At 42.3% G+C, this 144,179-nt stretch overlaps 1 long non-coding RNA gene across 2 annotated transcripts; it reads right to left on the bottom strand.

The window, feature by feature from the left end:
• Nucleotides 1–51,842: 51,842 nt before the first annotated feature.
• On the bottom strand, nt 51,843–140,904 carry LOC142436259 (uncharacterized). 2 transcript variants are annotated; one of them, XR_012781824.1, is made up of 4 exons: nt 140,812–140,904; nt 134,108–134,241; nt 133,949–134,004; nt 51,843–52,556 (listed from the first exon to the last, which is right to left on the bottom strand). It is a non-coding gene; the product is annotated as an uncharacterized LOC142436259 (long non-coding RNA). The 2 variants fall into 2 exon arrangements; XR_012781825.1 differs by lacking the exon at nt 51,843–52,556 and adding an exon at nt 97,682–99,225.
• Nucleotides 140,905–144,179: the final 3,275 nt, after the last annotated feature.

Raw genomic sequence — 144,179 nt, 5'->3', positions numbered from 1 at the left:
TCACGGGGTATCCACCGGTCACCTTGCTTGTAGACCATGGGCTCTCGCCACTATTCAACAAGTTGGGCTCCTGATGCCTCGTGGTGAACTTTACTCGAGTCACCCTCGTGTTCTCCTTTTCAGGTAAACCATATCCACAGGTATCCGTGCCCATTCGCAAGCAGTCCTTTTATTGCTGCATTTCTCCGACCTCCACACCACATGTAGATCCACGTGGACACTCAGGAAGCAATTCAGCCTTCTCACAGGCTCTCTTTAACCCACAGTCCCAGGGAGATGTTTTCTCCATACTCCCAGATTTTTTTTTTAACTTCAGGCAAAGACATATGGTTCCAGAGTACAGGAAAGCACTGGTGGGCATCAATTTCACTGCATAGCTGTCTTCCCAGAGGTGGTCTAAACCCAGCTAAAGATCACCCCATTTTGGTGGCTCAAAGCAAGTGGGCTTACAAACTTTCATTTTCACCACTTCCCATAGTTTCCCCAGAAAACAACCGAGTAAAGGGTAGCTTTGTCTGACCTCTCGATAGACAAGAAAGAAGAATTATAATGAGGGCAAGGTCAAACAAATAGCTACTCTCCATCTTAAGATGAGTTTTTCCATTGCCCCACTGCTAGGTATCCTATTTGTGACTCTGGCTCTCGTAGAGAAACAGGGGCACAGAAACTCATGTCTAAGTGACACTCATATATAAAGGTTAAGTGTTCATCAAGCAGACATCTGAAAGCAGTGTGGTCCAAACCCACAATTCCGACATTAACCCATTAACCCACATGTCCAAGACCAATTGCAATGTCCTCCTCCATCTCTCAAGACAGACGACATATTGCAGGCTAAAGGAGGGGGCCGAGACAGTGAATGTGTAAGCAGAGCCGCGTGGTCTGTGGATATATCAGCATATCTCTGCACGGCTACTCCAACAACCCGGGCTTCCTTTGGGTAAGTACATGTGTCTTCGGCTCAGGGACGTCTTGCCGGAAAGGAGCCTTGACAGCTAAAGCAGGGAACAAGCTGAGGCAGCTGCACCCTGCTCCCACGTTCAGAAATGAAGAGACCCAACTAGAATGGGAATGCTCATGGAGCCATTGTCACTCCGCCCTTCATTTAACCGCACGTATGTATCGCCCAGGTTGGCACAATCCACGAACTAAATCCACATTTGCGAACCTGGCACCCGTTCAAAATTCTTTAACCCCAACATGGAATTAAGTAACATCAGGACCTTAATTCTAAAACTTATGGAATGTTCCCCCAAACGGAAAGTTTGTAAGCCAACTACTCTGTGCCTATATACGCCAAATTTTAGCTATTCACTTTATGTCTGGCCCACTAATATAAAACCAGTGCTCAGAGGAAACAATCATTGCTCGCTATGAAGAAATCTTCCTTCCAATTGGAACCTTTCAAAGTCTGTGTCCACCGGTAAAATCAAAGACGGACAGGCCGTGGATAAAGTAAGCACTCTTAGGCACCAGTTCACAGTCCCCTATATCGCCCTCTGGTGGGCTTCTGGTCGACCCGTGCCGGCTACCTCGCTCAGCCTTCACGGGGTGTCCACTGGTCACCTTCCTTGTTGACCATGGGCTCTCGCCAGTATTCAACAAGTTAGGCTCCTAATGCGACGTGGTGAACTTTACTCGAGTCACCCTCGTGTTCTCCTTTTCAGGTAAACAAATCCACAGGTATCCGTGCCCATACGCAAGCAGTCCTTTTATTGCTGCATTTCTACGACCTCCACACCATGTGTAGATCCACGTGGACACTCAGGAAGCAATTCAGCCTTCTCACAGGCTCTCTTTAACACACAGTCCCTGGGAGATGTTTTCTCCATACTCCCAGATATTTTTTTTTAACTTCAGGCAAAGACATATGGTTCCAGAGTACAGGAAAGCACTGGTGGGCATCAATTTCACTGCATAGCTGTCTTCCCAGAGGTGGTCTAAACCCAGCTAAAGATCACCCCATTTTGGTGGCTCAAAGCAAGTGGGCTTACAAACTTTCATTTTCACCACTTCCCATAGTTTCCCCAGAAAACAACCGAGTAAAGGGTAGCTTTGTCTGACCTCTCGATAGACAAGAAAGAAGAATTATCATGAGGGCAAGGTCAAACAAATAGCTACTCTCCATCTTAAGATGAGTTTTTCCATTGCCCCACTGCTAGGTATCCTATTTGTGACTCTGGCTCTCGTAGAGAAACAGGGGCACAGAAACTCATGTCTAAGTGACACTCATATATAAAGGTTAAGTGTTCATCAAGCAGACATTCGAAAGCAGTGTGGTCCAACCCCACAAGTCCGACATTTACCCATTAACCCGCATGTCTAACACCAATTGCAATGTCCTCCTCCATCTTTCAAAACAGACGACATGTTGCCGGCTGAAGGAGGAGAGTAGAGGCAATGAATGTGTAAGCAGAGCCGCGTGGGCAGTGAATATGTCAGCATATCTCTGCACGGCTACTCCAACAGCACGGGCTTCCTCTGGGTAGGTCCATGTGTCTTCGGTTCAGGACGTCTTGCCGGAAAGGAGCCTTGACAACTACAGCAGGTAAGAAGCTGAGGCAGCTGCACCCTGCTCCCACGTTCAGAAATGAAAAGCCCCAACTAGAATGGCAATGCTCAAGGAGCCATTGATCCCTCCGCCCTTGATTTAACCGCACGTGTGTATCGCCCAGGTTGGCACAATCCATGAACTAAATCCAAATTTGCAAACCTGGCACCCGATCAAAATTCTTTAACCCCAACATGGAATTAAGTAACATCAGGACCTTAATTCTAAAACTTATGGAATGTTCCCCGACTCAGAATGTTTGTAAGCCAACTACTCTGTGCCTTTATACGCCAAAATTTAGCTATTCACTTTAACTATGGCCCAAAATATAAAACCAGTTCTCAGAGGAAACAATCATTGCTCGCTATGAAGAAATCTTCATTCCAATAGGAACCATTCAAAGTCTGTCTCCCATCGGCAAAATCAAAGCTGGACAGGCCGTGCATAAACTCAGCACTCTTAGGCACCAGTTCACAGTCTCCAATATCGTCCTCTGGTGGGCTTCGGGTCGACCCGTGCCAGTTACCTCGCTCAGCCTTCACGGGGTATCCACCGGTCACCTTGCTTGTAGACCATGGGCTCTCGCCACTATTCAACAAGTTGGGCTCCTGATGCGACGTGGTGAACTTTACTCGAGTCACCCTCGTGTTCTCCTTTTCAGGTAAACCAAATCCACAGGTATCCGTGCCCATATGCAAGCAGTCCTTTTATTGCTGCATTTCTCCGACCTCCACACCACATGTAGATCCACGTGGACACTCAGGAAGCAATTCAGCCTGCTCACAGGCTCTCTTTAACACACAGTCCCAGGGAGATGTTTTCTCCATAATCCCAGATTTTTTTAAACTTCTGGCAAAGACATATGTTTCCAGAGTACAAGAAAGCACTGGCGGGCATCTATTTCACTGCATAGCTGTCTTCCCAGAGGTGGTCATACCCGGCTAAAGATCACCCCATTTTTGTGGCTCAAGGCAAGTGGGCTTACAAACTTTCATTTTTCCCACTTCCCATATTTTCCCTAGAAAACAACAGCGTAAAGGGTGGCTTTGTCTGACTTCTGGATAGACAAGGAAGAAGAATTACCACAATGGCAAGGTCAAACAAATAGCTACTCTCCATCTTAAGATGAGTTTTTCCATTGCCCCACTGCTAGGTATCCTATTTGTGACTCTGGCTCTCGTAGAGAAACAGGGGCACAGAAACTCATGTCTAAGTGAGACTCATATATAAAGGTTAAGTGTTCATCAAGCAGACATCTGAAAGCAGTGTGGTCCAAACCCACAAGTCCGACATTAACCCATTAACCCACATGTCCAAGACCAATTGCAATGTCCTCCTCCATCTTTCAAAACAGACGACATGTTGCAGGCTGAAGGAGGGGGGCCGAGACAGTGAATGTGTAAGCAGAGCCGCGTGGTCTGTGGATATATCAGCATATCTCTGCACGGCTACTCCAACAACCCGGGCTTCCTTTGGGTAAGTACATGTGTCTTCGGCTCAGGGACGTCTTGCCGGAAAGCAGCCTTGACAGCTAAAGCAGGGAACAAGCTGAGGCAGCTGCACCCTGCTCCCACGTTCAGAAATGAAGAGACCCAACTAGAATGGCAATGCTCAAGGAGCCATTGTCACTCCGCCCTTCATTTAACCGCACGTGTGTATCGCCCAGGTTGGCACAATCCACGAACTAAATCCACATTTGCGAACCTGGCACCCGTTCAAAATTCTTTAACCCCAACATGGAATTAAGTAACATCAGGAACTTAATTCTAAAACTTATGGAATGTTCCCCGACTCAGAATGTTTGTAAGCCAACTACTCTGTGCCGATATACGCCAAATTTTAGCTATTCACTTTATGTATTGCCCACTAATATAAAACCAGTGCTCAGAGGAAACAATCATTGCTCGCTATGAAGAAATCTTCATTCTAATTGGAACCTTTCAAAGTCTGTGTCCATCGGCAAAATCAAAGACGGACAGGCCGTGGATAAAGTAAGCACTCTTAGGCACAAGTTCACAGTCCCCTATATCGCCCTCTGGTGGGCTTCTGGTCGACCCGTGCCGGCTACCTCGCTCAGCCTTCACGGGGTGTCCACTGGTCACCTTGCTTGTAGACCATGGGCTCTCGCCACTATTCAACAAGTTAGGCTCCTTATGCGACGTGGTGAACTTTACTCTAGTCACTCTTGTGTTCTCCTTTTCAGGTAAACCAAATCCACAGGTATTCGTAACCATACGCAAGCAATCCTTTTATTGCTGCATTTCTCCGACCTCCACACCATATGTAGATCCATGTGGACATCCAGCAAGCAATTCAGGCTGCTCACAGGCTCTCTTTAACACACAGTCCCAGGGAGATGTTTTCTCCATAATCCCAGATTTTTTTTTTTTCAACTTCTGGCCAAGTCTTATGGTTCCTGAGTACACGAAAGCACTGGTGGGCATCTATTTCACTGCATAGCTGTCTTCCCAGAGGTGGTGTAAACCCAGCTAAAGATCACCCCATTTTGGTGGCTCAAAGCAAGTCGGCTTACAAACTTTCATTTTTCCCACTTCCCATATTATCCCTAGAAAACAACCGAGTAAAGGGTGGCTTTGTCTGACCTCTGGATAGACAAGGAAGAAGAATTACCACGAAGGCAAGGTCAAACAAATAGCTACTCTCCATCTTAAGATGAGTTTTTCCATTGCCCCACTGCTAGGTATCCTATTAGTGACTCTGGCTCTCGTAGAGAAAAAGGGGCACAGAATATCATGTCTAAGTGAGACTCATATATAAACGTTAAGTGTTCATCAAGAAGACATCCGAAAGCAGTGTGGTCCAAACCCACAAGTCCGACATTAACCTATTAACACACATGTTTAACACCAATTGCAGTGTCCTCCTCCATCTTTCAATACAGATGACATGTTGCTGTCTGAAGGAGGAGAGACGAGGCAGTGAATGTGTAAGCTGAGCAGCGTTGGCAGTGGATATGTCAGCATATCTCTACACGGCTACTCCAACAGCACGGGCTTCCTCTGGGTAGGTCCATGTGTCTTCGGCTCAGGGACGTCTTGCCGGGAAGGAGGCTTGACAGCTAAAGCAGGGAACAAGGTGAGGCAGCTGCACCCTGCTCCCACGTTCAGAAATGAAGAGACCCAACTAGAATGGCAATGCTCACGGAGCCATTGATCACTCCGCCCTTCATTTAACCGCACGTGTGTATCGCCCAGGTTGGCACAATCCATGATCTAAATCCAAATTTGCAAACCTGGCACCCGATCAAAATTCTTTAACCCCAACATGGAATTAAGTAACATCAGGACCTTAATTCTAAAACTTATGGAATGTTCCCCCACTCAGAAAGTTTGTAAGCCAACTACTCTGTGCCACTATACGCTAAAATTTAGCTATTCACTTTATCTATGGCCCAAAATATAAAACAAGTTCTCAGAGGAAACAATCATTGCTCGCTATGAAGAAATCTTCATTCCAATAGGAACCATTCAAAGTCTGTCTCCCATCGGCAAAATCAAAGCTGGACAGGCCGTGCATAAACTCAGCACTCTTAGGCACCAGTTCATAGTCTCCAATATCGTCCTCTGATGGGCTTCGGGTCGAACCGTGCCAGTTACCTCGCTCAGCCTTCACGGGGTATCCACCGGTCACCTTGCTTGTAGACCATGGGCTCTCGCCACTATTCAACAAGTTGGGCTCCTGATGCGACGTGGTGAACTTTACTCGAGTCACCCTCGTGTTCTCCTTTTCAGGTAAACCAAATCCACAGGTATCCGTGCCCATATGCAAGCAGTCCTTTTATTGCTGCATTTCTCCGACCTCCACACCACATGTAGATCCACGTGGACACTCAGGAAGCAATTCAGCCTTCTCACAGGCTCTCTTTAACCCACAGTCCCAGGGAGATGTTTTCTCCATACTCCCAGATTTTTTTTTTAACTTCAGGCAAAGACATATGGTTCCAGAGTACAGGAAAGCACTGGTGGGCATCAATTTCACTGCATAGCTGTCTTCCCAGAGGTGGTCTAAACCCAGCTAAAGATCACCCCATTTTGGTGGCTCAAAGCAAGTGGGCTTACAAACTTTCATTTTCACCACTTCCCATAGTTTCCCCAGAAAACAACCGAGTAAAGGGTAGCTTTGTCTGACCTCTCGATAGACAAAAAAGAAGAATTATAATGAGGGCAAGGTCAAACAAATAGCTACTCTCCATCTTAAGATGAGTTTTTCCATTGCCCCACTGCTAGGTATCCTATTTGTGACTCTGGCTCTCGTAGAGAAACAGGGGCACAGAAACTCATGTCTAAGTGACACTCATATATAAAGGTTAAGTGTTCATCAAGCAGACATCTGAAAGCAGTGTGGTCCAAACCCACAATTCCGACATTAACCCATTAACCCACATGTCCAAGAACAATTGCAATGTCCTCCTCCATCTCTCAAGACAGACGACATATTGCAGGCTAAAGGAGGGGGCCGAGACAGTGAATGTGTAAGCAGAGCCGCGTGGTCTGTGGATATATCAGCATATCTCTGCACGGCTACTCCAACAACCCGGGCTTCCTTTGGGTAAGTACATGTGTCTTCGGCTCAGGGACGTCTTGCCGGAAAGGAGCCTTGACAGCTAAAGCAGGGAACAAGCTGAGGCAGCTGCACCCTGCTCCCACGTTCAGAAATGAAGAGACCCAACTAGAATGGGAATGCTCATGGAGCCATTGTCACTCCGCCCTTCATTTAACCGCACGTATGTATCGCCCAGGTTGGCACAATCCACGAACTAAATCCACATTTGCGAACCTGGCACCCGTTCAAAATTCTTTAACCCCAACATGGAATTAAGTAACATCAGGACCTTAATTCTAAAACTTATGGAATGTTCCCCCAAACGGAAAGTTTGTAAGCCAACTACTCTGTGCCTATATACGCCAAATTTTAGCTATTTACTTTATGTCTGGCCCACTAATATAAAACCAGTGCTCAGAGGAAACAATCATTGCTCGCTATGAAGAAATCTTCCTTCCAATTGGAACCTTTCAAAGTCTGTGTCCACCGGTAAAATCAAAGACGGACAGGCCGTGGATAAAGTAAGCACTCTTAGGCACCAGTTCACAGTCCCCTATATCGCCCTCTGGTGGGCTTCTGGTCGACCCGTGCCGGCTACCTCGCTCAGCCTTCACGGGGTGTCCACTGGTCACCTTCCTTGTTGACCATGGGCTCTCGCCAGTATTCAACAAGTTAGGCTCCTAATGCGACGTGGTGAACTTTACTCGAGTCACCCTCGTGTTCTCCTTTTCAGGTAAACAAATCCACAGGTATCCGTGCCCATACGCAAGCAGTCCTTTTATTGCTGCATTTCTACGACCTCCACACCATGTGAAGATCCACGTGGACACTCAGGAAGCAATTCAGCCTTCTCACAGGCTCTCTTTAACACACAGTCCCTGGGAGATGTTTTCTCCATACTCCCAGATATTTTTTTTTAACTTCAGGCAAAGACATATGGTTCCAGAGTACAGGAAAGCACTGGTGGGCATCAATTTCACTGCATAGCTGTCTTCCCAGAGGTGGTCTAAACCCAGCTAAAGATCACCCCATTTTGGTGGCTCAAAGCAAGTGGGCTTACAAACTTTCATTTTCACCACTTCCCATAGTTTCCCCAGAAAACAACCGAGTAAAGGGTAGCTTTGTCTGACCTCTCGATAGACAAGAAAGAAGAATTATAATGAGGGCAAGGTCAAACAAATAGCTACTCTCCATCTTAAGATGAGTTTTTCCATTGCCCCACTGCTAGGTATCCTATTTGTGACTCTGGCTCTCGTAGAGAAACAGGGGCACAGAAACTCATGTCTAAGTGACACTCATATATAAAGGTTAAGTGTTCATCAAGCAGACATTCGAAAGCAGTGTGGTCCAACCCCACAAGTCCGACATTTACCCATTAACCCGCATGTCTAACACCAATTGCAATGTCCTCCTCCATCTTTCAAAACAGACGACATGTTGCCGGCTGAAGGAGGAGAGTAGAGGCAATGAATGTGTAAGCAGAGCCGCGTGGGCAGTGAATATGTCAGCATATCTCTGCACGGCTACTCCAACAGCACGGGCTTCCTCTGGGTAGGTCCATGTGTCTTCGGTTCAGGACGTCTTGCCGGAAAGGAGCCTTGACAACTACAGCAGGTAAGAAGCTGAGGCAGCTGCACCCTGCTCCCACGTTCAGAAATGAAAAGCCCCAACTAGAATGGCAATGCTCAAGGAGCCATTGATCCCTCCGCCCTTGATTTAACCGCACGTGTGTATCGCCCAGGTTGGCACAATCCATGAACTAAATCCAAATTTGCAAACCTGGCACCCGATCAAAATTCTTTAACCCCAACATGGAATTAAGTAACATCAGGACCTTAATTCTAAAACTTATGGAATGTTCCCCGACTCAGAATGTTTGTAAGCCAACTACTCTGTGCCTTTATACGCCAAAATTTAGCTATTCACTTTAACTATGGCCCAAAATATAAAACCAGTTCTCAGAGGAAACAATCATTGCTCGCTATGAAGAAATCTTCATTCCAATAGGAACCATTCAAAGTCTGTCTCCCATCGGCAAAATCAAAGCTGGACAGGCCGTGCATAAACTCAGCACTCTTAGGCACCAGTTCACAGTCTCCAATATCGTCCTCTGGTGGGCTTCGGGTCGACCCGTGCCAGTTACCTCGCTCAGCCTTCACGGGGTATCCACCGGTCACCTTGCTTGTAGACCATGGGCTCTCGCCACTATTCAACAAGTTGGGCTCCTGATGCGACGTGGTGAACTTTACTCGAGTCACCCTTGTGTTCTCCTTTTCAGGTAAACCAAATCCACAGGTATCCGTGCCCATACGCAAGCAGTCCTTTTATTGCTGCATTTCTCCGACCTCCACACCATATGTAGAGCCACGTGGACACCCAGCAAGCAATTCAGGCTTCTCACAGGCTCTCTTTAACACACAGTCCCAGGGAGATGTTTTCTCCATAATCCCAGATTTTTTTTTTAACTTCTGGCCAAGTGTTATGGTTCCTGAATACACGAAAGCACTGGTGGGCATCTATTTCACTGCATAGCTGTCTTCCCAGAGGTGGTGTAAACCCAGCTAAAGATCACCCCATTTTGGTGGCTCAAAGCAAGTCGGCTTACAAACTTTCATTTTTCCCATTTCCCATATTATCCCTAGAAAACAACCGAGTAAAGGTTGGCTTTGTCTGACCTCTGGATCGACAAGGAAGAAGAATTACCACGAGGGCAAGGTCAAACAAATAGCTACTCTCCATCTTAAGATGAGTTTTTCCATTGCCCCACTGCTAGGTATCCTATTTGTGACTCTGGCTCTCGTAGAGAAAAAGGGGCACAGAAAATCATGTCTAAGTGAGACTCATATATAAAGGTTAAGTGTTCATCAAGCAGACATCCGAAAGCAGTGTGGTCCAAATCGACAAGTCCGACATTAACCCATTAACACACATGTCTAACACCAATTGCAGTGTCCTCCTCCATCTTTCAATACAGATGACATGTTGCTGTCTGAAGGAGGAGAGACGAGGCAGTGAATGTGAAAGGAGAGCAGCGTGGGCAGTGGATATGTCAGCATATCTCTACACGGCTACTCCAACAGCCTGGGCTTCCTCAGGGTAGGTCCATGTGTCTTCGACTCAGGGACGTCTTGCCGGGAAGGATCCTTGACAGCTAAAGCAGGGAACAAGCTGAGGCAGCTGCACCCTGCTCCCACGTTCAGAAATGAAGAGACCCAACTAGAATGGCAATGTTCAAGGAGCCATTGATCACTCCGCCCTTCATTTAACCGCATGTGTGTATGGCCCAGGTTGGCACAATCCATGATCTAAATCCAAATTTGCAAAAATGGCACCCGATCAAAATTCTTTAACCCCAACATGGAATTAAGTAACATCAGGACCTTAATTCTAAAACTTATGGAATGTTCCCCCACTCAGAAAGTTTGTAAGCCAACTACTCTCTGCCATTATACGCCAAAATTTAGCTATTCACTTTATCTATGGCCCGAAATATAAAACAAGTGCTCAGAGGAAACAATCATTGCTCGCTATGAAGAAATCTTCATTCCAATAGGAACCATTCAAAGTCTGTCTCCATCGGCAAAATCAAAGCCGGACAGGCCGTGCATAAACTCAGCACTCTTAGGCACCAGTTCACAGTCTCCAATATCGTCCTCTGGTGGGCTTCGGGTCGACCCGTGCCAGTTACCTCGCTCAGCCTTCACGGGGTATCCACCGGTCACCTTGCTTGTAGACCATGGGCTCTCGCCACTATTCAACAAGTTGGGCTCCTGATGCGACGTGGTGAACTTTACTCGAGTCACCCTCGTGTTCTCCTTTTCAGGTAAACCAAATCCACAGGTATCCGTGCCCATATGCAAGCAGTCCTTTTATTGCTGCATTTCTCCGACCTCCACACCACATGTAGATCCACGTGGACACTCAGGAAGCAATTCAGCCTGCTCACAGGCTCTCTTTAACACACAGTCCCTGGGAGATGTTTTGTCCCTACTCCCAGATTTTTTTAAACTTCTGGCAAAGACATATGTTTACAGAGTACAAGAAAGCACTGGCGGGCATCTATTTCACTGCATAGCTGTCTTCCCAGAGGTGGTCATACCCTGCTAAAGATCACCCCATTTTGGTGGCTCAAGGCAAGTGGGCTTACAAACTTTCATTTTTCCCACTTCCTATATTTTCCCTAGAAAACAACCGAGTAAAGGGTGGCTTTGTCTGACTTCTGGATAGACAAGGAAGAAGAATTACCACAATGGCAAGGTCAAACAAATAGCTACTCTCCATCTTAAGATGAGTTTTTCCATTGCCCCACTGCTAGGTATCCTATTTGTGACTCTGGCTCTCGTAGAGAAACAGGGGCACAGAAACTCATGTCTAAGTGAGACTCATATATAAAGGTTAAGTGTTCATCACGCAGACATCTGAAAGCAGTGTGGTCCAAACCCACAAGTCCGACATTTACCCATTAACCCGCATGACTAACACCAATTGCAATGTCCTCCTGCATCTTTCAAAACAGACGACATGTTGCAGGCTGAAGGAGGAGATCCGAGGCAGTGAATGTGTAAGCAGAGCCGCTAGGGCAGTGAATATGTCAGCATATCTCTGCACGGCTACTCCAACAGCCCGAACTTCCTCTGGGTAGGTCCATGTGTCTTCGGTTCAGGACGTCTTGCCGGAAAGGAGCCTTGACAACTAAAGCAGGTAAGAAGCTGAGGCAGCAGCACCCTGCTCCCACGTTCAGAAATGAAAAGACCCAACTAGAATGGCAATGCTCAAGGAGCCATTGATCCCTCCGCCCTTGATTTAACCGCACGTGTGTATCGCCCAGGTTGGCACAATCCATGAACTAAATCCAAATTTGCAAACCTGGCACCCGATCAAAATTCTTTAACCCCAACATGGAATTAAGTAACATCAGGACCTTAATTCTAAAACTTATGGAATGTTCCCCGACTCAGAATGTTTGTAAGCCAACTACTCTGTGCCTTTATACGCCAAATTTTAGCTATTCACTTTATTTTTGGCCCACTAATATAAAACCAGTGCTCAGAGGAAACAATCATTGCTCGCCATGAAGAAATCTTCATTGTAATAGGAACCTTTGAAAGTCTGTGTTAATCGGCAAAATCAAAGCGGACTGGCTGTGCATAAAGTCAGCACTCTTAGGCACCAGTTCACAGTCCCCAATATCGCCCTCTGGTGGGCTTCTGGTCGACCCGTGCCGGCACCTCACTCAGCCTTCATGGGGTGTCCACTGGTCACCTTGCTTTTAGACCATGGGCTCTCGCCACTATTCAACAAGTTGGGCTCCTATGCGACGTGGTGAACTTTACTCGAGTCACCCTCGTGTTCTGCTTTTCAGGTAAACAAATCCACAGGTATCCGTGCCCATACGCAAGCAGTCCTTTTATTGCTGAATTTCCCCGACCTGACACCATATGTAGATACACGTGGACACCCAGCAAGCAATTCAGCCTGCTCACAGGCTCTCTTTAACACACACTCCCAGGGAGATGTTTTCTCCCTAATCCCAGATATTTTTTTTAATTTCTGGCAAAGACTTATGGTTCCTGAGTACAACAAAGCACTGGTGGGCATCTATTTCACTGCATAGCTGTCTTCCCAGAGGTGGTCATACCCGGCTAAAGATCACCCCATTTTGGTGGCTCAAGGCAAGTGGGCTTACAAACTTTCATTTTTCCCACTTCCCATACATTCCCTAGAAAACAACCGCGTAAAGGGTGGCTTTGTCTGACCTCTGGATAGACAAGGAAGAAGAATTACCACGAGGGCAAGGTCAAACAAATAGCTACTCTCCATCTTAAGATGAGTTTTTCCATTGCCCCACTGCTAGGTATCCTATTTGTGACTCTGGCTCTCGTAGAGAAACAGGGGCACAGAAAATCATGTCTAAGTGAGACTCATATATAAAGGTTAAGTGTTCATCAAGCAGACATCTGAAAGCAGTGTGGTCCAAACCCACAAGTCCGACATTAACCCATTAACCCACATGTCCAAGACCAATTGCAATGTCCTCCTCCATCTTTCAAAACAGACGACATGTTGCAGGCTGAAGGAGGGGGGCCTAGACAGTGAATGTGTAAGCAGAGCCGCGTGGTCTGTGGATATATCAGCATATCTCTGCACGGCTACTCCAACAACCCGGGCTTCCTTTGGGTAAGTTCATGTGTCTTCGTCTCAGGGACGTCTTGCCGGAAAGCAGCCTTGACAGCTAAAGCAGGGAACAAGCTGAGGCAGCTGCACCCTGCTCCCACGTTCAGAAATGAAGAGACCCAACTAGAATGGCAATGCTCAAGGAGCCATTGTCACTCCGCCCTTCATTTAACCGTACGTGTGTATCGTTCAGGTTGGCACAATCCACGAACTAAATCCACATTTGCGAACCTGGCACCCGTTCAAAATTCTTTAACCCCAACATGGAATTAAGTAACATCAGGACCTTAATTCTAAAACCTATGGAATGTTCCCCACTCAGCATGTTTGTAAGCCAACTACTCTGTGCCTATATACGCCAAATTTTAGCTATTCACTTTATGTATTGCCCACTAATATACAACCAGTGCTCAGAGGAAACAATCATTGCTCGCTATGAAGAAATCTTCATTCTAATTGGAACCTTTCAAAGTCTGTGTCCATCGGCAAAATCAAAGACGGGCAGGCCGTGGATAAAGTAAGCACTCTGAGGCACAAGTTCACAGTCCCCTATATCGCCCTCTGGTGGGCTTCTGGTCGACCCGTGCCGGCTACCTCGCTCAGCCTTCACGGGGTGTCCACTGGTCACCTTGCTTGTAGACCATGGGCTCTCGCCACTATTCAACAAGTTAGGCTCCTTATCGACGTGGTGAACTTTACTCGAGTCACTCTTGTGTTCTCCTTTTCAAGTAAACCAAATCCACAGGTATCCGTAACCCTACGCAAGCAGTCCTTTTATTGCTGCATTTCTCCGACCTCCACACCATATGTAGATCCATGTGGACATCCAGCAAGCAATTCAGGCTGCTCACAGGCTCTCTTTAACACACAGTCCCAGGGAGATGTTTTCTCCATAATCCCAGATTTTTTTTTTTAACTTCTGGCCAAGTCTTATGGTTCCTGAGTACACGAAAGCACTGGTGGGCATCTATTTCACTGCATAGCTGTCTTCCCAGAGGTGGTGTAAACCCAGCTAAAGATCACCCCATTTTGGTGGCTCAAAGCAAGTCGGCTTACAAACTTTCATTTTTCCCACTTCCCATATTATCCCTAGAAAACAACCGAGTAAAGGGTGGCTTTGTCTGACCTCTGGATAGACAAGGAAGAAGAATTACCACGAGGGCAAGGTCAAACAAATAGCTACTCTCCATCTTAAGATGAGTTTTTCCATTGCCCCACTGCTAGGTATCCTATTAGTGACTCTGGCTCTCGTAGAGAAAAAGGGGCACAGAAAATCATGTCTAAGTGAGACTCATATATAAATGTTAAGTGTTCATCAAGCAGACATCCGAAAGCAGTGTGGTCCAAACCCACAAGTCCGACATTAACCTATTAACACACATGTCTAACACCAATTGCAGTGTCCTCCTCCATCTTTCAATACAGATGACATGTTGCTGTCTGAAGGAGGAGAGACGAGGCAGTGAATGTGTAAGCAGAGCAGCGTGGGCAGTGGATATGTCAGCATATCTCTACACGGCTACTCCAACAGCCTGGGCTTCCTCTGGGTAGGTCCATTTGTCTCCGGCTCAGGGACGTCTTGCCGGGAAGGAGGCTTGACAGCTAAAGCAGGGAACAAGGTGAGGCAGCTGCACCCTGCTCCCACGTTCAGAAATGAAAAGACCCAACTAGAATGGCAATGCTCACGGAGCCATTGATCACTCCGCCCTTCATTTAACCGCACGTGTGTATCGCCCAGGTTTGCACAATCCAGGATCTAAATCCAAATTTGCAAACCTGGCACCCGATCAAAATTGTTTAACCCCAACATGGAATTAAGTAACATCAGGACCTTAATTCTAAAACTTATGGAATGTTCCCCCACTCAGAAAGTTTGTAAGCCAAATACTCTGTGCCACTATAAGCCAAAATTTAGCTATTCACTTTATCTATGGCCCAAAATATAAAACAAGTTCTCAGAGGAAACAATCATTGCTCGCTATGAAGAAATCTTCATTCCAATAGGAACCATTCAAAGTCTGTCTCCCATCGGCAAAATCAAAGCTGGACAGGCCGTGCATAAACTCAGCACTCTTAGGCACCAGTTCACAGTCTCCAATATCGTCCTCTGGTGGGCTTCGGGTCGACCCGTGCCAGTTACCTCGCTCAGCCTTCACGGGGTATCCACCGGTCACCTTGCTTGTAGACCATGGGCTCTCGCCACTATTCAACAAGTTGGGCTCCTGGTGCCTCATGGTGAACTTTACTCGAGTCACCCTCGTGTTCTCCTTTTCAGTTAAACCAAATCCACAGGTATCCGTGCCCATATGCAAGCAGTCCTTTTATTGCTGCATTTCTCCGAACTCCACACCACATGTAGATCCACGTGGACACTCAGGAAGCAATTCAGCCTGCTCACAGTCTCTCTTTAACACACAGTCCCAGGGAGATGTTTTCTCCATACTCCCAGATTTTTTTTAACTTCAGGCAAAGACATATGGTTCCAGAGTACAGGAAAGCACTGGTGGGCATCAATTTCACTGCATAGCTGTCTTCCCAGAGGTGGTGTAAACCCAGCTAAAGATCACCCCATTTTGGTGGCTCAAAGCAAGTGGGCTTACAAACTTTCATTTTCACCACTTCCCATTGTTTCCCCAGAAAACAACCGAGTAAAGGGTAGCTTTGTCTGACCTCTCGATAGACAAGAAAGAAGAATTATCATGAGGGCAAGGTCAAACAAATAGCTACTCTCCATCTTAAGATGAGTTTTTCCATTGCCCCACTGCTAGGTATCCTATTTGTGACTCTGGCTCTCGTAGAGAAACAGGGGCACAGAAACTCATGTCTAAGTGACACTCATATATAAAGGTTAAGTGTTCATCAAGCAGACATCCGAAAGCAGTGTGGTCCAACCCCACAAGTCCGACATTTACCCATTAACCCGCATGTCTAACACCAATTGCAATGTCCTCCTCCATCTTTCAAAACAGACGACATGTTGCCGGCTGAAGGAGGAGAGCAGATGCAATGAATGTGTAAGCAGAGACGCGTGGGCAGTGAATATGTCAGCATATCTCTGCACGGATACTCCAAAAGCACGGGCTTCCTCTGGGTAGGTCCATGTGTCTTCGGTTCAGGACGTCTTGCCGGAAAGGAGCCTTGACAACTAAAGCAGGTAAGAAGCTGAGGCAGCTGCACCCTGCTCCCACGTTCAGAAATGAAAAGACCCAACTAGAATGGCAATGCTCAAGGAGCCATTGATCCCTCCGCCCTTGATTTAACCGCACGTGTGTATCGCCCAGGTTGGCACAATCCATGAACTAAATCCAAATTTGCAAACCTGGCACCCGATCAAAATTCTTTAACCCCAACATGGAATTAAGTAACATCAGGACCTTAATTCTAAAACTTATGGAATGTTCCCCGACTCAGAATGTTTGTAAGCCAACTACTCTGTGCCTATATACGCCAAATTTTAGCTATTCACTTTATGTATGGCCCACTAATATAAAACCAGTGCTCAGAGGAAACAATCATTGCTCGCTATGAAGAAATCTTCATTCCAATTGGAACCTTTCAAAGTCTGTGTCCATCGGCAAATTCAAAGACGGACAGGCCGTGGATAAAGTAAGCACTCTTAGGCACCAGTTCACAGTCCCCTATATCGCCCTATGGTGGGCTTTTGGTCGACCCGTGCCGGCTACCTCGCTCAGCCTTCACGGGGTGTCCACTGGTCACCTTGCTTGTAGACCATGGGCTCTCGCCACTATTCAACAAGTTAGGCTCCTTATGCGACGTGGTGAACTTTACTCGAGTCACCCTTGTGTTCTCCTTTTTAGGTAAACCAAATCCGCAGGTATCCGTGCCCATACACAAGCAGTCCTTTTATTGCTGCATTTCTCCGACCTCCACACCATATGTAGAGCCACGTGGACACCCAGCAAGCAATTCAGGCTTCTCACAGGCTCTCTTTAACACACAGTCCCAGGGAGATGTTTTCTCCATAATCCCAGATTTTTTTTTTAACTTCTGGCCAAGTGTTATGGTTCCTGAGTACACGAAAGCACTGGTGGGCATCTATTTCACTGCATAGCTGTCTTCCCAGAGGTGGTGTAAACCCAGCTAAAGATCACCCCATTTTGGTGGCTCAAAGCAAATGGGCTTACAAACTTTCATTTTTCCCACTTCCCATATTATCCCTAGAAAACAACCGAGTAAAGGGTGGCTTTGTCTGACCTCTGGATAGACAAGGAAGAAGAATTACCACGAGGGCAAGGTCAAACAAATAGCTACTCTCCATCTTAAGATGAGTTTTTCCATTGCCCCACTGCTAGGTATCCTATTTGTGACTCTGGCTCTCGTAGAGAAAAATGGGCACAGAAAATCATGTCTAAGTGAGACTCATATATAAAGGTTAAGTGTTCATCAAGCAGACATCCGAAAGCAGTGTGGTCCAAACCCACAAGTCCGACATTAACCTATTAACACACATGTCTAACACCAATTGCAGTGTCCTCCTCCATCTTTCAATACAGATGACATGTTGCTGTCTGAAGGAGGAGAGACGAGATAGTGAATGTGAAAGGAGAGCAGCGTGGGCAGTGGATATGTCAGTATATCTCTACACGGCTACTCCAACAGCCTGGGCTTCCTCAGGGTAGGTCCATGTGTCTTCGGTTCAGGGACGTCTTGCCGGGAAGGATCCTTGACAGCTAAAGCAGGGAACAAGCTGAGGCAGCTGCACCCTGCTCCCACGTTCAGAAATGAAGAGACCCAACTAGAATGGCAATGCTCAAGGAGCCATTGATCACTCCGCCCTTCATTTAACCGCATGTGTGTATCGCCCAGGTTGGCACAATCCACGAACTAAATCCAAATTTGCAAAAATGGCACCCGATCAAAATTCTTTAACCCCAACATGGAATTAAGTAACATCAGGACCTTAATTCTACAACTTATGGAATGTTCCCCCACTCAGATAATTTGTAAGCCAACTACTCTGTGCCATTATACGCCAAAATTTAGCTATTCACTTTATCTATGGCCCGAAATATAAAACAAGTGCTCAGAGGAAACAATCATTGCTCGCTATGAAGAAATCTTCATTCCAATAGGAACCATTCAAAGTCTGTCTCCATCGGCAAAATCAAAGCCGGACAGGCCGTGCATAAACTCAGCACTCTTAGGCACCAGTTCACAATCTCCAATATCGTCCTCTGGTGGGCTTCGGGTCGACCCGTGCCAGTTACCTCGCTCAGCCTTCACGGGGTATCCACCGGTCAACTTGCTTGTAGACCATGGGCTCTCGCCACTATTCAACAAGTTGGGCTCCTGATGCGACGTGGTGAACTTTACTCGAGTCACCCTCGTGTTCTCCTTTTCAGGTAAACCAAATCCACAGGTATCCGTGCCCATATGCAAGCAGTCCTTTTATTGCTGCATTTCTCCGACCTCCACACCACATGTAGATCCACGTGGACACTCAGGAAGCAATTCAGCCTGCTCACAGTCTCTCTTTAACACACAGTCCCTGGGAGATGTTTTGTCCCTACTCCCAGATTTTTTTAAACTTCTGGCAAAGACATATGGTTCCAGAGTACAGGAAAGCACTGGTGGGCATCAATTTCACTGCATAGCTGTCTTCCCAGAGGTGGTCAAAACCCAGCTAAAGATCACCCCATTTTGGTGGCTCAAAGCAAGTGGGCTTACAAACTTTCATTTTCACCACTTCCCATAGTTTCCCCAGAAAACAACCGAGTAAAGGGTGGCTTTGTCTGACCTCTCGAAAGACAAGAAAGAATTACCATGAGGGCAAGGTCAAACAAATAGCTACTCTCCATCTTAAGATGAGTTTTTCCATTGCCCCACTGCTAGGTATCCTATTTGTGACTCTGGCTCTCGTAGAGAAACAGGGGCACAGAAACTCATGTCTAAGTGAGACTCATATATAAAGGTTAAGTGTTCATCAAGCAGACATCTGAAAGCAGTGTGGTCCAAACCCACAAGTCCGACATTTACCCATTAACCCGCATGTCTAACACCAATTGCAATGTCCTCCTGCATCTTTCAAAACAGACGACATGTTGCCGGCTGAAGGAGGAGATCCGAGGCAGTGAATGTGTAAGCAGAGCCGCTAGGGCAGTGAATATGTCAGCATATCTCTGCACGGCTACTCCAACAGCCCGAACTTCCTCTGGGTAGGTCCATGTGTCTTCGGTTCAGGACGTCTTGCCGGAAAGGAGCCTTGACAACTAAAGCAGGTAAGAAACTGAGGCAGCAGCACCCTGCTCCCACGTTCAGAAATGAAAAGACCCAACTAGAATGGCAATGCTCAAGGAGCCATTGATCCCTCCGCCCTTGATTTAACCGCACGTGTGTATCGCCCAGGTTGGCACAATCCATGAACTAAATCCAAATTTGCAAACCTGGCACCCGATCAAAATTCTTTAACCCCAACATGGAATTAAGTAACATCAGGACCTTAATACTAAAACTTATGGAATGTTCCCCGACTCAGAATGTTTGTAAGCCAACTACTCTGTGCCTTTATATGCCAAATTTTAGCTATTCACTTTATTTTTGGCCCACTAATATAAAACCAGTGCTCAGAGGAAACAATCATTGCTCGCCATGAAGAAATCTTCATTCTAATAGGAACCTTTGAAAGTCTGTGTTAATCGGCAAAATCAAAGCGGACTGGCTGTGCATAAAGTCAGCACTCTTAGGCACCAGTTCACAGTCCCCAATATCGCCCTCTGGTGGGCTTCTGGTCGACCCGTGGCGGTACCTCACTCAGCCTTCATGGGGTGTCCACTGGTCACCTTGCTTTTAGACCATGGGCTCTCGCCACTATTCAACAAGTTGGGCTCCTGATGCGACGTGGTGAACTTTACTCGAGTCACCCTCGTGTTCTGCTTTTCAGGTAAACAAATCCACAGGTATCCGTGCCCATACGCAAGCAGTCCTTTTATTGCTGCATTTCCCCACCTCCACACCATATGTAGATACACGTGGACACCCAGCAAGCAATTCAGCCTGCTCACAGGCTCTCTTTAACACACACTCCCAGGGAGATGTTTTCTCCCTAATCCCAGATATTTTTTTTAATTTCTGGCAAAGGCTTATGGTTCCTGAGTACAACAAAGCACTGGTGGGCATCTATTTCACTGCATAGCTGTCTTCCCAGAGGTGGTCATACCCGGCTAAAGATCACCCCATTTTGGTGGCTCAAGGCAAGTGGGCTTACAAACTTTCATTTTTCCCACTTCCCATATATTCCCTAGAAAACAACCGCGTAAAGGGTGGCTTTGTCTGACTTCTGGATAGACAAGGAAGAAGAATTACCACAATGCAAGGTCAAACAAATAGCTACTCTCCATCTTAAGATGAGTTTTTCCATTGCCCCACTGCTAGGTATCCTATTTGTGACTCTGGCTCTCGTAGAGAAACAGGGGCACAGAAACTCATGTCTAAGTGAGACTCATATATAAAGGTTAAGTGTTCATTAAGCAGACATCTGAAAGCAGTGTGGTCCAAACCCACAAGTCCGACATTAACCCATTAACCCACATGTCCAAGACCAATTGCAATGTCCTCCTCCATCTTTCAAAACAGACGACATGTTGCAGGCTGAAGGAGGGGGGCCGAGACAGTGAATGTGTAAGCAGAGCCGCGTGGTCTGTGGATATATCAGCATATCTCTGCACGGCTACTCCAACAACCCGGGCTTCCTTTGGGTAAGTACATGTGTCTTCAGCTCAGGGACGTCTTGCCGGAAAGCAGCCTTGACAGCTAAAGCAGGGAACAAGCTGAGGCAGCTGCACCCTGCTCCCACGTTCAGAAATGAAGAGACCCAACTAGAATGGCAATGCTCAAGGAGCCATTGTCACTCCGCCCTTCATTTAACCGCACGTGTGTATCGTTCAGGTTGGCACAATCCATGAACTAAATCCACATTTGCGAACCTGGCACCCGTTCAAAATTCTTTAACCCCAACATGGAATTAAGTAACATCAGGACCTTAATTCTAAAACTTATGGAATGTTCCCCACTCAGAATGTTTGTAAGCCAACTACTCTGTGCCTATATACGCCAAATTTTAGCTATTCACTTTATGTATTGCCCACTAATATACAACCAGTGCTCAGAGGAAACAATCATTGCTCGCTATGAAGAAATCTTCATTCTAATTGGAACCTTTCAAAGTCTGTGTCCATCAGCAAAATCAAAGACGGACAGGCCGTGGATAAAGTAAGCACTCTTAGGCACAAGTTCACAGTCCCCTATATCGCCCTCTGGTGGGCTTCTGGTCGACCCGTGCCGGCTACCTCGCTCAGCCTTCACGGGGTGTCCACTGGTCACCTTGCTTGTAGACCATGGGCTCTCGCCACTATTCAACAAGTTAGGCTCCTTATCGACGTGGTGAACTTTACTCGAGTCACCCTTGTGTTCTCCTTTTCAGGTAAACCAAATCCACAGGTATCCGTAACCATACGCAAGCAATCCTTTTATTGCTGCATTTCTCCGACCTCCACACCATATGTAGATCCATGTGGACATCCAGCAAGCAATTCAGGCTGCTCACAGGCTCTCTTTAACACACAGTCCCAGGGAGATGTTTTCTCCATAATCCCAGATTTTTTTTTTTAACTTCTGGCCAAGTCTTATGGTTCCTGAGTACACGAAAGCACTGGTGGGCATCTATTTCACTGCATAGCTGTCTTCCCAGAGGTGGTGTAAACCCAGCTAAAGATCACCCCATTTTGGTGGCTCAAAGCAAGTCGGCTTACAAACTTTCATTTTTCCCACTTCCCATATTATCCCTAGAAAACAACCGAGTAAAGGGTGGCTTTGTCTGACCTCTGGATAGACAAGGAAGAAGAATTACCACGAGGGCAAGGTCAAACAAATAGCTACTCTCCATCTTAAGATGAGTTTTTCCATTGCCCCACTGCTAGGTATCCTATTTGTGACTCTGGCTCTCATAGAGAAAAGGAGCACAGAAAATCATGTCTAAGTGAGACTCATATATAAAGGTTAAGTGTTCATCAAGCAGACATCCGAAAGCAGTGTGGTCCAAACCCACAAGTCCGACATTAACCCATTAACACACATGTCTAACACCAATTGCAGTGTCCTCCTCCATCTTTCAATACAGATGACATGTTGCTGTCTGAAGGAGGAGAGACGAGGCAGTGAATGTGAAAGGAGAGCAGCGTGGGCAGTGGATATGTCAGCATATCTCTACACGGCTACTCCAACAGCCTGGGCTTCCTCAGGGTAGGTCCATGTGTCTTCGGCTCAGGGACGTCTTGCCGGGAAGGATCCTTGACAGCTAAAGCAGGGAACAAGCTGAGGCAGCTGCACCCTGCTCCCACGTTAAGAAATGAAGAGACCCAACTAGAATGGCAATGCTCAAGGAGTCATTGATCACTCCGCCCTTCATTTAACCGCATGTGTGTATCGCCCAGGTTGGCACAATCCACGAACTAAATCCAAATTTGCAAACCTGGCACCCGATCAAAATTCTTTAACCCCAACATGGAATTAAGTAACATCAGGACCTTAATTCTAAAACTTATGGAATGTTCCCCCACTGAGAAAGTTTGTAAGCCAACTACTCTCTGCCATTATACGCCAAAATTTAGCTATTCACTTTATCTATGGCCCGAAATATAAAACAAGTGCTCAGAGGAAACAATCATTGCTCGCTATGAAGAAATCTTCATTCCAATAGGAACCATTCAAAGTCTGTCTCCATCGGCAAAATCAAAGCCGGACAGGCCGTGCATAACCTCAGCACTCTTAGGCACCAGTTCACAATCTCCAATATCGTCCTCTGGTGGGCTTCGGGTCGACCCGTGCCAGTTACCTCGCTCAGCCTTCACGGGGTATCCACCGGTCACCTTGCTTGTAGACCATGGGCTCTCGCCACTATTCAACAAGTTGGGCTCCTGATGCGACGTGGTGAACTTTACTCGAGTCACCCTCGTGTTCTCCTTTTCAGGTAAACCAAATCCACAGGTATCCGTGCCCTTATGCAAGCAGTCCTTTTATTGCTGCATTTCTCCGACCTCCACACCACATGTAGATCCACGTGGACACTCAGGAAGCAATTCAGCCTGCTCACAGGCTCTCTTTAACACACAGTCCCTGGGAGATGTTTTGTCCCTACTCCCAGATTTTTTTAAACTTCTGGCAAAGACATATGGTTCCAGAGTACAGGAAAGCACTGGTGGGCATCAATTTCACTGCATAGCTGTCTTCCCAGAGGTGGTCTAAACCCAGCTAAAGATCACCCCATTTTGGTGGCTCAAAGCAAGTGGGCTTACAAACTTTCATTTTCACCACTTCCCATAGTTTCCCCAGAAAACAACCGAGTAAAGGGTGGCTTTGTCTGACCTCTCGAAAGACAAGAAAGAATTACCATGAGGGCAAGGTCAAACAAATAGCTACTCTCCATCTTAAGATGAGTTTTTCCATTGCCCCACTGCTAGGTATCCTATTTGTGACTCTGGCTCTCGTAGAGAAACAGGGGCACAGAAACTCATGTCTAAGTGAGACTCATATATAAAGGTTAAGTGTTCATCAAGCAGACATCTGAAAGCAGTGTGGTCCAAACCCACAAGTCCGACATTTACCCATTAACCCGCATGTCTAACACCAATTGCAATGTCCTCCTGCATCTTTCAAAACAGACGACATGTTGCCGGCTGAAGGAGGAGAGCCGAGGCAGTGAATGTGTAAGCAGAGCCGCTAGGGCAGTGAATATGTCAGCATATCTCTGCACGGCTACTCCAACAGCCCGAACTTCCTCTGGGTAGGTCCATGTGTCTTCGGTTCAGGACGTCTTGCCGGAAAGGAGCCTTGACAACTAAAGCAGGTAAGAAGCTGAGGCAGCAGCACCCTGCTCCCACGTTCAGAAATGAAAAGACCCAACTAGAATGGCAATGCTCATGGAGCCATTGATCCCTCCGCCCTTGATTTAACCGCACGTGTGTATCGCCCAGGTTGGCACAATCCATGAACTAAATCCAAATTTGCAAACCTGGCACCCGATCAAAATTCTTTAACCCCAACATGGAATTAAGTAACATCAGGACCTTAATACTAAAACTTATGGAATGTTCCCCGACTCAGAATGTTTGTAAGCCAACTACTCTGTGCCTTTATATGCCAAATTTTAGCTATTCACTTTATTTTTGGCCCACTAATATATAAAACCAGTGCTCAGAGGAAACAATCATTGCTTGCAATGAAGAAATCTTCATTCTAATAGGAACCTTTGAAAGTCTGTGTTAATCGGCAAAATCAAAGCGGACTGGCTGTGCATAAAGTCAGCACTCTTAGGCACCAGTTCACAGTCCCCAATATCGCCCTCTGGTGGGCTTCTGGTCGACCCGTGGCGGTACCTCACTCAGCCTTCATGGGGTGTCCACTGGTCACCTTGCTTTTAGACCATGGGCTCTCGCCACTATTCAACAAGTTGGGCTCCTGTTGCGACGTGGTGAACTTTACTCGAGTCACCCTCGTGTTCTGCTTTTCAGGTAAACAAATCCACAGGTATCCGTGCCCATACGCAAGCAGTCCTTTTATTGCTGCATTTCCCCGACCTCCACACCATATGTAGATACACGTGGACACCCAGCAAGCAATTCAGCCTGCTCACAGGCTCTCTTTAACACACACTCCCAGGGAGATGTTTTCTCCATAATCCCAGATATTTTTTTTAATTTCTGGCAAAGACTTATGTTTCCTGAGTACAACAAAGCACTGGTGGGCATCTATTTCACTGCATAGCTGTCTTCCCAGAGGTGGTCATACCCGGCTAAAGATCACCCCATTTTGGTGGCTCAAGGCAAGTGGGCTTACAAACTTTCATTTTTCCCACTTCCCATATTTTCCCTAGAAAACAACCGCGTAAAGGGTGGCTTTGTCTGACTTCTGGATAGACAAGGAAGAAGAATTACCACAATGGCAAGGTCAAACAAATAGCTACTCTCCATCTTAAGATGAGTTTTTCCATTGCCCCACTGCTAGGTATCCTATTTGTGACTCTGGCTCTCGTAGAGAAACAGGGGCACAGAAACTCATGTCTAAGTGAGACTCATATATAAAGGTTAAGTGTTCATCAAGCAGACATCTGAAAGCAGTGTGGTACAAACCCACAAGTCCGACATTAACCCATTAACCCACATGTCCAAGACCAATTGCAATGTCCTCCTCCATCTTTCAAAACAGACGACATGTTGCAGGCTGAAGGAGGGGGGCCGAGACAGTGAATGTGTAAGCAGAGCCGCGTGGTCTGTGGATATATCAGCATATCTCTACACGGCTACTCCAACAGCCTGGGCTTCCTCAGGGTAGGTCCATGTGTCTTCGGCTCAGGGACGTCTTGCCGGGAAGGAGGCTTGACAGCTAAAGCAGGGAACAAGGTGAGGCAGCTGCACCCTGCTCCCACGTTCAGAAATGAAGAGACCCAACTAGAATGGCAATGCTCACGGAGCCATTGATCACTCCGCCCTTCATTTAACCGCACGTGTGTATCGCCCAGGTTGGCACAATCCATGATCTAAATCCAAATTTGCAAACCTGGCACCCGATCAAAATTCTTTAACCCCAACATGGAATTAAGTAACATCAGGACCTTAATTCTAAAACTTATGGAATGTTCCCCGACTCAGAAAGTTTGTAAGCCAACTACTCTGTGCCACTATACGCCAAAATTTAGCTATTCACTTTATCTATGGCCCAAAATATAAAACAAGTTCTCAGAGGAAACAATCATTGCTCGCTATGAAGAAATCTTCATTCCAATAGGAACCATTCAAATTCAGTCTCCCATCGGCAAAATCAAAGCTGGACAGGCCGTGCATAAACTCAGCACTCTTAGGCACCAGTTCACAGTCTCCAATATCGTCCTCTGGTGGGCTTCGGGTCGACCCGTGCCAGTTACCTCGCTCAGCCTTCACGGGGTATCCACCGGTCACCTTGCTTGTTGACCATGGGCTCTCGCCACTATTCAACAAGTTGGGCTCCTGATGCCTCGTGGTGAACTTTACTCGAGTCACCCTCGTGTTCTCCTTTTCAGGTAAACCAAATCCACAGGTATCCGTGCCCATATGCAAGCAGTCCTTTTATTGCTGCATTTCTCCGACCTCCACACCACATGTAGATCCACGTGGACACTCAGGAAGCAATTCAGCCTGCTCACAGGCTCTCTTTAACACACAGTCCCAGGGAGATGTTTTCTCCATACTCCCAGATTTTTTTTTTAACTTCAGGCAAAGACATATGGTTCCAGAGTACAGGAAAGCACTGGTGGGCATCAATTTCACTGCATAGCTGTCTTCCCAGAGGTGGTGTAAACCCAGCTAAAGATCACCCCATTTTGGTGGCTCAAAGCAAGTGGGCTTACAAACTTTCATTTTCACCACTTCCCATAGTTTCCCCAGAAAACAACCGAGTAAAGGGTAGCTTTGTCTGACCTCTCGATAGACAAGAAAGAAGAATTATCATGAGGGCAAGGTCAAACAAATAGCTACTCTCCATCTTAAGATGAGTTTTTCCATTGCCCCACTGCTAGGTATCCTATTTGTGACTCTGGCTCTCGTAGAGAAACAGGGGCACAGAAACTCATGTCTAAGTGACACTCATATATAAAGGTTAAGTGTTCATCAAGCAGACATCCGAAAGGAGTGTGGTCCAAACCCACAAGTCCGACATTTACCCATTATCCCGCATGTCTAACACCAATTGCAATGTCCTCCTCCATCTTTCAAAACAGACGACATGTTGCCGGCTGAAGGAGGAGAGCAGAGGCAATGAATGTGTAAGCAGAGCCGCGTGGGCATTGAATATGTCAGCATACCTCTGCACGGATACTCCAACATCACGGGCTTCCTCTGGGTAGGTCCATGTGTCTTCGGTTCAGGACGTCTTGCCGGAAAGGAGCCTTGACAACTAAAGCAGGTAAGAAGCTGAGGCAGCTGCACCCTGCTCCCACGTTCAGAAATGAAAAGACCCAACTAGAATGGCAATGCTCAAGGAGCCATTGATCCCTCCGCCCTTGATTTAACCACACGTGTGTATCGCCCAGGTTGGCACAATCCATGAACTAAATCCAAATTTGCAAACCTGGCACCCGATCAAAATTTTTTAACCCCAACATGGAATTAAGTAACATCAGGACCTTAATTCTAAAACTTATGGAATGTTCCCCGACTCAGAATGTTTGTAAGCCAACTACTCTGTGCCTATATACGCCAAATTTTAGCTATTCACTTTATGTATGGCCCACTAATATAAAACCAGAGCTCAGAGGAAACAATCATTGCTCGCTATGAAGAAATCTTCATTCCAATTGGAACCTTTCAAAGTCTGTGTCCATCGGCAAAATCAAAGATGGACAGGCCGTGGATAAAGTAAGCACTCTTAGGAACCAGTTCACAGTCCCCTATATCGCCCTATGGTGGGCTTCTGGTCGACCCGTGCCGGCTGCCTCGCTCAGCCTTCACGGGGTGTCCACTGGTCACCTTGCTTGTAGACCATGGGCTCTCGCCACTATTCAACAAGTTAGGCTCCTTATGCGACGTGGTGAACTTTACTCGAGTCACCCTTGTATTCTTTTCAGGTAAACCAAATCCACAGGTATCCATGCCCATACGCAAGCAGTCCTTTTATTGCTGCATTTCTCCGACCACCACACCATATGTAGAGCCACGTGGACACCCAGCAAGCAATTGAGGCTTCTCACAGGCTCTCTTTAACACACAGTCCCAGGGAGATGTTTTCTCCATAATCCCAGATTTTTTTTTTTAATTTCTGGCCAAGTGTTATGGTTCCTGAGTACACGAAAGCACTGGTGGGCATCTATTTCACTGCATAGCTGTCTTCCCAGAGGTGGTGTAAACCCAGCTAAAGATCACCCCATTTTGGTGGCTCAAAGCAAGTCGGCTTACAAACGTTCATTTTTCCCACTTCCCATATTATCCCTAGAAAACAACCGAGTAAAGGGTGGCTTTGTCTGACCTCTGGATAGACAAGGAAGAAGAATTACCACGAGGGCAAGGTCAAACAAATAGCTACTCTCCATCTTAAGATGAGTTTTTCCATTGCCCCACTGCTAGGTATCCTATTTGTGACTCTGGCTCTCATAGAGAAAAAGGAGCACAGAAAATCATGTCTAAGTGAGACTCATATATAAAGGTTAAGTGTTCATCAAGCAGACATCCGAAAGCAGTGTGGTCCAAACCCACAAGTCCGACATTAACCCATTAACACACATGTCTAACACCAATTGCAGTGTCCTCCTCCATCTTTCAATACAGATGACATGTTGCTGTCTGAAGGAGGAGAGACGAGGCAGTGAATGTGAAAGGAGAGCAGCTTGGGCAGTGGATATGTCAGCATATCTCTACACGGCTACTCCAACAGCCTGGGCTTCCTCAGGGTAGGTCCATGTGTCTTCGGCTCAGGGACGTCTTGCCGGGAAGGATCCTTGACAGCTAAAGCAGGGAACAAGCTGAGGCAGCTGCACCCTGCTCCCACGTTCAGAAAAGAAGAGACCCAACTAGAATGGCAATGCTCAAGGAGCCATTGATCCCTCCGCCCTTCATTTAACTGCACGTGTGTATCACCCAGGTGGGCACAATCCACGAACTAAATCCACATTTGTGAACCTGGCACCCGTTCAAAATTCTTTAACCCCAACATGAAATTAAGTAACATCAGGACCTTAATTCAAAGCCTTATGGAATGTTCCCCCATTCCGAAAGTTTGTAAGCCAACTGCTCTGTGCCTTTATACCCCTAATTTTAGCTATTCACTTTACGTATGGCCCACTAATAAAAAACCAGTGCTCAGAGGAAACAATCATTGCTCACCATGAAGAAATCTTCATTCTAATAGGAACTTTTCACAGTCTGTGTCCATTAGCAAAATCAAAGCCGGAGAGCCCGTGCATAAAGTCAGCACTCTTAGACACCAGTTCACAGTCTCCAATATCGTCCTCTGGTGGGCTTCGGGTCGACCCGTGCCAGTTACCTCGCTCAGCCTTCACGGGGTATCCACCGGTCACCTTGCTTGTAGACCATGGGCTCTCGCCACTATTCAACAAGTTGGGCTCCTGATGCTACGTGGTGATCTTTACTCAAGTCACCCTCGTGTTCTCCTTTTCAGGTAAACCAAATACACAGGTATCCGTGCCCATTCGCAAGCAGTCCTTTTATTGCTGCATTTCTCCGACCTCCATACCACATGTAGATCCACGTGGACACTCAGGAAGCAATTCAGCCTGCTCACAGGCTCTCTTTAACACACAGTCCCAGGGAGATGTTTTCTCCATACTCCCAGATTTTTTTTTAACTTCAGGCAAAGACATATGGTTCCAGAGTACAGGAAAGCACTGGTGGGCATCAATTTCACTGCATAGCTGTCTTCCCAGAGGTGGTCTAAACCCAGCTGAAGATCACCCCATTTTGGTGGCTCAAAGCAAGTGGGCTTACAAACTTTCATTTTCACCACTTCCCATAGTTTCCCCAGAAAACGACAGAGTAAACGGTGGCTTTGTCTGACCTCTCGATAGACAAGAAAGAAGAATTACCATGAGGGCAAGGTCAAACAAATAGCTACTCTCCATCTTAAGATGAGTTTTTCCATTGCCCCACTGCTAGGTATCCTATTTGTGACTCTGGCTCTCGTAGAGAAACAGGGGCACAGAAACTCATGTCTAAGTGACACTCATATATAAAGGTTAAGTGTTCATCAAGCAGACATCCGAAAGCAGTGTGGTCCAAACCCACAAGTCCGACATTTACCCATTAACCCGCATGTCTAACACCAATTGCAATGTCCTCCTCCATCTTTCAAAACAGACGACATGTTGCCGGCTGAAGGAGGAGAGCCGAGGCAGTGAATGTGTAAGCAGAGCCGCGTGGGCAGTGAATATGTCAGCATATCTCTGCACGGCTACTCCAACAGCCCGGGCTTCCTCTGTGTAGGTCCATGTGTCTTCGGTTCAGGACGTCTTGCCGGAAAGGAGCCTTGACAACTAAAGCAGGTAAGAAGCTGAAGCAGCTGCACCCTGCTCCCACGTTCAGAAATGAAAAGACCCAACTAGAATGGCAATGCTCAAGGAGCCATTGATCCCTCCGCCCTTGATTTAACCGCATGTGTGTATCGCCAAGGTTGGCACAATCCATGATCTAAATCCAAATTTGCAAACCTGGCACCCGATCAAAATTCTTTAACCCCAACATGGAATTAAGTAACATCAGGACCTTAATTCTAAAACTTATGGAATGTTCCCAGACTCAGAATGTTTGTAAGCCAACTACTCTGTGCCTTTATACGCCAAATTTTAGCTATTCACTTTATTTTTGGCCCACTAATATAAAACCAGTGCTCAGAGGAAACAATCATTGCTCGCCATGAAGAAATCTTCATTCTAATAGGAACCTTTCAAAGTCTGTGTTAATCGGCAAAATCAAAGCCGGACTGGCTGTGCATAAAGTCAGCACTCTTAGGCACCAGTTCACAGTCCCCAATATCGCCCTCTGGTGGGCTTCTGGTCGACCCGTGCCGGTACCTCACTCAGCCTTCACGGGGTGTCCACTGGTCACCTTGCTTTTAGGCCATTCGCTCTCGCCACTATTCAACAAGTTGGGCTCCTGATGCGACGTGGTGAACTTTACTCGAGTCACCCTTGTGTTCTCCTTTTCAGGTAAACAAATCCACAGGTATCCGGGCCCATACGCAAGCAGACCTTTTATTGCTGCATTTCTCCGACCTCCACACCATATGTAGATACACGTGGACACCCAGCAAGGAATTCAGCCTGCTCACAGGCTCTCTTTAACACACACTCCCAGGGAGATGTTTTCTCCATAATCCCAGATATTTTTTTAACTTCTGGCAAAGACTTATGTTTCCTGAGTACAACAAAGCACTGGTGGGCATCTATTTCACTGCATAGCTGTCTTCCCAGAGGAAGCTTAACCCAGCTAAAGATCACCCAATTTTGGTGGCTCTAAGCATGTGGGCTTACAAACTTTCATTTTTCCCACTTCCCATATTTTACCCAGAAAACAACCGAGAATAGGGTGGCTTTGTCTGACCTCTGGATAGACAAGGAAGAAGAATTACCACAATGGCAAGGTCAAACAAATAGCTACTCTCCATCTTAAGATGAGTTTTTCCATTGCCCCACTGCTAGGTATCCTATTTGTGACTCTGGCTCTCGTAGAGAAACATGGGCACAGAAACTCATGTCTAAGTGAGACTCATATATAAAGGTTAAGTGTTCATCAAGCAGACATCTGAAAGCAGTGTGGTCCAAACCCACAAGTCCGACATTAACCCATTAACCCACATGTCCAAGACCAATTGCAATGTCCTCCTCCATCTTTCAAAACAGACGACATGTTGCAGGCTGAAGGATGGGGGCCGAGACAGTGAATGTGTAAGCAGAGCCGCGTGGTCTGTGGATATATCAGCATATCTCTGCACGGCTACTCCAACAACCCGGGCTTCCTTTGGGTAAGTACATGTGTCTTCGGCTCAGGGACGTCTTGCCGGAAAGGAGCCTTGACAGCTAAAGCAGGGAACAAGCTGAGGCAGCTGCACCCTGCTCCCACGTTCAGAAATGAAGAGACCCAACTAGAATGGCAATGCTCAAGGAGCCATTGATCCCTCCGCCCTTCATTTAACTGCACGTGTGTATCACCCAGGTGGGCACAATCCACGAACTAAATCCACATTTGTGAACCTGGCACCCGTTCAAAATTCTTTAACCCCAACATGGAATTAAGTAACATCAGGACCTTAATTCAAAGCCTTATGGAATGTTCCCCCATTCCGAAAGTTTGTAAGCCAACTGCTCTGTGCCTTTATACCCCTAATTTTAGCTATTCACTTTATGTATGGCCCACTAATAAAAAACCAGTGCTCAGAGGAAACAATCATTGCTCGCCATGAAGAAATCTTCATTCTAATAGGAACTTTTCACAGTCTGTGTCCATTAGCAAAATCAAAGCCGGAGTGGCCGTGCATAAAGTCAGCACTCTTAGGCACCAGTTCACAGTCTCCAATATCGTCCTCTGGTGGGCTTCGGGTCGACCCGTGCCAGTTACCTCGCTCAGCCTTCACGGGGTATCCACCGGTCACCTTGCTTGTAGACCATGGGCTCTCGCCACTATTCAACAAGTTGGGCTCCTGATGCGACGTGGTGATCTTTACTCGAGTCACCCTCGTGTTCTCCTTTTCAGGTAAACCAAATACACAGATATCCGTGCCCATTCGCAAGCAGTCCTTTTATTGCTGCATTTCTCCGACCTCCATACCACATGTAGATCCACGTGGACACTCAGGAAGCAATTCAGCCTGCTCACAGGCTCTCTTTAACACACAGTCCCAGGGAGATGTTTTCTCCATACTCCCAGATTTTTTTTAACTTCAGGCAAAGACATATGGTTCCAGAGTACAGGAAAGCACTGGTGGGCATCAATTTCACTGCATAGCTGTCTTCCCAGAGGTGGTCTAAACCCAGCTGAAGATCACCCCATTTTGGTGGCTCAAAGCTAGTGGGCTTACAAACTTTCATTTTCACCACTTCCCATAGTTTCCCCAGAAAACAACCGAGTAAAGGGTGGCTTTGTCTGACCTCTCGATAGACAAGAAAGAAGAATTACCATGAGGGCAAGGTCAAACAAATAGCTACTCTCCATCTTAAGATGAGTTTTTCCATTGCCCCACTGCTAGGTATCCTATTTGTGACTCTGGCTCTCGTAGAGAAACAGGGGCACAGAAACTCATGTCTAAGTGACACTCATATATAAAGGTTAAGTGTTCATCAAGCAGACATCCGAAAGCAGTGTGGTCCAAACCCACAAGTCCGACATTTACCCATTAACCCGCATGTCTAACACCAATTGCAATGTCCTCCTCCATCTTTCAAAACAGACGACATGTTGCCGGCTGAAGGAGGAGAGCCGAGGCAGTGAATGTGTAAGCAGAGCCGCGTGGGCAGTGAATATGTCAGCATATCTCTGCACGGCTACTCCAACAGCCTGGGCTTCCTCTGTGTAGGTCCATGTGTCTTCGGTTCAGGACGTCTTGCCGGAAAGGAGCCTTGACAACTAAAGCAGGTAAGAAGCTGAAGCAGCTGCACCCTGCTCCCACGTTCAGAAATGAAAAGACCCAACTAGAATGGCAATGCTCAAGGAGCCATTGATCCCTCCGCCCTTGATTTAACCGCACGTGTGTATCGCCAAGGTTGGCACAATCCATGATCTAAATCCAAATTTGCAAACCTGGCACCCGATCAAAATTCTTTAACCCCAACATGGAATTAAGTAACATCAGGACCTTAATTCTAAAACTTATGGAATGTTCCCCGACTCAGAATGTTTGTAAGCCAACTACTCTGTGCCTTTATATGCCAAATTTTAGCTATTCACTTTATTTTTGGCCCACTAATATAAAACCAGTGCTCAGAGGAAACAATCATTGCTCGCCATGAAGAAATCTTCATTCTAATAGGAACCTTTCAAAGTCTGTGTTAATCGGCAAAATCAAAGCCGGACTGGCTGTGCATAAAGTCAGCACTCTTAGGCACCAGTTCACAGTCCCCAATATCGCCCTCTGGTGGGCTTCTGGTCGACCCGTGCCGGTACCTCACTCAGCCTTCACGGGGTGTCCACTGGTCACCTTGCTTTTAGGCCATGCGCTCTCGCCACTATTCAACAAGTTGGGCTCCTGATGCGACTTGGTGAACTTTACTCGAGTCACCCTTGTGTTCTCCTTTCCAGGTAAACAAATCCACAGGTATCCATGCCCATACGCAAGCAGTCCTTTTATTGCTGCATTTCTCCGACCTCCATACCATATGTAGATACACGTGGACACCCAGCAAGCAATTCAGCATGCTCACAGGCTCTCTTTAACACACACTCCCAGGGAGATGTTTTCTCCCTAATCCCAGATATTTTTTTAACTTCTGGCAAAGACTTATGGTTCCTGAGTACAACAAAGCACTGGTGGGCATCTATTTCACTGCATAGCTGTCTTCCCAGAGGTGGTCAAAACCCGGCTAAAGATCACCCCATTTTGGTGGCTCAAGGCAAGTGGGCTTACAAACTTTCATTTTTCCCACTTCCCATATTTTACCCAGAAAACAACCGAGAATAGGGTGGCTTTGTCTGACCTCTACATATACAAGGAAGAAGAATTACCATGAGGGCAAGGTCAAACATATAGTTACTCTCCATCTTAAGATGAGTTTTTCCATTGCCCCACTGCTAGGTATCCTATTTGTGACTCTGGCTCTCGTAGAGAAACAGGGGCACAGAAACTCATGTCTAAGTGAGACTCATATATAAAGGTTAAGTGTTCATCAAGCAGACATCTGAAAGCAGTGTGGTCCAAACCCACAAGTCCGACATTAACCCATTAACCCACATGTCCAAGACCAATTGCAATGTCCTCCTCCATCTTTCAAAACAGACGACATGTTGCAGGCTGAAGGAGGGGGGCCGAGACAGTGAATGTGTAAGCAGAGCCGCGTGGTCTGTGGATATATCAGCATATCTCTGCACGGCTACTCCAACAATCCGGGCTTCCTTTGGGTAAGTACATGTGTCTTTGGCTCAGGGTCGTCTTGCCGGAAAGGAGCCTTGACAGCTAAAGCAGGGAACAAGCTGAGGCAGCTGCACCCTGCTCCCACGTTCAGAAATGAAGAGACCCAACTAGAATGGCAATGCTCATGGAGCCATTGTCACTCCGCCCTTCATTTAACCGCACGTGTGTATCGCCCATGTTGGCACAATCCACGAACTAAATCCACATTTGCGAACCTGGCACCCGTTCAAAAGTCTTTAACCCCAACATGGAATTAAGTAACATCAGGACCTTAATTCTAAAACTTATGGAATGTTCCCCCACTCAGAAAGTTTGTAAGCCAACTACTCTGTGCCATTATACGCCAAAATTTAGCTATTCACTTTATCTATGGCCCAAAATATAAAACAAGTGCTCAGAGGAAACAATTATTGCTCGCTATGAAGAAATCTTCATTCCAATAGGAACCATTCAAAGTCTGTCTCCCATCGGCAAAATCAAAGCTGGACAGGACGTGCATAAACTCAGCACTCTTAGGCACCAGTTCACAGTCTCCAATGTCGTCCTCTGGTGGGCTTCGGGTAGACCCGTGCCAGTTACCTCGCTCAGCCTTCACGGGGTATCCACCGGTCACCTTGCTTGTAGACCATGGGCTCTCGCCACTATTCAACAAGTTGGGCTCCTGATGCGATGTGGTGAACTTTACTCGAGTCACCCTCGTGTTCTCCTTTTCAGGTAAATCAAATCCACAGGTATCCGTGCCCACATGCAAGCAGTCCTTTTATTGCTGCATTTCTCCGACCTCCACACCACATGTAGATCCACGTGGACACTCAGGAAGCAATTCAGCCTGCTCACAGGCTTTTTTTAACACACAGTCCCAGGGAGATGTTTTCTCCATACTCCCAGATTTTTTTTAACTTCAGGCAAAGACATATGGTTCCAGAGTACAGGAAAGCACTGGTGGGCATCAATTTCACTGCATAGCTGTCTTCCCAGAGGTGGTCTAAACCCAGCTAAAGACCACCCCATTTTGGTGGCTCAAAGCAAGTCGGCTTACAAACTTTCATTTTTCCCACTTCCCATAGTTTCACCAGAAAACAACCGAGTAAAGGGTGGCTTTGTCTGACCTCTACATATACAAGGAAGAAGAATTACCATGAGGGCAAGGTCAAACATATAGTTACTCTCCATCTTAAGATGAGTTTTTCCATTGCCCCACTGCTAGGTATCCTATTTGTGACTCTGGCTCTCGTAGAGAAAAAGGGGCACAGAAAATCATGTCTAAGTGAGACTCATATATAAAGGTTAAGTGTTCATCAAGCAGACATCCGAAAGCAGTGTGGTCCAAACCCACAAGTCCGACATTAACCCATTAACCCACATGTCCAAGACCAATTGCAATGTCCTCCTCCATCTTTCAAAAAAGACGACATGTTGCAGGCTGAAGGAGGGGGGCCGAGACAGTGAGTGTGTAAGCAGAGCCGCGTGGTCTGTGGATATATCAGCATATCTCTGCACGGCTACTCCAACAACCCGGGCTTCCTTTGGGTAAGTACATGTGTCTTCGGCTCAGGGACGTCTTGCCGGAAAGGAGCCTTGACAGCTAAAGCAGGGAACAAGCTGAGGCAGCTGCACCCTGCTCCCACGTTCAGAAAAGAAGAGACCCAACTAGAATGGCAATGCTCAAGGAGCCATTGATCCCTCCGCCCTTCATTTAACTGCACGTGTGTATCACCCAGGTGGGCACAATCCACGAACTAAATCCACATTTGTGAACCTGGCACCCGTTCAAAATTCTTTAACCCCAACATGGAATTAAGTAACATCAGGACCTTAATTCAAAGCCTTATGGAATGTTCCCCCATTCCGAAAGTTTGTAAGCCAACTGCTCTGTGCCTTTATACCCCTAATTTTAGCTATTCACTTTATGTATGGCCCACTAATAAAAAACCAGTGCTCAGAGGAAACAATCATTGCTCACCATGAAGAAATCTTCATTCTAATAGGAACTTTTCACAGTCTGTGTCCATTAGCAAAATCAAAGCCGGAGTGGCCGTGCATAAAGTCAGCACTCTTAGGCACCAGTTCACAGTCTCCAATATCGCCCTCTGCTGGGCTTCGGGTCGACCCGTGCCAGTTACCTCGCTCAGCCTTCACGGGGTATCCACCGGTCACCTTGCTTGTAGACCATGGGCTCTCGCCACTATTCAACAAGTTGGGCTCCTGATGCGACGTGGTGATCTTTACTCGAGTCACCCTTGTGTTCCCCTTTACAGGTAAACAAATCCACAGGTATCCATGCCCATACGCAACAATCCTGTTATTGCTGCATTTCTCCGACCTCCACACCATATGTAGATCCACGTGGACACCCAGCAAGCAATTCAGCCTGCTCACAGGCTCTCTTTAACACTCACTCCCAGGGAGATGTTTTCTCCCTACTCCCAGATTTTTTTTTTTTACTTCTGGCCAAGTCTTATGATTCCTGAGTACACCAAAGAACTGGTGGGCATCTATTTCACTGCATACCTGTCTTCCCAGAGGTGGTCAAAACCCAGCTAAAGATCACCCCATTTTGGTGGCTCAAGCAAATGGGCTTACCAACTTTCATTTTCCCCCTTACCCTAGTTTCCCCAGAAAACAACCGAGTAAAGGGTGGCTTTGTCTGACCTCTGGATCGACAAGGAAGAAGAATTACCATGAGGGCAGGGTCAAACATATAGTTACTCTCCATCTTAAGATGAGTTTTTCCATTGCCCCACTGCTAGGTATCCTATTTGTGACTCTGGCTCTCGTAGAGAAACAGGGGCACAGAAACTCATGTCTAAGTGAGACTCATATATAAAGGTTAAGTGTTCATCAAGCAGACATCTGAAAGCAGTGTGGTCCAAACCCCCAAGTCCGACATTAACCCATTAACCCACATGTCTAACAACAATTGCAGTGTCCTCCTACATCTTTCAAAACAGATGACAAGTTGCTGGCTGAAGGAGGAGAGACAAGGCAGTGAATGTGTAAGCAGAGCAGCGTGGGCAGTGGATATGTCAGCATATCTCTACACGGCTACTCCAACAGCCCGGGCTTCCTCTGGGTAGGTCCTTGTGTCTTCGGCTCAGGGACGTCTTGCCGGAAATGAGTCTTGACAACTAAAGCAGGGAACAAGGTGAGGCAGCTGCACCCTGCTCCCATGTTCAGAAATGAAGAGACCCAACAAGAATGGCAATGCTCAAGGAGCCATTGTCACTCCGCCCTTCATTTAACCGCACGTGTGTATCGCCCAGGTTGGCACAATCCACGAACTAAATCCACATTTGCAAATATGGCACCCGTTCAAAATTCTTTAACCACAACATGGAATTAAGTAACACCAGGACCTTAATTCTAAAACTTATGGAATGTTTCCCCACTCAGAAAGATTGTAAGCCAACTACTCTGTGCCATCATACGCCAAATTTTAGCTATTCACTTTATCTATGGCCCAAAATATAAAACAAGTGCTCAGAGGAAATATCATTGCTCGCCATGAAGAAATCTTCATTCCAATAGGAACCATTCGAAGTCTGTGTCCATCGGCAAAATCAAAGCCGGACACGCCGTGCATAAAGTCAGCACTCTTAGGCACCAGTTCATAGTCTCCAATATCGTCCTCTGGTGTGCTTCTTGTCGACCCGTACCGGGGACCTTGCTCAGCCTTCATGGGGTATCCACCGGTCACCTTGCTTGTAGACCATGGGCTCTCGCCACTATTCAACAAGCCTGGGGCCTGATGCACATGGTGAACTTTACTCGAGTCACCCTCGTTTTCTCCTTTTCAGGTAAACCAAATCCACAGGTATCCGTGCCCATACGCAAGCAGTCCTTTCATTGCTGCATTTCTCGGACCTCCACTCCATATGTAGATCCCCGAGGTCACCCAGAAAGCAATTCAGCCTGCTCACAGTCTCTCTTTAACACACAGTCCCTGGGAGATGTTTTCTCCCTACTCCCAGATGTTTTTTTAACTTCTGGCAAAGGCTTATGGTTCCTGAGTTCACGAAAGCACTGGTGGGAATCTATTTCACTGCATAGCTGTCTACCTAGAGGTGGTCTACACCCAGCTAAAGATAACCCCATTTTAGTGGTTCAAAGCAAGTGGGCTTACAAACTTTCATTTTTCCACCTTTCCATAGTTTCCCCAGAAAACAACCGAGTACAGGGTAGCTTTGTCTGACTTCTGGATAGACAAGGAAGTAGAATTACCATGAGGCAAGGTAAAACAAATAGCTACTCTCCATCTTAAGATGAGTTTTTCCATTGCCCCATTGCTAGGTATCTTATTTGTGACTCTGGCTCTCATAGAGAAACAGGGACACAGACATGAGTTTCTAAGTGAGACTCATATATCAAGGTTAAGTGTTCATCAAGCAGACATGCGAAAGCAGTGTGGTCCAAACCCACAAGTCCGACAATAACCCATTAACCCACATGTCCAACACCAATTGCAATGTCCTCCTCCATCTTTCAAAACATTCGACATGTTGCTGGTTGAAGGAGGAGAGCCCAGGCAGTGAATGTGTGAGCAGAGCAGCCTGGGCAGTGGATATGTCAGCATATCTCTGCATGGCTACTCCAGCAGCCCGGGTTTCCTCTTTTTAGGTCCATGTGTCTTCGGCTCTTGGACGTCTTGCCAGAAAGGAGCCTTGACAGCTAAAGCAGGGAACAAGTTGAGTCAGCTGCACCCTGCTCCCACATTCAGAAATGAAGAGACCCAACTAGAATGGCAATGATCAAGGAGCCATTGATCACTCCACCCTTCATTTAACCGCACGTGTGTATCGCCCAGGTTGGCACAATCTACGAACTAAATTCACATTTGCGAACCAGGCACCCGTTCAAAATTCTTTAAACCCAACATGGAATTAAGTTACATCAGACCTTAATTCTAAAACTTATGGAATGTTCCCCCACTCGGAAAGTTTGTAAGCCAACTACTCTGTGCCTTTATACGCCAAATTTTAGCTATCCACTTTATCTATGGCCCACTAATATAAAACCAGTGCTCAGAGGAAACAATCATTCCTCGCTATGAAGAAATCTTCATTCCAATAGGAACCTTTCAAAGTCTGTGTTCATCGGCAAAATCAAAGCCGGACAGGCCGTGCATAAAGTCAGCACTCTTAGGCACCAGTTCACAGTCTCCAATATCGCCCTATGGTAGGCTTCTGGTCGGCCCGTGCCAGCTACCTCACTCAGCCTCCACGGGGTGTCCACCAGTCTCCTTGCTTGTAGACCATGGGCTCTCGCTAATGTTCAACAAGCCTGGGCTCCTGATGCAACGTGGGGAACTTTAGTCGAATCACCCTCTTTTTCTCCTTTTCAGGTAAACCAAATCCACTGGTATCTGGGCCATACACAAGCAGTTCTTTTATTGCTGCAGTTCTCCGACCTCCACTCCATATGAAGATCCACGTGGTCACCCAGCAAGCAATTCAGCCTGCTCACAGGCTCTCTTTAACACACAGTCCAGTGAGATGTTTTCTCCCTACTCTTAGATTTTATTTTAACTTCTGGCAAAGGCTTTTGGTTCCTGAGTACAGGAAAGCACTGGTGGGCATCTAATTCACTGCACAGCAGTCTTCCCAGAGGTAGCTTAACCCAGCTAAAGATCACCCAATTTTGGTGGCTCTAAGCATGTGGGCTTACAAACTTTCATTTTTCCCACTTCCCATATTTTCCCTAGAAAACAACCGAGTAAAGGGTGGCTTTTTCTGACCTCTGGATAGACAAGGAAGAAGAATTACCATGAGGGCAAAGTCAAACAAATAGCTACTCTCCATCTTAAGATGAGTTTTTCCATTGCCCCACTGCTAGGTATCCTATTTGTGACTCTGGCTCTCGTAGAGAAACAGGGGCACAGAAACTCATGTCTAAGTGAGACTCATATATAAAGGTTAAGTGTTCATCAAGCAGACATCTGAAAGCAGTGGGGTCCAAACCCACAAGTCCGACATTAACCCATTAACCCACATGTCGAAACCAATTGCAATGTCCTCCTCCATCTTTCAAAACAGACGACATGTTGCAGGCTGAAGGAGGGGGGCCGAGACAGTGAATGTGTAAGCAGAGCCGCGTGGTCTGTGGATATATCAGCATATCTCTGCACGGTTACTCCAACAACCCGGGCTTCCTTTGGGTAAGTACATGTGTCTTCGGCTCAGGGACGTCTTGCCGGAAAGGAGCCTTGACAGCTAAAGCAGGGAACAAGCTGAGGCAGCTGCACCCTGCTCCCACGTTCAGAAATGAAGAGACCCAACTAGAATGGCAATGCTCAAGGAGCCATTTATCCCTCCGCCCTTCATTTAACTGCACGTGTGTATCACCCAGGTGGGCACAATCCACGAACTAAATCCACATTTGTGAACCTGGCACCCGTTCAAAATTCTTTAACCCCAACATGGAATTAAGTAACATCAGGATCTTAATTCAAAGCCTTATGGAATGTTCCCCCACTCCGAAAGTTTGTAAGCCAACTGCTCTGTGCCTTTATACCCCTAATTTTAGCTATTCACTTCATGTATGGCCCAGTAATATAAAACCAGTGCTCAGAGGAAACAATCATTGCTCGCCATGAAGAAATCTTCATTCTAATAGGAACCTTTCACAGTCTGTGTCCATCGGCAAAATCAAAGCCGGACAGGCCGTGCATAAAGTCAGCACTCTTAGGCACCAGTTCACAGTCTCCAATATCGCCCTCTGGTGGGCTTCTGGTCGACCCGTGCCGGCTACCTCGCTCAGCCTTCACGGGGTGTCCACTGGTCACCTTGCTTGTAGACCATGGGCTCTCGCCACTATTCAACAAGTTGGGCTCCTGATGCGACGTGGTGAACATTCCTCGAGTCACCCTTTTGTTCCCCTTTACAGGTAAACAAATCCACTGGTATCCGTGCCCATACGCAAGCAATCCTGTTATTGCTGCATTTCTCCGACCTCCACACCATATGTAGATCCACGTGGACACCCAGCAAGCAATTCAGCCTGCTCACAGGTTCTCTTTAACACACACTCCCAGGGAGATGTTTTCTCCCTAATCCCAGATATTTTTTTTTACTTCTGGCCAAGTCTTATGATTCCTGAATACACCAAAGAACTGGTGGGCATCTATTTCACTGCATACCTGTCTTCCCAGAGGTGGTCAAAACCCAGCTAAAGATCACCCCATTTTGGTGGTTCAAGCAAATGGGCTTACAAACTTTCATTTTTCCTCCTTACCCTAGTTTCCCCAGAAAACAACCGAGTAAAGGGTGGCTTTGTCTGACCTCTGGATCGACAAGGAAGTAGAATTACCATGAGGGCAAGGTCAAACATATAGTTACTCTCCTTCTTAAGATGAGTTTTTCCATTGCCCCACTGCTAGGTATCCTATTTGTGACTCTGCCTCTCATAGAGAAACAGGGACACAGAAACTCATGTCTAAGTGAGACTCATATATCAAGGTTAAGTGTTCATCAAGCAGACATCTGAAAGCAGTGTTGTCCAAACCCCCAAGTCCGACATTAACCCATTAACCCACATGTCTAACAACAATTGCAGTGTCCTCCTCCATCTTTCAAAACAGATGACATGTTGCTGGCTGAAGGAGGAGAGACGATGCAGTGAATGTGTAAGCAGAAGAGCGTGGGCAGTGGATATGTCAGCATATCTCTACACGGCTACTCCAACAGCCCGGGCTTCCTCTGGGTAGGTCCATGTGTCTTCGGCTCAGGGACGTCTTGCCGGGAAGGAGCCTTGTCAGCTAAAGCAGGGAACAAGGTGAGGCAGCTGCACCCTGCTCCCATGTTCAGAAATGAAGAAACCCAACAAGAATGGCAATGCTCAAGGAGCCATTGATCCCTCTGCCCTTGATTTAACCGCACGTGTGTATCGCCCAGGTTGGCACAATCCACGAACTAAATCCACATTTGCGAACCTGGCACCCGTTCAAAATTCTTTAACCACAACATGGAATTAAGTAACACCAGGACCTTAATTCTAAAACTTATGGAATGTTTCCCCACTCAGAAAGTTTGTAAGCCAACTACTCTGTGCCATCATACGCCAAATTTTAGCTATTCACTTTATCTATGGCCCAAAATATATAACAAGTGCTCAGAGGAAATATCATTGCTCGCCATGAAGAAATCTTCATTCCAATAGGAACCATTCAAAGTCTGTGTCTATCGGCAAAATCCAAGCCGGACACGCCGTGCATAAAGTCAGCACTCTTAGGCACCAGTTCACAGTCTCCAATATCGTCCTCTGGTGTGCTTCTTGTCGACCCGTACCGGGGACCTCGCTCAGCCTTCATGGGGTATCCACCGGTCACCTTGCTTGTAGACCATGGGCTCTCGCCACTATTAAACAAGCCTGGGGTCCTGATGCACATGGTGAACTTTACTCGAGTCACCCTCGTGTTCTCCTTTTCAGGTAAACCAAATCCACAGGTATCCGTGCCCATACGCAAGCAGTCCTTTTATTGCTGCATTTCTCCGACCTCCACTCCATATGTAGATCCCCGAGGTCACCCAGAAAGCAATTCAGCCTGCTCACAGTCTCTCTTTAACACGCAGTCCCTGGGAGATGTTTTCTCCCTACTCCCAGATATTTTTTTAACTTCTGGCAAAGGCTTATGGTTCCTGAGTTCACGAAAGCACTGGTGGGCATCTATTTCACTGCATAGCTGTCTACCCAGAGGTGGTCTAAACCCAGCTAAAGATAACCCCATTTTAGTGGTTCAAAGCAAGTGGGCTTACAAACTTTCATTTTTCCACCTTTCCATAGTTTCCCCAGAAAACAACCGAGTACAGGGTAGCTTTGACTGACTTCTGGATAGACAAGGAAGTAGAATTACCATGAGGCAAGGTAAAACAAATAGCTACTCTCCATCTTAAGATGAGTTTTTCCATTGCCCCACTGCTAGGTATCCTATTTGTGACTCTGGCTCTCATAGAGAAACAGGGACACAGAAACTCATGTCTAAGTGAGACTCATATATCAAGGTTCAGTGTTCATCAAGCAGACATCCGAAAGCAATGTGGTCCAAACCCACAAGTCCGACAATAACCCATTAACCCACATGTCCAACACCAATTGCAATGTCCTCCTCCATCTTTCAAAACATTCGACATGTTGCTGGCTGAAGGAGGAGAGCCCAGGCAGTGAATGTGTAAGCAGAGCAGCCTGGGCAGTGGATATGTCAGCATATCTCTGCATGGCTACTCCAGCAGCTCGGGTTTCCTCTTGGTAGGTCCATGTGTCTTCGGCTCGGGGACTTCTTGCCAGAAAGGAGCCTTGACAGCTAAAGCAGGGAAAAAGCTGAGTCAGCTGCACCCTGCTCCCACATTCAGAAATGAAGAAACCCAACTAGAATGGCAATGATCAAGGAGCCATTGATCACTCCACCCTTCATTTAACCGCACGTGTGTATCGCCCAGGTTGGCACAATCCACGAACTAAATTCACATTTGCGAACCAGGCACCCGTTGAAAATTCTTTAAACCCAACATGGAATTAAGTTACATCAGACCTTAATTCTAAAACTTATGGAATGTTCCCCCACTCGGAAAGTTTGTAAGCCAACTACTCTGTGCCTTTATACACCAAATTTTAGCTATCCACTTTGTCTATGGCCCACTAATATAAAACCAGTGCTCAGAAGAAACAATCAATGCTCGCTATGAAGAAATCTTCATTCCAATAGGAACCTTTCAAAGTCTGTGTTCATCGGCAAAATCAAAGCCCGAGAGGCCGTGCATAAAGTCAACACTCTTAGGCACCAGTTAACAGTCTCCAATATCGCCCTATGGTGGGCTTCTGGTAGACCCGTGCCAGCTACCTCACTCAGACTCCACGGGGTGTCCACTGGTCTCTTTGCTTGGAGACCATGGGCTCTCGCTAATGTTCAACAAGCCTGGGCTCCTGATGCGACGTGGTGAACTTTAGTCGAATCACCCTCTTTTTCTCCTTTTCAGGTAAACCAAATCCACAGGTATCTGGGCCCATACACAAACAGTCCTTTTATTGCTGCATTTCTCCGACCTCCACTCCATATGAAGATCCACGTGGTCACCCAGCAAGCAATTCAGCCTGCTCACAGACTCTCTTTAACACACAGTCCAGGGAGATGTTTTCTCCCTACTCTCAGATTTTATTTTAACTTCTGGCAAAGGCTTATGGTTCCTGAGTACACCAAAGCACTGGTGGGCATCTAATTCACTGCACAGCAGTCTTCCCAGAGGTAGCTTAACCCAGCTAAAGATCACCCAATTTTGGTAGCTCTAAGCATGTGGGCTTACAAACTTTCATTTTTCCCACTTCCCATATTTTCCCCAGAAAACAACCGAGTAAAGGGTGGCTTTGTCTGACCTCTGGATAGACAAGGAAGAAGAATTACCATGAGGGCAAAGTCAAACAAATAGCTACTCTCCATCTTAAGATGAGTTTTTCCATTGCCCCACTGCTAGGTATCCTATTTGTGACTCTGGCTCTCGTAGAGAAACAGGGGCACAGAAACTCATGTCTAAGTGACACTCATATATAAAGGTTAAGTGTTCATCAAGCAGACATCTGAAAGCAGTGTGGTCCAAACCCACAAGTCAGACATTAACCCACATGTCGAAACCAATTGCAATGTCCTCCTCCATCTTTCAAAACAGACGACATGTTGCAGGCTGAAGGAGGGGGACCGAGACAGTGAATGTGTAAGCAGAGCCGCGTGGTCTGTGGATATATCAGCATATCTCTGCACGGCTACTCCAACAACCCGGGCTTCCTTTGGGTAAGTACATGTGTCTTCGGCTCAGGGACGTCTTGCCGGAAAGGAGCCTTGACAGCTAAAGCAGGGAACAAGCTGAGGCAGCTGCACCCTGCTCCCACGTTCAGAAAAGAAGAGACCAAACTAGAATGGCAATGCTCAAGGAGCCTTTGATCCCGCCACCCTTCATTTATCCGCACGTGTGTATCGCCCAGGTTGGCACAATCCACGAACTAAATCCACATTTGCGAACCTGGCACCCGTTCAAAATTCTTTAACCACAACATGGAATTAAGTAACACCAGGACCTTAATTCTAAAACTTATGGAATGTTTCCCCACTCAGAAAGATTGGAAGCCAACTACTCTGTGCCATCATACGCCAAATTTTAGCTATTCACTTTATCTATGGCCCAAAATATAAAACAAGTGCTCAGAGGAAATATCATTGCTCGCCATGAAGAAATCTTCATTCCAATAGGAACCATTCAAAGTCTGTGTCCATCGGCAAAATCAAAGCCGGACACGCCGTGCATAAAGTCAGCACTCTTAGGCACCAGTTCACAGTCTCCAATATCGTCCTCTGGTGTGCTTCTTGTCGACCCGTACCGGGGACCTCGCTCAGCCTTCATGGGGTATCCACCGGTCACCTTGCTTGTAGACCATGGGCTCTCGCCACTATTCAACAAGCCTGGGGTCCTGATGCACATGGTGAACTTTACTCGAGTCACCCTCGTGTTCTCCTTTTCAGGTAAACCAAATCCACAAGTATCCGTGCCCATACGCAAGCAGTCCTTTTATTGCTGCATTTCTCCGACCTCCACTCCATATGTAGATCCCCGAGGTCACCCAGAAAGCAATTCAGCCTGCTCACAGTCTCTCTTTAACACGCAGTCCCTGGGAGATGTTTTCTCCCTACTCCCAGATGTTTTTTTAACTTCTGGCAAAGGCTTATGGTTCCTGAGTTCACGAAAGCACTGGTGGGCATCTATTTCACTGCATAGCTGTCTACCCAGAGGTGGTCTAAACCCAGCTAAAGATAACCCCATTTTAGTGGTTCAAAGCAAGTGGGCTTACAAACTTTCATTTTTCCACCTTTCCATAGTTTCCCCAGAAAACAACCGAGTACAGGGTAACTTTGTCTGACTTCTGGATAGACAAGGAAGTAGAATTACCATGAGGCAAGGTAAAACAAATAGCTACTCTCCATCTTAAGATGAGTTTTTCCATTGCCCCACTGCTAGGTATCCTATTTGTGACTCTGGCTCTCGTAGAGAAACAGGGACACAGAAACTCATGTCTACGTGAGACTCATATATCAAGGTTAAGTGTTCATCAAGCAGACATCCGAAAGCAATGTGGTCCAAACCCACAAGTCCGACAATAACCCATTAACCCTCATGTCCAACACCAATTGCAATGTCCTCCTCCATCTTTCAAAACATTCGACATGTTGCTGGCTGAAGGAGGAGAGCCCAGGCAGTGAATGTGTAAGCAGAGCAGCCTGGGCAGTGGATATGTCAGCATATCTCTGCATGGCTACTCCAGCAGCCCGGGTTTCCTCTTGGTAGGTCCATGTGTCTTTGGCTCAGGGACGTCTTGCCAGAAAGGAGCCTTGACAGCTAAAGCAGGGAACGAGCTGAGTCAGCTGCACCCTGCTCCCACATTCAGAAATGAAGAGACCCAACTAGAATGGCAATGATCAAGGAGCCATTGATCACTCCACCCTTCCTTTAACCGCACGTGTGTATCGCCCAGGTTGGCACAATCCACGAACTAAATTCACATTTGCTAACCAGGCACCCGTTCAAAATTCTTTAAACCCAACATGGAATTAAGTTACATCAGACCTTAATTCTAAAACTTATGGAATGTTCCCCCACTCGGAAAGTTTGTAAGCCAACTACTCTGTGCCTTTATACACCAAATGTTAGCTATCCACTTTGTCTATGGCCCACTAATATAAAACCAGTGCTCAGAAGAAACAATCATTGCTCGCTATGAAGAAATCTTCATTCCAATAGGAACCTTTCAAAGTCTGTGTCCATCGGCAAAATCAAACCCGTACAGGCCGTGCATAAAGTCAACACACTTAGGCACCAGTTCACAGTCTCCAATATCGCCCTATGGTGCGCTTCTGGTCGACCTGTGCCAGCTACCTCACTCAGCATCCACGGGGTGTCCACCGGTCTCCTTGCTTGTAGACCATGGGCTATCGCTAATGTTCAACAAGCCTGGGCTCCTGATGCGACGTGGTGAACTTTAGTCGAATCACCCTCTTTTTCTCCTTTTCAGGTAAACCAAATCCACAGGTATCTGGGCCCATACACAAGCAGTCCTTTTATTGCTGCAGTTCTCCGACCTCCACTCCATATGAAGCTCCACGTGGTCGCCCAGCAAGCAGTTCAGCCTGCTCACAGACTCTCTTTAACACACGGTCCAGGGAGATGTTTTCTCCCTACTCTCAGATTTTATTTTAACTTCTGGCAAAGGCTTTTGGTTCCTGAGTACACGAAAGCACTGGTGGGCATCTAATTCACTGCACAGCACGCATCCCAGAGGTAGCTTAACCCAGCTAAAGATCACCCAATTTTGGTGGCTCTAAGCATGTGGGCTTACAAACTTTCATTTTTCCCACTTCCCATATTTTCCCCAGAAAACAACCGAGTAAAGGGTGGCTTTTTCTGACCTCTGGATGGACAAGGAAGAAGAATTACCATGAGGGCAAAGTCAAACAAATAGCTACTCTCCATCTTAAGATGAGTTTTTCCATTGCCCCACTGCTAGGTATCCTATTTGTGACTCTGGCTCTCGTAGAGAAACAGGGGCACAGAAACTCATGTCTAAGTGAGACTCATATATAAAGGTTAAGTGTTCATCAAGCAGACATCTGAAAGCAGTGTGGTCCAAACCCACAAGTCAGACATTAACCCATTAACCCACATGTCGAAACCAATTGCAATGTCCTCCTCCATCTCTCAAAACAGACGACATGTTGCAGGCTGAAAGAGGGGGGCCGAGGCAGTGAATGTGTAAGCAGAGCCGCGTGGTCTGTGGATATATCAGCATATCTCTGCACGGCTACTCCAACAACCCGGGCTTCCTTTGGGTAAGTACATGTGTCTTCGGCTCAGGGACGTCTTGCCGGAAAGGAGCCTTGACAGCTAAAGCAGGGAACAAGCTGAGGCAGCTGCACCCTGCTCCCACGTTCAGAAATGAAGAGACCCAACTAGAATGGCAATGCTCAAGGAGCCATTGATCCCTCCGCCCTTCATTTAACTGCACGTGTGTATCACCCAGGTTGGCACAATCCACGAACTAAATCCACATTTGTTAACCTGGCACCCCTTCAAAATTCTTTAACCCCAACATGGAACTAAGCAACATCAGGAACTTAATTCAAAGCCTTATGGAATGTTCCCCCATTCCGAAAGTTTGTAAGCCAACTGCTCTGTGCCTTTATACCCCTAGTTTTAGCTATTCACTTTATGTATGGCCCACTAATATAAAACCAGTGCTCAGCGGAAACACTGATTGCTCTCCATGAAGAAATCTTCATTCTAATAGGAACCTTTCACAGTCTGTGTCCATCGGCAAAATCAAAGCCGGACAGGCCGTGCATAAAGTCAGCACGCTTAGGCACCAGTTTACAGTCTCCAATATCGTCCTCTGGTGTGCTTGTCGACCCGTACCGGGGACCTCGCTCAGCCTTCATGGGGTATCCACCGGTCACCTTGCCTGTAGACCATGGGCTCTCGCCACTATTCAACAAGCCTGGGGTCCTGATGCACATGGTGAACTTTACTCGAGTCACCCTCGTGTTCTCCTTTTCAGGTAAACCAAATCCCCAGGTATCCGTGCCCATACGCAAGCATTCCTTTTATTGCTGCATTTCTCTGACCTCCACTCCATATGTAGATCCCCGAGGTTACCCAGGAAGCAATTCAGCCTGCTCACATTCTCTCTTTTACACACAGTCCCTGGGAGATGTTTTCTCCCTACTCCCAGATTTTTTTTTTTAACTTCTAGCAAAGACTTATGGTTCCTGAGTTCACGAAAGCACTGATGCGCATCTATTTCACAGCACAGCTGTCTTCCAAGAGGTGTTCTAAACCCAGCGAAAGTAACCCCATTTTGGTGACTCAAAGCAAGTGGGCTCACAATCATTCATTTTTCCCACTACCCATAGTTTCCCCAGAAAACAACCGAGTAAAGGGTGGCTTTGTCTGACCTCTGGATAGACAAGGAAGAAGAATTACCACAAGGGCAAGGTGAAACAAATAGCTACTCTCCATCTTAAAATGAGTTTTTCCATTGCCCCACTGCTAGGTATCCTATTTGTGACTCTGGCTCTCATAGAGAAACAGGGGCACAGAAACTCATGTCTTCATGAGACTCATATATAAAGGTTAAGTGTTCATCAAGCAGACATCCGAAAGCAGTGTGGTCCAAACCCACAAGTCCGACAATAACCCATTAACCCACATGTCCAAAACCAATTGCATTATCCTCCTCCATCTTTCAAAACAGACGACATGTTGCTGGTGAAGGAGGAGATCCAAGACAGAGGATGTGTAAGCAGAGTAACGTGGGCAGTGCATATGTCAGCATATCTCTTCCCGGCTACTCCAACAACCCGGGATTCCTCTGGGTAGTTCCACGTGTCTTCGGGTCAGGGATGTCTTGCCGGAAAGGAGCCTTGACAGGTAAAGCAGGGAACAAGCTGAGGCAGCTGCACCCTGCTCCCACGTTCAGAAATGATGATACCCAACTAGAATGGCAATGCTCAAGGAGCCATTGATCCCTCCGCCCTTCATTTAACTGCACGTGTGTATCACCCAGGTTGGCACAATCCACGAACTAAATCCACATTTGTGAACCTGGCACCCGTTCATAATTCTTTAACCCCAACATGGAATTAAGTAACATCAGGACCTTAATTCTAAACCTTATGGAATGTTCCCCCACTCAGAAAGTTTGTAAGCCAACTGCTCTGTGCCTTTATACCCTTAATTTTAGCTATTCACTTTATCTATGGCCCTCTAATATAAACCCAGTGCTCAGAGGAAACAATCATTGCTCGCCATGAAGAAATCTTCATTCCAATAGGAACCTTTCAATGTCTGTGTCCATCGGCAAAATCAAAGCCGGACAGGCCGTGCATAAAGTCAGCACTCTTAGGCACCAGTTCACAGTCTCCAATATCGTCCTTTGGTGGGCTTCAGGTCGACCCGTGCCAGCTACCTCACTCAGCCTTCTCGGGGTGTCCACCAGTCACCTTGCTTGTAGACCATGGGCTCTCGCCAATGTTCAACAAGAGTGGGCTCCTGATGCGGCCTGGTGAACTTTAATTGAGTTACCCTCGTGTTCTCCTCCTTGTTAGGTAAACCAAATCCACAGGTATCCGGGCCCATACACAAGCAGTCCTTTTATTGCTGCATTTCTCCGACCTCCACTCCATATGTAGATCCCCGTGGTCACCCAGAAAGCAATTCAGCCTGCTCACAGGCTCTCTTTAACACACCATCCTAGGAAGATGTTTTCTCCCTACTCCCAGATTTTTTTTAAATTCTGGCAAAGACTTATGGTTCCTAAGTACATGAAAGCACTGTTGGGCATCTATTTCACTGCATAGCTGTCTACCCAGAGGTGGTCTAAACCCAGCTAAAGATAACCCCATTTTAGTGGTTCAAAGCAAGTGGGCTTACATACTTTCATTTTTCCCACTTCCCATATTTTCCCCAGAAAACAACCGAGTACAGGGTGGCTTTGTCTGACCTCTACATAGACAAGGAAGAAGAATTACCATGAGGGCAAGGTCAAACAAATAGCTACTCTCCATCTTAAGATGAGTTTTTCCATTGCCCCACTGCTAGGTATCCTATTTGTGACTCTGGCTCTCGTAGAGAAACAGGGGCACAGAAACTCATGTCTAAGTGACACTCATATATAAAGGTTAAGTGTTCATCAAGCAGACATCTGAAAGCAGTGTGGCCCAAACCCACAAGTCCGACAATAACCCATTAACCCACATGTCCAACACCAATTGCAATGTCCTCCTCCATCTTTCAAAACAGATGACATGTTGCTGGCTGAAGGAGGAGAGCTGAGGCATTGAATGTGTAAGCAGAGCAGCGTGGGCATTGGATATGTCAGCATATCTCTGCACGGCTACTCCAACAGCCCGGGCTTCCTTTGTGTAGGTCCATGTGTCTTCGGCTCAGGGACGTCTTGCCGAAAGGAGCCTTGACAGCTAAAGCAGGTAAGAAGCTTAGGCAGGTGCACCCTGCTCCCACATTCAGAAATGAAGAGACCCAACTAGAATGGCAATGCTCAAGGAGCCATTGATCCCTCCGCCCTTCATTTAACCGCACGTGTGTATCGCCCAGGTTGGCACAATTCACGAACTATATCCAAACATGCCATCCTGGCACCCATTCAGAATTGAAATTACGTGACACCAATAACTTAATTCTATAAGCCTCTGATTATGTTTCTCCCTCTGGAATGTTTTTAAGCCATCTACTCCGTGCACTTGTACCTCATATTTTCGCTGTTTGCTTAATCTACGGCCCTCTTAGATCAAACCTTTTCTCAGAGGAAAAAATCATTTTCGACCTGAATAAATCTTCATTCCAATAGGAACCTATTGAATTTTGCGTCCATCAACAATGTCAAAACCGAACAAGCCATTCATAAAGTCAGCCATGATCCACTCCAGTTCACAGCCTCGAAAATCCACCATCTGTTTGGGTTCTGGTCAACCCATGCCTTCCTCAGCTCTACGGTGTCCACCGATCACCTTGCTTGTAGACCATGAGCTCTCTCCAATATTCAAGAAGCTTGGGTTACTCATGCTAGATCATGAATTTTTGTTGATTCACTCTCATATTCTCCATTTCTCCTGTAAACCAAATACACAAGTGTCAGAGGCCAAACTCAATTAGTGTTTTTATTACTACATTTCTCCAACTTCTACTGAGCAAGTAGATTCACGTGGTCACCTTGCAAAACCGTCAGCCTGCTCATAAGCTCCCTTTTACACCCATTCCCTGGGAGGTATTTTCTTTGTACTCCCAGATTTTTTTAGTGTTGGCAAAGACTTGTGGTTCCTGAGTACAGGAAAGCACTGTTTCGCATATAAATCAATTCTCTGCATAGCTGTCTTCTAAGGTGTTTCCTAAGCCCATGTAAAGATCAAATTTTGTTGGCTCAAAGCAAGTGGGCTTACAAACTTTCTGCTCTCATACTTCCCATAGTTTCCCCAGTAATCTATTGAATATAGGGTGGCTTTGTCTGACCACTGGCTAGACAGAGAAGGAAAACTACCATGAGGGAGAGGTCAGACAAACATCTACTCTCCATCTTATGGCTAGTTTCTCCAGTACACCACTGCTAAGGTACCACAATGTGTTAGTCAGGGTACTTTAGGGAAAGAACTACAGTGAAACTCATGTCTAAGGGAGAGTTTTATATAGTTTATATAAAGTGCTTTATATAGTTTATATATAGTGTGCATCAAGCAAAAATCCCAAACCTGTCCTGCCAAAACCCACAAGTCCAAAATTAATCCCTCAACCCCTTTATCCAGTATCAAACCACAAAGTCCTCCTCCATCTCACAAACCAGACACCATGATGTTGACTGGAGGAGGAAAGCCGATTCAGTGAATGTGTAAGCATCTCTGCACTGGCATCGTGTCTACTAGGTCCATGTGGCTTCTCCTCAGGGATGTCTTTCAGGAAATTATTCTTGGGAGCTAAAGCAGGGAACTGGCTAAGGGAGCTGCATCCGGATCTGACCATCATAAAGCAAGGCACCCCAGCATTAGAAAGGCGTGGATCCCTGAACCACTTATCCCTCTCCCTTTCAATTCGCCCCACATGTGTTTATCGGCCAGCTTGTCACAGCAAACTAACTACCTCACAGCTCTTCTAACAGTCCATGACATCAATTGTATCAAGCTCATTTATACCACTATCATTTGTTGCCATCATTTTCTAAACAGTTACTTTCTTTTTGAACTCTTGGTTCAATTCTTCTCTTTTCCTACACTCCCACTCTCGTGACCCCTTGATTTCCTATCTTATACTGAGTGCTGTGTCCCTTCACCACATTCATGTTGTTTACCCCCCTGGGGAGCAGTATTATACAGCAATCATTGTGATCGGTTTCCCCTTTCTACCCCTACCTTCCATCTACCCTCCTGGTACCCTTCGGTTTCTGTTCCTGAGGGGTTGGTCTGACCTTGATTCTGTGTGTCATGATCCTTTATCTGTACCTGTATACATGCTCTTGCCTACGCACAACTGATTGGCAGAACTGGGATCATGATAGAGGGGGGTGAGGAAGCCTTAAAGATACAGAGGTATGTTGTACATTTCATTAGTGTTATACTGTGCTCTGGTTGCCTCATCCTTTTGTTGTGACCCTTCTGTGAGGGTATGTCCTCCCGTCTACAGATGGTTTTTGGGGCTCTGCTCCAACCCCTTTATCCTAAACAATATGGGGGTTTTTGTTTGTTTGCAGTCTTCTGGTGCCTACCTGATTCTGTCAACACCTCATGATCTTACAGGCTAGGGCCCTTTCATATGGGATTTGTTGCTTCTTTGCTAGATGGCTGCAAGTTTACCATCAGTTTTTTAAGAACCCAGATGTTTTATCTTTTTATAGCTGGGCATCATCAGCTTTCTTTACCTCATTTGCTTATGCATTCATTTTGCCTTCAGCTATTATGCTGGGAGGGTGAGCATCACTGAATGCTGGGTTGTTAGAACAAAGTGTTCTTGTGTTGAGGGAGGGCTTAAGCAGAGGCCCAAAGTCCATCCACTTCCTTAATTTATCGCTATGTAAATATATGTACATAGGCCAATACCTCGATTTTTATTAATATATTTTCATAAGTGCACACCTATGTTTATTCCTGTATCCTTAGATTTGCTTCCTAGATCGTTCCTGTTTTCTTTTTACCTTCCTCCTTTCCCAACATCATGCGTGCCCTTCTTCTCTCAGCTAGATTGCCGTTGCTCCACCACCACCACCAGGATCTCTATGTCCTCCTTGTTGTTCCTTTTAATTCCCTAGTTGTTTCCTGTCTATGGCATCGTTTGCTCACCACTCCTTTCCTCCCACTGTCTCCTCTCCCAAGTGCCTCCAGAAATGCCGGTCCCTTTACTTTCTCCTTGGGCTTTCTTCCCAAACCTATCTTATATTGGTAGGCAAAGCAATAAAAGAGACAAAGCAAAAAGAAAACAAAAGACTGAATAAAAAGGGAAAACAACAAAAGGGGGGAAACCTAGAAAACCCCCCTGAAAACACATACAAAATTCCAAATCTGTCTGCTGACCTTTATGATTATCTCCCCACCAGTCTAGAGGGGTTCTGAGAACTGCCCCTCCTAGCCTGAAATCTATTGTAGGGACACTTCAAGGGCTTCGTGGCTTGGCAATGCTCCCATTGCTGATCTGTTCTGTTTCCTTCCTGGTTCATCCCATTGTGGGGATGGTCAGGCCCGACTCACTCCCTGCTGGGTGTCCCGAGTATTGTCCTCATTCACAATATGTTCCAGTGAGGGGACACCATGTCTCAAGCTGTTGTCAGCCCTACAGTCCTCTCTGTGCCTTAGCAGCAGCATGCAGGGCCGTCCTCCTCAGGACTTGGTGTGCCAGTATCCAGTCTAAACCCTCACTCCCTTTTTCCTTTGGGTTTACACTTCCATATGGGCATGGCGGGCCAGCCCCTCTCCCCAACCTGTAGGCTAAGTGTTGTCCTCTGTAGCGCATACTTCTAGGGGAAATGGAAGCGGGGTTGTCAGTTTGGCTTTGATTGGGGATGGCCCCATAGACCCCTCAGTGATCTACATATAACCTCCTCCCTGGAGGATGGGCAACAGGAAAGTGGGTGAAAACTTGGATCTCCATCTGCAGAAGAATGAAACAGGACCCATACCTCACTCCATGTACAAAAACAAACTTAAACTGGATTACAGACCTAAATGTAAACCCCAGAGCTATCAGGATCATCAATTAGAAACTTAAGGGGTCTATTGCAGGGCATACATGGACTAGCAAATCTAATAAAGGAAGCACACAGAGCAAAAGACAACACAGATGCCTGGGGCCTACTAAAATAAAACACTTATGCACCTCAAAAAATTTCATCAAAATAGTAAAATGAGAACTCACAGATTGGGGTGGTGGGGTAACAATGACACAACTAACGAGAGACTTGTTACCAAAATCTATGGAATTTTTCTAAGAAAAAAATTAGTCCAATTGAAAGGTGGGCAAAGGACATAAAATAGACATTCACCAAAGCTGGCTTGTGAATGACTAACACATACATGAAGATATGCTCACCATTTCCTAGCCACCCAGGAAATGCAAATCAAAACAACAATGAGTTATTACCGTACACTCCTCACAATAGCAATTGAAACACACAACAGAGAATGACAAATGCTAGAGAGGGCGTGGAGCATTTGAAACTCTTATACATGGCTGGTAGTCTTGTAAACGTTTACAACCAGTGGGGAACGCTATGAGACTACCTGAAGCAAGTAGCATTAGACCCAGCAACACCTCTGCTTGTCATATACCCCAAAGTAGTAAGAGACAGACCCCAGACATGTGTTCTCCTACATTCACCGTAGCACTGTTCACAATAGCAAGAGGCTGGAAAGAGCCCAAATGCCCATCAGTAAAAGAATGGAGGAAGAAACTCTGGTACACATGGAAATTATGTGCCCCTGAAAAACAGTGATGAAACCATGAAACACCCCATTACATAGATGGGCCTGGAAATGATTATGCTTCGTAAAGTTAGTCAATCACAAAAGGACTGGCACACTACTATAAGGATAAACACCAAGATAAAGGCAGAATTCTGCTCTTGGGTCATGTAATCATCTTTTTGTCATGAAATCTGGCCTCCCAAACAAGGTAGTGAGCCAGTATAGTACCCGTGCACTATATATTGCCCTCTTTACAATTGCATCTTACAAACCACTTCAACGGAAGACACGTCCCCTCCACTGGGATCAATTTCTCAAGATGGGAAGGGAGGAAGGAGGGAGACGACCAATCAGTTGCTGCCATACAACATTGTCCTACGGTCACCCAAATTCAACAGATACTCCTACGAGAGTGATTAGCAAACCATCCTGGAAACTCAAGTCAAGACATGAGGGGGAGACGGGTCTGTCTTGGAAAAGGCAATTACACTTTCGTTGATGGGTAAACTGGGTAGAGCAAGATGCCATCTGGGGGGAAACATGCTTAACGGTACTTATAGAACCCAAGGAGAGAATACGCCTGGTATTACATTCCTAACTGGACACTTTTGACCTGGTTTCTATCCAGTCCTTGGTGATCCAGACTGGATGCTGTAGTCATCTAGGATTTTAGACTCTGTTCTTTCCAGGCTCACAACATCCTCCATGGGCCACATCAGAAGGATCCGATTTGGAAAGTCACTAAGGAGCTGATAAGATAAAGCCCACTAGACCTTATTAGCTCCTTAGTGGCTTTCCAAATCAGTGGGATTTACCTTAGATTCGCCTGAAACAGGTTTAAGAAAGTGCTTTAAAACATACTCCCTTGGACTTAGGGCAAAGTGCTCTAGTGTCCAAAGATGCAGATGACTGCTATCTTAATACTCTGGAATTTGAGTTTGTTGGATTTCAGTCTGGATCTCTTGCTTTGGGAATACCCTGTGAATGGTGTCCCAGGACTATCATATAGTTACTGTTTGTATTCTCTCTTTGCTTTTTTGTCACATATGTTAATCTGGAAGGTATAGTCCTGGCTTTGTGAATGAATGTTATTGAAAATTTTATCCTATTCCCAGTGTATGTGTAGTGACCAGTCACTTAATCTTTTTTTTAATCATTTTACTGGGAGCTCATACAATTCTTATCACAATCTATACATCCATCCATTGTGTCAAGCACATATATACATTTGTTGCCATCATCATTCTCAAAAAATTTGCCTTCTACTTCAGTCCTTAATATTGGCTCCTCCTTTTGTGCCCCTCCTGCCTCCTTCCCCTCCCTCATGAATCCTTCATAATTCATAAATTATTATGTCATATGTTACACTGTCTGACATCTCCCCCTGCCCACTTCTCTGCTGTCCATCCCCAAGGGAGGAGGCTATTCGTAGATTCTTGTAGTCGGTTCCCCCTTTCCACCCCACATTCCTTCTACCCTCCAGGCATCGCCACTCTCACCATTGGTCCTGAAGGGGTCATCTACCCTGGATTCCCTGTGTTTCCAGTTTCTATCTGTACCAATGTACATCCTCTGGTCTAGCCAGCTTTGTAAGGTGGGATTGGGATTATGATATTGTGGGAAGGAAGCATTAAGAACTAGAGGAAAGTTATATGTTTCATCGTTGCTACCCTGAACCCAGACTGGCTCATCTACTTTCCACAACCCTTCAGTAAGGGGGTGTCCAGGAGGCAAAGGGCACTTACAGAGGTCTAAATACAGGCATGGACATATGTAAATATATTTATATATGACAATGGGAAAATAGATCTATGTGCACATATTATAGGTTTAGTATTAAGTTAGCAAATGGACATTGGGCTTCCACTCAAGTACTCCCTCAATGCAAGAACATTTTGTTCTGTTAAATTGGCATTCCATGATGCTCACCTTCCTGACATGATCACTGAAGAAAAATGTGTGCATAAGCAAATGTGGTGAAGAAAGCTGATAGTGCTCGACTATCAAAAGATATAGCATCTGAAGTCATAAAGTCTTGAAGGTATACAAGTGGCCCTCTAGCTCAGAAACAACAAAGCCCACATGGAAAAAGCACAGCAGCCTGTGTGATCAGGTTTAAGGTATCAAAGAACAAAAAATCAAATTATTGTGAATGAGGCGGAGTACAGATTGGGAACGCCTTACAGAAGGGTCACAGGGAGGAGAAGAGCCAGTCAACGATGAAACATACAACTTTCCTCTAGTTCTTAAATGCTTCCTCTCCCCGATCCCCACCCCCACTATCATGATTCCAATTCTACCTTACAAATACAGCTAGACCCACAGGACATACACTGATACAGACAGGAACTGGAAACACAGGGAATCCCTTCAGGACCAGTGATGAGAGTGGCAAAACCAGGAGGGTAGAAGGAAGATGGGGTAAAAAGGGGGAACCAGTAACAAGAATCTACATATAACTCCCCTCCCTGCAGGATGGACAAGAGAAAAGTCAGTGAAGGCAGATAGATGTTGGACAGTGCTAAATTATCAAGTGTTCATGAGGGAGGGTGTGGCAGGAGGGAGGGAAAACATGTGGAGCAGATACCATAGGCTCAAGTAGAAAGAACATGTTTTGAGATTGATGAAGGAAACAAACATAAAAATGTGCTTGAAACAATAGATTTATGTATGGATTGTGATAAGAGTTGTATGAGCCCCCAATAAAATCATTTAAATAAAGATGGAAAGAATACACAGAGTTATGGTATCAAAAGAATAGGTTGACATTCAACCATTTCCAGAGGTGGCATCGGACCAAGAACCAATAGTACTGAAGGAAGAAGCCCAAGCTGCATTAAAGGCACTAGAGAAACACCAGGCTCTGGGAACTGACAAAATACAGGAAACACTCACTCACCAAGAAATCTGGAAGACAGCTGCCCGGTCAACCCACTGGAAGAAATCCATACTTCTGGCCATTCCAAAGAAAAATGAAGTGATGCAACAGAATGGAAATGATAAAATTTTCACTGATAACACATGCCGGTAAAATTTTGATGAAAATATTTCAAAAATGGTTACAACAGGACATCAACGGTGAGCTGCCAGAAATTCAAGCTGGATTCAGAAGCAGATATGATACAAAGAGAATTCTTGCTGACATGAGATAGATGGTGGATGAAACTATAAAATGGCAGAGAGATGCTTATTTGTGTTTTATTGACTACGCAAAAGCACCAGAAAAGAGAGAGCCTAACAATGTGCTGGTTTTCAAATAATCCTCAGCAAGTACAGAAGAATTCACCAAATTCTGGGAGATTTGCTCAAGCAGGGAGCTTTTCTGAAGTTGAGTTTTGGTCTGTTTCTGAGACCCTCAATGCTAATCTTTCTTTATATGTTGTAAGATACTCCCTCGTATTGGTTTATTAAGCCTTAGGAACCACCAAAACACATACATAACACAAAGCAAAACTGACCCGCTGGAGCTTTTATATAAACTGAACTAAACAAGCATCAACAGCAACAGAGAACGCTCAGATAAAGGGGCAAGGAAGTTTAAAAATAAAAACACGGCATGATTAAGAAAGCCTGGGTATTATGTAGCAACACATGGAAGTGAACGTGTTGGGCAATAATGGAGATGCAAGGAGAACACTGTGGTCATTCTGGGAGATCTGCTGTGAAGCACCAGATCACCAGCACGTGAAGATGATCCAGCCTTTTATTGCTTTCCCACCACAGAAGAGGACGCAGCAAGAACGAGGGAGGGAGGCAGAACCCTTGGCAAATAGCAGGTGGAAAAACGATGAAAAGTGAGGCCAAACAGGATCCCAGTGGTGAGGATTGGTCCAACCCTGGGAACCAGGTAGACTGTATCTGGGAGCTCGTGCTGGGACCCTGGACTCCTCCTCATGAGTGGAATGTTGGGGATACTGTTGTGGATATTACTCACAATTTAGGCACAGATCTGGGTGTGTAAACTATTAGATCCAGTAGCTGGAAGCTAGAAATAACAAACTGCACGGAAATGAAGTAGTCAATGACACCACTCATAAACTGAGTAAATATGCAAATGATGGGCTCAAAAACAGGCCTCAGGAGAAAGGAAAAATATAATTCTGGAAGTGGAAGAGGAAAGGTTGATGAGAAACAAAAGGTCTCCTGGAGAATGAATGACCAGGTATCCTAAAGAGAGTCTTCATTAAGGGTAATGCCAGCAATTTTACTGACTAAGATAAAATTGAGAGATCTTGTTCTACCCCATTGCCATTGAGTCAAATCCAAGCAAGTCTTGATAAATTTTTAAAAATTGAAATCATATGAAGTATTTTCTCTGATCACAAGTGAGTGAAACCAGAAATCAGTAACAGAAAAAACCCTGAAAATATGGAAATTAATTAACATACTATGAAACTAATAGTGGGTCACGGTAAATATCAAAAGAGAAATCACACATTTTAAAAATCTGATGAAAATGAAAGCACAACATACAATATTCAGAGAAGACAGTGTGCAGAGGGAAACTTACAGCAATAAACAGGAAGGAGAGGGTGAAGGGATCTCCAATTAACAGCCTAACTTGATAATTCTAGAAACTAGAAAGAGGAGACCAAAAAGAAGCCTTAATGTACCAGAAAAAGGGAAATAGCAAAGATCACCCAGAAATAAAATTAAAAACAGAAAGATAATAGAACCAATAAAATCAGAAGTTGTTTCTTTGAAACAATCATTAAGAATAACAAAACTCTAGCTAGTGACAAAGAAAACAACCAAAAATAGAGAACTAACTGTCATAGTTAGGTTTTGTATCACCTTGACCAGATCAGAATTCTCAGGGGGTTGGTAACTGAGGCCTAGTAATCCCTATGATGTTGTATAACACAATGTATCCCATAATGGGATCTGCTGTGATCAGCTAATCAGATTAAGGTGGAGTACAATCCTCTTACTCAGGTAACAGCACCAATACACCTGAGAGGAAGTTTACTCAGAGTGGGGCCTAATTCATATTTAAGCGGAGGTTGAGGAGACACTTGCTGGCTTTTTTGCGTCTGAGTCCTGTATCTGACTTGTCTGTCTCTTATTCTTTGTACTTGAACCAGCGGCCTGCCATAATGGCTGCCGATCCATAGAGCAATCAGCAACCTGCTATCTGACCTGCCAACCTTGACTTCGTTTCTCTCTCCTGTCACAGCCTGATTTGCTGACCCGAGATTCATCTACTTCTACAGCCTGTGGTATAGAAGCTGAAGCTACTCAAGTCAGGAGAAGCTTCCAGTTTAAAATCTGACTGGCTGACTTAAAGCCACACTGTCCTTACCTACTTCTACAGCTGTATGAGCTCTGTTATGTATGTACACACACACACACAGAGATTTATATCAAGAACGTGCTGTGTATGTATATATACACATATAAATGCATGCATATATATAGAACCCCCATAAAGAAACAAAAATTTTCCAAAGCTGTGTACTTAATTTTTTGACAAGACACCTATCACTTTCAAAGTACTTTCCATTATACTTAATACATTTGACAAATCTGCCATTCCTTCCTTGGAAACCCTTTTCAAACTCCTATTTGGGTGGCTGACAGCACTTCCTTAGTTTTTTCTTCATTTCTTCTACATCATCAAATTGCTGGCCTTTCATGCCCCTTTTCATTCGTGGAAATGAAAAGAAGTCGCTCAGAGTGAGGTCAGGTGAGCCAGGTGCATGGGGCGAGAGAGGCATGCTCTTTTAGCTAAAAACTGGTGCACTGAGATGGCTGCATGAGCAGGTACATTATCGTGGTGGCAAAACCCATCCCCCATCTGCCACAAATCAGGCCTTTTTTGTTGCACACTGTTATGCAATCTTTTCAGAACCTCTAAATAGAAAGCTTAGTCAACAGTGTGAGCTGGTGAAACGAACACCAAATGCCCCACAATTTGGCATTTTTGTCTCTTTCAGAAGTTGATGGACATGCAGAACAAGATTTGTCATCAGTCAACATTTCACCTTTTTTGAAACGAGCAAACCACTTGTACACGAGTTTTTCCCATAGTGCTCTCCGTATAAGCTGTGTGCAACATCACAACAGTGTCTGCCGCATTTTTCCCCAAGGAGGAAACAAATTTCACAGCCACACACTGTTCTCTTAAACCAGCCATCACACAAAAAAAAGAAAGAAAACGAGATTAGAGCAAAACAGCTTTATGAAAAAAATTCACTGTGATCAGAGAGAAGCTTCCCAAGAGATGCTACTGGGTGCACTAACTCAGAACAAGTAGATGCTGTCCTAGCAGGGGGAAAAGCCTACTACGAAAGGTCTGCCCAGAGGAGCTTTTTCCTGTGATGTACTTTTTGTACCCCCTCATACAGGAATACTACTCAGCCTTTAGGAGAAGTCTTAATACATGCTACGTATGCGTGGAACTTGAGGAACTAAGCTGAGCAAAATAAGCCAATTACAGGATAAATACTGTATGACTTCACTTACAAGAAAGAAAAGGCAAATATATAAACACCAAAGTTTACTAGTGGCTACCAGAGGCAGGAAGGAGGGGGGAATGATTGAATAAAACAATAGAATTGATTACGGGTATGTTGCACACCCAATTATTGTAATTGCTGTCAATGATTTATATAGCTGTAAAAGTAGAATTGGCAAACGTTGTACAAGAAGTATGTTTACAATAACAAGTTAAATAAGAGTAGCTGCTGACCCTGCTTATATTCAATCAAAACTGATATTTGGTTCCTTAGTTTGGAGGTTTAGGGACATGGTTTCATGGAACATCCCAGTAGTTGTTGTTGTTCATTTTGCCTGGTAAAGTGTGCAGAGCTACTGATTTACTTCCCGCTTCACTGAATACCCTCTGGACTCTTTAAAGCTTGCAAGGAGTCATCCAAGGCACGATAATGTAGCTCTATTGACCCAGAGAAACAGAGGGAGAGAAAGAACTGGACGTAGGCGGATATGAAGGGTCTGGCTAATTACCTCTCTAAACAACTGCCTCCCTTTGAGGCCAGAAACTGGGCTGGTGCCCCCCTCTCATTACTGCACAATTTGGTCATGGATTTTATAGAAGAATCCTGTCCTACAACTCAATAAAACAAAACAAAAACCAAGCAGAATTTCAAACTCTCCTAGAGTCTAGTCTTTCTGGAGCCAAGAAGAGGGATAAAGCTCTGGAACCATTGCCCTGAGATAATTTTAAAGACTGAAACCAAAGTATCCCCGAGCACCATCTTAAAATCTCCTTGTAGTGAGCTTCATGAACTTGAGCATGATGCTCTTTTGAGAACGACCTATATGGAATCACATTGCGAACAGTAACTACAAAGATTAAGTAGAAAAGTTCGAGGGGAGTGGGTGTGTATTACTAAGGAAGGAACAACTCAGAAAAGAAGGGTGCTAATGCTCCCACAGCTGGAAGCATGTCATCAGTTTCTCTACATGTAGAGGCTCTCATACATGTAGAAACTGTCATACATGTAGAAACCCAACAGTATATGGTTTGCTGTGTGTCTTCTCAAGAACCACAAAACCATAAACACAATTTAGAAGGAAAAAGCGCAGGCACTGTTACAGACATTGTCTAGGCATCTCCACACACCTTTCAGAATTGAACAAATCCTTGGTTAAATTGTTCAGTTAAAAACTACGGGACCGATTACAAGGATCTACATGTGACCTCCTCCCTGGGGGATGGACAACAGAAAAGTGGGTGAACTTGGGAGACGTCGGACAGGGCAAGATATAACAAAATAATAATTTATAAATTATCAAGGGTTCATGAGGGAGGGGGAGGGGAAGCAGGGAGGGAGGGGGAAAATGAGGACCTGATGCCAGGAGCTTAAGTAGAGATCACATGTTTTGAGAATGATGAGGGCAATGAATATACAGATGTGTTTTACAAAACTGATGTATGTGTGGATTATGATAAGAGTTGTATGAGCCCCTAATAAAGCGATTTAAAAAACTATGGGACCATAGTTCTGTGGGACAAACAGTCAATTGACATACATAGTTCTTGAAGTTAATTGTCTCCCTCCTAGTTTGGTGAGTAGCACCTGTCCTTTAAAAGCTTCCAAGAATCCAACTCAGACACCAGAGAATTAAAGAAACCAAAGACTCAAAGAAGAAACTAGTCCACAGTCTAATTGTCCACAGGAACCATCACTTCATTTATCCTGAGCTCAGAACTAAATGATGCCTTATACTGACCTACCGTTCCATCCAAGTAGATGTCATATAAAACGGGAGAAAAAGGAAGAACAAAATTCAAATTCCTTTATTGGACTGATCGCCTAAAGGAACTCCATTTGACCTTGAAGCAGAAGTCACTCCTGGAGGCCACGTTTCATCAATCAATACATTCTCTAATAACAAACAATCTCACCCCTGAGTGCTGAGCTCCCGTACGTAATCAACCAAATGATAAACATTTACCCTAAAGCAAAAATCAGATGGTAGGAAGATGCAAGGAAGTTCAATTAATTGAAAAAGAACAAACAGAATAGAAATAACAAAAATGTTGATATTTTTTGAAAAATATAACCAATGTTATGGAACAATTTGCATTAAAAATATTAACTGGGAACCTAATTTACTTTGTAAACTTTCACATAAACCCAATAAAGTATTATTTCACTAAACAAATTTCAAAGAAATCTGAGAGGTTCAGATTATTTCCACATTAATACATGGACACACAATAAGAACCAATTTCAGAACAATAAACCAATGCAATTGATAGGCCCCTGTGTACTCTTTCCCGATTTGAGATGTGGGGCCTGAGGAGTGGGGAGAGACAGCCTGGTGCTTTGGTAAAGGAGTGGCACCTGGTGGGGAATAAGCTGCCGACCGCGGAGGTGCAGAAGCAGAGTGGCATGACATTTAACACAGGTAGTAGACACCGTTTGCCATCCCACAAGAATAACAGCTCCACTACAAACAGAAAAGGTGAATTTCTCCCTTTTTTGTTTCCATATCTTACACCATCCACTGTATCCCCTTCACCCGCATTTCCATTATTTGCCCCCATCCGAGGTGGGGTGGAAACATCCATCGTTGCTATCAGTTCCCCTCAAAAATTTCTTGAGAATACAAAATCATTTGGATAAAAATATTCTGGTAACTTTTTGGGATACGAATATATTTTCAGATAACAATCATATACTTTGTCAGGGAATTACATAACTGAGTTTTATAATCCCTATTTTTAGACAAGTATGCAAATTATAAGTAAAACCTATGAGTTATTGACTGAAGGAAATGATTTTCAGTATAAATCAGAGAATCAAAATCATCTAGACATAACCCCTTACTTTAGGGAGCTTTAATATGGTGATATAATCTATCCACTGACATAGTTTAATATAGACTATTAATGTTCACAGTGCACCTGAGGCAGGAGTTCTCAGTTCACAGGACAACCACAAGTCCTAGTTAACTGACCTCTGACCCAAATGATTCAGATTCACTGCTCAGGATTGAGTTAACAATCTGCATTCTTATGAAGCACACTAAATTGTTCTAGTGTAGGTGGTCTCTTGATAGGCTTGAGAACCAATGGGAAGCACAGAAAACTGTCCCCGGAGCTGGTGCTGTCAAGCAAGCACTGGGCTGCTAACCACAAGGTCAACTCCGTGTGGCTGCCTCACTCCGCCTCCACAGGGGGCCCATATGGTCATTCTGTCTTTAAGACCATAGGCTCTCACCAATACTCAGCAAGCCTAGCCCCCTCGTGCTAGGTCATGAACTTTAGACCAGTCAACCCGTTCTCTTCTCCCCTTTTTCCTGTAAACCGAGTCCACAGGTGTCAGTGGTCAAGCTCAACCCGTCTCTTTATTGCTGCCTTTCTCCCACTTCCACTCAACTAGTAGATTCAGCTGGTCCCCTAGCAAGCCTTTCGGCCTTCTCTCAGGCTCCCTTTAACATTCTGTCCCAGAGAGGAGTTTTCTTCATGGCTCCAGATTTTATCCAGCTTCTAACAAAAACCATTGGTTCCTGAATCCTCCAAAGCACTGGGTGGGGCATATATTTTCAAAGTTTTCTTTACAGGCATGGGCTAAATCTACCTAAAGATCAAATTTTAATGGCTCAAATCAAGTGGACTTACAAACTTTCTATTTTCATACTTCCCATATTTTCCCCAGAAAACAACCGAGTAAAGGGTGGCTTTGTCTGGCCTCTGGCTAGACAAGGAAGAAGAACTACCATGAGGGAGAGGTCAAACATCTACTCTCTATCTTAGGATTTGTTTCTCCAGTACCCCACTCCCAAGGTACCATTATGTGTTAATCTGGGCACATTAGAGAAACAAATCCAGAGAGAGGGGGAGTTTTATATAAAGGATATAAGAGAGAGTTTTATATAAAGGGTAAGTGCACATCAAGAAAACAATCCCAACTCAGTGCTGCCCAAGCCTGTAAGTTCAACATTAACCCATATGTCCAACAACAATCCACAAAGTCCTCCTCGATTTCACAAAACACACCTATGTGGCCGACTGCAGGAGGAAAGTTGAATCAGTGAGCGTGTAAGCATCTCAGCGCTGGCAGGGGTCACCACGCGGCTGCTCCAGCACCCAGGGCTGCATCGGGGTAGGTCCATACGGCTTCTCCTCAGCAATGTCTTGAAGGAAGTGAGCCCGGCTAGGTGAACAGGGAGCTAGTTAAGGCAGCTGCACCCTGCTCCAACCATCAGAAAGCAAGAGACCCGAGAACTAGAAACGCCAGGCTCACGGAACTATTTATCCCTCTGCTCTTCAATTAACCGCACATGTGTTAATCAGCCAGGTCGGCACAATAAATGTTAACTATCTCAGGCACCATAAGTTGGTGATGACGAGGGGCAATTAACAACAACAACATGACAGACACTGTTCTAGGTCCTTGGATGAAACAGTAGACCGAACAAAGAGCTTCGATTTCAGTGGGAAAAGACAAGTAGACTAATTTCAAATGTTGATGAGAATTCTGAAGAAGACAGCCTAAGAGGATTGATGGCGGACCATGTGAAAATTATCTGAGCTGAGGCCTGAATGTTGGAGGCAAGATCTCGGGGAAGGACATTTCAGGATGCAGCAAACTAAAAGAGGCTCGGAAATTAGTTGCCTTCCTTCCCAGTGAGAGCTGGAAGGAGTCTAAGCACTTTGAAGTAGCTGGCCTCCCTGAGGGCCTTGATCAATAGAATACAGCAGAGTTGACACAGTGCCCGTATCCAGTCTGTAAGAAACTGGCTGCTTCCACTTCCTGACTCTGAAGAGTCCTCACTCAGAACTTTTAGCTGCCAGGTAAGAAGCCTGTGTGCCCTGCTGCAGAGCCCATGTGGAGAAGCCTTGAGAACACACAGACAAGGAGAGGCGCCCAGCTGAGCCCAACCTTCTCATCATCTTTGGCAATGAGGAACATTTAGCAAAACCGTCGTAGACCCTCCAGACTAGCTGTCAAGTGCATACCAGCATGTGACCCTAGTCAATGCCATTTGGAACAAAAGATGTATAGTTGAGTTCTGCCTGACTTAGTCTTCCAGGGCTGTGATAACAAGATAGCACAGAAATGTATTCCTCACAGTTCTGGAAGCTAAAAGTACAATTCAGAGTGTCTGCCATGCTGTCTCCTGAGACGTTTGAGAGAAGAGTTGTTTCCTGTGTCTCCCTTAGTTCCTGGTGACTCTGAGCAACCATCGGCATCCCTTGGCTTTAGAAGGATGTGCCATGCTGTCCTCACGCGGAGTGTGACTTTCTGTTCGTCCTCTTCTTTTTATAAGATGCTCATCATGAAGCAAATCCCACCCAACTTTGATAGGATCTCATTTGACTTAGCTGTTTAGCCAAAGAAACCCCCACTTTCAAAACAGGATCACAATCACGGGCTCAGGGACTTCGACTTCAACATATCTTTAGGGAGAACACAAGCAATCCATCACACTGACCTACAACACTGACGGATGGTAAAAGGGTTGCTGTTTGAAGCCATTCAATGTTAAGGCATTGAATGATGTGCAACCATGGAATACTAGAAAACAGTCCAAGAAAAGGATCGGTGCAAAATGAGATAGGAAATGAGTGTAGAGTGTTCAAGAGACCAAAATTGGGTCATCATTAAAAGCTGGTGCTTTGATAAATGAGCAGAGAAGAGAGGAGATGAACGAAGAGAGTTGAGTAAGGGTCTGTTGTGTGGTGCTGGGGGGCCCATGCAGAGAATGGCCAGTGAAACCTTCTAAATCGATAGTGGATATTATCTGAACTTTGAAAGGTCTTCCAGCAGCCGTGTGGCAAACGCACTGTCATGGGGCAAGAGTGGAAAAGGAACAACCAAGTAAGAGACTGTTGCAATCGGTGGTTTTTCCTGATTGGGAATTTAGCCTACTAGGAGAAACTTACCTTGCACCACTGTCATTAACTTCCTGTCTTTTGTTCCAGTTCCCATAACTGGACCTCCTGCTTGTCTCCTTGCTTACTCCTAACTGTGCTTCTTGGTCTCAGCAATTTTCTCTCCACCTTGTGCCCCAGTGTCCTGTGTTATCAGGAGCAGGAAGAAGGAAAGTTTCCGCCTCATTTCTGCTGCTCGTCGTATGTGGACAAGCTCCATTTTAGGGACGTGGGTAACTTCTTTGGGGATAATATACCTCTGAACCTACCTACCTCAGCTCTCTGTCAGTTCTTGGGAGCCCCCTGCCTGAAGACAATAGGATTTCTGCTCCACTTTCTTACTTACACCAAACTGTCCCTCTCCCCCTGGAAGAGGCCGATGGTGGCCCAGGACTGCTATGACTACGGGGTACACCTGCCTTATTCTAGGTTTCACTATTAGAAAGCTTCATCTGCAGAGCGAAGGCTTATTCTTCTATCTCTATTAAACTATATTTCAAACTATCTGCCTGATTTCTATCTGTCTCACAAGGAAATTCAAGCTCAGGTGGGAAATAAGGAATTAGTTTGGGGCTTCAGATCCATAACAACTGAAATTTAGTGTCAATAATCTGCCTGTCAGTCTAGTTCTTCTAAGGGCTTTTGCTTTGCTCATAGGTCTTTCCAGACCTCTCTGTTGGTGGTCCATGTGGATTTTCACATATGGCCTTTTCCTTGACTTTTCCTTTGTCATATGACAGCATCTCTGAGTGGACTTCCCTAGGTGGCCTAACTCTGAAACTAGGAATTGGCCTTCCATTCACATCCTTCCTTCCATTACCTTTAGTCTGTCCCCTCCTGGGCTGAAGTAAGTGTTTTCAATCTACATGGCTAAGTCCCTCCCACTGACCAGCCCCAGAGGCTATTGAGCTATGAACGGCCTTCCTTGGAATGCAGAAAGAAAGAGCAACATGGCATGGTGGTTTCTAGAGTCCTACTTGGTCTCAACCATGCATCCTTTATCTGGTTCTAGTTTCTCAGCCTCTCTGTGCTTCTGTTTCCTCACATACCAAATGAGGGTAGAGGCAACAGCGCCTACCTCAGGTTTACATGGGAATGAAAATAATACCTAAACAACACTCAGCACAGTACCTCGCATATAATTGAAAGCTCGATAAATATTAGGTAACATTGGACAGGCCCTGTCCTCATGCACTTTCAGAGTTGAATTTGAATGTGGGTGGAAAGCGGTAGCAGGAGAGCAAGGAGGTCAAGAACTCCTCAAGAAGAAAGCCCATTTGTAGGCCACTGGACATCCCCTTACAGAAGGATCTTGGGGAGGAGATGAGCCAGTCAGGGTGTCGTGTAGCAATGATGGAACATACAACTTTCCTCTAGTTCCTAAATGCTTCCTCCCTCTTCCTCCCACTATCATGATCCCAATTCTGCCTTACAAATCTGGCTAGACCAGAGGATGTACACTGGCACAGATAGGAACTGGAAACACAGGGAATCCAGGGCAGATGATCCCTTCAGGACCAGTGGTGTGAGTGGCGATACTGGGAGAGTGGAGGGAGGGTGGGGTGGAAAGGAGGAACCGATTACAAGCATCTACATATAACCTCCTCCCTGGGGGATGGACAACAGGAAATTAGGTGAAGGGAGGTGTTGGACAGGGCAAGATATGACAAAATAATAATTTCTAAATTATCAAGGGTTCATGAAGGAGAGAGGGGAAAAAATGAGGAGCTGATGCCAGGGGCTTAGGTGGAGGGCAGATTTTAAACCAGAATGAATACATTTTTCTTTGTCTTGCTCATTAAAAACTTTTCCCCAGAGGTGAGGTGCTGTTTTCACAGACCTGCTTGGAAGCACAATGCAGCTGTTCTATGTGTGCCCCTAATTCCAGGCGCAACTCAGAAAGGCTTTCCTCCGGCATGTCTTTGATGACCGCTTCTATTTCAGCTCGAGCTTCAGGGGCTCCTGTGCACCTTGGCACACCCAGGGCACTGTCTCTCAACATCCCTCATGGCTGTCTTCTCCTTGACACGTTTCAAGAACGTCTCGGTTTTTTCGATTATGCGTTGTGCTGGCTCCCTCCTTCACAGCTCCAATTTTAATTTTGCAACTGTTATAATTATCTTTCTTCTGCTAAACTGTCACTGAAGACAGTGAACAGAAAACTCGGCTCAACTCAATGGAGACAATAAGGATAGCTATCATATCACATCAGCAAGGATTTCTCAGGGGCTATTAGCACAAGGTGTAAGGCCACTGACCCAACCTCCGCCATCTAAAAGAGTGGTTCTCAACCTTCCTAATGCTGCGGCCCTTTCCTAGTTCCTCCTGTTGTGGTGACCCCGCAACCATACAATTATTTTCATTGCTACTTCATCACAACCCACAGGTTGAGAGCCGCTGCTCAAAAACTGGGTCATCTACTCTGTCTTTGCTGGGCGTTGGATTTATTTCCCATCTTCCCCTCCATCCTTTTTGATTGAATTAGTCATGGAAATACATGAAAAAATATAAGCTGGGGTCTTGTCACTAGGGTTCTGACTGTCTCCATACTCTAGCGAAGGTATTTCACTTTTGGAGACTGCTAGTACTTTCCAGGGAGCAATGTAGTTCTCCCCACCTGCACTCGTTCAGGAGCCCCGGCCGCATACTGGTTACACCCTGGGCTGCTAGCCGTATGGTCGATAGTTCAAAACCACCAATGGCCCCAGGGCAGAAAGGCAGTGCTTCCTTCTCCTGCTCCCCGGAGCTAGCATGGACTTGATGGCAGTGAGGTTGGGTGTTCTGCTCTCCCCGCATGCACCCACTCTCTGTCCCTGTCCCCGTCCCTGTCACCGTCCCTGTCCCTCACACGTGCACATCTCTGGGAGCTGCAGTCATTCCGTAGATGAGGGTGCTTCAGGACGTTCACAGACACACGAAATTGAAAGACCAAAGAAATTGTCCACCAACTCTTGGAAGGCTGCTCATATGTACGAATAGCAGGTGAAAGGTGAGGGATGGAATAAATGGTGGGTGCCCTGCAGTGGTGACACGGAGTAGCTGTCCCTGGGAAGGCACAACCATAAAGCTTAAAACATTTCTGGGTTGAGGGACCAAGCTTAGAAGCTCCTGGAAAACATACAGGAGGAGACAGCCATGAGGAATAATGAGCAGGAGAGACAGGGGTGATGGCTTGTCAAGCTTTACCAGGCTTCTAAAGAGCTGGAACTGAAATAGAAGTCGCCAGCGAAGACAAACCAGAGGAAAGACAGTTTCACTATCGTTTGGTTGATTCAAATCTTGAGCTTTTAATCCAGGGGAAGGACTTGGAGCAGCAGTTCTCAATCTGTGGGTCGTGACCCCTTTGGGGGTCAAACAACCCTTTCACAGAGGTCGCTCAAGACCATCAGAAAACACATGGTTATAGGAACTGAGACACAGCTCTGTCTCCAGGCAGGTCCGCCCGCATAGACTGTTACCCATGCTACACCATGCTTCACGACAAAGTTTCATTTAATTGTTATTAGAAATAAATATTTCACAATCTATAATTACATATTGTTTTGTGATTATCACTATGCTTTAATTATATTCAATTTTTACCCATGAAAATACATCCTGCATATCAGATATTTACATTATGATTCATAAGAGAAGAAAAATAAGTGATGAAGTAGCAACGAAAATAATGTTGTGGTTGGAGATCACCACAACATGAGGACCTGTATTAAAGGGTCGCGGCATGAGGAAGGCTGAGAACCACTACCTCAGAGGCATTCCACTGAATTCCAACCTGGCCTCGCACTGAGCACGTTGCTTACATATTCAGTGTAAGTCCAGTGGTCTTACTTGTAGCAGAAATTTCTGACAAATCCAGACGATTTACTAACTGCCAGTACCAGTTTATGGTATGCTACAGGCGGATTCAACAGGGATCAAAAGTAGAGTAACTGCCTGTGTCGTTTTTAATTTTCTCGGGTTCCATTTGAGTAAAAGGCTTGTAAGTTACCCGGGGACCAAATGCCCCTGGTGCCTCTACTAGGGGTAGAATGTTCAGGGAGGGTTCAGGGCTGGGACAATAGTGACCTGAAGTCCAGGATCCCTTAGGGCAGGGGTCCTCAAATTGTTTACACAGGGGGCCAGTTCATTGTCTCTCCGACCGTTGGAGGGCCAGACTATGGTTTTCAAAAAACCTATGGTCAAATTCCTATGCACACTGCACGAGTCGGCTGCTAAGCAGGACAGGCAGTGGCAGCAAAAACACCCCGAGGGTGGGATAAATGGCATCGCGCCACATGTGCCCCATGGACCACAGTTTGAGGACGCCTGCCTTAGGGGTTCCTGGGTGCACTGGGGATGAAGGTCACCTACTGCTCCTCGAGAGGAGAAATGCTCTAAGTCCTGGCATCTCCGCCCACTTTCCCGGCACTCTACCGAACTGTTCCCAGTGAATCACGGTTGGAAGGGAAAGCGTACCATTCTCTGCCCACCATTCTCCTTTCTCAAAATGATACTGTGGCCAAATAGAGTTGCAAAGTGAATCTATCAGCTTTTGTTTGCCCAGCCTCTCTGTATCAACTCTATCCCAATTGCACACGATTCATGCAAGGGGGCAATTCCTGAGCATCAAGCTGCTAAGTCCCATCTAGAAAGCACAAAACAAGGAGGCGATTGACAGCTTGCTGCCTCCAGGTTAATAACCCCCACTTGAGAGCGCACCCCTGGGTTGCCCTGAATCTCATGCCTCAGCCCGAGGGAAGGCGTCAAGGACTAGTCGCCAAGGGCGACCTTTAGGTCCAACCATTTTTCTGGACAACAGGCTAGGAGGACCACTGCTTGGGATGGCCCCAAGGCCCTCCAAGACGCCTGCTGGCGGGGCTGATGCTCAAATCTCTGAAGGGAAGGGACACGTGGCAGGTCAGGGAACCTTAAGGGAAATTGGAATTTCTGGCTGGAACATCATGGCAGAGGAGCTGTGTATTAAGTAAGAGCTGTCCCCAAAAGTGCCTGAAGCAGCATAGCTGAAAGCCTAAAGGTAACAGTGACTCCACCTAGGCTTCCGAACGCCATTGGCCTAAGCCTGGGCCACGGAAAACCAGCCTGTAAGAAGGAACAAACCAAATCTGGAAGAACACTAGCCCTATAACGCCTCAAGTTTTAAATTTAGGAAGTAATTTTTTTTTGGTTTTTATTCTTTACTTTCATAGTTATCAATATATATGGCATTCAAAATATATTTTAAAAGCATAAAATTTTCAGTGTTTTTGAAATGTGACCAAATTGTCACATTTATAATTTGGGTACCAGATATGTTTTCATTAAGAATTATGACAATTTTGTGCTTGGCGTTATAGGGCTAGAGCAGCTTGTTTGAAAAACCAGGAGAAAGGCAAAGGGAATGGAGGGGAAAAGGGAAACTTTTGGCTCCCGGGACCAGGCAGGGCTAACTCCCAGGCCTCTTCACCCAGCTCCCTAGGCAGCGCCCTTCCACATGTTTGGACTGGTGGTTGCCATCTTGGCCATGGTCACAGATCCTGTTACCTCTCGGCTACAATGGCGACTGTGTAGGATCTCTGGGAAAAGCTGAAACAGCTTTGACAAGAGTGAAGCCATTTGGTGCTGACAGAAGCCACCATGAAAAGAAAATAAAGTAGCTAGGAGGTGTAAATGTACTAGCTGATATTGGGGAGGTAGGCTGTGCAGACGTCGCCCAAGGGAATGTCATGAAGGAAATGGGTGTTCAGAAGGCTTGCGAGAACGACCAGAGCAGTTTTGGTTCAACTAAGAATGGCTAACCATAATATCCTGCTTCTCTCTCGCCTAGTCCTGAGGAAGTATCCAGGTACCTACTGTACAAAACAGTGACATTGGAAAAATCAGTGCCTTGAAAGCCCAGGAGAGGCAGACGAGCCACCACTAGAGAGAACGGGCCTAGTCCTTGCCTAGAAAAATCGAAGCTACAGACAATAATGCTCGAAGCTGAATAAAGGTGTCCAGGCTCTGTTTCACTTGACCCCAAAGAGCCCATGCTCACTCTCCATGTAGGGAGCCAGCCAGTAAATTTCTAGGTGGACAAAGGGGTCACCTTCTTGGTTTCAAAAAAGACTACAGGTGCCTTGTCAAAAGGAAAGGCCATTACAGGGGCCCCAGGGCAGACCCAAGCACACCCATGGACAACGGCCAGAATAACAGATTTAACACAAGAGACAGTTACACACACTCTCCTTCCTGGTAATGCCTCAATGCCTCTTTCCCCTAATTGATCGTTACTTATTATGAAAAATGGCAGCCATAATTACTTTCTCATCTGCTACAACCACCTTAACACTTGAACTTGTAAAGCCAAAAGTTTTGCTCACCGCTCCAATGTCAGAGTGATATGTGTTTTATCAAGGAGCAGAAGAGACCTCCTCAAAGGAACTTCTTGATAAATCGCTAAAAGATATTCCTTTTATTTGGGCAGAGAACAACCTGCCAGACCTTTCTGAACTTCAGGTGCCTGGGGTCGTACAACTTCTGAGCTCAGCTACACTGGTGTGTCAAGCTAACCCTACTCCCTGGATAGCAAAGGTGGGTATTTCTGTTCCCATTTGCAGACTAAAGAGGACAGGCATTTGGGTCCTCTGCAAGTCCACATGGAATGCTCCCCTGCTGCCCATGCAGAAGCCGGGAACTGAGGACTTTCAACCGGTGCAGGTTCTCAGAGAGGCAAATGAGAGGATAGAAACTGGCCACCCCACGTGCCAAACCCCGAGACCCTCCTGAGTACTATTCCGTCAAACTGAATTTGTTATACTGTTTTGGACTTAAATGATGCTTTGTTCTCCATACCCGTGTCCCCTGCACATCAACCCAGTGAAGACTTACAGGGACACAAGGAGATACACCCCCAAACCACCTTGCTCCAGTATGCAGATGACCTCCTCCTGGCCTCCGAAACCCTGGAGGAATGCCAACGGGCTACCAAGGACCTGATAATAGTCCTTGGCCCATTGGGGTACAGGGTATCTGCAAGAAAGGCTCAACTGTGTGTCCATAAAGCTGTATACCTAGGCTACCAACTGGAGGAGGGAAAACGGACCTTGTCCCCCAGCCGCACTGAGGCGATCCTCAAAATCCCAGTCCCTGAGACTAAGAGGCAGTTGCAAGAGTTTCTAGGAGCTGTGGGGTACTGTCCATTGTGGAATTTGGGATTTGCAAAAACAACGAAACCCCTATATGCAAGTACTGGGGAAAGGAAAAAGAACTTAAATGGACTGAAGTAGAACAACAAGCGTTTGAATCCTTTAAAAAGTCGCTCATATGGGCAACCTCTCTTGCCCTACTAGACATAGTAAAGCCCTTCCAATTGTCTATGTGAGGCCAGAGGCACAGCAAAAGAAGTGCTAACTGAGAACTTGCGGCCATGGAAGAGACCTGTGGCCTATCTTTCAAAGAAACTGGACTCTGTAGCTGCAGGATGGCTGAGCTGCATGCGAGCTGAGGCTGCACGGCCATCCTAGTCATAGAAGCTAGGAAGCTTACACTGGGACAGGATATTGCTGTGGTAGGGGGACCTATGGTTGAACCACTCCTAACCAGTCCCCCGGACCGGTGGATCTCGAATGCCAGGACTATACCACAAATCCCCAAGGTAGTGGCTGTGACCATGCCATCCCCATTGTTACAGCCACAACCTACATACTCAGAAAATGATCTAAAGATAAGCCAAGAGCTGGCCTGCCAAAAAGACTGGGAGCATCCAGGGTGGCTGCTCCATCCTGATGGAAGAAGATTCATGCCAGAAGCTCTGGGAGAGATCTGATTCAAGGACTACATGAAGGTATGCATTTGGGATCCTCTCTAAACTGTCTCAGTTGCTTCTCAGGTACTTTTACATACCCAGGCTTGGACACTGGGTGGCAGATGTCACCCACCGTTGATTGCACTGTGCCCGGGTAAACAATCCCAGAAAGAAAAGGAGCAACCCCAATCACGAGCTCGAGGTAGTAGTCCTGGAGAATTCTGGGAGGTGGAGTTTATGGATATCAAACTTAGAAAGTATGGCTACCGATATTTGCTGGTGTTCGTAGACACCTATTCTGGATGGGTGGAAGCCTTCCCAACCAAGAAGGAAACTGCTGCCACTGTGTGTAAATTATTAGTAACTAAACTCGTCCCTAGATTTGGCCTTCCCACCACCTTGGGGTCCAACAGTGGCCCAACATTTATTGCTCAAATTACTAAAGTCTTAGCAATGCTCTTCAGGGCAAGTAGAAAAAAATAAACAGAACCCTAAAGGAATTGTTCGTTAAGTTGCATTTAGGACCTGGCGAGAACTGGGTTGATCCTTACTTTACCTTTTGCCCTACTTCAAGTCTGAAGCACTCCCTATGTGAAAAGCATGTCCCCATTTGAATTTATGTTTGGCAGACCTTCCCCAAATCCTCCCAACATTGAAGGAAGTAGAAATAATGGAAGTCACTAATCGTTCCCTCATCGAGTGCCTGCAGCCTGTGCAACAGGTGAGAGACAAATCATCTGCTCTGACACCTTCATTTTGGGCCTAACCAAGGGAAAGGGAACAGGCAGCCAACAACGTGCAACCAGGAAACTGGACATGGGTAAAGAAGCACCAACCTGACACCTTAGAACCTAGGTGGACTGACCCATACCAGGTGATACTTTCAACACCAACTGCTGTTAAAATAGTGGGGAGGGGGCCGTGGATTCATCAGTCATAAGTTAAAAAAAAAAGCCCTCCCTGAGCATATCCTGAAAAGATGGACACCCAGAAAGACGGAAAATCCCTCAAAATTAAGGCTTTACAGAACTTAATTGTTTTTCTCCGAGTATTGCTGATAGCACCCAGTGTTTCCCCCAAGTACAAACACATCTGTGGACTGCTATTCTAACCTCCAGCAGTGAATATGTAACCTCTTATACTGGGTATGACCCCCTGTTTTCATTTTGATTTGTTTGATTTGCTAGGAAAGAATTGGCATTCTGGATCCTTTAAAGGTAAAGGGCACAATGGGACCTATACTGGAATCCCGTCCTATGGGTGCGGAATACCCTCTATAGAAAGAAGGCTCCAAACAAACCATGTCTATATATGCCCGGCTCAAGGACTCCCTAACTGCCAAGGGGAGGGACATTACCATTGTGCAGCTTGGGGTTGTGAAACTATCATTTTCAGGGTGGAAACTTGTTAAAGATGACCCTATTATTTTTACAAGAATGAGACTCAAGTCGGAAGGGTTTGATCCCACTACGTGTATGGTTTCCAAATGTAGCCCAATAAGAATTGGATTCAAGCGTTATTGGGTTCACTGGGAAAACATGGGGAATTCAACATTATGTAAATGACAGAGATCCCGGGACAACCTTTTCTATCCAGCAAAGTAAAATATGGCAACCTGCCATCCGTACAAAGGCCCAAACCTCGGGATAAATCCTGAAGAGCCACAGCTGGTGTCATTAAGATTCCTTTGCCGCACCCTCCAGACTCTCCAGTAACTTTCCCGTTTACTGCCAGCCCAACTCACAGGGCCCTTCTCATTCAGGAGCCACCTCAAGGTTCTGTGTTTGATTCTCGGGATGCTATATTCCAATTTATGAACTCAAATCCTCACCTCACAGCTGATTGTTGGCTTTGTCTGAACCCAGCTTCCCCTTACTATGTAGGCACAGGTACAAATAGCACTATTGGTACAGAGTGTAATCCAATTAGAAATGTTAGTGAAAAGGATTACACGAAGCAGCAGTCTATAGGTGATGTTAGTATGGACTCAAGTCTAAGCTCACTTTAAAAGATTTGCAAGGGCAAGGACTGTGTTTTTATTCATCTAAGTATCCCTTTAATATATCAAGATATCGAGATTTTTGCCTTCAAGCTGTTCCCATTGAACCAAATGTTGATCCTAATTTGTTATCTGCTCCAATGAGTACTTTTTTTACTTGTTCCACAGGACGAACACCCTGTCTCTTTTCCCCAGTATTAGTAGCGGACCCGGGTATTTGTGTGCTAGTGCATGTTAGTCCTCAAGTGTACCTGTGTTCTGGTGAAGGAGGTGTAGGGATAACTTTGGAATTTCCGGATGAGTTCAAAGAGCCCCAGTATTGGTCCCACTGGTAACAGGGCTTGGGATTATGGGATTAGCTGCAGTCGGGTCAGTTGCTTTAATACAAGGAAACTTAAACTATCAGACTCTTAGTCAGCAAATTGCTTTAGATCTACAGGGATTAAAAAAAACCTGTCTCCCATTTATCTTATCCCACATATCTTCCATCTAGGTCTATACACTCCTGAAAGAAATGTTCCTATCGCTATAACACTTCCTGAAAGAATTCTGCACTCTGCTTTACACAATATCAAACTGGCAGTTTTGGTAATTTTGAGGGACTCAATTTGTATTCCTTTTCAAAGTTCTCTGAGTTTTGGAAATAAAATGAAATCTAAAATATCAAGATCAGGCCTATAGAGTGGATAGGGTAAGGGCTCCCAGATGAAATTCACATAGGGCAGACCCTGATGTCATTGAAAACAAACAATAATAATATTACTGACACGGAAAAAAATTACTTCGTGCACCTTTTTCTTGGATGTTTTCTTATCAATTAAGTTTTTCATCATGTTGGACTATCTTCATAATAAGTACCTATGCTTATCCTGCATGTTTTGGGAAAGCTTATCAAGACAATCCTTTAGGACTGCCAAAGTAGCAGTGATTTCCTATGGAGCTCACTACACTGACTTGAAGTTAACGGGCTCAACAGATCCCCTGGGAAGCCACTGCTTTCACCGGATCTTGCTCTCTGGATCACACTGTTCAATGATCTTCATGAACTATTGGTGGATTTTGAGGTCTTCTTGATATTCCTAAAAATGATTGATCCATGTGAAAAAATTGTTTTTGTCGGGGTTCATTCCCACGAATGTGTTGCACGGATTCAATGATTTGGGAAGATATCTATATAAACTTTATTAAATATTTGCTATTAGTCGATTTCAAAGTCATGACTTTCCATGGCATCTGTCTCCTATTTTTGAAGACACTAATAAAACTATCGCAAGTGCATTACTGAGAGAACTTGTCTGCAGCTCTCTACCGATTACAGAAATGTGTGCTGTTTGGAATAAACTCAGGCATATATGGGCTAATTCCTTGTAGGAATACTTTTTGATTTATCCGGTGTTATGTCAATTATATTTCATTGGTTTTGCATCATTTCTATAAACAGATTCACAGTGTTTAATAACTTATGCTCTGTGGGAAATATAACCACAAATCAAAAGTGCATAAATCCTGTACAAAAAGAAACATTCACTTGAAGAGTATAGACCACATCTCCCACCTATACTCTGTAAAATAAAACAAATAAATCGCATCCTAATTTTTGTTAAGATTGAAATAAGAATATAGAACTGCAAGATATCCTTTTGGCTTCCCCATTTTCCTCTAAGTAACATATTCATGTGACAGTGCTTCGAATCTGTGGGGAGATGAGCAGTTCTTTGTTGTCTGTTCTTGGTCTGGAAGTTCCTCTGAAACCCTTTCCCATTGAGTGATTGCTGGCATCTGAAATGCCAGTGACACAGCACCCAACATCACAGCAACCCAAGCACCACCTCGATATGACACGCTGATAGCCAAACTGGACAATCTGAAGAAGAGTGTGGCATCAAGAGTGGAGGAAGGTACTAACACCCGGGGGTATGTAGCCATCACAACCTTGCTGACAGTGGAAAGGACTTGGAACACGTGTGGAGAAAGAGCGAGGAGTGCAGTCTTCACCCTCTATGGAAGCAAGCCCCAAATCCTCATCGCTGGACCCACAGAGAGCATCATGATAAAGGCAGAAAAGATTGAAGTGGTCAAGGATTTTGTCTTACTTGGATCCACAATGAATACTCCTGGAAGCAGCAGTCAAGAGATCAAAAGACATATTGCATTCGGTAAATCTGCGGCACAGACCTCCTTAGAGTACTCACAAATGTGGATGTTACTTTGAGGTCAAAGGTACATCTAAGCCGAGATATGGCATTCTCCATGGCATCATTTGCATGTCAAAGTTGGACGTTGAGTAAGGAAGAAAGAAGAAGACACGCTGCACTTGAGTTGTGGAGCTGGAGAAGAATATTGAAAGTACCAAGTGCTGCTAGAAGCACAAACCGATCTGTACTGCAAGACAGCCAGAGTGGGCCTTGGGAGCACCGAGGGCAAGACTTCGCTTTACATACGTCGAACATTTTGTCAGGACAGACCTAGCCCCGGAGAAGGACATCATGCTTGGTAAGGTGCAAGGGCAGCAAAAGGAGGAAGGCCCTCAAGTAGATGGACTGACACAGTGCCTGCTCCCATGGGCTCAGGCACAGGAACAACTGGGCGGCAGGTGCAGGACCGTGCAGTGCTTCGTTGTGTTGTGCGTAGGGTTGCTATGCGTCAGAGCTAGACTGACGGCACCTAACAACATCATATCTATAATGTAGTAGGCTGAGAAATTCTGAGGACACACAAGCTCGTTGTTTGTTGTTAGTACTTGCACTTGAGTTGGTTTTGACAGATCACGACCCTCTGTCCATCAGAACAAAACACCTCCCGGACCTGTGCTAGTCTAATGGTTGTTGCTTTGTTTAACCTCATGCTGCATCCATTGTGTCATTCCATCCTACTAAGGGTCTTCTCCTTTACCGAGCATGCGCTCCTCCTGCGGGGGCAAGCCTCTGCTTAAAATAGTCTAAAGTATGTGAGGCAAAGCCTTGCCAGCCTTGGCTCTAATACGCATTCTAGCTTTCCTTCCTCCAAGACAGACTGGCTTCTCTTTTTGGCCATCCGTGAAACTCTCAGTATTCTTCACCAACACCATAATTCCAATGCATCGATTTCTTCGGTGTTTTTTATTCCGTGTGCAACTTTCACATGGATATGACGTAACAGAAAATACCATAGGTTAGGTGAGACCGACCTTAGTCCTGAAAGTAACATCCTTGATTTTCAACACTTTAAAGATGTCTTGTGCAGCAGAGTTACCCAAAGCAATACCTTAACTGCTGCTAAGATGAGAATGGATTTTGGATCCAAACAAGATGGAAATCTTTGACAACTTCAATCTTTCCTTCATTTCTCATGATGTTATTTCTTGGTCAGGTTGTTAGGATTTGGGTTTCCTTTATAATGAATTGTAATCCACAATGGAGATTGCAATCCTTCTTCATCAGGAAGTGCTTCAAGTCCTCCTCACTTTCAGCAAGCAAGATTGTGACATCTGTGTATTGCAGGTTATTAATAAGTCTCCCTACAGCCCTAATGTATAACATAATGATAAATTCTACTGTTACCCAGAGGTTTTAATTGGCCAATATTAAGATTTCCAGGTCTTTCTTTATTGTCTTAGCCTGAAAGATCTGTCCAAACCTGTCATGCTCATATATTCCTTTTGGTGTTTGAAATGGTGGTGACATAGCTTCTAGCTTTGTAACAATGTACAAGTCATCAAAGCAGGGCAACTGACAGGTGATGGCCCCTGGTAGTCATGTGTGGTCTCATGTCGAAGATTTAGCAAGTAGAACATAACTGTGCCTTACCCCTAGTTTATCTCATAGAAAACTTCAAGAGTGTCTCTAAGTTGTTTTTCCCTGGAATGAACCTTCCACGGTGACCTTGGAAATTTTATCTCGAAGGTTCCAGGGAGTCTACTGCCTTGGGTCCTGGTTGCATGGCCGAGTACCAGTTAGTACACTCCATTCTGCTATGAGAGCGGGACATATAGTTCTGTGATGTTTGCTCCACATACATGTTTGGGTCTATTTTTAAAAGCAGTTAACCTTCCCGAGTGCAGTTCTCAAATAGAATCAGAAACAGATTACACTCAAATTGCCCTCATTTGGCCTTGTTACAAACATATGCAAGTAATTACCCACTACATAATTCAATATACTTGCATTTAAGCCTACTTGATGAAACTATGTAGTTACACTTAATTGGACAAGGAGATGATCAGCTTCATTACAAAATTAAGAATCGTAAGAGATTATGTTAGTGAATAAGTCACCTAGCTTAGATATGTGTATGTGTAATTGGTTGGTAATGGTATCTTTGATTACTACTACTGATAATGTAATCAATATAAGCAAACTGTGGGTTCCACTGAATGGAGCACTCCATTAGCTCAAGTCATTAGCACGGTAGGGAGTACACTTAAGGTCCGGATGTGGAAATGCAGTTTTCCTAAAGTTTCATCATTACAGGAAAACGTTGCTAACAAAATGAAAAACAAACAAACAACAAACTTAAAGAATATTTCATGTACTATTAAATGTGTTATTAATATATTATGAAAAGGTTGTAGATGATATCTCCTATTTTGTATACTATTCAGGTGGGATGAGCAGAAGAATTATTTAGGAATTAAAGAAAATACAATAATGAAGGGAAGCAAATGTAGACTGTTAAAGAAACAGAGAAAAACTGTCAAATACAACTGTATCTCTTCCCAAGCCAATGTTCCATCACTTACCTTCTTTCTTCCCTAATTCACCAGAACTTGCAAAGAAATATATATTTAATGGTTAAAATATATATATTTCAAAAGATGATTTAAATTAGATGATATATGCTGATATTGAAATACATTAATCTTATGAGCTTTGTTTTCATCTCAGATCCCAAACCACTGTTTTAAAACCATTATGAAATTCTGCAAATGTGAACACTTGAATCTCCTGAGATCCACGGCTTATAAACAAATAAGTATATTTTCTGTACTATTTTTTAAACAATTGATTTCTGAGTGCATGAAACTTGGGGAGAAAAATAATAATCCTTATACTTTTCTGACCAGACTCTTTCCAGTTTTCATTAATTGATTGTACATTTAAAAACTAATGAACATCCTATTAAATATTGTACAATATATGCAGAAAACATTATCATTGTCCCTTAGGGTACAGCTTTTTTTTTTAAGCATTTGCTAAATGTTTAATTAAAGGCTTACCAACTTTTATCTGTAAATCGTTACTATTCATTATTAAAAGCTATTTATAGGTTCTTTATGGAAAAATACTACGCTATAGGATGGAAACCCAAATAGTTCTCTGAAAACCATAGAACAAAAAAGAAAATACAGCAAGGATGTATTGTTGCCAGCCATCCACACGGCAATTTTCTAGATAAAGAAGAATCTGACCGGCAGTGCTGAGCTGTCAAAGGCTCCTGTCCCCTGAAGCTGGCCGCGTGCACGCTGCAGAGGCCACGCAGCTTCCCCTCTTTCTCCTCCACTATTGGGCCTCCCCATTTCTTTTCGTTTGTTTCTCCTCCAGAAACATTTTATGGAGAAACAGACTTGGTGCTTCTTTTATGGACTCAGATAATAACTTTATAACACATTTACTCATGATGTTTAACAATCATAATTCTATCATAATATTAACTTTCCACCTCATTGGATGCAGGGTCTTGAAGAGAATGATGCAAACTTTATCTCTTTATCCTCAAAGTTTAAAGCAGAATCTAGCACAAAATAGGCACCTCATGCATGGGTTTCAATCTAAATTAAACTGTGGATATAATCTCAAAGTTATTTTAAAACAAAGTACATTTGCTAGGTATATTAAACATAGAAATAATGACTTTTTAAAATGTTGAGCATTTTGTAAGGTGAAAAGACAACAGCAGGATTGAAAAAAATTATTAGAGCTATATTCATAACATTTTTTCTAATTTCATTTATTCATCAGAGTGTAAAAGAAAAGGTTAATGCTGCGTAATCAATAGTTTTGAATAGCCAGGTGGCTGCCAAAAAGAAATAGTTGTAAAGTGAGTAAGATAGTAGGGACATTATGCAAACATCTCTGTTCTTTATTCTCTGACTGGTAAAAGACCTACCTAAAAGTAATACTGTGGTTTCCTTTGATACTAGAAGGCAAGAATAGTGTCAGTTGCTCTACCTCCAACAGTCTTCTCCTTGGAGTTTTTGCCCATCTAATTTTCTCCTTTTTTCCCTCACGTTTCATCAAATTTTTTACTTTCTTCATTTGGTGGTTACATAATTTAGTGTCAACTTTAGACTCTTAAGCATGAAGGGGTGGAGTTTAGCCTGTCAAACAGGTCACATCTTGATGACCTCATTTGAAGGCGCTATGGAGATAAATAGCTCCATGGAGGAGGACCCACACTCCTGGCGAGACATGCCTGTTGGCAAGCCAGATGGAGCTACACTGATGCAGCCATAGCCCTGGAGCTGCAGTAACCATGTGGAGGCCCACACCAGCATTGAGATGCTTCCACTGCCACTGGATCCACAAGACTTCCCACCTACTGACCTGTGACCTTCCTTCATTTGGTGTCAGTGCATGTGTAGCATGAGTCAGAAGAGGAATTTATAGACTGGTATTGGAAATATAGGCTAATATTGGACGTATGGACTTGATCTGGACTGGGATGGGATGTTTTCTTAATATATAATTACTCTATTATATAAAGCTCTTTCTTACCTCTATATGAGTGTCCATGGATTTGTTTCTCTAGTCAACCCAGACTAACACATTATGGTACCAGGAGTGGGGTACTAGAGAAACGAATTGTAAAGATGGAGAGTGGATGCTTGTTTGACCTTTGCCTCATGGTAGTGTTTCTTCTTTGTGCTTTTCTTCTTTATGCTTTCATTTTATTTTTTTCTTCTTTTCTACTTCTATTTTCTTTTCCCCTTACTTTTCTTTACTATTCTATTTTCTTTTTCCTACCTTCCCTAGTTTAACAATGACCCACACCAGCCAAATCCACCATCAGCTGTGATATACAAGCAGAAAACAGAGGGGCCTGGACACATTCCTATTATCTGTTATTCCCACAGAGATACTGGTGCTGAGTGCTTAAGAGCACACTAGCACACAATCACCAGTTAAATAGGCGGACACCAGCATCACAATTTCTCAAAAGCAAACAACAACAAGACAAACACATTCTTTCAATTCACAATATTAAATAGCTTAAGCAAACAAAACAAAACAAAAATAGCTTAAATATGTGCCCAAAATATAGAACTAAGGAACATTTCTAAGAAGAACTGTCAATGAAGCTAACTAAGAAGGAATTCAAATAACATGACATTTAGGTATTTACAAAGGCTTGAGGGGAAAAAAATCAATAAAGCTGAAGAAGAAATCAAATAAAACATAAAATATTAGAAGAATGCAGGAAAACACAAAATCAAACTTGAAAAATATAAAAAGTGAGCAAACATACGAAAATAGTAAATGGAAATTGAGAATTGCATTATGATTTCTGAAAAAGTAGACTGAAAGGATAAGTAAGATGCAGCAATAGAAGGCTGTATTTGTAAGCATAAATAAACATTTCTCCATACTAATATGTTAGAAAAATAGAGGAGAAAAAGAAAGTAGAAAGAAAAAAACTAAAGAAAGCCAAAGAATTATGCAGGATACCATCAAAAGGAATAACTTTGTAAGATCAGAATTTCAGAGCAAGCAGATACAACAAAAAGCACAGAGAAAAGTGTTAAAGAGTTATGGGAAGAAAATGTCCCCAGTAGCTGAGAGAACAAAAAGGTATGCCTTCAAGAAGCTGACTGAACTCCAATCAGATAGATGGCTGCAGGGCCAGTGAATTTCTTAACATGACTTTTCTAATGAAAGCTATTGTACCTCCCCTAAAACCTTTCCCTGCCTTGGACTGGGTCAGAAAAGGGGGATGCACTGAGTGGATGCATCTTTGAGAAACTGCTGAAAGGATACTTTCGCTAACCATCCTGTTGGGTATAAGATATGACCCCTTAGGTCAAGCAGGAAAGGGGAACTCATTAGCTGTAAGAGCCGGGAGTGGAGTGCCCTCTGGACGCCGGGATCTCTGCATAGTGAAGCTCCTTGTTTCAGAAGGAGGTTGTCCCATCGAGGAGAAGCAGTACCACCAGAAGCTAGAGCATAGAGCAGCGTGGCAGATTTCCCAGGCCCCGGAGAAACTAACACTGAAGGCTTTGAGGCTGGAGCCTGGTTGTGAAGTGGGTTCCCTCTGGGTCCTTAATGTGGGAAGGTGGATTTGCTGAACCAGGGAATTGAGCTGAAGGCCTGTGAGTTGAGGCTTACAGGAGAGTAGCGTGCCTTTGGGGTATTTATTAGAAGACCTGAAAGAACTGTGTAATGTGTCCTGATGAACAACTCTCTCCTGAACATTTCTTGTATTGCAACCTGTTAACTTGCATTATATACCCTTTAATCATGAAAAAGTTTTGTGAGTCCTGTGTAGCCACTGCAACAAATATTAGAACCCAGATATAAACGTAGATAATGCTGTCTGAATGCCAAACCTACTGCTAAATAAAATTACCAAATATATTATAATCACACTTGGTTAAACCAAAGATAAGGAAAGAATCTGGAAAGAAACTCAGGGGAACTGAAAACTTAACTAAAAGAAAAATCATGAAATTAAGCTCTGATTTCTTGGTAGATACTGCACAAGCATGAAGGCATTGCTATAATGTATATAAAACTTTAAAAGAAAAAAAATCAAATTGCCAACCAATAATTTCAAATACAACAGCAAAACTGGGACACTTACAGAAAAACAGAAATGAAAAGAATGTGCAAAACCCATTTTACAGGAAATACTAAAGGGACTTCTTTGGAAAGAGCTAACCATGCCAGGCAACGACCGGATGTCAGCACACAAGTCAGCATACCCGCAGGGCAATACAGGAGTGTCCTGGGTAAGGCAAACAGCCAAGACTAAAATTAGGGAGCCCTGGGTATCAATTTAAATGAGAGAATTATAAAGTAAAAGAGAAGGAATATATTTTGTACTTATAGAAAGTCCAACTGGAGATGGCATATCTATTTTAAATTATATTGCTCTAAACTTGGAAAAATTAATTAATAACAAGATAACATAAAGAAAATTAATAAAAATTAATAAACTTCCTCAAAACAATGGCAAAAGGAAAACCATAACAATAGAAGTGAAGAAAGATCAACAATTTAAAAATTAACAAAGTCCAGAAAATTATATGCAAGAAACTAGTAGCATCACATACACACAATAACAGCAATAAATTAATACCCATTGTTAATTACACTCTACAGAAATAGATTAAATGCAATATGTAAGGGATAAAGAGTAACTAAATAGATAAGAAAACGGGGCCTATCAGATACTGTCTTCAAGGAACACACGTTGGATACAAAGACAAAAATAGATTAAAAATCAAGAGATAAAAAATTTCAAGCTAATAAGAATAAAAAAGAACAGGGGATGGGCAATATTAATTTCTGATAAAACATACAAGGGACAAAGCAGCATAAGAGGCAAGCCATTGATTGTATGATGATGAAAGAATCAATTGAACAAGAAGATATTGTCATAATAATTGTCTAGGTCATAAAAAAGTCAATGAAAAAGCCTCAAGAGACATAAATCAAACTCTTAACAGAATTGAAGAGATAAACAGAAAACTTGCAAATAGTAGCAAGAGACTTTAATACACCACTTTTAATGAAGACTAGAACAGCTACATAGGAACTCAACAAAGACGCAACAAAACTGAATGCATCAATCAACATGATTTCATACACACATACAGATCACTTCACTCAACAACATACTATACATTCTTTTCCAACACATATGGATCATTCTACAGAATAGATCACATGCTAGGCCACAAAGCTAAATCACAATAATTTAAGAAAAACATCAAATACTATAATGCATCTTTTAAGAGCAAAGTGCTCTAAAATTAGAAATCAGCAATAGAAAGATCAATAAACAATCAACTACACCAAAGTTAAATAATAGCTTTAAATAAAAAACTATCAAATAATAGATATTTTTTAAAACTCCTTAAAGCAAACAAGAATAAAACCTCAATACTCACAGAAAAAGTACTGCTCAGAAAAACAATCTAGCAATAAACACACACACACACACACACACAAATAACAAAGAACCCAATCACCACTTTAACCCAACATCTCTAATAATTAGAAAAGGAGCTCTATAAAAGGCCTACAATCAACAGAAGAAAAGAAGCAACAGATCAGAGCAGATACTAATGAAACATTAAAATAATAGACTCAACAATGTAGACCTTGTTTCTTTGAAAAGATACACAAATCATTGGAAATGTAACAAAGAAAAAGAAGGAAAAAGACTAGTGAAATGGATAACACCACAAGAGTCAGGTAAAATAAAAGGGATACCCAAAATATGCACAACTGTGCTCCAAAAATGTTTTAAACTATAAAATGTACATATTTATAGAAACACACAACTTACCTAAAGTAATAAAGAATGAAGTAGATATTTTGAACAGAGCCATCATTAAGCAGAAATGAATCCTATTATTAAACTCACAACAGCAGCAGAACAAAAGTCTGTGCACACAAAGTTTCATTGTAGAATCTTACCAACTCTTCAAAGAAGAGCTGACTCTAATCCTACTTGGGCTATTCCAGAGTACAGAAAAAGATGAAATACTTGCAAACACACTTAATGAAGCAAACATACCCATGATATTAAAACCAGGCAAAAGCATCACTAAAGAGGGAAAATCATAGACACATATCCTTGATAAGCATTGATATTAACATTCTCAACAAAGTTTATTCAACAGTACACAAGAACATATTTAAAAATACATCAAGACCAAGTGGGATCCATAATGTTTATTTAAGAATGGTTCAATATTAGGGGGGGGAAATCAGTTCAATAACTACATTAAAAAATTTTAATTTCCAGAAAATTAATTTTCCTAAATATAACACACACTCTTGATAAAATAGTAATAGATGGGTAATTCCCATCAAAATCTAGGACACATATACAAATCAATGGCCAACATTAGTCACAATGAAGAATCACTGTAAGTATCACACTGTGCACAGGTACTGCACAAGAATGCCCTGAAGGGTTACTTCTATTCACTGTTGTGCTGGGAGTCTTAGTTAGAGCTCCGGTGCAAAAAAGGGAAAATTTAAATCATCCAAATTGAAAAAGTATAAATAAACTCTATTTTCAGATGTTATTATCAATTTGCAACAATAAGTCAAGATTCGTTTCCACCAATAAGCAGAAATCTGAAAAGAAACTCAGGAAAACACTGATCATTTACAATGCTGTTCTTCGTTGCTCTGAGACCATTCTGACACATAGGGAGCCGACGCACAACAGAACGAAACCCTGAGAGTCCTGCGCCGTCCTTACAAGTGTCCCCATGCCTGAGCCCATTCTTGTAGACACGTGCCAATGACTCGTTGATGTGCCTTCTTGTTTGCTGGTCTTCCATTTTACCAAGAATGATGTCCTTCTTCAAGGACTGGTCTCTCCTGATAATACGTCCAAAGTATGAGAGACAAAGTCTTGCCATCCTTGTCTAGAAGAAGCGCTCTGGCTAAACTTCTTTCATTGTACTAGTCAGTCATCAGCTGCAGTCATCATTGTACCAGTTTTTCATTGTACCAGTCATCAGTACTTTCAATATTTTTCTTTAGTACCACAACTCATTTGGATTAATTCTTCTTCGTTCATCCTTATTCAGTGTCCAACAGTCATATGTTTGTAAGGCAACTGAAAATACTATGGCTTGTAACATCAAAGCCTTTCAAAACTCCAGAAGCCTCGTGCAACAAATTTACCCAAAGTATTATGCCTTCTGATCTCTTGACAGCAGCTTCCATGAGCATTAATTGTGGATCAAAGCAAGACAGATTTTTGACAAATTCAATCTTTTCTCCCTTTACCACGATGGTCCAGTTGTGAAGATTTTCGTTGTCTTGAATTGACTCATAATCCAGAATGAAGACCGCAATCCTTGTTCTTCAAGTGCATCGAGACCTCCTCATCTTCACCAAGCAAGGTTGTGTCATCTTCATACACTAGGTTGTTAATAAGCCTACCTCCAAACCTGATGCTACATTCTCCTTCATAAAAGCCAGCCTCTCTGATTCTTTCCTTAGCATACGGACTGCCCCAGTACAGTGAGAGGCTACAACCATTTACAAGAACTACTCAAAGGAAATACTTAAGAGTAAATCTAACCAGAGAAACAAAAGGCCTATACAAAGAAAACTAAGAACACAAATAAAATCAACCCAAAGAAAAATAAATAAATGATAGAGTGCACCATGTTCATTATACAGAAAGACACAGCATTGTGGAAATATCAATAACACCCCAAAAGATCAATAGATATAATGCAAACCTGACCTAGTTTCCAATATAACTCTTTAAAGAGAGGTAAAAACCAATTACCAGCTTTATATGGAAAGAAAAGAGACACTCTAGAGTAAGAACAATACTAAGGAAAAACAAGGTAGGATACATTATACTTCTCAATCTCAAAACCTACTGAACAGCCACTGGAGTGGAAAAAAAACAGAAGGGGAAGAAGAAAAGAAAAAGCCTTTTAGTGTTTCAATAGACTCATAATCAATGGAATGGAATAAAAAAATCCAGAGGTAAATCCATCCGACTATGGATAGCTGGTCCTTGTAAAGGGTCAAAATGCATTATCTAGGAAAAAATAATATTAAAGTGGTACTGACCATGCTGGATACTCATTTATAGAAAAATTAAACTGGGTATATATCTCATATCATACATAAAAGAAATTCAAGATGAATTACAGATGTGAAACCTAGAGCTAGAGAGGTTATCACTGGTACCACAGGGACACACATGAGAGCCGTAACACAGAGCTAAATACACGATCAAATGTAAGTGAGAACACTTCAAGAGCAGGAGACACGCTGGATCACTGGGGTCTTCCTAAGAGCAGGCACTGCTGTGCACCCAAGGTGCCACCCAAACATGGAAAGGGAAGCCACAGCCCGGGGAAATGTGTTTGCCAGTACCAACGCAGCAAGGGAACTGATCTATAGAATTTATGGAGAACTTGAACACAAGAAAAAGATAAATAATCCAATAAAAATTAAGAAACCATAAATGGAATTTCATAATGTCAACCAGGAGGCCAACAACCATATGAAGTAATTCTTATGATTATAAGATATTTAAGAAATTAAATCAACACAACAAAGGGATGACTATACTTCAGCATTAATAGCAAAGTTTATAGAAAAAAAATGTAAAACAGCATACAAAAAAGGCTAGCAAGACTCCATATAAATCTGGTGGCACGGTAAAGTGATGCTGTCACTGTGAAAAATGGCGTAGCACTTCCTTAAATGTGGAAATAGAAATACCATGCGACCCAGCAAGCCATCTCCTTGGAAAATAAAAGCTGTCACACAATAAGAGCTGTGACACACACAGATACATGCACACTCGTGTTCCTGTAGCCCTCTTCAAAATAGCAAAAGCGATGGAGACAATCTAATGGTCAGCAACGGGAGAAAGGCTTCTCTAAGGTACATGCGCACAGTTGAATACTACACAAACTAAACCGTGAACTTGTAAAACACCTGGAGCATGAATAAACCTAGAGGATATTTTGCTGAGTAAAATTAATCAGTTGTAACAGGACAGGTAAAGTATGAAACCACTACTCTAAAAAGTAAAAAAAAAATCCACATTGAAAGAAATATTCTTTGATAATGATCAGAGGTTGAGGGCAAGGGAAGGTAGATTACGGACCAGAGGCAGGCATATTAACTACAGTAGAGAGGAAGGCAATGCATAAGAGCAGGGAGAGCAAAAATGACGAACGCTAGCCGGAGTCCCACAGCCAAAGTGAGCAGGTGTAAATACTGTTAATACCCAACCTTGCAATTAGGATGATTTCCAAGTAGATTCAGGATAAGCATGACGGCTGTAAGGTGTGGAAGGGAGACTGGGAGTATACCCGTTAAGTATACTTGTTTGAAAACTGATTACTTGTACAGGCATGTTTACTATTGCCAAAAATACATCCACGAATGTAGTCAAGCATATAGGGGCCAAGTTCTGAAACCTTCTTAGATATAACCAAAAACCTTGAGGGAAGACGTTGCTAGAGCTGCGGGCTCAGGGTCATGGTCAACTGTCACACCAGAGTCCACGAAGGCAATGCTGTACATCCCACCTAAAGGAGTAGTGTCTTGTTCTTAAACGCTTTTGAGGGGTCATCCAAGTGAACTACTGGCTTTCCCCCTCTGGAAGAGTGAGGAAGAAATTTGAAGCCATATGGGAATAATTGGATCAATGAACTAGGGGTCACGCAAACACCTGTCTCTGTCACGCTGAGACCAGAAGAACTAGGCCGGCTCTACTACCACTATCGGCTGCTCTGAAAGGGGTCGCATCAGAATATTCCCAATAGAGCAGACGTATGAGGAACACTCAAAATAACAGAAACCACCAGGCTTCCTAATCAGACACAGGTGATTCTGATCATGGCCCTCGGTCACCTGTTAGATCCGGAAATGAACTCACTCCCATGGCGCTCAAGTTTCAGCCAGGCAAGAGACTGTTTTTTTTAAGGAGTACAATAATCCTAGAGATATACGTCCACCTTGAGACTCTAAAAGAGCAGCATCTTCCCAAGGACAACAGCCAGTGGGATTAGGAATGAGGTAGGAATGGGAACAGGCAACAGACGGAGGAAGTAATCTTAGATCGTGGGAAACGCAATGAATGACATAAAATGTGTACGAACTCTTTAATGAAAAACTGATTTGCTCCGTAAACAATGGCAAAGTAAAAGGCTGAAGTTAAAAGAATTACAATTGTATAAAGAATTGTTAGCAGCAGGGCCTAGTCCTTAAAGAAGGACTTCAGACTTGATAAAACAGTCAGCGTAGAGGAAACACACCCTCAGGGTGATGGAGTGAACCAGTCGCTGCAAAACTTGGCTGAGCCACTGCAGTGATTGTAAAGGAGCGCCCTGCTGGGCAGCATTTCATTCAGTTCTACCTGATGACACGAGGAGCTGGAAGCGATGCAACAGCACCTACCCACTGACTACTCCCTGTATGGCCGCTATGTTGTTAGGTACCCTCACACTGGTTCCACCATCCCTATGCATAACAGAGTAAAGCACCTCCCATCCTGCTCCATCCTCACACTTGGTCTTCTGTTTGAGCCCTTTGCCGCAGTCACTTCACTGTGTCAATACATCTCATCAAGGGCCTTCCTCTTTTTCACCGCCCCCCTACTTTACCAAGCATTCTGCCCTTCTCCAGGGTCTGGTCTCTCCTGACAACATGCCCAAGGTACATGAGATGAAGTCTTGCCAGCCTTGCCTCTAAGGTGCTCTCTAGCGGCACTTCTTCCAGGACAGATCAGTCTGGTTGCTTTTTGAGAAGGGTATGTCACGTCCAATATTCTTCACCAACACCACAGTCAGAATACATGGATTCCCCCCCTTACTCATTGTCCAACTTTACACGCATAGGAGGCAATTGAAAACACCATGGCTTAACTGGAGATCCCCTCATAGAGGGGCTTAGGAGAGGAGATGGGTCAGTCAGGGTGCAAGGTAGTACCGACGAAGAGCACAGCTTTCCCCCAGATCCTGGATGCTTCCTCCCCCCAACTACCATGATCCGAATTCTACCTTGCAGGGCTGGATAGGGCAGAGGTTGTACACTGGTACATATGAGGGCTGGAGGCACAGGGAACCCAGGGTGGATGATACCTTCAGGACCAGGGGTGTGAGGGGCGAGGCTGGGAGAGTGGAGGGTGAGTGGGTTGGAAAGGGGGAACTAATTACAAGGATCTACATGTGACCTCCTCCCTGGGAGAGGGACGGCAGAGAAGGGGGGGAAGGGAGACTCCGGATAGAGCAAGATATGACAAAATAACGATGAATAAATTACCAAGGGCACATGAGGGAGGGGGGAGTGGGGAGGGAGGGGGAAAAAAAGAGGACCTGATGCAAAGGGCTTAAGTGGAGAGCAAATGCTTTGAGAATGATTGGTGCGGGGAATGTATGGATGTGCTTTATACAATTGATGTATGTATATGTATGGATTGTGATAAGAGTTGTATGATTCCCTAATAAAATGTAAAAAAAGGAAAAGGGAAAAGAAAGAAAGAAAAGAAAATGATTAGGGCAAAGAATGTACAGATGTGCTTTATACAATTGATGTATGTATATGTATGGACTGTGATAAGAGTTGTATGAGCCCCTAATAAAACGTTTAAAACAAAACAAAAACAAACAAACAAACAAAACAACAACAACAAAAAAGAAAACACCACGGCTTGGGTCGAGCACACCTTAGTCCTCACAGCGACATTTTATAGTTATTGTGTTACCTAGAGATGTGTTAATTCATTTCAGACTACTATCTTTAAGAAACTTCAAGGTTAATACTAGTACGTCAATTTTAGAAATAGACATAGGTTTATTACAATTAAACAAATTGCCAAACTCGCCTTGTTAAAAAGTCAAAGAATGAAAGCCAGGATAGGCGAGAAAGCCCTTATAATATTGCCAAGAAAGCTCCCACACACTGGCCTCCTCTAGTATCACTCGTACCATTCCCTAACACCTGTCCACATGTCACTGTCTTAGAACTTACGACACTCTATTCCACACGCAACTAAACATAGAGCATAATTCCAGATGCTGTGAAATTAAAGCACGTAAGTTTAGGGAAGGAGAATTATGAGAGAATAGCTTGAATCCTCACTAAACAAAACTGTATTAAGTTAAGGAACAGGTTGAACAACCAAAGCAGAACACATCTCAGAATATGGCTGAGAAGAGCAGCAACCTCAGAAGTCCTGAGCAGGAACACATGCGGGAGTTGGAAAAGTAGCAAGAAGACCTTCCTGGGTGGAATGGGAATGAGGTAGGACAGAGGGTGATGGCTACAGAACAAAGAACCTTAAGTAATAAGGCTCGAGTTTGCTTTCTACGTGGGACACAAGGCCACTGCAAGTCTTGTTGGAGAAGGGCGTGGTCAGATTTATTACTGGGAAGGGTGACTCTGGCTGCTGCAGAAAACACACTCAAGTCTGTCACACAGTTTTTCAAGATGAGAGCAAAATGAAATATGATTCCAACTTGGTCTCCTCTCTCACTATATGGACTATGCTCATGAGAAAAATAGATAACTAGTGAATGAAGTGGATGTCATGAAAACACAGAACACGATATTTTAAGATAGACATTGCAATGATATATCTTTTTGAAATCTTTTTTTAAAGGTGCAGACATTAAACATTTTCCAAAAGCTTATCTACACATTATTTATTGTTGTTCAACTGTGTAATCTAACAAGATATTGAGAAGGTTACTTAGAAGTTGTTTAATAGTGAAGATATTTTAAAAGCATACCCTTAGAAAATTATATATTCTACCTTTAGTTAATCAGCAGAGCTATCCGATGGTTTAAATATGGGAAAATATTTAAAAGAAACTGGGGAAATTATCCATGCAGTGTACTATTCCCAGGCAAAAGGTGATGGAATTCTGCTTATTGGTGAATTTACTGATGTTCTACAAAGCTACCTGGATAAAAAATGGACAAAAAATTCCAGCAGGATTTTGCGGAGGTTGAGTTTAATGCCATCCAGATTCAAATCATTAACCTAAAGATCCATAAGTCATAGGAGACTTTAATTTCCTTTTAAAAACTGCTTTATAGAGAAATGTGTGGAAAACATGAAACTAAAGGAGGGAAAGATATTACTCAAACCAAACCAGTTAAAAATAACTAGGAATATTTCTCCTTGTATAACATTTGAGTGTTGCATTTTTATAGAGATTTTGTTATACTATATATAAAAAATTATATATCATATTAACATCCTAATTTTTTTACATTACTATGAGCTGTTCAAAATTCCCTCATGGATTGAATCTTGGCTACATAAGTTTCCATGAAAAAAAGTAACAGGGCTATTGGCATCTTTATTACTCTTCTACATGTTCTAAATAAATTTCTATGCATGAAATCTCCAAGTTGAGTTTTGAAAATTGGCATTTGGCTTCTGTGATCCCTGAAAAAATCTCTAAGTTTGTGTTTTCAGTCTTTGTCCACCATCATGCGGTGGGGATAGTCACAGTGATGGCCCACAGGAATTCAACCCTCGGTGTGTGTCGAGTTGGAATGAAGTCCTTGAAATCTGAACTTGTAAGCGTTAAGAATTAGGATCAGCATAAATGTGTTTCCCATACACAGGTTATTAGTTGACCCTCTTCCATGGTTTCTCTGACAGCAGTCATTCCTTAATGGAAATCTTTACTTCTCTACTGGATTTGATCAGAAATAAATAACATGATAAGTAAAGGTGTAAGCACAGGCTCATGGAATCAACAAAACGGGTAGCAGATGTCCAAAGCATATAACATGTGCAAGCCAAGCAGATAAGATATAGGGAAAAGAGAACATCAGAGTGGAAGGGAACTGGGAGCGACTAAATGAAACTAACATTTAAAAAAATGTTGAATGCAATAACAGTTATATTTTCTGGTTCATTTTGGACCCATCAGTTATAACTTCACAATCAGCTCTTATTGACCACATGAGAATGGTAGTCATCTGCACTATAATCAGGTGGCTCATGACATTATCCGATCCTGTACAAAGTTAACTTACACTTAGCGTCATGTTGAGCATACCCTTGAAATTGTACTATGGTATTTAGAACAGCCCTCGCTCCAGCTGGGAACCAACAGCAGTGGTTCAATGAACTAAGAAGATGCAGGATCACAGGACAGAAAGTGAATATGGACATTTTAAAGTATGATTTTAAGAAACAAGGATCATGGATATCTGGGAAGGGCTCACCACCAAACATTACAAAACAAAATAGTGAAATCTTTCCAAGTGACTTAAAAGTACTATTTCTTTTGACTACCTCAGGCCTTAATTTTTTTAGCTACCAATTTCCAAATAAAATGTTTGTGCTAATGCCTAAATTCAAATGTAAATTGCATTTGACAAATGCTAGTTTTTAATAAATTGCCTTTATTTTTGATTATTCAAATGCACTTGCTATGATAAAACCAAATTTTAAAAGCAACATAATTTAGCATCTTGGTAAATGAAATGAAAACAACTAAGTGGAGTACAAAGATAAAAGTTCACAGAATATAAAACAAAAAGGATTTGTGAACCCATATAAAAAACAATTCCAAAATTAAGTTCCTTCTTCAAATTAAATGAAGAGATTTATTTCATTATACACTCAGGCTTAATGGGTTCAAATCATTGGACTAGTATAGCTAGTGCTAAAGTTATTAATAGAAATACATCATAATCTGTTCCAAATGCTACATACAGTCCTGGCTGTAGTAAAATAATAGTAATAATGTTGAAGAAAGTGCAACTATTTCAGTATCTGAAATAGCCACCTCCGCAGATTCCATTAGAACAGAAACACGGCTCCTACTTGTGGAATCATTTTCCTTCTAATGATGCAAACTATTTGACTGATCAAGGGCCAACTTATGGCAGTATCACAGTGAGCCATTGAAAATGTGTCCGAAACTTCTGGATAATAAACAAACAAGTTTCACTAGTCAGGATCTATTTTTAGAGACAAAGCAAATGGTAAAAATGATAAGGCATGGCTACTGTATTCTCCATGGCTTTGCATATTGTTTTATTTGCAAAGCAGTCAGTTTTAAGCCATCCAATTCTCAATTTTCTATGGGCAGATTTAGCAATCGGTGAGACTCAAATAGGAATGAGAAACAGGGGAAGAGTTCAATGAACAGAGATCATATTTTGGGTCTTAGCATAACTCACAAACTGAAAACATGGGGTGGGGGTGTCATGAAGTACATATTTATTTTAGAAATATATATATAGTGAAAATTGCTCTGATGGAATGAATGATGCCTCAAATGGGCTTCCACACAGAAGGAATGGGTACAGAGGGTGGTGGATTAAAGGAGGCACACCTGAGTTAACTATTACTGATGCAGAGGGATGGATGCAAAAGAGTTCACTACATCTTCTGTCAGCTTTTTCATATATTTGAAATTCTTCATAATAAAATGTTAGACTGTCAAGTGGGAAGTAGTTCTAAGCTTTCTGTGTATGCCGGGAGTAGGCATCATGATGTCATCCTAAGGCATATGTTTAAAAGTATTTGATGAATATTATCTTCAAGAAAGTCAATCATTTCAATCTTGCTTTCCTCCTTGACAAAATGGGCAAATGATATTTAGCTCTCATGGTCATTCTAAGGGTTAAAAAATCACAAACAGAGGAGTATTTCTTATATAAACTGTACAGCGCCTTAAGGCTGAAGGAGCAGAACTAGAACTTCTGCGACCATGTGCTCTCCATCTGCATTCTGACCTTGATTTGTTCCCTGCACTGAGCTACTAAACTCGTGGGTAGATCCCAGCACATCCATTCCCTGCTTAGGGACAAATTACCAAATGGTAGTGTAATTGCCATGGGAAAATTATGACTCTGTTCTGAATTATCTCCATCATAAATCCAAAACCAGTCAAACAAGCTCTGTCACCAGAGCGACAGGCCTGCTCTATAGTGACAAGAGTCCCACATACAAGTGCCCATAAATCCGTGAGTACCACCGCCCTCCAACGTCATCCTGAAGCAGGCGTTCACGTCAGATGCGGAAAGCCAGGCTGGCAGCATGTTGGGCACCACTGTGGAAACAATGCAAATGAGGTGATAGACAGCCGTCAGCAAGAGAAAGCCCCTTCATCTGCCTCTTGTCGACTGTACACGTGGCTGCAGGAAGCTGTTTGTTTGCTTCTGCATATTTTTCTACTGCATTGAAGGGGGAGGGGAGAGGGCGTATTACAATTAAGAAGCTTAATAGGCACTCGGGTCTCTTTCTTTTAACTTGAATCATTTCTGTTACTAGAGGTATAAAAGCCTGTCGAAGAAATAAACTTCTCTCAAGCAATCACAGTGAGGGACATGACAAGGACCAGAGAAGGACACATCTTTGTGCGAGTCCTTATTTTCTTCTCTAGTCTTGGGGGAATGTTCATCTTGACTTAACAGAGAGATGAAACATCGACTATAATTCCTCATGATGTACAGAGGTATTTTCCTGCCTCTCAGAATGTTATACTCTATTTCAAATTAGAGTTAAAAGCCACCCAATCCCATTGCAGATGAAATGTGGGCAGTAAAAAAGATTTTTTCTATGGGAGAGCGAGGCGGGACATCAACTAAAAGGCGGGTTCTGTTGAAAAGCTAGCTGGGCTACCCTGAATTCAGCGGTGAGGAGGAAGGTATGCTGGGTAGTTTTTGTTTGTTTTGACACTTTGCTCTCTTTCTTCAGGGGTTCAAGTACAGAGAAAGGGTAAAGGTACACCCATGGCTGAGCTGTGACATGTACACAGTAGACGCTGCACTGAAACAATGCTATGAAGTTACTTGAGAACTTACACCTGCAAAGGACTTTGTATTTATACCTCACCATTTTATATTCTTAGAATTATTATACACTGGAATAGTGTTTAAATCAAATCAAATTAAGCAAAAAATACATGAAGTTTCTCTATCACCTGGAGATTTTTTTTCTAGGTAACAGTAACTAAGAGACAATTTATAAATCTCTACAGGCAAAGAGGGATGAAGGGAAATTGCTTTCTCTAGCAAGAGTTTGCACTAGACTACAAAACTAACGGTTGATATTTCAACCCACTCAGCACAGCCATGAAGAAAACTACGGCGACCTGTTTTTGTACCATCGATGGAGGTGAGAAAATTGCTCTCTGACCAGCGGAATGGCAACATCTCTACTGTATCTCAATTTAACATACAATTTTGTTTCTGAAAATACACTATTTATATAGAAATTTTATTAAATTGGGGATCTTTAGGTTAGGAATATAAACCATAAGCTTTCTTTGATTTTTCTTTAATGCTGATGATATTCAAATAAAGTTTAGGAAAGAGTAATGATTATGATGTTCTAACTCAATGATGAATAACAATTCAAGGACATTAATGGTATGGATTTACTATTTTCTATCAGTGACACTCATTAATTAAAATAATCATCCTTCGTTACTATCTGAAAATTATCCCTCATTACCATTTGTAAGAGGTAATTTTCTAAAGTAGAAGCATCAATAAAATAACAAAGAATGACAAAAATACAATCTAACAACAGTGATATGTGCTCATATTCTAAATATGAAAATCCAAATAAGTATATATCTTTTTAAAATTATCAAAATATCTTATATTTTCCTGAAATAATGGTATATAATTCAAGATTATTAATGAAGTTGCAAGTCACATGAAATTGAAAAGATGAGGGGGTGTAGGGAGGGAGGGGAAAAACGAGGACATGATGCCAGGGGCTTAAGTGGAGAGCAAATATTTTAAGAATGATGAGGGCAATGAATGTACAAATGTGCTTTACCAATTGATGTATGCATGGATTTTGATAAGAATTTTATGAGTCCCTAATAAAACGATTAATAAAAAAAAGAAATTGAAAAGGTGAGAAAATACCGTCAAGTTAACTGAATCATATTTATAAAAGGTCTAAAATATAAATTTAAAACAAAACAATATCATTATTATTTAACACACAACACTGGAAAAACAATAATTTTTATAAGACTCATATAGTAATAAGAAAAAAGATGACTGATAAAATAGTTCATTAAAAATTATAGTTTTAAGAAAAAAATGCAAAATTCATAGAACCTAAGTGGCTAAAAATCACCATAACACGTAGACTCACTGTTATTTTGTTCTAAAAGAAAATATCTCAATTAAAATATTATAAAAGAATCAATTTATTCTTTCTTACCTGATTTATCAGTAGTTTAACCAGTATCCACTGAATCCTACAAGCATTATGAATAAGCCAGGTATTTACACTTTCTATAATATCTCTTGTCTTTATGGAGCTTTATTTATTGACTTTTAAATTTCTTTCTTGGTATAAAATTTTATTTTCATTGTTCCAAAGGACAGCATTGATTCTGCAGCTCCGGGAGATGCACATATCTGATCAGAGCACACAGGAGCAGATGAAGGGGCAGGAGGAGAGAGTGGAACACAGCCTGGCCCACCAGGCCGTGAGGATGATATTCCTGAGTAGAGCAGCCAATCCACAGAGAGGACAACATGGCTAGCCCCACTACGAGACATAATGCCCCTCAGTGACCAAGGGTGATACAGGGGACAGCACCGGAGACACAGTGTGTGAATTGCACCTGACCTGATCCCACCACACTGAGGCAAAGCACTGGGGGAGTGCAGCAGAACAGCAAGAGAATGGAGAGGCAAGGTCCCCAGGGAATGCTGAAAGTGGACTTTGGGGCCAGGGCGTGGTGCCCCAACAGACTGGACTGGAAAACGCTCCTAAGGGCCAGCAAACGATCCCTGAACTAACTACAACCTTTTCTCTTGAGAACTGTTTTGTTCTGTTCTTTGTCAGTGTTTTTTTTTTTTGTTTTGTTGTTTTGTCTGGTTGTATACTGTTGCTCTGTTTTCCTCTTTCTTGTTTTCGTGCACGTTAGAGTCTCCACAGGTCTGTCTGAATAGGACAGGCAGGATGAACTATCTGGAGGAAAAACAACGGGACCGACAGTTCCGGGGGGACTTGGAGTAGGGGGGTAGGGGGGTAAGGAAGTGGTGTTCACAAACACAGGGACAAGGGAACAGCATGGGACCCAAAATGGTAGCAGGGGGGGGGGAGTGGCAGGCCTGGTGGGTAATGATCAAGGGTAAGGTTGCGTAGAGAAGAGGTATACTCTAACCCAGGTGGTGACGAAGCATGGTAGTAGGGCAGGAGGAAAGTCAAGGGAGATGGAGGAAAGAGCTAGGAGTCAAAGGGCATTTATGGAGGTCTAGACAAAGACATGTACATGCAAATATATATAGGAGGATAGGGAAATAGATCTATGTGTCTATATTTATAGGTTAAGTATTAAGGTGGCGGAAGGACCTTGGGCCTCTACTCAAACACTCCCTCAATGCATGAATATTTTCTTTTATTAAATTGGAACTCTATGATGCTCACTCTCCCGACACAACTGCTGGAGCCAAAGTCGGTGAACAAGTAAATGTGGTGAAGAAAGCTGATGGTACCCGGCTATCAAAAGAGATAGTGGCTGGGGTCTTAAAGGCTTGAAGATAAACAAGCGGCCATCTAGCTCAGAAGTAACAAAGTCCACATGGAAGAACACACCAGCCTGTGTGATCAAGTGGTCCCAAGGGATCAGTTAACAGGCATCAAAGAACAAAAAATCATATCATTGGCTGCACACCTCCATGATAGGATCGCTGAAGACAAATGGGTGCATAAGCAAATGTGGTGAAGAAAGCGGATGGTGCCCAGCTATCAAAAGAGATAGTGTCTGGGGTCTTAAAGGCTTGAAGGTGAACAAGCGGCCATCTAGCTCAGAAGCAAAAAAGCCCACATGGAAGAAGCACACCAGCCAGTGCAATCACGAGGTGCCAAAGGGACGAGGTCTAAGGCATCATGCAAAAAAAAAATGATGTGTGTGTATATGTATATATATGTGTGTGTATGTATGTATGTATATACATACCATATTGAATGAAGGGGGAAGTGGAGACCCAAGGCCCAAGTGTCGGCCAATGGAGATCCCCTTATAGAGGGGTTTAGGAGAGTAGATGGGTCAATCAGGATGCGAGGTAGTACCGATGAAGAACACAGCTTTCCCCCAGATCCTGGGTGCTTCTTCCCCCCAACTACCATGATCTGAATTCTACCTTGCAGGGCTGGATAGGGCAGAGGTTGTACACAGGTACATATGAGGGCTGGAGGCACAGGGAATCCAGGGTGGATGATACCTTCAGGACCAAGGGTGTGAGGGGCGATGCTGGGAGAGTGGAGGGTGAGTGGGTTGGAAAGGGGGAACTTATTACAAGGATCCACATGTGACCTCCTCCCTGGGAGAGGGACGGCAGAGAAGGGGGGTAAGGGAGACTCCGGACAGGGCAATATATGACAAAATAACAATGTATAAATTACCAAGGGCACATTAGGGAAGGGGGAGCGGGGAGGGAGGGGAAAAAAAAAAGGACTTGATGCAAAGGGCTTAAGTGGAGAGCAAATGCTTTGAGAATGATTGGGGCAGGGAATGTATGGATGTGCTTTATACAATTGTATGTATATCTATGGATTGTGATAAGAATTGTATGAGCCCCTAATAAAATGTAAAAATAAATAAAGACTTAAAGAAATAAATTTTAAAAATTTATTTTCATTGTAAGCTTTAAATTGGAGTTTCATAATTCAATGACTCAAGGATGCCATCAGTTTTTCTGGTATGTGATAATGTGATTACACGTATGATCATGTATCTACTGGAATTTTTTTGCTAATAAACATCTGAGTAAGCCTGAATGTTCCTTTTTCTTCATCCTAAAATCCAGTGTGTTCAACAGAAAATATCTTAATTTTAATCCTCTTGTTTGGTTTTCTAAAACACCTGGTACCCTTTCAATATACATATGTACATACTTATTGTAAGAACACTGAGCTTCCAGGTATTAAATGTCTTTACCATTTGTATCTCCTCTTCATCTGACATTTCCAGAATTATCAAGTGTGTTGCACACACACAAATGATGCCTCTTTACATAGTCATTGCATAATGATGATTACCTATTTCCTACTTAATTTATCTCAACTATCGGAGACATACTCTATATATCCTTTTGGTGTTCCTTGTGCTTATAGTATTCTTAGATTTTATATGATTCTCTTCTAATGCTAGATCAATTTTATTCTCCTTATCAGAGTATTTAATTTTTCTATCCTTGCTTCAAACTCTCATTTTTGCTTTTTTAAATAGTTTTATTAGGGGCTCATACAACTCTTATCTCAATCCATACATACATCAATTGTGTAAAGCACATTTGTACATTCATTGCCCTCATCATTCTCAAAACATTTGCTCTCCACTTAAGCCCCTGGCATCAGGTCATCTTTTCCCACCCTCCCCACTACCCCCTCCCTCATGAACACTTGATAATTTATAAATTATTATTTTCTCATATCTTGCCCTGTCTGACGTTTCCCTTCACCCACTTTTCTGTTGTCTATCCCCCAGGGAGGAGGTCACATGTAGATCCTTGAAATCGGTTCCCCCTTTACAACCCACCCTCCCTCTACGGTCCCAGTATTACCACTCATACCACTGGTCCTGCAGGGATCATTTGCCCTGAATTCCCTGTGCTTCCAGTTCCTATCTGTGCCAGTGTACAACCTCTGGTCTAGCCAGACAGACTTGCAAGGGAGAATTTGGATCATGATAGTTGGCGGGGGGGGTGGGGGGGCAGGGAGGGAGGAAGTATTTAGGAACTAGAGGAAAGTTGTATTTTTCATCAGTTCTACATTACACCTTGACTAGCTCGTCTTCCCCCCTCCCCCCAGACTCCTCTGCAAGTGGATGTCCAGTGGCCGACAAATGGGCTTTGGGTCTCCACTCCGTGCTCCCCACCTCATTCACTATGTTAAAATTTTTGTTCTGATGATGCCTGATCCATTCAACACCTCGTGATTGCACAGGCTGGTGTGCTTCTTCCATGTGGGCTTTGTTGCTTCTGAGCTAGATGGCCACTTGTTTACCTTCAAGCCTTTAAGACACCAGATGCTATATCTTTTGATAGCTGGGCACCATCAGCTTTCTTGCCACATTTGCTTATGTACCCATTTTTCTTCAGCGATGGTACCATGGAGGTGAGCACACAATGATATGATTGTTTGTTCTTTGATGCCTGATACCTGATCCCTTCAGCACCTCGTGATCACACAGGCTGGTGTGCTTTTCCATGTGGGTTTTTTTTGCTTTTGAGCTAGATGGCCCCATGTTTACCTTCAAGCTTTTAAGACCCCAGACGCTATATCTTTTGATAGCTGGGCACCACAAACTCTCATTTTAATCTCTTAGAATTAAGAGAGGGATACTTTTAACATGTTCTGCATGACATTTGTAGTTGTGCTGAATCATGATTTTAGCTCTCCTTGTTAATAATTTTCCCCATAGTTGCTAGGTTTTTATGCTAGTTTATGCTTAAATATCCTTTGTATTTGACGGGGAAAGTCTTCTTTAATAGAAGTGGTTGCTGAACAATTATGGCTAAAGAGCAATCATGTAGAATAGTTTGAAGCCAATGCAGTTTACATCAAGGGTGTTATTTCAGACCTAGTTCTAATCAAATCAACGGTTCCATCTGTTTAGAGGCATATTTCTGCTCCATAGTCCCATTTCAGAATATGCTGGAAAGCTGTGTGATTCACAGTTCAACCCTGTGTATTGCAGGTTATCACGGTGGTGATTTAGCATGTAATTGTTTCTCTCCAGCTGTCTCAATTAATGGTTGCCAAGTCAATTGCCATATACACACTTCTTCCACATTCCACCATTTTTGCACCCTTTTTCTTATAAAAATATGGGGTTTGTAAATCTCTTACAGGCTTGACTGCTTCCTGCTCTTCCATGTGTAGAAAGATTTCACCATGTAGTCCATCAAGATTTCATTCTTCCACACAAGGCCTTCTACTCCTGGAGACCTCGGTGCTCAGTAAACTATAGAGAGGAGACCCATAGATTCTTGTATCTATTCTCAGAATCCTTTTGACATTTTGACTAGAATTCACTGTATTTTCAGTCGTTCTCCTTTTTTTGGTCTGTTTTGATAGCTTATAGTTTTTGGTGCCTGTGTATGAGCGTAGCAAAAATATTTGTTTTCTCTTTTCCATTTATTTTGTCACTAACGGTGAGTCATGGGGTAAGTAGAAGAGAACAAAATCATGTAGCATTTCACTTCCCATAACTGAAGTCCTTAAAAGGCAAATAATCAAACCACTACATATATTTTAAAAGTGAAGCTAATAATAATTCTATGAAATTTGTACCAAAATTAGCACACTCATATATTCTGGTAGCACATTCAGTTGGTATGAATCAGCTGACTCTTTACCAAAAATCATTTCTCTTTTCATCGGGAGGAAATAATGAAACTTCAGTTTTAAAACTTCCTTTAAAATAAATGATACCATGTGATTATTGCCTACATGAGTCTTTACCATGTGATTTCTGTGTATTGTTTTTTGTTTTGTTTTAACTACATGACTGTTCTCATGTGAGACTTTGGGTCTCTGCTCAAGCCCTGCCTCAACACAAGAACACTTTGTTCTAACAACCTGGAATTCTGTGAGGCTCACCCTCCTGGTGTAAAGCTGAAGTCAAAATGGGTGCATAAGCAAATATGGTGAAAAAAAGCTGATGGTGATCAGCTATCAAAAGATAAAGCATCTGTGGTCTTAAAGGCTTGAAGTTAAACAAGCAGCCATCTAGCAGAGAAGTAACCAATCCACATGGAAAAAGCACACCAGCCTGTGTGATCACGAGGTGTCAATAGGATCAGGTAACAAGTATCAAAAGACCCAAAATAAGCAACAAAAAATGTGTTGAGAACAAAGGGGGTCAGAGCAGAGACCCAAAACCTATCTGTAGACAATAGGACAGATCCTCACAATAGGGTCCCAAGAAAGGGAGGAGTCAACAAAGGGGTAGGAGAGCACTGGTGAAACACACAATATTCTTCTGGTTCCTTGAGGCTTACTTATCCCCAACTATCATGACCCCAGTCCTGCCTTTCACTGTGGGCCAGATCACAGCATGAACACAGGTACAGATAAGACCTCATGACACACTGGATCCAGGTCAGATGAAACCATCAGAGACAGAAATGAGAGTAGCGATACCAGGGTGGTAGGGAGAACATGAGGAGAGGTGGGAGGTAGGGGGGACCAGTCACAATGATTGATACATAAACCCTCACCCCCAGGGGAATAAACAGCAGAAACCATTGGTGTAAGATATAAAAATAATAATTATTTATAATTTATCAAGGGTCATGAGAGGGGAAGAGGGGGAAGGAGGGAAAAAAGAGGAGCTGATACCAAGGGTTGTAATAGAAACTAAATGTTTAGAAAATGATGATGGCAACATACGTACAAATATGCTTGATACAATTCATGTACGGATTGTTATAAGAGCTGTGAGAGCTTCCAATAAAATGATCTTAAAACAACAACAGCATAAAAACCCCACATGCTTGTTCTCATGTGAGTCTCTTTTAAGCTGCTGTATTAACAACTACCAGATGTTTCTTCGTGTCTGATGTCCTTCTAGCTGGTTGGAATGGAGACAATACATCCCAACGAACTTTTGGAGTGACTTGTTAGCAGTCATTCCTGGAAGAAAGTCTACATGATCCATAAATAGATCCAAGAATGGATATGGAGCTCCCCCTTAATCCTAGCTCTAATCTAAGATCAATTAGTTCTCATGACATGACCCTGTAAGATACTTGTCCTAAAGAAGAAAGCAAAGAAGATATGGTGCTATACCAAAGTGTGGTGAAGAAATTTGATAGTGCCTGGCTATCAGCTAGAATGGCATCTGGGGTCTTAAAGGCTTGTTTCCAAACAAGCAGCCATCTAAGTGAGATGTCAACTAAATCCACAAGGACGAAGCACACCAACACCCGTGCCCTAAGGACTGTAAATTATATAATCCAAAGCAAAAGGAGGGAATGATATCAGAACTTACATTGTGAGATTCAGGTTTGCAGAAGGCGACAGATGACAACATATTTTTGAGATCTATAACTAAGCCTCCAGTGAATTCCCTCTAACCATAATAAACTGGATACAAAGAGAGAGTACTGGAGAGGTGACATAGCAGATTAAACTGACAAACCTCACTTGAATGATTAAAACCTTATCACTTGATCTGGTTTCAATATTTTCTGTTTATTTGTTTGCATATTGAAGTTTATCTCTGAAGTATTCTGTTATCATGGGTAGCCTTAAGGAACCTTTGTAATATGTTTTTCAGTATATGAAACCAGGATTGATGAACCTGTAGAAACAAAATTAGAATAAGGGTCCCTGGGGTAAACAGTGGGGAAGTTGGGGTAAAGGGGAAGCAAATATCAAGAGGTTCATGAAGGACAAAAGTGTTTTGAAACTGATGGTGGTAGCAATTGCATAATACTGCTTGATGTGACTAAACTATGGAATGGTATAATGTCTGGATTAGTTACTAATAAAATGGTTTGGGGAAAAATAAACAAAAATCTAAACAATAGTTTACCTTGACTAGTAAATAATTTATGCTTTCAATAATGTGTTCTTTTGAGACATATATGAGATCAAGCTGACAAGTGCAGCATGGAAAATTAGATAGGAATCTTAGGGTAAGTGGACTCCAGTTCGTGGGGGAAGAATAACTTGTGTGAGTGCAGAAGAGAAACACCACACCCAAAGCACGGGTGAAAACTTCATGCAACATGGAAACTAGATTGGAGAACCAGAGGACAACTAACGACAACATGGGTACCATATTAAATAGAATGTGACCAAACAATGCCATTGCTCAATTTGTGTGGAAAGTCTCAGAATGTAACCAAGCTTCTTTTGTAAATTTTCTTCAAGAACCCAATAAAATAGCAAAAAATGGACTCAAATGATAAAACATGGGTATACATTACAAAGAAATACACCCTAAGAAATTTACACTGAAGTAAACTAAAGTATAATGGTATAATATGAACTAACTATTTACCTGGCCTCCAAACCTGAGCTCAGTGTTATGGTGTACCTCCCCAGCATGCCATGCTTGACTGAGGATGTAGTTTGGTCATACATATATTCCTTAATATGCTTTACTAAAAAAAAATAGATTGAGCACTTATAGTGGCTGGGATGTAGTGAATGTTTTGAATTAAACAAACTTATGGCATAGATACTGTATTAGCGATATATTATAGACAGAGGAATTTAGGATCAAAGAATTCAATAACTTGCTCACAGTCACATGTTACTGGAGCTGAGAATTAATACTCCTATTTAATTATGGAGCTTGTGCTCTTCACGAATATAATTTCTCAAAACTAAAAATTAAAACACAAGAGTAGTTATGAGGGCAGGAACTTTGGTTGTTTTACTGGCTGTTTTATTCTTTGCTATTTACTCTTGTGTCTATACTAATTTCTGGCACATAGTGTTTATTAAATATTTGGTGAACATATGAAATGTAACACTGTTGAAAGAACATTTTGAAGCAAAATTTCATCCTATCCTATATGTATTTTCAACCCGCATGTATTTCCAGTTGTACAGGCTAAAACTACCATATAGTTGCAATATACTGCTAACGAACTTTGTATTACAGAATTCAGTATTTGTAAATTATTCTTAGTAACAAGCATCAAACACTAAAATTAAAAAGGTCAACACACTAAAACCATTTGGAGAACTTCTAATGCTTCCCACTATTTTCATTTTGCCTGTTTGTAAAGAAGCTCTCATATTACTTATTTGTGAGAATACACAATTTATTTCAAACTCACTATTTACATTGGTAAACTGAATAATACATATATATCACAAGGTAATAGTAAATACAGACTAATTACATGAATATAAAATACTTTATTAGCTTATATGCTTTTTATAGTTTCATAATGATTAATAAAGGACACATTTTTACTTTACCTTTGGCATATAGTTGAAGTTGGAAAATTTCTTAATATTTCTGCTTCAAACATTTGTAACTTCATATTGTTGGATGTGATAATTATTTAATACAGAATTTATAGAATTCACATGTTTTCAATACTTATCTTCAGTGACATTTTCCTCCATTAGGAAAACAACTTAAATTTATGTACTAAACATCAGCTTTTGTGCTCAAATTTTAAATTTCTCTATCTGTGCTCATATGACAACAGTATGTCAAAACTAATCTTCCTGAGACTAAATATGGTAATTTCATCATGGCATGAACTAAGTACCATGACTCTGTTATATATCTACTTTTATCATTCTACATTCAAATACCATGACTCTGTTATATATCTACTTTTATCATTCTACATTCCACCTATCATCCATCTATCTATCTATCCAGCTACTTCCCTACCAAACCTACCCACATATGTACACACTTACCTACCTACCAACTCCCTAATATTTACACTACATATATAATTTATTGAAAACCACAGGTGCCTGGGTCTAATGAAGCTCAAATTTTTATGTGTATTTCTCCGCTCGTCACCTTTATAAGAAATAATAATCTATTAATATCAAGATCCAACAGAAGCCAGGAACATTTAAAAAATGGAATCAGGCACCTTAAGAAAGTAAAAGCAGAGTGGGCTGGGAATGCAGCTCGCGAGTTGCTCTGCTCAGTGACCACATGCCTGTAATAGCATTCACTACCCACTGAAAGAGGAGAAGGAGCAGCTTCTTCCATAGACCATGGATAAAATTCATGATCTGCCCTAGGCGTCTGCAATTAACTTCCAATACATTGGTGACTTGGAATGCAGAGTCAACTAATCTTCGCCTGTTCTTTCTTTCTGCTTGGCATTTCTGACAGTCTTCCCAAGAACGTCCCGCTAATGGCGAGTGTGTTCAGCGAGCAAACGGAACACCTTCTGACGCTCAAGCGTGGTTCTCCTCGGGGACCATTAGCCTGGCCTGCAGTTGCCCGATCAAGACTGCAGTCCTAACATATGTTCTACCTTACTGAAATCTATTTTCCCCCTTTGGGGCAGCCCAGACTCCAACCTAAGTGACATGGAAATTTGATGCCGAACTTCCGTTAATCCTAAACTCTAATGGGGTGAAGCACCTGAGCAGCCACGGCTCGCTGCCTCCCTTCACTCAGATGCCTGAATCAACTCCATTCCAGATCAGTCTCAGTCTAGAAAGGAAGAATCCAATCTGCTAATCAAATGTGGTTTGATTCTGGAGGGCACGGTGCTATTTCGTAACTCCTGAGTCGGCCTGCACTTTTATCTTTAAACAATATCCAATAGGCTTTGGCAAAATTCCACTCAGTCCGATTTTCCTAATCTGATGTTTTCTTACCACCAGAACAGTGAGAGCCTTTTCACTGACACTCCATTCCCTATGAGAATATTTCAAGCATTCCACACAGGGTAGTCCAAATCGAATGCAATTAACAGCGTACATGATGTATTTAAAATCATCTCCCAAGATGTGAAGATTTACCACCCAAGCCAAAGTTTGGCTTAGTTTGAATTGATCCCTCTCCTTGTTTTCCTTTCCTCTCACTTCAAAACATCACCTCTTCAAACTGAAAAATGTAACCTTCTATAGTTTCACTGCAAGCAAAAACTATCATAAGCTGTTAATTATCGATCATGTTCCAATTATCTTTGAACCTCTTAAACAAGATAGCACTGCTACCTTGGATAAATAAGAGACCAAAAGTAGATTTGATAAATTCTGGAAGAAAATTATGAGTAGATCCTTTTGTTGTTGTTATTGGATATTTGTTTGTTAAGGAAAATGATTATCATAAGGGGCTCTATGAATCTCCATTTTGAGCTAGAGATATATTACAAGACAATATAAAGTAATGCATAATTACTTTTAATAACTCCTGTATTGATTTCTATATCCATATATTCCTTATTTTAAATATGCCTTTCTAATTCATTGCAATAGAATTGAAAGGAGATTTTTTGTGTATCCTTCAAAGTGATTTTTTTTCAAAGCTATGTATTTAATTTTTTTTTCACAACACAAACTTATCACCTTCAAAGTGTTCTACATTATACGTAATACATTTTTCAAATCTGTGATTCCATTCTTGGAAACATTTTCCAACTCATCTGTTTGGATAGTTGATAGCACTTCCCTCATTTTTGTTCCCTCACCTCTTCTATGTCATCAAATCACTGTCCTTTCATGTCCCTCTAAATTCTCAGAAACAAAAAGTAGTCACAGGGAGTGAGGTCAGGTGAGTTAGGTGCATGGGGCAAGAGAGGCATGTTGTTTTTGCCCAAAACCAGCACACTGAGATGACTGTATGAGCAGGTGCATTGTTGTGGTGGAAAAACCAGTCCCCCGTCTGCCACAAATAAAGCCGTTTTTGGTCACCTTTTATGGTTACGTTTTATGCCACCTTTTCAGAATCTCTAAGTAGAAAGTTTGATTAGCAGTCTGACCTGGTGGAAGGAACTCCAAAGGTACTAGGAGTCGACATTTGCATCCATTTGGGATGTTAAAAGACATCCAGAATGGGGTTTGTCATCATTCAATACTCCACCTTCTTTGAAATGAGAAACCCACTCAGACACTTGAGTTTTTCCCATAGCGCTGCCGTTGGAAGCTGTGTTCAACGTCACAACAGTTTCTGTGGCATTTTTACAAAGCAGGAAACAGAATTTCACACCCGCCTGCTGTTCTCTTAAATCAACCATCACGAAAAAGAGGTCCAAGAGCAGCGCTTCTCCACCTTCCTGACGCCGAGACCCTGTCACACAGGTCCCCGTGTGGTGGTGGCCCCCAACCATAACATTTTCATTGCTACTTCATCACTGTCATTTTGCTACTGTTATGAATTGGGTGCCCCTGTGAAAGGATCGTCCAAACCCAAAGTAGGTCACGGCCCAGTTTGAGAACCCTTGCTCTATAGGGATCCAGAGGAGGGCTGGTGGGTGTTACCCACTGACCTTCAAATTAGCAACACAACACTTTTCACGCAGTGTCTGGATGCTTGTGTGAAAGAAATCGATGAATGTGGTGAATTGTGAGATGATAGACAGGAAATAAATATGATGTCTAGTGATTGTGAAGTGGCTGTCAGTACAGGCTGGGCAGGCGTGCATACTAACAACCACAGCCATGGAACATGTGCTGAGACCGATGAAGGGTGTTGACTAGACCAATATGCTGTGGCTTGTTTTTATCCCTAAAACCAATTCATGGAGTGATAATTCCAATTCTTCCTCGCTTTATAGCCAAGGCTCTTATCAATCAGGAAAGTAAAAGGCATTCAGTAGACTGAGGTAAGTGCTCCTTGTACAAAGAAAAGGAAAGCTAGACAGCAGTGAACTTCTAGAAAATAGTGAGGATCAACAGAGTGACTGTCAAAATTAAAGTAAAATGAAGAAACAAAAGTGGATTTGAGAATTTATAATCACAAACAACCTATATAATTCCAAACAATTTGCACCCAATTGCAATGACCATTCTCTTTGGGGCAATAACCAGTCGTGTTCAGACATGACCGCAGTGGTGTTCAGGTGAATGCTAGGAATTACACAGAGGCAGAACTTCTCCCAGGAAGTAGTGAAAACAGATTTTATCTAAGAGCCACATTTTTACAACTACCTCATTCTACTTTGGCTGAATAAATAACTAGGGGATTACAGACCATATTGTTTTTTTAATATTCAGTACTGTGGCTGGCAAACAGCAGAGTTCTTGGATACTCTTGCACAAGTAAATGATTAGTTATATTTATTTTCCAATCTGCCAAATATCTATTGACCATTGATAAGATTATGGAATTCCCAAACTAAGGAATAATAACATTGAAAATTCTCATAACAGTGCTTTTAAATAAAGATGCAATATAATGGTATAGAACAAAAAGAGATCAGAGAGATGGATTTTCCACAGAGAATGCGAAGTAAGCATAGACTACAAGTGGATTAATTCCTGCTCTGATCACCATGTACTTGCCATTTCTGCGGTCAAACTGGAAGACAGGATTAGTCTGCATTTCTTTCAAGGATATGTTAAGAAAATGGTCAACCTATATGCTGTGAGTTCACACTGAATTAAAACATTAAGGAGAACGCTAGAGTATATGGATTAGATATCATGAACGACTACACTCTGAGTCTCTAGGAAACCCAAGGAGACAAACACAAGTGGGTACTTTTCAAAGAAAGTGGATCAGTCTCACAGAATGATGTTAAATGATGTCACCATTCTCACACATTTAGACGTAACATTAAGATATTTCACCCTTATAACTGCTGATGTCAACATTTGGCAGCAGAGTCTACAAATCTGCTGGCTTTGAAGCCACACTACCTACAAGAGCAGTTCTCAACCTGAGATGCAACCCCTTTGGAGGTCAAATGACCCTTTCACAGGGGCCGCCTGATTTAAAACAGTAGCAAAATTATAGTTATGAAGTCACAACAAAAATAATTTTAAGGTTAGGGGGTCACCACAACATGAGGAAGTGTATTAAAGGGTCCCCGCATTAGGAAGAATGAGAAGCAATGATGTATGGGTCTCCAAAAGAGCTTACCATCCTCAAAAGCCACAGAGTACTTGAAATAGTTGGACTTTTTAGAACTACTTAGTAGGGTGGCATTGGCTAGTTGCCTTGGGGCAGCTCTGGCCCTGTGACCCTGGGTACAAAAGAATGTAACATTGCCCAGCCTGCACCGTGCGTACCAGAGTGCCTATGAGCTCCCTGAGGCACGCACTGTGGCAGCCTGCCCTTGAGGCCTTCCTCTTTTACTGCCCATCACTGTCCCAGGCATGACGTGCTTCTCCAGGGACTGGTCTCTCAGATGGTCTGTGCAAAGGATGTGAGGCAAGGCCTCGTCATCTTCTGTAAGGAGAACTCTGACTGTACTCACTTCAAGACAGATGTGTTTGTCCTTTCAGTCCCTGGTACTGTCAATACTCTCCCACACCATGGCTCAAGTGCATCACTTTTCTTTGGTCTTCCTTATTCAATGTCGAACGTCACTGCATAGGAGGTGATTGAAGAGACAATGCTTTGGGCCTCTACATAATACCCTTGCTTTGCAACACTCTAAAGAGGTCTTGTGCAGCAGATTGACCTAATATAATACATATCCTTAGATCTTGATTGTGGCTTCCATGATCAAAGCAAGGAAAAGGGCAATATGAAATCCTTCATAACTTCAATCTTTTCTCCATTTATCATGATATTATGTATTAGTGCAGTTTTAAGACTTTGGGTTTTTGTTTTTTTTAATGAATTGAAATCCATACTGAAGTCTGCCATCCTTGATCTTCATCAGCAGGTGCTTCAAGTTCTCCTCGCTTTCAGCAAGCAAGGTGGGGTTGTTGTCTGTCGTTGTCGACGGTATTGTTCTGTGCCATCAGTCCACTGTGACACATAGTGAGCCTGTGCACAGCGGAACAAAACACTGCATGGTTCAGCACCACCCTCCCGATGGTTCCTGCGCCTGAGCCCATTGATGAAGCCATGGTGTCAACCAATCCACTTGGCTGAACCCCTTCCTCTTTTTTGCCACCCTTCCACTTTAGTCTTGTGACTACATGTCCAGAGCATGTAAGAGGAAGTCTTGTCATCCTTGCCTCTAAGGAGCACTCTGGTCTTACTGATTTCAATACAGAGCAGTTTGTCCTTCTCCAGCACCCCAGTTCAAATGCAAATTCAATTCAAATGCACCACTTGTCTGCCAGTTTGTCATGCTGTGGGCTCTTCTGTGTTGTTGTGATGCTGGAAGCTATGTCTTTGGTGTTTCAAATGCCAGCAGGGCCACCCCAAGCACAACTAAGGAGGGACTAGACTCCCACTCTTGAGGAAGAAGCTGCTTAAAACCTTGGACAGAGCTTCAAAGCAGGCTCACATGTTGAAAGCCTGAACAAAGGAAGCAGAACACTGTCAGATAAACTGCATGTGGATGGACCCCTCAGGTGGGAGGGCCCTCAAAATGTGACTGCAGAGGAGCTGCTTTCTTGGATGGGAGTCCACTACGTGGAAGTGAATGGAGGAAAGCCGGCAAGAGCGGAGCATTTGCTGTCTTCATTTGCTCATGGCGCAGGACTCAAGGTAAAGCGAAACAGCTGCAACAGTCTTCTATGATTGGAACTTGGAATATGTGAAGCATAAATGTAAGAAAAGTGGAAGTGCTCAAAAATGAACTGGAATGCATGTACAACAATGCTCTAAGCATTAGTAAATGGAAATGGACTGGTATTGGCAATTTAAAATCAGAAGGTCATTTCATTTTCTACACCAGGAAAAACACAATCAAGAGGAATGGTGTGGTATTCATTGTCAGAAAGGATCTCACTACATCCATCATGAAGTACAATGCTGTTAATTACAGGATTATATCTATCCAGCTTCAAGGAAATCCAATCAATAAGCAATTATTCAAATGTATGGACCAACCACAAAAGCTAGTGATGAAGAAATTGAAGAATTCTACCACAAACTTCATTTGGAAATTGATCGCATGCGATCAGGATGCATTGATAATTAGTGTTGATTGGAATGCAAATGTTGGAGACTGGTGGAAGAACAGTAGTTGGTAAATGAGCTGGAGATTTCATGATAGGATTTTACAAAACTAACAACTTGTTCACAGCAGGTACTTTTTTCCACAACACAAAAGGCAAGTACTGACAGCAGACCTGGTGAGCTGTGGTTGAACCTCAAGACCATCACTCAAGAGGAAAGCAGAAAGTCTTTTTAAAAGACAGGCAAGAAACAAAGGTCAAAGTGGAGGCCAGAAGGTCGGGTGGTCCCCTCGATAGCGATAGCCTCATTTCAAGGAGAACACACTCAATAAATTTCTAAATAAAGCTGAAAGGCACTTGTTAACTGTCTGCACTTGAACCAGCCAGCTTATGCCTGCAGGGACAGGTCAGTGTGAAAATTCTAGTCTCGAGGCTCTTTCTGGGTTATCATAGAAAGGCAGCTAACGGCTCACAGCTCTTTACAGTAGAACATCCTGAAAATGTGTCTCAGGCTATTTTTAACATTTCTCTGTCATAACGTGTTGCACACACCCAGGCTAATTTAGAAGCCTTCGGAATATGAATTCTTAAGCAATTGCATACAGAAAAATGATTTAAAAGGAAAGGATTTCATGGTGGCTCTTTTGAATATCCGAAGATAGGCATTTACAGTTATGACAAATAGATCATTAGAATCACCAGGCTCAACGATGTGAGAAATGTTGTGAGCCTTTGAGGGTGGCCATGAAGTTCCTGTGTGTGCTCCCTCCCTATGAATCACCACTGATAGCACCCAACAACCTGCACTGGCCACAGGGCTGAGCAGATAGCTACGATACAAATTAATTTTAATCACTTTTGGTCCATGGCAGAAGACTGGAAGCATATAGCCAACAATGAATCTTACTTTGCAATAAACAATTTTATCACTTTTGGGATTTCATTAATATATAATGCTAATTCTTTTTCACACACATTCTGTTGTCTTAACAGAAGATAGCTAAGAGCATAATCATATAGGAATATTTCTCCCAAATGAGTACAATACAAGTAGCTAGAGAATTATCTTTCACTTCCTGCCTACTGGGTAAAAAAAACACATTTGAATTAGTGCTCTATTATTATTAATACTACTCATGATTCTAGAAGAAAACACAACTAAGAAAGAATAATGTTTAGGCTTTGGCCATCTAGGAAAGGGCAGGGATTGAAGAGAGAACTCCAGAATTAAATGTTTTCCATAAAATTTGCATTTGCAAAGCACTAAGAAGTGTCAGAAGGATGCAGTAATCCCAGAGTTGTCTTTGGACAATCCTACTTAACTGCGGTGAAGTGTCTGCTGCAATGATTGCAAACTGAGGAAACTGGGAAAGATTTCGACCTGGCAGTGTTTTGTACAAAATGTGTCTAAGCCATCTATTCTCAATTTCATTCCTGAAAGGGCAGCATTTCTACAAAGTTAAGCAGTCACCTATCAACCTAAAACCAGTGGCTGTTCCTCTGATCTGGCTCAGAGTTTTGTGTTTTCAAGCACATCCTCTGACTTTTCACTTTTGCAATACGTAAAGAGATGATCACCACATGTTTCATCTGGCAAACTTTAAACCAAAGACTGGAGACCCATCAGAAAACAAAGAAGACCCTTTAATAAAATACATGTTGGTAAAAACCCAATAAGGAGATTTAAAGCAGATTCAGTGAGATTATTATAATCCAGTTTGCAAAAATATTAAGGCTATATTTGCAATGCTGTTACAATTCCTGAAACCAGGATTTAGATAAAAAATAAAATAAAACTGAAAGGCAGATTTTGAATGTTCTCAAAATGTGCTTCTTTATGAGCCATTTTATTGTCAGTGTCTAATTCACTGAATTTCCAGTTTCTCTAATATGACACAAATTTATAAGCGATGAAACAAGACAATAAAACTATAGTTATTAATTTTTAAATTATACATTCATCAAACATGTATTAAACACTACTGATGACTGCTAGCTAATATTTAGGGCACTACTAAGAGTGGCAGGAATAATCTCTAGACACATGTCCTTGTGTGTTATTACTGAAACAACTACTCTCAAAACCAAACTCAATGTCACAGAGCCATTTTTAATTTATAATGACCTTATACAATGGGGTAGAATTGCCTCCTTGGGTTTCCCAGGCTGTTGCCCTCGTCTTTCTCCAGAAGAGCAGCTAGGAGTTTCAAACTGATAGCTTTGTGGTTAGCAGCCAAACATGTAGCCACTATACCAGAGGGTTCTCTTCATCTTTAATTAAGTTTGCAGATTAAAGATTAATCATGGCCTAACAAAAGTTGAGAAAGCACGTTGTGCTGAAAAAAAAATCATAGCATTGTGAATGAGGGGGAGTGCAGAGTGGGGACCCAGGGCCCATCTGGGGGAGATTGGATGTCTCCTAGCAGAAGGGCTGTGGGGACGTGACGAGCCAGTCAGAGTGTAGTATAGCAAAGGTGAAACATACAATTTTCCTTTAATTCTTAAATGCTTCCCCTCCCCCCACTATCATGATCCCAATTTTACCTTACCTGGATCGGAGAATGTATACTGTCACAGATAGGAACTGAAAATACAGGGAATCCAGGACAGATGACCCCCTTAGGATCAGTGGTAAGAGTGGCAATATTGGCAGGATAAAGGGAAGATGAGGGAGAAGTGGGGAAGAGATGACAAGGTCTACCTATAACCTCCTCCCTAGAGGACGGACAGCGGAGAACTAGGTGAGGGAGATGTGGGATGGTGTAAGATAAGATAAACTATTAATTATTTATAAATTATCAAGGGTTCAGGGGGAGGGGAAGCAGGGAGGACGGGGAAAAATGAGGAGCTGATACCAAGGGCTCAACTAGAAAGCAGATGTTTTGAGAATGATGATGGCAACATATGTACGAATGTGTTGGACACAAATGATGTATGTACGGATTGTGAAAAGAGTTGTATGAGCCCCTAATAAAATGATTTTAAAAAATTAAAAACAGCTATCCCTTGGAAAACTAATGTATGTAATGAGAGTTTCTAACATCCAATAAAAGTATCACTGTTACTCTCTAAAAGTGTTATAATATTAAAAGTTGCTATAAATTATGTATTCTGCATAATCGAAATATGTATCTAGGCAGTGACTAAATGCTGGCAGCCCATGGGTTATGAAGGAGACCATCTCTTAATGGTGTCTTTAAAATTCCCAGGTCAGTCGGAGCAGGCGCACCGGTCTGTATTTAGCTGTCCAAGGGAAAGTTATAAGCTTCCTTCATGATTAAAGAGCTGCCAGTGCAACAAGTGAAGGCGATGAGATAAAGCATTTCAGTGCAATTGGGGCTGGTTTACTCGTTTCAAAATGAGGGCATTTACGTAGTTAAAGGGCAAGGAGTTGTTTTACAGGCTGGATGATCATAATCGAGGGTCTTCCTGTATATCAATAAACTAACTGCTCATGGTGAAGATGATGATGGCAACAACAGTGAGGATTACAATGAAGACAATTAGGGAGATTTACCTCGGGATCTTCCAGCATCTCAACATACATGACACCCAAAGCAATATACATGAAGAAAGCAGGAGGTGAGTAAGAAGCCAGGAAAGAAAAGCTGCTGACAGTTATGGCTGGGTAGTTCACATACCAGCAGCATCATTCAAGGTGAACAGTTTTCAGTGGAGCTTCCAGACTAAGACCAATTAAGAACAAAGTGAAGGCTATTCACTTCAGAGTTATTAGGAACGTAAAATGTCATGAACAGTCATGGAACACTGGCAACTATGCGGAAAAACGATGAACAGCAAGAGATCATGGTGAGCTATAGTGCAGGAAGGTAAGCCCCTCAAGTCAGAAGGCAATCCGTACACAGCTGATGGAGAGCTGCCACCTCAACTTAGAGCTGCACATGAGGAGGGGGAGGTAAACACGAGTGAGGACTACGGGGCACGTCGCTGTGCTCTTGGGAAAGCCGCACGCGGACCAATGGCCATCATCTGAACAGAACGAGAGAAGACGGAATCATTTAGAATCAGGGCAGGTGAGCACAAGGGCTGTAATCTTTCAGCATCCTTGTTGAATCTGCGTGCTGGGAGATAACAGGAGAAAGTGGATTGCATACAGAGGAATGAAGTATTTGGATTGGAGGAAAGCTTGCTAGCAACCTATGATCGGCGGTTGACACAACCTTGCTTGCTGCAAGTGAGGAGGATGGGAGCACTTGCTGATGAAGATTAAGGACTGCAGTCTTTTGTGTGGATGACAAATTAATGTAAAGAAAAAACAAACCATCACAATTGGACCAATAGACATTATCCTGATAAATGTAGAGATGGTGATTTTGTTAAGAATTTCATCTTGCTTGGATCCACAGCAATTTTTATGGAAGCAGCAGTCAAAACAAGTAAAACATTGTACTGCACTGGGCGAATCTCCTGTCCCTAGTCCCCTTAAAATGGTGGACATGCAAGGCCATCGCGTTCAGGGCTAAGGTGTTCCTAACTGAAGCTGTGGCAATTTCAACAGATTCTTATGCAGGTGAGAGTTATCTACCCAGTAATAAATAATACAGAAGAATAGATACATTTGAATACAGTGCTGGTGAGGACTATTGAAAAGTGCGATGGACTGCCAAGAGAACCAACACATCAATCTTAAAAGTATGCCCTCTAGATGCAAGCATGATCAGACTTCATTGTACATACTTTGAACACGTGATCAGGATAAACCAATTTGTGGAGAAGGACATCTATTTGGTGAAGTCTGAGGGCACTGACAAAGATGAGAAGCCCGATGGAGTGACAAAGTGGCAGCAACAAAGGGTCCCAACCTAACAAGCACTGTGAGTCTGGTGCACAGTGTCGCTGTGAGCAGGAAGCAATTCGATTGTACCGAGCAACAACTAAAAGCAATCTCTGGATGGCTTTAGACTATGAACAAATTTTCCAAATAATTTTCATGTATTTTAAAATATGTTATTAAATACCATAGGTCAATGAAGCATTAATATACACATATTTTTGAAAACTGTGCTCAGAGCATGTGAATAAGTTTAAATAGCCAGCCCTTTTGTTATTACTGATTCCTATTTCATTTTCTTCTAATTTTCAGTTTTTATCAAACACTAAGCTCAAAAATATTTTTTAATAAATCACTTTATTGGATGCTCATACAACTCTTATCCGAATCCATCCATCCATCCATCCATCCATTGTGTCAAGCACATTTGTACATGTGTTGCTATCATCATTCTCAAAACATTTTCTTTCTACTTGAGCCCTTGGTATCAGCTTCTTGTTTTTTTCGCCTCCCTCCCCCCACTCTCCCTTCCATACCCTTCATAATATATATTTTTTCATGTCTTACACTGTCCCATGTCTCCCTTCACTCACTTTTTCAGTTGTCCATGCCCTAGGGAGGGGGTTATATTTAGATCAGCTATCTAGACACCACTTCCATTTCTAAGAAATTTTAAATCTCCACTTTACACAAGGGATAGCATGAATCACTCTCCTGCCACAAGCCATCTACTTTATAAATGTGTTTGCTCCCACATACCTGTGTTTAATCTTTTAATGGATCCCCATGGTAAACTTTTATTCTCTTAATATGCTATCTTCCTTAAACTTTGCAGACCAAACTATATATTATGTATTTTAAAAGAACGTCGCATTAAGAGTGCCATAAGTTATCACTGTCTGTGCAGAAATAAGTGACATTTACTCAATGATTTTGTAATACTTATCCAAAGCATTTCTATATTGAATATTCTACTTAGCTACTGAATATCTTCCCTAGTAGACTGTGAGTTGAGCGTCTTGAGAAGAGTGAATCTGTCTTACTCGTTGGCATACCTTCCCAATCTAAAATATTGCCTCCAAAAATAAAAGAAACTAAACCAAATAAAACAATGATCAAAATATTTAGGTATTTTATCACTGATTTCAAAGATCGAGACATAATATAATCTGATTTGGAAGTAACTGAGTAATTGTTTACCTATACACAAGCAAGCACAACTGGGCTGTGATAAGTGTGTAAAGAGAACAATTCCCTCTGTAACATATCGAAATAAGAACGTTACTCTCCATACAGTATTTCATACATCCCATGCATATTCAGTCAAAGTCAAAATAGAGTTTTAATGTAATATGCCAAACTGATTACAAAATTGCTAATAAGAGAAAAACTGTCAGGTTTCAAAGAAGAGCAACAGGAAATGCTTACCAATGATGCCATCCTATACAGTAATGTAAAGAGAACCACACAGTATGGGAGCCAAACAACAACAAAAACAAAGCCCAAAAGAATACCAACAGACCAATGACAATCCCCTGTAAATAGTAAGATATTATATAAAATTACCAAATAAAAGTGCTTAAAATTAATTAAAATAACTGGTTATGAGTGTGTTAATGCTAAAGGAAATTAGATCTACATTTTATCCCGTATAATAAAAGAGAAGAAAGAGTTGACGAATTGTATTGCAAACTAAAGTAACAACTGAAGTACAAAGATATTCTAAATTCTTAGGGGAGCCTTCTATGGACAGTAGACCTAGAGAGCCACAAAAGGAATAGTTTGACAATTTTGAACATTCTTTGAATGTAAACTACCCAACAAAGTTAAAATAAAGAAATCAACATAGTACTGTGAAAACATCCAATAAAATGTAGCCTGGAAAAAGGATTAACATCCCAGATACCCACAACAATGAAAATAAAGTAGGATAAAAGAAAAAACCCTTTGTTGATTTTCTATTATGCTTTAATCCTTCATTAATCAGAAAACACTTCACAGAATAAAAATCAAAATTCACAAATACATTTGGAAGGATGCATAATCACATTTGCTAAACGTTAAAAACTTAAAAGTATTTATACTACCTATTGTATTCGCTTTGAGTTGTGAGGGAATTGGAATTTTTAGGTGCGTGGTTGATGAACCTTTACACTGGTAGAATCTCTTGGAATGTATCAAAGTGTTTATACATTTTGTATCAAATATTCCACTTACAATAACAAATTAATAAGTCATTTTTATAATAAAAGATTGTTCAAAATATTCACTGCAGTCATGATTATAGTACTGAAAAATTAGAATCAAACTCTCCAGACATATTTTTACAAATGAGAGTAGAGAACGAATGCTTTCATATGTAAATATTAAACCCTGTGAAAATACAAAGAATGAATGAGCATATAGTATTAGTACTTTCACATCTGAGGAGGGTTAAATGAGTATGGAGCAAGAGCAAAAGAAGGTTTTCATACTATATTTATGTTTTGTTTTAGTCTTGACAATTAGAAAGCGTTCAGTGGTTACTTATATATTTTAATATAGCCATAAATAAGAATACCTAGAGCAGTTTACTGAAAAGAGTTGCATAGAAGTCGATCCTTTCAACAATCAATGACTGATTAATTCAACAACACACACAAATACAACATTGCACTATGGATTGGAGTAGCAAGCAGTAGTATAAGGATGAGATAATGCACTATCCTCAGGATAAGGCTACACTCATCTAACTCACTCTAACCCACTGCAACCCAGTCAATGCAGACCCACAGCGAGTCTATAGGGCAGCGTAGAACGGTCCCTTTGAGTTTCAAAGACTGTAACTTTTTTTTAATTACTTTTATTGGGGGCTCTTACATCTCTGATCACAATCCATACAATCATCTATTGTGTCGAGCCCATTTGCACAGATGCTGCCATCCTCATTTTCAAAGCATTTTCTTTCTACTTGAGCCCTTCATATCAGCTCCTCATTTTTCTCCCTCCCCCCCTACCCACCACCCTCCTGAACTCTTGATGAGTTATATATTATTATTTTCATATCTTAAATCTTCCTCTGTTGCCCCTCACCCAGTTTTCTGTTGTTTGTCCCCATGGGAGGGGGTTTATGTTGATCCTTGTGATCGATTTCTCCTTTCTCCCCTCACCTTCCCCTTATCCTCCTGGTATCTCTATTCTCATTGTTGGCCCAGAGGGGTTTATGGATTCCCTGTGTTGCAGGCTCTTATATGTAGCACTGTGCATGTTTTGGTCTAATCCGATTTGTAAGGTAGAATTGAGGTCATGATAGTGTGGGGGAAGGAAGCATTAAAGAATTAGAGGAAAGTTGTGTGTTTCAATGGTGCTCTACTGCACTGGCTCATCTCTTCCTTGTGACCCTTCTGTGAGAGGATGTCCAATTGTCTACCTACAGGCTTTGGGTCTCTACTTCTCCCCCCAACCCCCCACTCCCATTCACATTGAGTATAATTTTGTTCTGGGTCTTAGATGCCTAATACCTGATCCTTTTGACACATCATGATCGCACAGGCTGGTGTGTTTCTTCCATGTGGGCTTTGTGGCTTCTCAACTATATGACCACTTGTTTATCTTCAAGCTTTTAAGACCCCAGATGGTATATCATTTGATACCCGGGCACCATCAGCTTTCTTCACCACATTTGCTTATGCACTCATTTTGTCTTCAGTGATTTTGTTGGGAAGGTGAGCATCACAGAATGCCAGATTATTAGAAAAAAAATGTTCCTGTATTGAGGGAGTACTTGAGTCGAGGCCCGATGTCCATCTACAACCTTAATTCTTAACATATAGATATATGTACATAGATCTATTCCCCTCTCATTATATATTTACATATGTACATGCCTGTATTTAGACATCTATAAATGTTCTTTGCGCCTCCTGGTTCTTTCCTCTATTTCCTTTTACGTTCCTCTTGTCCCACCATCATGTTCATGTTAGGCCTTCATTTGGGTTTAGTAATCCTTGCTGCTACATTGCCCTTGGTTAGGGCCCACTAGGCATCTGAAGTCTTTCTCTCCATTGATTTTAGTTCACTTCTTGTTCTCTTATCCCTGGGTTGGTATCTCATCCCCTTCCTTTCTCCCACCTCCCTTTCTCCAGTATCCCTCCAGAATCATCAGTCCATTCTTATCTTCTCCGAATTGTTTATCCCACCTATCTTATTTAGATAGAAGACATGCAGAGACATTAATAAGCACAAAAACCAGGCAAAGCCAAAAGAGACAACAAAGGAAGTCAAAATCAACAAAACAATAAAATAACCAAAACCAAAAAGAAAGCCACTGATAAAAGTGGAAAAGCCTCTAAATAGTTCAAGGTCTCTTTGCTAGCCTTTAAGAGTGCTTTCTAGTCAAGTGTGATGGGGTCTCACATTCTGTCTCCAAAGTCTATTTTTTGTATTCACTGGAGATTTCACCACTTTGTTCCCCTTGCTACTCTGTTGCATGCCTTCGGTGTTTCCCTCCAGGGTGATGGGGTCAGACTGGCACATGCACTGTGTCTGCAGTGTTGTCCCCCTTAGCGCTATGGCTCAGTGAGGGACTTTGTGCCTCATAGTGGGGCCAGCCCTATGGTCCTCTCTGTGCATTGTCTGATCTGTGCAGAAATATCGTCCTTGGGGCTTGCTGGGCCATGATGAGTTCCCCTCCCTCTCCATCCCTTTTCCTTTCTCCTGTGTGCTCTAATCAGATGTGCCCCTCTCCCCAGGCTGTAGGAGAGAGACCAGTCTTCAACCCCATGTGCCAAGATGTGACTACAACATACCGGCATGTACCAGGGAACCGATAGACAGGTGTGCGGGGTCAGCCCCAAACCCAACTATGTGGACACCCCCACCCCTTCGCTAGAAGAATGCACTTCAGAGGACAGCACTGAGACTGTAACTCTTGACAGGAATTGAAAGCCTCATCTTTCAATCCTGTGTAGAAGTTGGTGATTTCAAACTGCTGACCTTTCAGATTTCAGACCAACAGGTAAGCACTATGTCATCAGTGCTCCTCTACCAAGCATGTTGCCAGTTCACACGAAGTATATAGAACAATACAGAATTACCCCCTAGGATTTCCAATTGGCAAATCTGTCTCTCTCTCTCTCTCTCTCTCTCTCTCTCTCTCTCTCTCTCTCTCTCTCTCTCTCTCTCTCTCTCACACACACACACACACACACACACACACAAACACACACTGGACTTGCTAAAAAAATACCTATTCTTGCTGGGGAGGGTAGACAAGGCTTTTTTTTTAAGTAGAACCATTTTTTAAATGAATACTTATATCTTCAATTGACTAAGCAAACGGGGATTTAAGAATTTTCAAATACTGGGCAAAATTCCTATGATTTGGGGTCAGAACAACTGCTGCTCAATTGTTTGAGGTTATCCCCCATCCCTAACTTAAGAGCTGCCCAATTTTTGCTGAGCTGAGTGACTTTTAACCTTGATTTCTCAGCTATACAATTTTGATAGTGACCAGTTCATGAAGTGCTTTTACTGAGAAGTATGAATGAGATCCTTCGAGAATTTCATGAATATTTGCTATCTTCTACTCAGTCTCTTTGAACATGCTTAATGGAGCAGGATGTAGTCAGACTCCAAAGGTTGACAATAGATTAAATAACATAATTAGAGAATTTACTAGCATATACTAAAATATGTATGTCCTGCAAGTCCAAGTAAATGCAAAACATTTCCCCAATTAAATCTGAGTTTGGATTTCTTGTGGTTAGTGCCTCAGAGTTAATTCCAACTCGTAGTGACAAGCACAACAGAAAGAAACACTGCGCACTCTTACAACCTTTCCTGTGTGGGATCATTGCAACCATTTTGGCAATGAAACCCCACACCAAACTCACTGCCATCGAGTTGATGGCGACTCAGAGCAACCCTATAGGACAAGATGGAACCGTGCCTGGAGGTTTCTGAGACTCAAACACAGTGGTGCTCCACCTTCCTAATGCTGTGATCCTGTCACACAGTTCCTCATGGGGGAGTGACCCCCCAACCACAGAATTCTTTTCTTTTCTTTAAAAAAAAAAAAAACAACATTTTATTAGGGGCTCATACAACTCTTTTTAAAATTTTTCTCAGTTTTATTTATTGATCTTTCTTTTTTTCTTTTTTTACATTTTATTAGGGACTCATACAACTCTTATCACAATCCATACGTATACATACATCAATTGTATAAAGCACATTCATACATTCCCTGCCCCAATCATTCTCAAAGCATTTGCTCTCCACTTAAGCCCTTTGCATCAGGTCCTCTCATAGAATTATTTTCATTGCCACTTCATCACTGTCATTTTGCTACTGTTTTGAATCAGGAGACCTCTGTGAAAGGGCCGTTCCACCCCCACAGGAGTTGCGACCCACAGGTTGAGAACCACTGCTTTAATTCTTCTTGGGAGTATTAAGTCCTAGCTTTCACTCCAGGAGCAGATGGTGATTTTTGGCTGCTGGCTTTACCATTAGCAGGCTGATGAGTGATTACTATGCCACCAGGGCTCCTCGGAGGAGACATTTTGTTCCTGCCAAAGCACTAGCTACTTTGGATTGAAGGTCAGTAATTCTCCCAGATAATCTCAGCGGTGGGCAACTGTGAAATGTTCTAGCAGCTCCTCTGATGCCAGACAGGAACTTGGGTTCATTTTCACAGTTGGAGTTCCCACCTGTAGAAGAGTAAGTACCCAAGTGGTGCAAATAGGAAGCGTTCAGCTACTAACCCAAAGGTTGGTGGATCAAATTTATCCGGAACTTTCTGAGAAGAAGGCCTGGCTATCTGCTTTCCAATGGTACCAGCCTTGAAATATTGATGGAGTAATTTCACTCTGCACATGAGTACCTTTTTCTTTTTCACTCACTCTCAACTGTGGACTAGCCCCTCCTGATGACACGTTCAAAGTACTTGACGTAAGTCTCACCAGCCTTACCTTGAAGAAGCATTTGGTCTGTACTGTTTCAAAGACAGTCTGGTCACTTTTTCTGGCAACCCAGGTAAATACAATATTCTTTGTCAATACCATATTCAAATGACTCATTATTCTCCAGTCTGTGTCCATCTTTCTCATGCACATGAAGAGATTGAAAATATCATGACTTTGATAAGGCACACTTTAATCCTGCAAGTGACATCTTTGCTCTTTAACATATTAAATAATCCTTTTACAGATTTAATTGATGTCTCGATTGCTTCTTTGCATGAGTGTAATTGTGGTATCAAATAAAACAAAATGATTCACAATTTCAATTCTCCCCACCACCGCCTTCCATTTATCATGATGTCCCTATTAGTTCAGTTGTATTTATTTTTCATTAGGCAGAATTGTGAGGATTTATTTTTTCCTTAGGGAGAAGTACAATCCATGCTGAATGCTGTAGCCTTTTATCTTAATCAGTAAATGCTTCAGGTCCTCTTGACTGCTGGCAAGCAAGGTGTGCCATCTGCATATGGAAAGTTGTTTATGAGCCTTTTTACAATCATGATGGTGCGTTCTTCTTGCAGTCTGGCTTCTGGGATCATTTTTCTCAGCATCCCCTTGATTGCCCAGTGACTGCTTCTGGGTCTTTCTATAGGCTCTGCATGAGAGCTATTAAGTATTCTTCGTAGAGTAATCCATAGGTTGTTTTGGGATACACAATCAAATGCCTGTGCATTGTCAACAAAACGCATCCATCTGATATCTACAATCATATAGTTCATCTCACATCCTCTTCTCAATCCAGCTTGAATTTCTGTCTTTTCTCTATGTATTGTTATAACTATTTTAAACTTATTATCAGCAAAAATTTACTTTCATGTGATATTATGATTTTGTTTTAATAATTTACACAACATATTAGGCCACTTTTCTTTGGAATGAGCAAATACATGAATTTCTTCCAGTTGGTTGATGGGGTAGCTGTTTCCTATAATACTTGACATGGATGAGGGAGTGTTTCCAGCTTATGGCTAGTTATTGAAATATCTCAATTGCTATTCTGTCCGTTCCTGAATCTTTTTTTTTCTTCAATATTTTCAGTGAAGCTTGGGCTTCTTCCTGTTATACTATAGGTTCTTGATTAAGATGCTACCTCTAAAATGGTTGAATGTGACCAAATTTTTGGGTACAGTAACTATGATTCTTTCATTCTTATTTTAATACTTCCTGCATTATTAAGCATATTTTCCATAGAATCCTTTGGTATTTTCGCTCAAGGCTTGAGTTTTTTCCTTATTTATTTCATTTTGAAAAATGCTGCATGTTGTTCTGTGTAGGATTTCTAACTGAATGTTCATGCATATTCATCATAATGCTTCACTTGTCTTCTTGAGCGAGCCTATAAAACTTTCAAGTCAGCTTTTACTTTGTCTTTAATTTTTCCATTTGCTTTAGTTGCTCTATGATCAATAAATAGCAAGGTTCAGAGTCCCTTCTGACATCTACTTTGATGTCTTCTATCTTTCCTGTCTTTTTAATGACCTTTTGCTCCCTTCATCTATGATGCTCATGATGTCATCCCAGAATCATCTAGTCTTTTATCATTAATGATCAGGCAATGCTGCAAGGCTATTATTGAGATATTCTCTAAATTCAGGTGGGATATACTCACCTGAATACTCTTATATTTTTATCCTACTAGACTTGTTCTCATCTTTTTCAGTTTCAATTTGAACTTGCACAATAGCAATTGATGGTCTGTTCCATAGTTTGCCTTGTTCTAATTCTGGATAAGGATACGGAGCTTCCCTATCTGCCTTTCCACACATTGAGGAGATTTGATTCTTGGGTGTTACATCCATGTGGCTTTGTTTACAACTACATATGTTAAAATGAAGGTATCTCATGATCATTTTAAAAATTCATAATTATTGCTCTAATAACATTTGCATATTCCCTGGTGAATTTTAATAAATGAGAATAAAATGGTTTGTTTCAAGTGTTTAAGACTTCCAAAATTAAAATGGAAAGCAATGTTCTGACTCAGTCAACAAGGAATATAAATTAGGGGATATATTTCTAATAATATTCTAACAGACAGACAAAGGTTATAAATATTTTAAATATTACATTTAAAATTAACATGTTAATGTGAATGAGTGAAAAATATTCACATATTTTCCATTTTCTTTTGCTCTCTGTCTTTAAAATATCACTACTTGTTTTCTCATAAGCATTCTAAAACTTTCAGAATACGAGAAGGTACCCACTAAAGGGAAAAAATAAATGGAATTTATTTTTCAAAACTATAAATTTAAAATTTTTAAATAAAACAACCTTTATCACCTTCAAAGTACTCTCCATTACCCTTAACACATTTGTCATATTTGTGATTCTATTCTTGGAAACATTAAAAGTCATCTGTTCGGATGGCTGACAGTACCTCCCTCATTATTTTCTTCACCTTCTGTGTCATCAAATTGCTGTCCTTTCATGTCCCTCTGGATTCACGGACATAAAAAGAAGGTGCACAGAGTGAGGTCAGGTGAGTTAAGATGCATGGGGCCAGAGGGGCATGCTGTTTTTTCACCCCAAATTGGCACACTGAGATGGCTACCTGAGCAGGTGCATTGTTGTGGTGGCAGAACCAGAGTCCCATCTGCCACAAATAAGGTCTTTTTTGTGGCACAGTTACTCTATCATTTCAGAACCTCTAAATAGAAAGCTTGATTAATAATCTGACCTGGTGGAAGGAACTCCAAGTGGATTATGAGTCAACATTTTTGTCTTTTTGAGATGTCGACGGATGTCTAGAATGAGTTTTATCATCAATCGGCATTTTACCTTTCTTGAAATAAGAAAAGCATTCATACACTTGAGTTTCTGAAGCATATTTTCCAGGCAGGAAATAAAATTTCACAACTGCATCCTGGTCTCTTAAATTGGCCAAAAGAAAAACTGATTTCCAGTGATATTACTTCTACAAAAAAAAAAAAAATTTCACTGAGACCAGAAAGAACTTTCCCAGGTGACGCCACTGGGTGCGCTAAGAGCAAGTTACTCACCTACCAAGAAAAATGCATAGTGTGAAAGTTATGCCCAGTGGGGCTTTTTTCTCCATTTGGGGGGCGGGGGTTCCCCCTCTTTATAGAAATGTCTTTTTAAAGTCCTTCAGTTTTCTAAAGTAAACTTCCCTTTTATTAAAATAAATGGCATTGCTGTTGAAGTGTAGACTCTTGTCCTTTTTAACAGTATGGGTTCGACCGTCCTACAAGTTGGATGTACACACGTGCCCTGTTAATTGCTAGCAGCGTTACGTGGTCAGGTTCAACGACTTCTCTGATCCTCAGCTTCCTTATTTATAAAACAGTAACAGGATCATTCGACATATAAAAAACAAACTTTTGAAAGGCAAGGATGTTACTTTGAGGACTAAGGTGCCATGGTCTTTTCAATTACCTCACACGCATGTGACCATGATAAGTTGGACACTGAATAAGGAAGACTGAAGAAGAGTCAACACATTTGAATCATGGTGCTGGCAAGAAAATATTGAGAATACAATGCATGTGAAGTGAATAAACCAATCTGTCTCAGAAGATGGGCAGCCATAATGCTGCTTGAACTTCATCTCATTTACTATGGGCATGATGGAGACCCGCCCCTAGAAAGGAATAGCACACTTGGTAAAGCAGAGGAGCAGAGACAAAGACGTCTTGACGCTGTGGTGCAACAATAGGATTGGACATAAGAACAGAGGGGGAGCGCGGCACGGGACTGGCATGTTGTGTCCTGTTTTACATGGGGTAACTGTACGTCAGAACAGACATAAGGGCACCGACAGCAGCAACAACCAATCCTACATATTTCATAAGGCTTTATCAATTATTCATTAAATGAATAACTGTACACAGATTTGTGTCTGGTGCCTTTTAAGTTTCAGGTAATTGTTAGTTCATGATATAAGTTTTCTTCTAGCTACTTTAACTTTCTGTGGTAATCTATTGCACTACTTGCTTGTCTTGATTTTCTCTGGGTGAAATATTGGAGTAAGTGTATGCTCATTGACTTTCTGGATTTTTTGGAACTTCTATGTCGACTTAATCTTTCCACTGTATCTAAAACATACTTTAAAGTCTTTACATCATACTTTCAAGCAAAAAATACCTCTTAATCATTATTTTCACACATCGGTATCTAAGGAGATCCTCTCAATCTCTATTATTTCTAAATGTTTGCCCAATAAGTTGATGTTGTAATATGGAATAATTCTTAATTACCTGGTTGTAAGCAAAAAATGCTTCTAATTAAACAACTGTTTTGAATAAATACAACTGTATTAGACATTTTATTGCTGCTAAATGATCCTTAGTCTTAGCATTCTGTGAGCAGCTATTTTTGAACCTGAAGTTCCACCCAAAATGAGGCACTGACATCAAGTAACAGAAAATATTGATACTGGTTCTTGGCTTCTTTAACAAGGAAACAGCAAAGGCCAGATATAAATTTCTTTTAAAAGAACCACTGAAAGTCCTTTACCTTTTTTTAAATGAGGTTTTCCTTATATATATTATTATTTATTTAATGAGTGCTGTTTTCTGAAACCTGATTCCAAGCTTTGATTTTGCCTCTATCAAAGTAATTATCTGGGATCGATATTTAGACTCATTGGTTTTGATTAAATACAAAGCTCTAGGGAACTATATGCTTTTTAACATGCAGAAGAAAGTTGCTATGTGATGGGATGTGCACACTGTGAAAGCAGTTTAATGCCCCGTTATGAGACAGTGCCTAATGCACGAGACATCTCTAGGTGGTTTTCACAGTATCATAGGAGAATTAACATAACGAATAATGACAAACACTTAAGTTAAGAGAACCACTGTGTCCTAATCTGTAGCTTGTAAAATCAAATTAGTAAATTAAAATTTGCATGTGAAGCAGTACAAACAATTCAGAACTGAGCTGTTTTACTAGTTCGTCTCCAAACTGAATAAATCACTTGGGTTTATTTTCAAATTATTTAATTTAAATAATTTTATTTAATTATGCAAAGCATAATTTACTTTAATAGTATAACAAATTATGAAAAATATCAATGAAAATGCTACTATAAGATTGTTATGACTCTTTTCTTGAGATGTTTAATCTGCATTTTTAATCAAAATTTGGAACTACCTGTTTCTGAAAGCAATAGCTTTTCATAATGCACCACATTTTAAAAAGATATACTAATCTATGTAAGAGAAAAAAACTGCTAACACTGAAAAGTGTAGTCTATCAAACATTAAATATGGTGCAATGGCCATTTTGTAGAGTTAATTAGTGAAATGGTGAAGCAATTATTAATCTCCAGAGTGGTCAATCGAATTTTCAGTAGAAATTGATCAAGCTTCTTCTGACTCAGAAACACCCTATGGCTAACTATTGATCAAGATTATATGATTATAATTCATATCCCACCCCCAGAGCACATGAAACAAATTATTTCAAAAGATTACTCAAAACATACACGCGATTGAGTTTAATAGAGAAAGTCTCACTAGTGTGAGTCTTGATTGGGTAGTTGCATAGGAAAACACACCTACCTGGCTAGGCTGAAGGCATCGTCGATCAAACCTGCTCGGTTACTGACTGAGAGAACCTATGAGGCCAACCAGAAAAATATTGTCCTGGTTAGAAATTTAGAATTAAAATCCAGGGTTCACATCTGAAAACGGATCTTAAAGAGAAAATCCAGAATTTACCTCATGGTTCCTTATTAACTGTTCGATTAATAATCTCCAATTCCTTAGGTCATAGTTGACCCTAAAGTATCTGGTTTGATTGATGTTCCCCAACAACCAGCTTCCTTTGCCCAGAGAAGTGATCCTGTGGTGCTCTACAAACAGCATGTTTTTCAGGATGAAATAGATTTAGATGTTAATGATATATAAAGCATATTTTCTTAATACCAAGTGTAAAGTTACTAATAATTATTATTGCTCAATTAAAAGCTAATCTTTCACGTAATCATTTGCATCTAGGATATACTAGTAAATGTTTAGTAGGTTATAACTAGCCTCTATTCCTGATAAAATCCCTATCCCCTACACATAGTAGTTTTTTCAACATACATGTGACCTAACATTTACTTGTGTCTGTGTGACATAGACTATATATGCATATAGTATGATTAGAATGAAGGGAAAAGTTTTGAGAACTACATTCTCTTAACGCGTTCAGTAAGAAAGTTATTAAAACAATCGAGCTCATTTATTTCAGAGTCATGGGTGTTCCTTGCCTCTTCCTTGTGCTTTCTTGGAAATACTATAAATAACAGATGATGCAGCATCATCAATAACGCCGGAAAAAGAAACTGCATTTACTTAAGACTCTAATATTTCTACACATAATTAAAAACAAAGATAATAAATTCTGCTTATTGGAATCACCTTGGAAAATAGTAACTTGATTATATTAGCCAGGTAATTCAATTAAAGAAAGCGAGCTGGTAAAAACAATCTTATAACTTCTTACACATTTAACTCCTTCAAATATGGTACATATGGAGAATGCTATTCATTTTCAATTGTTTCCTTATTTATTTACAAACCATAGGTCACAATTCCAATGATTTTGTACTTCATTGTGGATGCTTTCAGACCTTGTGTGTCCTAGAACCTGCATACTCTTTAAATAAAATATTTTTAATCTTTGTGCATAAATGTAAGGAAATATATGTAAGTGTACACGTATACATGTATAAAACCACTGCCATGGAGTCAGTTCTAACTCACAGTGACCCTATCGGGAAGAACGGAACTGCTGCTCCTGGTTATGAGGTCAGCTAGCCTCATCTTTCTCTGAAGGAACAGCTGGCTAGTTTGAACCAGCTTGCAGTCCAAATGCTTAGCTTGCTATGCCACCGTTTACTATAGCATGTGTTCATGTTCTCTATCTACAAAGCCTCCAGGATTCAGCAGAGCTTATGCTAAAACAGTGTCTCATGCCCAAGGGAAAAATAAATCATTTCCATGATAGCTCACACCAGAAAATGTATCACAGAGACCATGTGCAGCCCATTGGAGTCAGCTTCAGTCCATTGTCAATGTTTTTACATCTCAGACTCCAAATCAGGTTTTCCTATTATTTCCCCAAGGACGCATTCAAACATATAGTTTTTGAATGGAATCTCTTTACATAGAGTCCATCAGAAAATAATTCTACTACCACAAAAGGTATCGTGGACAAAAGTGGTCATTAATTGCTCAAAACTGGAATGAAGTGGAAGATTTAGTCCAAACATGCCAGCAAGATGAAGAGGCACCTATTACAGTCCACTAAAATATAATCCCAAACTATTGAAAAAAATCTAATATTTAATGTTTCAAAGCACTGTACTTTGGCCACATTTATATGTAGTACCCGTGCAAACGAGGCTCAGACAGTTGTAATTCAATTGTCCAACACAGCTGAAAATAGTCCATCTCAGGTCTTCCACCATCTAGGCTTCTTTCTAGTCTGGTCTATGCTCCTGACACAACGTGGTATAGTGCTTTTACTATCATAAAATACACATTTTCACATTCCTTCTCTCTTTTTAATTTGAAAGGAGAAATATGACAGTTAAAATAAACTAGAATAGGGGCAAGAAAGTCATGCCCGACTATACATCTATATACATAAATGTTTAAACTTCGATAGCATATTCCTTTTTTAAAACCACTTTACCTATAACCTGATGGACAAACAATGGCCTATAAGGTCCCTTTCAATGCTACAATTCAATGGAAAAGAAATGGTATACATTCTCTTAGGCTGACAATTGATCTCTAGTTTAATAGTGGTATGCAGAAGGAAAAGTCTATCAAGTTCTATTTTAGAGTATGAATGATTTTCTCTACCTATGAGACTTTATAATCTCCTTTTCTTCAAAACTTCAATGTTTATCCACACAATTGCTATAAAGAAGCTTTAGAATATCATCCCCATTTTATGGATGCAATGATGACAAGAGATATAGTTAACAAGAAAATGTGGCAAGTATAAAAAATAAAATTGAAACATTAAGGATACTGTTTCTGTTGATCAACTTTGACTTTATTTTCATGCATCTGTAAGTTCACAATGATCTATTCCTTATAAAATATTAAAATCATGTCTGAATTCACAGAATAAATTGGATCTCCCCACTCCTTAAGTAGTCACTTTATAGGTGATAATATTTAAAATTCAAGCCTCATATCTGATCATATAATTTAGGGTTTTACAGGTTTCAAATTGTCATGATTTATAATTATTAAATATAATTTAAAAGTTATTTCATGCTCATCTTTTATATAAATCTCATGTGATATATTTGGCTCTTGTTTTTAAATCAATTTTATTCAAAAATTTAAATCTATACTCAAATTAAAATAATATGTATGTATAAATGATAAAAGCAATTCTTACCCCTTTTATGTAGTCTGGTCAGTAAAAAAGAAGGAAAGGAAATAAAAGGCAACCATCTCCTGCTTTTAAGTTTGCCATAATTAAACTGATAACTAAAACCTGAAGGTTATTACTGTTCGTGAATAATTTTATGTCTCTGGTATAAGTGAAATCTGTAGAGAAATAATCCCTGGCAAGATATAGTAATACATTCTTAAATACCTTTTCAGTTCTAGTTAATTATATCCCTAAAATATTCTTCAAATTAACTAATGGCAAGCAATGAATTTTAAAGTGTTCTTTTTCCATGGCCTCGTGATGTACAGTGCATGATGAGAACCATAAAAAATTATGGAAGCTATATTTTGAGGGTCGGTAATAATAATTAAAATTTCTATTTGGAATGTTCCCAAAATGACACAAGTCTGAGGCCATATCAAAACACAGAGCAGTTAATACTTTAAAATATTTTAGTTCTTATCATTCATTTACCACCACCACACACCCAACACACACCCAACACACACACCCAACACACACACCCAACACACACACCTAACACACACACCCCAGGACCAAAAGAAGAAGGTGATATATTCTTTACAAACTTGGCTGGCTGCAGATGAGAAGAAATGTCAACCAGGATAACAAAACTGGAAATACACAATAAACTCTGTGATAACTTAGGTGGACTTCCTCCCTAAACTTGTAAGAGAATTAAATGAGATAATGTTCTGTAGCTCTTTAAGAGTCACTGGCATACACCCAATGACAAAGTGTTACATAACTAAGAGATCGCCCAGACAGCCTAACAAAACTTTACAATTTTATCCACGGTAAATAAGGGTGTGCTCATGAGAGAAGTATTAAAAATAACAGAAGAAAATCACAGCCCTAGACCTAGCTCTTTACCTAATTTGCCAACGGACTTGATCCAAGTTACCATCAAATTGTAATAAACTCATTTAGAAGATGGGGATTAAAATCATATTGCTTCTAAGGGCTTCTGAGTCTCAAGTAAGCCAATGCTGAAGGCAAAGGTGAGAGCACTTCAGCACTAGTTTAGTGTTTACTGACCTTTCAGAGCCAGTGTCTACTCTATTCTGACTGTGTTCTTTCCTAAAATGTAACTGAATGTATTGCCTGCCACTCTTGGGTAAGCAAATATCCAGTAAATATGCAAGCTATTACATTTATAATGCCTAGATTGTTGGTATTTTCTCATTGAAAATGAAAGAGAGAAAAAATTTTGGCTGTTTCTAATAACTTAAAAATTGACTTAATACTTTAGGTAGCGTTTTATGTCATCTTTAGAAATAATTATATATTTATCCAAAGGGCTTCAAAAATTTAACTCTCAAGAAAATATGATGATGATAATCAAATTTAAACTTTATAATTAACTATGGCCTTGTGTGAATATATGTGAAATAAAATCTTTACTGACCATGAAAAATTACAAAACATTGATCTGGTTGTTGTCATTAAAATTTGGCATTTTTTTACATGTGTTTATAACAATTGACCAATGCGTTTTTCTCCCTGGCTTAATGCAGATACTTTTCATGTACATTAGTTGTTTGTTTTGAATAAAATAGGAGATAACATATAAAAGAAGTTGAGGTTAACCAATCTTTTCTTTTTATCTAATTATAGTGTGGTGTCAGGTTTTTACTAGGCCTCATCGAAGTTCAGGACTTCAAGAGAAGACGGTGCATAGGTAAAATGACACTGAAAAAGGCAAACTAGAAAGATGACTTTTATTTTTAGCTTCACTGGGAATCGGTCACCCCAATTTGTGCATTTATAAAGCATTTATAAGGCCTTCAAGTGACATGTGGAAAACTTACTTGCTATTGAGTAAACACTTGACGGTATTGAGCAACCTTAAGTATTAAGTGTTACCATGTTCGTGTCAAATAGAGAACACTGCTGGGATTGAAACAAAAGGACACCTTACACTCTGATATGTGTGCAGTGCCTGACTGTGGGGTGGGGATGTGCCACTCACAATACCCCCTTCATAAATAGCATCCCCTAGAGTTTTAAAGCGTATACCTGTGCAGTTGTTCATAGCAGTTCTTCATATTAACATTGGTGATATTTAAGGCAAACATGTTGAAAGAATGGACTGTCATTATCCTGATTAATAACTCAAGATGAAGCAATCTCTCAAGTACAACCTGTATTGGTCAAGGGAAGGCTTATGGTCTTCCCAAAAAGGAGAAAGTAAAGGATAAAGAGGAAATACCTTCTCCAGCAGGTTTCCAGTAAGAACAGACTCCCTATAGCCCTCACCTTCTAAGCTGAGTGTTTAGGCTGATTCAAATATATAATCAGTAAGTACTTCTACATTTCTTTAACTTTCTCATTTCCACTCTACATTTCAAAGGGATATGTCGTAGTTTATTTCTGAAGATTATTATGTCTCATGTTTCTAAGAAATGTATGGAGGGATGGCATAATTCAAATCGTTGGACAATTACAACTCCCTAGTTTCATTCACCATGTAATAACATATTATGTATTCAAGTAAAGGTGCTTCATGGGGATAAAAGAGAATTATAAAGGAAAATAAGATAGTAAGTGTGAATTCAGAATCACGAAATAAACGCTAACTCAAAGCAATTAAAAGAACAAATTGTAATGAGTTATTTTAAAGGAGAAGAAACCAATAAATGTTACAGTCAGCATTTCAACGTACCACCACATTACATGTGAATGTCTTATATGCAATAAACGTGAATGGAATTGTAACTCTTTATAATATGCAGTTTCATATTAAAATTACATTAACACGAAATTATGAGTAACCTTCACCCCTGGGAATTACAAGTGTTTATGTTTCTGATAGTCAGATTACATTCTGGATTCAGTACATTTTGCCTATATGTAGCCATGCACCTATTTTGAGTACTTAACTGTGCCATGTATGAAATGAAACAAACATTTGTTTATTTACTTAAAACAAAAGATATATGCTCAAAATGATGTTTATAGCATAAAGAATTAAAATACACTAACAGCATTGGTGAAAGCAGCAAGGGGAAAAAGGTAGAAAAATGTGACCTTCTTAGTGCCACTGAAGTGTTAATAGAAGATGATCATCGCCTTTTCTCCAACTCGCTGGGAAGCAGAGCAAAAGGAACCCTCATGTGGACCCTGCTGTCCATGAAGGACTTAGAAGGGACTCAAGTACTCTTCTGTGAGTGATTGCAAATAGGCCCCTCTCCTGTTTGGCGCCATTTACACAGACAATAAGGAGCCCTGGTGGTGCTGGGGTCAAAGAGCAACAGCTGCTAACTAAGCGTCCCTGGTTCAGTCTCACAGCTCCTCTGGGGGTGAAAGAGGACACCGGTGTCCTGTGTGTGCAGGTACAGCCTGGGACACCCTAAGGGGCAGTGCTCCCGTGTCCGAGGACTGCTGGGAGTTGGAATCTATTTGATAGCACTGGGTCTGTGGGTAGAAAGACAATGAACTGGCTCTTCTCCCTGCACCTTGAGGTTTGACCCCCAAAGGGTGCACTTTGAGGACAACTCTAATCCTCTCCCTTCAAATCCAATAATTATAATTATCTAATCCCATGAAGGATATTGCTTCTCTGGTCTCTAAAAGAGATAGTCTGAAAATGCAAAGAAAGACAGTGGAATGGGATTAAAACTGTTGCCTCAGTTTCAGTTTGTGAGACACTGCTCTAATGGGAGTTCTGCTTACATTTTAATTAAATGTGTGATTATGAAATTATACAGTTTAAAACAGCTACGATGAGATCTACAAAAGCATTTAAATGTTTTCTCTTCACCATGAAAGGAACGAATAAACAAGAACTATATAGGCAGGGTGAAAGTGGATGAGTCAGAAATTATACCGAAGAGATCCTCTTATGCTTTCTTATCTTGTAGAGGTGATTATCATTCTTCCATCTTCTCTTTCTAGTTTGTCTTTATGCACATTTTTATAACCCCAGAAACCAGAGGTTAAGTTGCTGAACAATTATCTGAAACCAATTGTCCACAGGGGAGAATATATATCTTACCTGATTTGTTAGACACCCAAATAATTGCTTCTGAAGACACATGGCTTCTATTTCCTACCACAATGGTTAATGGAATCTGCCACAGGTAGCTGCAAAATAGAAGAGTAGCTTTAAAAATACAAATTGGTGTTCATTTGAAAAACATGCATCTTCAGAGGGATTTTTATTAATGCTTTTTAGGGAAGCTACCAAAAACAACAATAAAAAAAGCACTCAGACATCAAAGTAGATTCTAATTCATTGTTTCTATCTCACCAAGAAGACTGTGCACTCAGAAGTTTTCTGTCAATGTAGAAGAGATCTCCTAATAATATACTTTGCCAAAAAAACCCAAAATGTGTGCATTAGGAGTTAAAAGTGGCTAAATACTACAGTATATATTGATTTGAATCTTAAAATAATTCATTTCTATTGTTTTAATATTAAACACTAGTGATTTTATGTATTCACATTTCACCAATTTCTCCTTATTTATTTTATAACTGTTCAGAGAGATATTTTATTATATTTCCATAAGGTTAATATGGCACACATAAGGTGATTCAGGCAAAGAGAATAAAACAAGACTGACAAGATCCCCCTAAAATCCATATAAACACAATGCACCCGACAGGGCACACCTAATGTCCTGCTGATTTAAATGAAATTTCCAAATGGATTGGCCAAGCACCACCGATACTTAATGTTCAAATGTGGGTCAGAGTTATAAAAGAGAAACATTTGATAAGGTTTGCCTTTTATAGTAATAAAAATCAAGGCCTATATGTTTACATAAAGTATCTATTTAATCTGAAAGGCTAACCAGTTAATGATAGATGATTTTACATTGCGTTCAAGCATTATATTTTATTTTCTTGAAATATAACCTGATTCCTTCAACTAATCATTGTGCTATTGCTAAACAGCTGGAAGTTCAAAGCTAAGAACTGTCCCACGGGAGGAAAGTGGGGCAATCAGCAACTGTACACGTTTACAGGGTCAGTAACCCTATGCAGGGTCATGACGAGTCAGAATGGACTTGCTGACGTGGGCCTGTCTTGTTGTTTTAGTTTGCTTTTATCATTGTGTCATTGGCAAGACTTCACAACAAGCGAGCAATGAGTATTAAAGTCATATATTTTGTTTGTGATATAAGAAGCTATACTGTGTCAGCTTCATAACTGGAGAGCGACTGAAGAACTGAGAACCAGTGGAGACGCCGAGTGACTGATCATAAAATGGGCGTCTTTCTGGAGATTTGGGAAGAGCAGTGCTGAATCGGTCCCTCGACACATAATTGTTTTACGTGTCACAGAGTTCATTTCTCACACTCACAATTAATACATGGGAATTCATCAAGAGTAATATGTCAGATGGAAAAGAGGAAAATTCATTATGTCATAACAACTGCTATCCCCAAAGTCAAAAGTCAAAAGGCCATCCTTGACATTCTGAATTTTAAATGATAAGCTGAACTTCATCAGAGAAACATTTCTGAGTGCCAACCATGTGAAGGTACCCTGTTACACTGTAATTGACTCCACATAATCCATCATGAAAGAACCAATTTATTGTTGCCTAACCTGGTTCTTTGGATAGAAGTTAGTGAACAAAACAATTTATGTTCCTTAAGAGAGGCCTCGACGCATGCAATGAAAAATATGTGATAAATATATGACAATGGACACACCGTGGGAACATCACAGCCAGATTATTTTATTATTTTTTAAACAGCATCCCTCACCAAAGATAATTAATCTATTTTGGTTAATTGGAAAAATAAGTTAAGAGGCAATAGTACCTGGATCTAATCTAAATGCTGGATCTAATTTTCAATTTAAAACACAAGTTTATTTTTTGTGTGTACTTACAAACAATAGATATTGGAGACATTCAATTAATTACTCTCTGTAATTAGACCGAAAGGAACTGGGTGGAGTATAAGTAAAATGAAAGACCAAATCAATTTCTCTGTAAGACATAGACTAACTTTATGAACAAGACTTTATAGGTGTATATCTTCCACATTGAATTGACGATCTAAATTGTGAAGCCAAACAGATATTAATTAAAAAGCAAACAATATATACGACTAAAAACATCTAAAGACCCTCTAAATAAGTCTAAGACTCTAGTAGTATGTAATATTTTAAAAAGTGATTAGAAAAAATTAATGTGTGTAGTTAGATTATGTTCTTGTTGTTTCTGTTTAACTGATCATATGGATATCATATTTTAAGTAACAATAGAAAATTTTCAAAAAATATATCCCTTTCTTCAGTAGTTCTTAAGAATTCTGATTGTACTAACATGGAAAAGAATTGGTACGTTTTAAAAAGTGGAATGAGAAAAATCACACCCAGGAGTTGCTACTAACATTCACGAAGCATTGATGCACACAGGGAAACCCTCCGGAGACTGCTGCAGGCGGGGCCCATAAGGAAAGGGTGAGTGTGCGGACACACAGAATGCCCTGTCGCCCAAGACTCCCAGGAGGTGCCCCATGCTTCAGGTGGTATTAGTTAACAGTGAAATGTATTAAATTTATAATGAAATGAAGGAAAAACAAACTACGAAAATTCACAACTTCCTGTGTACCAAAGTCCTACCAAGGATTTTATGCACTTAAACACATTACTAAATATATGCAATTGTTAGAAATAGCAAAGATTCATTCTTCCTCTACTTAACAGCTAGGATGTACATTTATTACATATGGAAAAATAATTACATTACACATTTAAAATGTTCCAGGTAAGAGGTAATGATAATTGTCCCACAGAACAGTCATGGCAAAGCGAAAGTCATGATCAGTAAAGCTGGGTGCTTTGGGACCTACGGCTGGCCTGTAGAGTGGGGGGCCTTTGGCCACTTAACTGGGTTTGCTGATGCACAGAGCTGGAGCTAAGTGCTTTGGGCTGAACCTTACACAGGAGTGCCATGCTTGCTGGGTCTTTGTTATCACCTGGAAGAGAACTTGGTGACTTCTCCTGACAGGACAACCATGTCCTATGTATTTTTCACCTTGATTGTATGTAACCTGTAAACTTCCTTAAATAAAACCCTTTAATCTCAAATATTGTCTGTGAGTTCCCAGTTGCCCCTCCAATGAACGATCCAAGTCAGTAGCTGAAAAGTCGAGAGCCGTGGGAAACATTTATTTTAGCACGTCAGCAATGTCTCTTCTAGAGACCTCGGAAGGCTTGTACAAGGAGCACACAGACTTGATTTTCAAGCTTTAACTGAACATTAATATAAATTAAGCAATAATCTAAGTGGGGAATAGTAAATTCTCATCTAGAGATGGATTCTGTCCTACTAGGAAAATTATTTTAAATAATAGAATGTCATGTATATATTTTTTTTGCTCTGTTTGCCATTAAATGGAT

The sequence above is a fragment of the Tenrec ecaudatus genome, unplaced genomic scaffold, assembly GCF_050624435.1.
Source record: "Tenrec ecaudatus isolate mTenEca1 unplaced genomic scaffold, mTenEca1.hap1 Scaffold_1867, whole genome shotgun sequence".
Lineage (NCBI taxonomy): Eukaryota > Metazoa > Chordata > Mammalia > Afrosoricida > Tenrecidae > Tenrec > Tenrec ecaudatus.
Note: the sequence above shows the minus strand (reverse complement) of the source record. Positions and strands in the feature narration are given on the sequence as shown.